Here is a 121,896-nt window from a genome sequence, read left to right as displayed (position 1 = left end):
TCACTTAATTTGCTAATGAAATAAATTTATATGAATTCATGAATATATAGTATATATTTTCTGAAAGGCCTCTATTTCATTGAATATATATTCTCCCTCTTGAAATAGTATACTCCGTTTTGCTGGGTAGGTGAGTTTGAAGCCTAGAGTTCCTTTGACCTCTGGAATATCCTATTCCAGTATTGTGGAAATACAATCAGGACAACACAAGATCTGGCAGCTTGCACATTATATCATCTCTGCTAACTCTTCTGTTTTCCTGTTTGTATTTCCACAATACACAAATTATTTCTTTCTTACAGCTTGCAGTATTTTTCCCTTGATCTGGGAAGTCTGAAATTTGACTACAATATTCCTAGGAGTTTTTCTTTTGAAATCTCATTCACAAGGTGATGTGAAGATTCTTTCAATATCTATTTTACCCTCTGGCTCTAGAATACCAGGGCAGTTCTCCTTGATAATTTCTTGAAAGATGGTGTCTAAGTTCTTTTTCTCATCATGGCTTTCAGGCACTCTAAAAAATTTCAAATTGTCTCTCCTGAATGTATTTTATAGGTTGTTTGTTTTTCCAGTGAGATATTTCACATTGTTTTCTACTTTTTCATTCTTTTGATTTTATTTTACAATTTCATGACATTTTATAAAGTCATTAGCTTCCATCTGCTCCATTCTAATTTTTAAGGAATTATTTTCATCAGGGAGCTTTTGGACCTCCTTTTCCACATGGCCAACACTGGTTTTTCAGGCAGTCTTCTCTTCATTTGTTTTTTGGATGTCTTTTGACATTTGAGTGTTTTAAGGTGTTATTTTCTTCAGTATTTTTTGGGTGGGGTTTCTTTTAGGAAGCTATTGACTCATTTTACATGATTTTCTTACATCATGATCATTTCTCTTCCCAATTCTTCCTCTACTTCTCTTACTTGATTTTCAAAATCCTTTCTGAGGTCATCCAGGACCTTTGACCAATTCCTATTTTTCTTGCAGGCTTTGGAAGTAGGAGTTTTGACGTTGTCATCTTCTGGTTGTGTGTTTGATCTTCCTTGTTACAGAGTGAGACTCTGTCCTTCTTGGTTTTATTACTGCATCACTCCAGTTATAAGGTTCACTTTTTTGCTGACTTTATAGGCTTATTCCTTTTACATGTTTATTCCCTTTCTACCTTCTACTGACTGATGCTGCTACTACTACTATTGCTATTACTACTACTACTACCACTACTACTAATACTACTCTTATTACTACTACTACTACTACTATTACTACCACCACCACTACCACTACTACTATTACTACTACTACTACTACTACTACTACAGCTAGTATTAATATAGAGCACTAAGATTTGCATGCACTTTATATATGTTAAATCAATCGATCCTTTCTACATCTCTGTAAGGTAGGAGCTATTATTTTGCTTTTTCAGATGAGGAAATAGGGACAAAGAAAGTTTAACTGACTTGATGATGGGCAGGTTATCAATCATTTGCTGGGGCAGGATTTTTACTCAGGTCCTACTGACTCCAAATCTAGTACCCTATCCACTGTATCCCCTCATCCCATCCTTCATAGGTTTTCTTTCTTACAGATTTACTTCATTTACAACTCTTCACTCCATGTTCTCTATTTCCTTTAGGGTTTGATTCACTTTACTTTTTGACCTCTTAAAAACTTGATAGGCCTACCAAACTCTTTTCTCTGAGTTGTCTAAGCAGCAGATAGGCAGACTTATCTAATTTTTCTCTTTCTTCTATCCTTACCAATATGTTTCATTTTCCTTTTCTTCTTTGCTATAACTTCTGCATTTTCTTGAGTTTTCTTCCTCCCTTCCAAGATTTTTTTCTGGATTCTTCTTCATCTAGAGGTCTCATAAAATGGAGTCCACTTCTTCTTCCATCAGCTCAAGTCAGTCTTCAATTGTTCCTCAAATTATCCTAAATTTCTCTTCCCCAAATCCAGTCTCTGCCCTTCTTCACTCATTCATCTAAAGTCTTCTCTATCCTTTTATTCAATTTTTTTCATTTTCTAGTCTTTTCTGATGTGCCCCTTTCAGGATCATGGTGTTGTTGTGATCACGATATTACAGACTGTTGGGTGGAAAGGTTGTTTGCCATCACCACTTGCTGCACCTAGAGTAACTCCTCAGTCATGCTCTCTAAAGAATGCTGCTGCTCCTAAATCTAGAATTGTCAAGGTGATTCTGTTTCAATTAGCAGACCTTTCATGTGACCTGGGATTTTTACTTCTCCTGGAAGGATTCATTGTATTTTCTTGTCATCTTCTGATTGCAGTAAAGGGTAGAATAACTCCCTAGCATTCTCATTAGTAGCAATGATTGTAGGTGATGGAATGCATACATCCCCAAATGTTTAATAAAGTTTAACTAATACTATTTTTATTTACTGATATGTCTCAGCTTGCATTTGACATTCTCCTCCAAATGTCTGCACCATGACTTGGTCAACCACATCTTCCTCCTAGTGACTGGATACCTGCAATGCAAATCAGCAGTCCAGCCCCAGCACTGGCCCTCTTTACAGAAGACAGGATCTGCAAAGCACAGGGAGCCCAATATTTAAATGAAATGAACAATATTATACGAACAACTTTCATGTTGACACACTGTAAAACAACTATTATAATGAAGAATATTAGTATGAAAAAAGTATTCACACCATTTTGACTATGGACTAGATCTTTCCACACATTCCTATCGATTGTGAAATAAAATCCCAGAGAAAAAACCTCACCATGAAATGCCACTTAGCAGCTCACAAGATCTTCTACTTGATTGAGGGTTCAAATCTACTGAAATTTATTCTAATGAACCCCCAGACCCTTTGAGTTTCTTCCTGAAAAGATTAAGCCATGTTTACTATTGAATAATATCTGCAAACGATTTTGAAAATTTCAAAGGTACATGTAAATGTAACTTCATTCAACACAAGTAGGGTAAGGGAGGGACAGCATGTGAGGTAGTTTTTATAATCAGTTGTATAACATTGCACTGTCGAGGTGAAAATGGATCATTTCTTTCAAAGAGAAAAACAAGGTATGAAGATATTAACACCAAATCAGGTTTCAATGCCCATAAGTCAACCAAGCTAGGACTCCAGAACTTCCCTCATATCCCCCTCACATATCTCCCTTATCCCTTCTAACTTTCCTGCTACTCTCATTACCAACCTTGCCCACCTCCCCCATGGACTGAAAGTTGTTTGTGAGTCTAGCTGAGACCTAGGCCCCAGCTCTAGGGGAGCTCATGGTGGGGTCAATAACTCACCCATCTGATGACCACCAAGGGTGTCCCACGTTGATGTCTGACGCACCTCAGATACACTGAGAGGGCAGAGGCGACTGTCACAACCACTCCCAACTGGAATGACTAAGGTCTTCCTGGACAAAAGGAAGGCTGTCCCAAACCAGGTGGGGAAACCTCCAGAAACCAAATCAGTCCTGCTGCTTGAGTGCTAAACGCCTGGTCCCAACAGGAGAGGAGGGGGCTCTCAAAGGCCACAAACCCCTCCCCCTGCTGGGAGGTTACTGGCCATGCCTTCTTCTTCCCCTGGAGATAGTGTGGTTGTCCTCCTCCTCCTCTTCCTTCTCCTCCTGTCTTCCTGCTTTTACTCCTCCATGTCCTCCTCTCCCTCATCTTTCTCTCCCCACCATATTCCTCTTCTTCTTCTCCCTTTTCTCCTCCACTTTTGCATCCTTTCCTCCTCTTTGCATTTTCTCCTATCTCCTTCCTTTCCTTTTCTTTTGCCTTCTTTTCCTTGTCTTCTTCTTTCTTGACTTTTTGTGCCTCTTCCTTTTTTCGTTTCGGTCTCTTCTTTTTTCTTTTCTCCTTTCTCTTCCCCATGAGTCTTGAGTAATATCATGGAGCCTAGCACAGGTAAACAAGAACTTTGTTTTATCCATGTCTGTATTGAGATGTCCCCATTCCCCATCAGCAACACTCAACTCCCCACCTAGTCACGTGGATAAAAAAATGCTTACCTGAGTAGTCGTATTCCAGTGCAGTTGAATGGATGAGAATGGGTATTACCAAAATTAGGACTAAGTGATACATACCCTCTAGCCCCAGTATAAGTGATTGGCCTCTAGCCAACAGCCTCTGCTCATTTGTGAACCTGTTCACAAAATATCAAAACATAACTGGAGGGAGCAGACAGATTAATCCAGACTGGAAAACTCAGGGCTCTGGATTAAGAAGCTCTCCTCTACAGGACATTGGTCAGCAGGACCCCTGTTAATATACCCTGAGACTAATTAAAAAAGCCATTGATTCCTTCTTCTCCACCTTCCTTCAAGCCTTTGAACCCTAGAGATAGGACTCAGGTTAAGAAAGGGAGCAGCTCAGGGATTAAAGCCTGATGAAAGCCACACAACATGGCCCCATTCTTCCTTCATTTTACCAGTCCAGAACTGGCTGCATCTGATATCACTTGTTAGTTGGAATGGCCTTCAGGTAATAGCCTCTGCTGACAGCAACAAATGACTGGAGAGCAGGTGACTCATTGTTCAGTCACCGTTTTCTTATCAAAGACCCCCTAAATTTTCCTGTAAACTCTAAAGGAAACTAGGACTTCACAAACCAGCCATATAGCACAAAATTCGTCCTTTCTAAAGGAACCAATGCGGGGTTTCTTTAAGCAATTGGTTTCCCTAGTACACGCTGTTTGCTCTCAAAGATTTTAATTTAGAATTCTTCATGAACTGAAAGCAAGGGTAAAGTATTTCTGAATGATGTTAGTATGACAAATAAGCTAATTAGAAAAGAGGAATTAATTTAAGAAATTTCTTTTTATGTACAGAAAATATTTCACCATTTACATAGGGCTTAAAGGTTTGAGAGCTCACTCTACATGTTGTCTCACTTGATGTTCATAAGAGCCCTGGGAGGTAGGTGCAATTATTGTTCCTGTTTTACACACAAGGAAACTGAAGTGAAGTGATTTGTCCAGGGTAGCCCAGCTAGTAAATGTCAAGTAGGATTTGAACTCAGGTTTTCCTGACTCTAGGCTCATCACCCTTACCTGTTGGACCATAGCTACCATGCTTTCATTTCCAAAAGCAGAGCTCTGAATTTTCACAATATCCTCAGAGGGTATTTATCCTCTTTCTTCCCTTTTCCTTCCCCTTCTCCCTGCCTCTGACCTAGCCTTACCATACCAATATTTTGCAGGCCTATGTCCCATTCACTGCCTTCCCTCTTCCCCTAAGGGACAACCAGAACCAGAGAAACTCAGCTAAGGTCCAAGTGTAAATGAATTCACCCCTTCCCCAGACATGCTTGCATATGACCAGGGTCTTCCAGAAATAAAATCCACTTACCTTACGAAAGAAATTGTAGAGTTTTCAGTTCCATGCAAAGAAAATATTTTCTAATAACGAGGACTGTGGAAAATGCAATGGGATTCCTCAGGTTTTCATAGAGGATCTTCACCATAGTGGTGATCTTCAAACGTTCGAGATTACTATTGACTGGCAGTATTGGTTTGTTTTTCGGTTTTTTTTTTTCATCACGATCAGGTCAGTTTATTGGGATGTAAATTGTAGTAATTTTTTGGTACAGATTATGATCAGATAACCAAAATATGTATGCACTGAAAGGCAGTAGGAGTCATGCCAACAGTTCCCAGAGGTGGGGAAGCCAGGTGTGGCTTAGCTCTCCTAGTCACTGTCTCCAAGGGTGTGGTTGTCAAAAAGATATTCTGTCAGGCCAGAATTGGGGGCCCCCATTTCACCCAGGTTGGTAACATGATCTCCCAGTTGTGTGATGGACTTTAACTATTCATCCAGGTAGTGAGTTTCAATAAAATCTCATAAATGGGGGCATTCTTGTCATTTGCCAGCTTGTGTAGTTCCAGTAACTACTGACTAACATTTTTTTTCCAAAGGCAGAGCACACACACTCCATTGCATGTAACCCACTTTCCCATTGTTCTGGGGATGGTTTCTTGATGTCTTGCAGGAAAATACTGTCATTGGACTTGTTCTGGAGTTTCATCAGCTTCTCAGCGTGCTCCCTCTCCTCCTGGAACTGGTGGAGGAAGTACTTGGCAAAGTTCTTCAACGCTCCGTCATCACCGTCGAAGTAGTAAGACATGGACATATAGACGTAGGAGGCGTAGAGCTCCAGGTTGATCTGGCCGTTGATGGCGGCCTCCGTGTCCTCGTGGTAAGTATGCTGTACCTGAGAGGGGGTCGATGTTGTCATGATGGAGGTGGAGGCTGGGCAGGGACTGGGGCTGAAGTTGGGGCTGCGGTGGAAGGGGAGGAGGCGGGCGGCCAGGTGTGTCTGACAGGTGGCTGGTGCGTGAATGGAGGACAGACCAAGTGCTGATTAGTGGAGATGAAGGTGGAGAGGTTGGTAAGGGCGGCTCTGGCCGGGAATCAAACAGTGAGTTGGATTCAAGCGCTGTTTTAGTAGGGAACCACAGCGATTCCCTTTCCCTGCGCTTCTCACCAATTGAGGGTCTTGTTCAAAAGTCTCTTTGTTGATGAGTTACATGAATTAGTTCGCAGGAATCTGGGTTTTCCTTCCAATATTGATTGTGACACCCGAAAAATAACAGGTTGAAATCGTTTAGCTGGTGGAGAGGAGGATGGATTTTGAGTTCAGCTGTCTTTCAAGATCCCTTAAACCTCTCAGGATACTGGCAGCCATGGATTCTGGCGTAAGTCAGTTCTGGGTTTTAACGCTTTGGAAAAGGCTTAGTACATTCTTCATATGACATAATACCTGTTCTGGATGAAACTGACTACTTAGGAAACTACATCAAAACTCAGTTGTTAGGCTGTTAGCACAACAGCTAGCCCTGCCAGATGTCATTGCTGCAGTCGATATGAAAGCAAATCTTGTATGTATAGATGTATTTACTTGCAAGGAGCCTCCCCGGAATCTGTTTCCACTTGGAGCAGGAGGATGCTTTTGCAAGAGGGAGTCTTTTTTTTTTTTTTATAATGACGTTCTTGAAAGCAGGGATTTTTAAAAGGGTGCTCTTGGGAGAAGGAGGTTTTTTTCTTTTACTTCGTTTTGTTTTTTTAAGAATCCTAAAAGCAAATATTTTAATTGAACTTTTGGCTTAGGGAAAGGGAGAAAAGAGAGAAAATGGGCAAGAAATGCTTTGAAAATGCTAGAGTAAAAAGGTAGTTGACTGTGAATTTGCCTATAAAAGGGAACCTGGGAAGACTAACTAATAGGAACTTCAGGCTACCTTTCACTGAGAAATTTCTTCTTGCCTTCTTTGCGCTCTGGGGCACATTGCCAATGTCAACTGCCTGGAGGGGCCTGGAGAGACTACTGGCAGCCTTGTTGCCCCCAGCATCGGGAGAGTGTGGGGGATTATACTCAGGGATTTTTTGTTTCTTTTCATTTTCTGTCTTGTTCTGGTCCCTGGCATTGATCAAGGAGTGTGAGTAGCCTATGGCAACCTCCTCTGTGGAAACGCCATCCAGGGTTTTCACTTCTTGGGCTGTGGTGGAAGACTTGGGCAATTCACTTTAGGTTGGAGCCAGTCCCCAGTTGATGGTGCTGTCATCTGCAGCCACGATAATACAGCTCTTCCCACAAGCAAAGCTTCTAATGGTCCAGCCACAGAGGTCCTGTAACAGCTTTGGGATACATGGTGGACACCCGAGAAGTGTTGGTAGCACCCCAGAAAAACTGGCCACCCACTTCACCGAAGGTGAAGGAGCAGATGTAGCTAGCGTAGATTTGCCTGACCCCCTGGCCTTTGAAATCAAAGTGCTTCACCAGTTGAGGGACCATCACATCCTTCTGCTCTGTGTGGCCCAGCTGGCCATCCCCTCCAAATCCCTAAGCGAAAACACGTTTCTGAGAGTCTACACCCAGCATGTGATTGGTGCCATAGGCAACATCTCAGACAACGACATTGGGGACTGGCAAAATTTGTCCACCTTTTGTCTTTTCAATGAAGATGGCAACTCGGCAGAGGACCAGCTCATAGTCATATTCTGTCCTCTGAGGCCAGGCAATGAATTACCTGTCAGAATTGTATCCCAGCTGAGTATATTCAGGGCACCCAAAGGAGTAGAGGTTTCCTTTCCAGTACATTATGATGCTGAATTCAATCTCGCAATTCACTTTGGTTTTTGGCTGGGCATTGTACATTATTTAGAGAGGGCTGGGGATCACATTGGTGTGGTTGCCAAGGCCAAGTTTCCCCATCTTATTCTCTCCAAATGCATACATGAAGCCAGTAAAGCCAGAGTGTGGTTCCTCCCACAGCCAACAGACAAGATCACTTCCTTGCTGAGGACTTCCATAACTTTAGGGGCTTCCATTATCTTGGTATCATCCTGTCAAATTCTCATTTCAACCCCAGCTCCATAGCTTTCCTTCCGAAGTGAGGAGGATACTGCAAGTGGCACAGGGGTCAGAGACATTCATCCCCACATAGACCCCTGACAGACAGCCGTTTCTGTGGGACACCCACAAGTTCTGCCCCAGATTGCTGTAAGCAGTTTTCTGTTTAGTCTCTTCCTTCTGACCAATGAGGTCCAAGTTGGTTGTTCCCAAAATCAAAAGCTACCCTCTGCACTTAGGGCCTGGGTTGGGGTTGGGAATAATGGGGAGAGGAAAAGGGCCTGGGTCCCCCGCCTCTGCCCCACACTCATGATCCTCTCCTTGGTGTGCTCTGGCTCCATGATGACCACGAAGGAGTTTTACAAGGATGCTGGGGATTCTTGGAGGAGGAGATTAAAGCAGGGGAAGAAATGACATGGCACTTGACATCCCAGCAGAGGCCTCTTGGACTTCAGGATTCTGTGGCCTGTCAGAATCCTCCTTCCTTCTTGCTGAGGCCAGGAGAATAACACCCAGGCAGCTGAACTGACTCAGTTCCCAGAGGTCCCCGATGCCTGAGGCCCCTGACTTGAGACATGGTTGTACCACCTTCCTTCTGTCCAGGAACACCCCGCCACCCTAGTTGGGAGTAGTGGAGACAGAAGCCCCAATCCCTCTGTGTATCTGAGGTGATCAACAAAGGTGAGTCAGACAGCAAGGTGAGCCCCCTTTAGTGGTCAGCAGAGGAGGAAGTTACTACCCTTCCATGTTCCCCTGAAGCTGAGGGTTGAGACGGGGCTAGACTCATCACCTTCAGTACCTACAGACTGAGAGAAGGTTTGGTGTTTTCCCTTGGGATGTGAGCACTGAAAGGGTTCAGTGTAAATGTGTTTTCCTGAATTTACCTTAGTACCTAACTCTTTCAATACCTAGATTACTTCTATATCTATCTATATATGTATATATCCCTATCTATTTGTAATCTATATATATCTCCATATCTATATTTTTACATCTATATTCATATAAATTTCTATATCTGTGTCTATATGTATATCCCTATCTAATCTGCTTATGTTTCTCTTTCCATATCGATCTGATCTGTGTCTATACCTATATCTATGTGTATCTATATCTATATTCATATACATATCTATGTCCTGATCTAATCTGCTTATGTTTTTATTTCTATATCTATTCAATCAGTGTCTGTACCTATATCAATCTGTATCTATATCTATATTCCTGTCCATATCTATATTGAATCTGTATCTGTATCTATTTTCATATCTATATCAGTGTATCTATATTCATATCCACATCTATATCTGGGTCCCTATCTATATGCCTGTCTAATCTGTATATGTTTCCGTTTCCACATATATATACAATTTGTCCCTGTACCTATACCTATCTTTATCTAATCTATATTCATGTCCATTATCAATATCCTATCTGTATCTATGTCTGTATCTATATCCATATCTATATCTGTATCCCTCTATTTCCACACATAAACACCTAAACATATACACGTACACAAACATGCATGTCTGTACATGTATGTGTACATGCATATTTTCTCTCCATGGATTTAAATTCTCGATCCCAATTAAAGGAGAAGATAAGAGATTCTGAAGCAATAACAAAACTTTCCCCAGTTAGTGTGTTATTCTTCAATGAGATATTTGGTCAAAATGTTCTCTTCCCCCCACACTCTAGGCCCACCTATACTTTTAAAAAGCTGTGGTGAAAAGCATATGTTATATCCTATTTCTTTTGTCTCACATAAATTTTGATTTGCTGAACACAGCTCACTGAGATAGAGGAGGCCTTCTGGCCAAAGAAATAATCAGCAAAGATTCCTTTTCTTTCCTAAGAAAACGTCTAAAATGGCTTGGAGGAGGGGAGGTTGCTTCCATTTAAAAATTTGAATCCATTTCTCAGTAAGAACCCAGAAGGGATATTTATTAAAACATATAATTTTGTCATCCTAACTTGTATAAAGCAGTGTTGGTGCTCCTGTGTATGTATCTTTAGTCAAAGAGGTTTCCTTATGAAAGATTTTTTTTTCTTTTCCCATCTTTATTGATGGATTTAAGAGTGAAATTTTTCTCCCTCCCCATTTCTAGCAAAAAGGGGAGAAAATAAGAGATCTTTCCTTCTTATTTCTTTAAACTACCTTGCTATTAAATGAGGGCAACTAGGTGGCAGCTGATCTGGAGTCAAGACAGAGTTCAAACCTGTCCTCAGGCACTTTCCTTGTGTGTGCTGGGCAAGGCACAGTAAATGAAAATAATAAAACCTATCTCCTACAGTTGTGGTGGGGATCAAAGGAAATACTGGTTAAGAAATTAGCACAGTGTCTAGCACATAGTGGTGCTTAATCCAAAGTGTGGGGAAATGAAAATGATGGTTTCTCACACACACACACAAACGTATTTACTAGAAGTCATTAGAGGTAGATAAATTCATTGCCAAGTACTAATCCAATGAATTTCACATGTGTGCATATGTAGACATACGTATATTAAATGCCTTAAAGTTCCTATTGTTTTAATCAGAAAAATCTTGTATTGGAATAAGGTACAAATATATGAATACATAAGAATAAGTGTTTCTCATCATTTGAGTATTCATTATATTAGTTCTCAAAGTTATGAGGCTGCATTTTGTTTGAGTATGGATTTCTTTCATGGTAGCTGATTAGGGACCACACAGTGAGAAAATTTCAGCCAATCAGGAGTTCAGCAATTATCCAGCAATTTATGGTCATAGAATATTGCCCAGAAAATTGGAAGGTGAAGCTAGCAGTCTAGTGTGTTTTACTGACAGAATCTGAACTCAGATTTTCTTGCTCCAGAGACCATTGTGCTAGACTGCCTCCCCTGGAAGTTCCTGAGGGAAGTCAAAGTTTTCCCATGAATATGTATTCATAAATTTACTTAAAGAATTAGTTGCCTCCCTTCGTACTTAACACTAACATATTTCCAAGACCATCCTGTCTTGTCTTTGATCCTGGACAAGTAATTCTTCCTTTATTGCCTTAACTGTTAAATGGGGCTGATAATAGCAGCTACTCCCCCAGGTGTGGGAATCACATGAAGTAATTGTAAACTGCTCCTGAAGTGCCCAGCATTGTGCCTGGCACAGAGTGAATTGCTACATAAATGGGAGTTATTATTATCCTCACTATTGTTATTCTTTCTCCTTTTGTGTATGGTGTATGGTTGGTTTTGTCATTGCTTGAAGTTTCCTCTGACTTACTAAAAGAGCCATCCATGTAGCATTTGCTGCTAATAAGTGGGGAAGAGTCCCTGAATGCCAATTCCACTGCTTTTCTATTTTAAGTAAACTAGTGCTTTTCACCACTACCATGTGATGGCACACATTGATAATGAAATGGCGCCTCTTTGGGGCAATACATTTGTCTCCTCCACAGTCACTCATCTTTGAGTCCCACCTCCTGAAGCACCTTTTCACATGTAACATAGTCAGAAGTACCTTCTCCCTCATGCAGAAAAGCCCTGATGAACTGAGCAGAGATTCCTGTGTATTCTCCAGAAAAGCTCTCTAATTGTCCATCTCACTCCTGCAAGCATTCCAACAACACAATTTTGTGAAGCTCCATTTTCAGACATTATACAAGATCAAAAACTAGTCCCTGAGCATTTAGATTAACCTCCTACATTTCTCCACCTCAGTTCTCTGTCAATGTGGCTTTACTTCAATGACATATACTAACAGACTCAAAGTTCCTGGGTAATGTAGGTTGACCCCAGACCGTGACCATCTCTTTCCTTAATTTACTTCTCAAAATATTGTGTTGACAGGCTCATTGGCATGAGGTATTGTCAAGGGAGCATCATCGAATTTCGTAGGTGAAAGGAAACCCATTGACCCCTTAATTGAAACTACGGAAAAATGGATGACTGGCTTTAACGGAACTCAGAGGAGACGCCAAAAGTGGGGTGTGTGGCTATGGGGATGGAGAGACAGGCAGGGGGAGGAGGGAGGAAGAGGGGAGAGGAAAAAGAAAGGGAGGACTGCATATTTGGTAGTACAGGACTGCAATGTTCAGGGTGTGTGCTTTCCCTGAAGACACAAATATTTGAAGGGAAAGGCATTAAATTAAATCACATGGTAAGAAAAGTCACACTTTCCCCCCCCCCCCCCAATAAAACCAGGGCATGTTCTCTCATAAATAGATACACCATGAGTGGGAAGAGGAGGGATGTGTAAGGATTCCACCTAAAGGGCAAACTTGTAGGGAAAGTGTGGGGCTGGATTCCATGTGGAGGGGCAGCTCACCCTTGTGACGTTCCAGCAAAATTGATGTCTTCTCAATGTCCCTGTTTCTGCTCAGGATGGGGTCTGTTGGATACATTGTTGCACGAGTTCTCCATTGATCTTGCTATGGCTGCTAGTCATTTTCTCTGAGTTGGGTCTTGATCTGATGGCTATATACTGTGTATGTGTGTATACACACATACATATCCATATTCACACACCACACACATATACATATTTACATATATATGTGATTATGTATATATATATATATATACATATATATATATATATATATATATATATATATATATATATATATATATATATATATATATATATATATATATATATTTCCTCCAACTATCCTAATAGTGAGAAAACTCAAGGGTTGCAAATATCTTTCCATGTAGTAATCTAAACATTTCAACTTTGTAAAGCCCCTTAGGATTTCTCTTTCCTGTTTACCTTTTCATGCTTCTCTTGATTCTTGTATTTGAAACTCAAATTTTCCATTCAGCTTTGGTCTTTTCAGCAAGAATGCTTGAAAGGCTTGTATTTCATTGAACATACATTGTTCCCCCAGAAATAGCATACTCAATTTTGCTGGGTAGGTGATTCTTGGTTTGAATTCTGGAGTTTCTCTGACCTCTGGAATATCCTATTCCAGTATTGTGTAAATACAATCAGGTCAACACAAGATCTAGTAGCTTTTACATTATAGCATCTCTCCTAACTCTTGTGTTATCCTTACAGTATTTCCACAACACTATAATTGTTTCTTTTCTGACTGCTTGAATTATTTTTTCTTTACCTGGGAACTCTGGAATTTGACTACAATATTCCTGGGAGTTTTCTTTTTGGGATCTCTTTCAGGAGGTCATGCATAGATTCTTTCAATATTTATTTTACCTTCTGGTTCTAGAATATCAGGGAAGTTCCCCTTGATAATTTCCTGAAAGATGATTTCTAGGCTCTTTTTGTTAATCACGACTTTCAGGTAGTCCAATAATTTTTAAATTGTCTCTCCTCAATCTATTTTACAGGTTATTTGTTTTTCAGTGATATATTTCACAATGTTTTCTATTTTTTCATTCTTTTGGTTTTGTTTTACAATTTCTTGATTTTTTATAATGTCATTAGCTTTAATCTGTTCCATTCTAATGTTTAAGGAATTATTTTCGTCAGTGAGCTTTTGGACCTCTTTTTCCATTAGGCCAATTCTGGTTTTCCATACAGTCTTCTCTTCAGTTGCTTTTTGGACCTCTTTTGCCATTTGGGTGTTTTAAGGTGTTATTGTCTTCCATTTTTGGGGTGTCTCCTTTAGCAAGCTATTGACTCATTTTACATGATTTTCTTCCATCATTCTCATTTCTCTCCCCAATTTTTCTTCTGTTTGTCTTACTTGATTTTCCAAATCCTTTGTTAGGTCTTCCAGGGCCTGTGACAAATCATATCTCTCTTGGAGGTTTTGGATGTAGGAGTTTTTCCTTTGTTATCTTCTGGCTATATGTTTTGATCTTCCTTGTTACCAAAGTAATATTCCATGCTTTTGGATTTAATTACTACTTTACTCTATTTATAAGATGTACTTTTTTTGCTTGCTTTCTAGGTGTATTCCTTCTACATGTTTATTCCTTTTATTACTATTACTACTGCTACTACTAGTATTGCTGCTCCTATAACTACTCCTACTACTGCTCCTACTACTACTATTGCTGCTAATGCTACTACTATTACTACTCCTACTCCTACTCCTACTTCTACTACTACTGTTACTACTACTACTACAATTACGACTATTCCTACTACTACTGCTACTGCTACTACTGCTGCTGCTGCTGCTGCTATTACTCCTCCTCCTCCTCCTACTACTATTGCTGCTACTACTACTCCTACAGTTACTACCACTACTACTACTTCTGGTACTACTAGTAGTACTACTGCTCTACAGCTAATATTTATATTAAGCATTAAGATATTAAATTTTTAGATCCTTGCAACATTTCTGCAAGGTGGGACATATTATTCAGCTTTTGCAGATGAGCCAACTGAGACTAAGAAAGTTTAAGTGACTTGATCATGGGCACATCACTAACCATTTTCTGGGGTAGGATTTGTACTCAGGTCGTACTGACTCCAGCTCAAGCTCCCCATCCACTTCCTCACCTAATCCCAACATTTATAGGTTAACTTTCCTTGCAGATTTCCTCCTTTAACAACTCTTCCCTCCATGTTCCCTGTTTTCTTTAGGGGTTGATTCACTTTCCTTTTTCACCACTTAATAACTTGACAGTCACACCTAAGTATTTTCTCTGAGTTCTCTAAGCAGCAGATAGGCAGATTTATCCAACTTTTCTATTCCTTCTGTCCTTACCAATGTGTCTCACTTTCCTTTTCTTATTTGCTATACATTCTACATTTCCTTGAGTTTTTTCCTCCCTTCTGGAGAATTTTTCATTGATCCTTCTCAATCTGCAGTCCTCATTAGATGGTTTCCAGCTTTCTTCCATCATCTCAAATCTTCCTTCCATTTTTCCACAAATTCTCCTATATTCCAGCTCCCCAAATTCAGTCTCTGGCCTTCTTCATCCCTCCATCTAAAGTCTTTTCTCTCTTCTTTTTTTCAATATATCCTTTTCATTTCCTCTTCATTTCTGATCTGCTAGTTTGGAAGCTCGGTTCCTGGGAATGTGGTGGACACAATATTCCAGATTGTTGGGTGAAAAGTTTGCTTGCCATCACCACTTCCTGCATCTGGTATAACTCTTGAGTCATGCTCTCTAAATAATATGGCTGTTCCTAAATCAGGAGCTGTCAAGGTAGTGTTGATTCTCTTAGGAAACCTCTCATGTGATCTCAGATATTTCCTTTTCTCAGATGGATGTCGTATTTCCTTGCCATCTTCTCATTCCAGTAAATGGTAGAATGGTTTTTAAGCATTCTCATTAGTAGCAATTACTGCAGATGATGTACATGTAGATGATAAACATCCCCAAATGTTTGATAAAATTTGACTAATACTATATTTACTCATATGTCTCATTCTTCATTTGAAATTCTCCCCAAAATGCCTATAGCATGATTTGCTCAACAATATCTTCCTCCTAGTCACTAGACACCTGCTACACACAACACCTGTCAAACCCACCACTGGACCTCTTTCGAGATGATAGAATCTCCAAAGCACAGGAAACCCAAGGTTGAAATGAAATGAACAGTACTACAGGAGCAATTTGCCTGTTGACACACCCAGAACAACTGGTATGATGAAGAAGAATATTAGTGTGGAAAAAAGTATTGAGAAAGTTTTCACTATGGACTTGAGCTTTCCAGAGATGCCAATCAATTGAAAAATAACATCCCAGAGACAAAACCTCACCATGAAGAGGCCCCTTAGCAGATCACAAGCTTTTAAACTAGGTTGAGGGTTCACATCTACTGAAACTTCTTCTAATTAACCACCAAGCACTTTGAATTTCATCCTCAAAAGACTAAGCAATGTAATTATTCAATAATATGTGTAAAGAATTTTGAAACTTTCAAAGTTATATATAAACGTAACTTCAATCAACTCAAGTAGGATTAAGGTAGAAACAGCTTGTGAGTTATTTTTTATAATCAGTTGCTTAACATGACATTGTAAAGGTGAAAATGGATCATTCATTTAAAATAGAAAAACAGGGTATAAATACATTAACACCAAAACAAGTTTCAGTACCCACAAGTCAACCAAGTTAGGGCACCAGAATTTCTCTCACATCCACCTTACAATCTCCTCTATCCCTTCTACCTTGCCCCCTACTCTCATCCTCAAACCTGCCCCCCACCCAGGTATTGAAGTTTCTTTCTGAGTCTAGCTGAGACCTAGGCCCCAACTCTAGGGGAGCTCATGGAGGGATCAATAACTCACCCATCTGATGACCACCAAGGGTGTCCCACGTTGAAGTCTGACGCACCTCAGATACACTGAGAGGGTAGAGGCGACTGCCACAACCACTCCCAACTGGAATGACTAAGGTCTTCCTGGACAAAAGGAAGGCTGTCCCATGCCAGGTGGGGAAACCTCCAGAAACCAAATCAGTCCTGCTGCTTGAGTGCTAAACTGCTGGTCCCAACAGGAGGCCACAAACCCCTCCCCCTGCTGGGAGGTGACTGGCCATGCCTTGTTCTTCCCCTGTAGATGGGGTGATTGTCCTCCTCCTCCTCCTCTTCCTTCTCCTCCTGTCCTCGTGCTTTTTCGTCTCACCATCCTCCTCTCCCTCATCTTTCTCTCATTATATTCCTCTTCCTCTTTTCCCTTTTCTCTTCCATTTTTTCATCCTCTCCTCCTCTCTTTCCAGTCCCTGCTTTCTCCTTGCATTTCTTTTTCTTTTTCCTTCTTTTCCTTATCTTCTTCTTCTTTCTTGATCTTTTTATGACCCTTCCTTTTTTCTTTTGTTCTTCCTTTTCCTTTTCTGCTTTCTCTTCCCCATCAGTCTTTAGGCATAGCATGGAGCCTAGCACAGATAAACAAGAACATAGTAATTGTTGTATCCATATATCTATTGAGATGGCCCCATTCCCAATCAATGACACTCAACTCCCCAACAACCTTGGCCCCATCCATCACACCCACACTCAAAAGCAGCACTTGGATAAAAATTGTTTATCTGAATAATCTTATTCCTATGCAGTTGGATGGATGATAATGGCTATGAACAAAGTTAGGACTGAATGGTATATACTCCCTACCACCAGTATAAGTGATTCCCCACTAGCCAACAACCTCTCCTCCTTTGAGAACCTGTTCACAAAATGTCCAAACATAATTGCAGGGAGGCGTCAGAGTAATCCAGAATGGAACACTCAAGGATCTATAATAAGAAGCTCACCTGCACAGGAGATTGGCCCCAGGACCAATGTTCAGATACTCTGAGCCTAATTAGACAACAATGGATTCTTTGTTCTCTCCCTTCCTTCAAGGCTTTGAACCCTAGAGATAGGTCTCAGGGTAAGCAAGGGAGCAGCTCAGTGATTAAAGCCTGATGAAAGGCACACAACATGGCCCCATTCTTCCTTCACCTGCCTAGAACACAACTGGCTGCATCTGTATCAATTGTTATTTAGTAGGGAGTGCCTTCTGGTACCAGTCTCTGTAGACAGCAGCAGGCTGACTCAATGTTCAGTCATGATTTTTCTATCAATGGCCCCTAAAGATTCCCATAAACTTCAAAGGAAACTAGGCCTTATCAAACCCGCCACTTAGTGAGAATTTCCTCCTTTGTAAAAGAACCAATGCAGGGTTTCTTTAAACAGGTGCCTTCCTGAGTACACTCGTGTTTGCTCACAAAGATGTTAATTTATCATTCTTCACTAACGGGAAGCAAGGACAAAGTATTTCTGCATAATGTTAATAAGACAAATAAGAAAAGAGGAGTTAATGTATGAAAATTCATTTTATGTAGAGAAAATAATAAATTATCATTATATATGGCTTAATGGTTTGCAAAGTGCATTGTAGATGTTATCTCATTTCATAATGATTTGGTAACAGCCCTGTGAGTTAGGTGCAATTATTGTCCCTATTTTACATACAAGGAAACTGAAGTCAAGTGATTTGTCCAGGGTAACTCAGCTAGGAAATGTCTGAGGCAACCTCTGAACTCAGGTCTTCCTGACTTTAGGCTCAGCACCCTTTCCCTCAGGGCCACCAAGCTGCCATCCCTTCATTTTCAAAAGAGCAGCTCTGGACTGTCACAGCATCCTCCCATATTAATTATCCTTTTAACTTCCTTTTTCTTCCCCTTCTCCGTTCCTTTGACCCAACCTTTTCATATCACAGTTTATCAGATCTGTGCCCCAATCACAGACTTCCCTGTCCCACTCAGGGACAATCAGAAATCAGAGAAACTCAACTAAGCTCACTTAATGTATTCCCTCCTTCCCCAGACATGTTTGCATATAAAAATGGTCTTCCAGAAACAAAATCCACTTACCTTAGGGAATAAATTGCAGAGCGTTTCCAGCTCCATGCAAAGGAAACACTTTCTAACAACGAGGGCTGACCAAAATGCAATGGGCTTCTCAGAATCTTCACCACATTGATGATCTTCAAAGGTTTGAGATAACCATTGATTAGGATGGTGTTGAATAGTCTCTTGGCTGATGAGTTATATCAATTATTTGAGAGGAACTTTTGGTTTTCTTTCCAATACTGATTCTGTGACTCTGGAAGAACAAAAGTTTGAAATCTTTTAACTGGCTGACAGGAGTATGGAATTTGAGTTGAGATGTCTTTCAGCATCTCTTAAAAGTCACAGGATATTGGTATGTATGTATTCTGCCATCAGTTAGTTCTTGGTTTTAAAGCATTAGTAAAGGCTATGATTGTCAGTTTTACATAAAATGGAGCAGATCCCAGCCCTGCCTTGGCCACCCAGCACTGAAAGTAACAGATCCAAGCAGGCTTCAGGGACAGAATGTCCCACAGCACCCCAGATCCCTCAACCCACAAGTGTCAAATATCAGTGAGCAGATCCTTTGGACTGGCTGAAAGGGGAACATGATTTCCCCATACCTCAGGCCTGCTCAGGTGGCAGCAGGAGAGGCAGCAGCACACAGCGTTCCCAAAGCAAGCAGTAGCGTGCATCCATTGTTGAAGGTCTCATCAGAAAGCCCCTGAGGGAAATGAGCCCTCTGTGGTGGCCCTGTCCCCACCTGAGCAGCTGATCTTAATCTCACACTGAATAGCAGCCTTGCCCCTGCCCAAAGCCCCTGAGGCTTGGGAGCAGCTCATTTGAATCTCAGTCCCCAGGTGCTGGCTTGATGGTCATGAGGCCAGGTGGCAGTGGAGAGGATACTCTGAAGTCAAGTAAGTGGCTGGGAAAATGCCCAAAAAAGGGAACAAAAATAAGACCATAAAAGCTTACTTTCTTGAGGAACAGCTGTCTGCCCCCATCCTTTCAGATGAGAAAGAACAAGGCATACTGTCACAGGAAGTCAAGGCCTCTGCCTCCAAAGGTAACTTAAACTGCTCTCAGGCAATAGAAGACCTTAAAAAAGAATTTAGCAGCTTACTTAAGGTGAACCAAAAAATCTTGAGGAAAATAACAGTTTTAAAAAGAGGCTAACCCAATTGGAAAAAGACATCTAAAAAGCCATTGAGGAGAAGGAGGTTTTAAAAAGCAGAATTAGCCAAATGGAAGAGAAGGTTTAAAAGTTTATTGAATAAAAGAATGTGTTGAAAGAAAGAATTGAGTTCAGGGAAATGAATGACTTTGAGTTAAACCAAGCAGTTAGTAGACAAAACCAAAAATTTGAAAATATAGAAGATAACGTGAAACAACTCATTGGAAAAACAACTGGTCTGGTAAATAGATCCAGGAGAAATAATTTTAAAATGATAGGACTACCTGAAAGCCATGATCCAAAAAGAGTCTAGATATTATTTTCCATGAAATTACCAAGGAAAACTACCCTGATGGTCTATAATCAGAGGGCAAAATATACATTGAAAGAATCCAGTGATCACCTCCTGAAGGAGACCCAAACAGAGAAACTCCTAGGAATATTTCAATATTTCAATAATTTCAATATTTCAAAAATACTCCTAGGAATATTCCAAATTTCAGAGTTTCCAGATCAAGGGGAAAATACTGCAAGCAGCTAGAGAGAAACAATTTGAGTACTGTGGAAATATAATCAGCATAACACAGCATCTGGTAGCTTCAGAATTAAGGGATTGAAGGGAATGGGATATTTCAAAAGTCAAAGGAACTGGGATTGAAACCAAGAATCACCTACCCCTCAAATCTGAGGATAATACTTCAAGGGAAAAAAGGGTCATTCAATGATATAGATGACTTTCAATCATTCATGTTGAGGAAAAGACCAGATCTGTATAGAAAAATCTGACTTCCCAAGACAAGAATCAAAAGAAGCATGTAAAGGAAAACAGGAAAGGAAAATCATAAAAGAAACACAAAAGTGAATCTTGAACCAAGTAAATGAGAGCTGGTTTGAGTCCTGATCTCCAGACTCTAGACAGAACAGTTCTGCAGAGATGACCCTGTGGTCTATAAATAGAGGGTTATTTGTTTAGGACACTGACTCCCTAATGAGCCCCCAGACAGCACACTAAATGTGAATGTGCTATCTAAAAACAGAAGTGAGCTTAGGTCCCTCAGGTGACTCTCCTCACCAGCCAGTCCCTGTAAAGTCGCCAGTGGAGGTGACCTAGCCCAGGTCACTTCAGATTTCATCCTGTGTTGTTACTGCACAAGGTTCCTGTCTGAAAACACTCTCAGGAGCCAGCAGTGGCACCGCAGTATCTTCAGACTCTGGTGAGAAAACGGGTGACTGGCTTTGAGGGAACTCAGAGGAGACTCAACGAAGCATGTGTGGGGATAAGGGAACAGAGAGACAGGGCACAGAAGGGAGGGTGAGTGAGGGAAGAAGAAAAGGAAAGGGAGCACTGCATGTTTGGTAGTGTAGGACTGTAATGTTCAAGTTATGTGCTGTCCCTGAGGACACAGCTATTTCAAGGGAAAGACATGAAGTTCAATCACATGATAAGAAAAATGACAGCAGCTCCCCCCCCCCCACAATCCAAGCAGGGCATATTCTCTCATAAATAGACACAGTGTGAGTGGGAAGAGGATGGATCTATGAGGATCCTAACTAAAGGGCAACCTTGTAGGGCATGTGTGGTGCTGGGTTCTAGGTGGAGGGGCAGCTGACACTTGTGATGTTGCAGAATAACTCATGTCTTCTCATTTGGCCTGTTTCCTGCTCAGTATGGAGTCTGCTAGACACATTGCTCCACATGTTCTCCTTGTGTTGTGGTGGTTGCTAGTCACATCCTCTCAGCTGGGTCTTTATCTGATGACTACATACATATACCTTGGTACATATATACATATATATATGAGTATGTGTGTACTCACCTAAACATATATATATATATATATATATATATATATATATATATATATATATATATATATATATATAAACCCACCACAACACACACACATACACACATGTGTGTATGTATATATAAAATATTCCCTCCAACTATCTTAATACTGAGAAAACTCTCAAGGGTTATAATTTTTTTTCCATGTAGGAAAGTAAACAGTTCAATTTTGGTAAGTCCCTAATGACATCTCTTTCCTGTTTACTTTTTCATGCTTCTCTTGATTCTTCAAAGGAAGTGAATGCAATATTCAAATGAAATGCACAATACTACATCATTGGCATGTTGACACACAACAGAAGAACTGGTATAATCCAGATGAATTTCAGTGTGGAAATAATTATTCAAAACTAATTGACTATTGACTAGAGCTTTCCACACATGCCAATCAATTGACAAATAAAATACTAGAGAAAAAATGTCACCATGAAGTGGCCCCTTAACATCTCACAAGCTTTTAAACTTGGTTGAGTGTTCACATCTACTGAAAGTTATTCGAATGAATACCTTGGCCCTTTGAATTTCTTCCTCAAAAGATTAAGCCAGTGTCAAGTAGGGAAGAGCCCGAGCAAGTGCATCCGTCATTTGTCATTCTGACCAGACTCCCACATGAGTTTCGTGGCCAACTGAATTCTCCAGAAGGTGAAAGGATGGCATTTGTGAAGAGTGGTTGGCTGCTTTGACAAAGCACGATCTTGAAGAGGTGGAAAAAATCCTGGTTCGATCTGTGGTCAGATGACCAGCTAATTTATTATGACGACCAGACTAGGTAGAATGTAGAAGATTGACATGCTGGTGGACTGCATCAACATCCAAATGGAAAATGAGTGCTATGATTTTTCAGGCTCCTGAGGGTTAGCCAAAAGACCACATACTGCAAATTGTTTTCCCTGATGGGACAACTATCAATCTTTGCGCACAAAGTGAAGATGATTGCTTGGCATGGAAATTTGCACTCCAGGATGCCAGAATAAATACAGCTTATGCTGGCTCAGCAGTCATGTATGATGAGACTGCTGTTGCTCCATCTCCTCCTCCTTGTACAGCTTATGCCACACAGTCTCCAGAGGTATTTGGCTATGGTCATTATAATGGTGCATAGCCTCCAGGAACTCAAGTTATCTATGCCTACTAATGGGCAGGTTTATGCGATACCATACCAGTATCCATATCCAGGACCTTATGTACAGCAGCCTGTCAACCATGTCATCGTCTGTAAGCATTACTGGGATCACGATGGAGACCTGGCTCTGGGAATGCTGACTGGGGCACCACTGGCATGGCCTTGGGATCTTTGTTCTGGGTCTTCTAATACATCTTTGCATTTGTATTTTCCAAAATCTGTATTTTATTTCCTGTGTGCCATAATAATATCCTCTTTTAATACAAAGATTTTTAATGACAGTTGCAATAGTACTTTTAAAGACATCTTAATGATAATTAGTCAGTATAAATTTCAAAAGGTAGTATTGTAAGTGTGCTATTCTTTTGAAATATGAATTAAAAGGATACTTGATCATTTCAAACTCTTTTATAGAACTTAGTTGTATAAGAAAGACTTACTTGAGCTGATTCATTTTGAAGAACATTATCCCTGCAGTTTTAAATGCAGAGCATAAGAGATAGCTTTGTCAACCATCTTAGAAGTATGCTGCTCATATAATGACCCCTGAATATCTGATTATTTCTGGCAGGGAAAAGCTCAAATAATCCAACTGCTAGTTCACAACTTAAGAATTAACTGTGGAACAATCTAGGTGTTGCTGTTGGCATGGCAGGGTGGTAAACTATGCACCATAAAACAATATTGACCTTTTGCACCACACACTCCAAAGAATAGTACCCAAGGCAGTGCTAACACTCCACGTACCTCTGCAGTTGGCTCTATCATTATCCAGTGGTGCTCTCCTGGTGGTCCTGTTTTCTTTGTTGTGAAGGAATTTATTTAATCCTGGAGATTGGAACTGAGAGGTTTCTTGTCAAGACCTGCCATTCAGGACAAACTTGTAAACAGGACTGGAAACCTATTGTTCTTTGACATAATTCTGAAGCACAGAGAGTTGTAAAAGCAGTTTAGAGGCTGAAGTGATTGGTGTTTGTTTTTCTTTTTGGAAGTCAATACTACCTTTGCATTTAAAAAATGGCAGACATGACTTTTCCCTCCTTAATATAATCTTTTCTCATGGATCATTTCATGAAATCTGCTTTCCTGTACTTGAAAACCCAAAATGTATTATGTTCCAAATCGACGCTTATTTGAAAATGAGAAAGCAATAGGAGGGAAACGGGGGCTCAGGGAAAGAATGAGACGTACATTGTTAGTGAGCAGTCATTCCAGAATTTTTAATGGTGGGATTGCCTCATATGTAGATTGCACATAGTTTTTGTTTCTGCTATTATCCATAGTTCAGGCATTTTTGCTTCTTCCTAAACTTTTAATTGAGATTGACTTAAAACCTAATACTTAAAACAACTATACTTAAGGTATCAAGGACATAGGATGAGAGCCATGTTTGTAATATTGAAATAACTCAAGATCATCTTAGGTTACACTTTAAAAATGATGATATCTCTCTCTGAGAGATGTAAAACACTGATGATTGCACTGTCATGATTAACCAGAGTTATGTTAAAGGAATGGAAGCAATTGAACATACACATGGTTATGGGTGGAAAGATAGCTCCTCTATTTGAACAAGTAGACTGGCACATTTGTTCTCATTAATTCCCATCCAAAGCTTACAATTTGTGAGTATGTTTCTTTGGAACTCAGTGAAATTATGTACAAGAACAAAACAATCAAAATCTATAAACCCAAAACACACCAGAAGACAAAGACCATACGGTGATTTGATCATTACTTCATTTGTTAAAGAAATATTTATTGAATGCCTGCCATGCATAAGACAAAACTACAGTCCTATCTTGTGTCTTAATTTATATATGTCTTTCCCTATTTTCTATGATGTGGGGCTTTTTTCTTTTTAAATCTCATTTCAGAGTTTGAGATTTTCCCCTGTCCCCTCTGTAGTGATGATAATTCCCATTAAGTCCCTTCTTCGTTATATGCATTCTGTTTTATTTTTTGGATGACTGATAACCTATCATTGATTCCTTCTAGTTTACTACTTCTATATCTGATGAAACTTAACACTCCATGTCAAATTGAAATCCAAACCAACTATATAATGAACTCCTGGATTCTTGGCAGTTCCCATAGGCCTTTTCTTTCTTTCTTTTTTAACTACAGATGTCTACTTCAGCAGACAAGAAATGTACGAGTGCCATCTTACTTGGCATTTGACAGAGGAGGGAAAAGTCACAAGAGGTCTGATTGTATAATCGCTTAATACTTTAAAGTCATTGCCATTAAGGCTTTGAGCTGTATTTAATAAGAATATCAAAATAATAACAATTTAAACAATGTAGTTAATGGGACTCTTCTAAAGCACTCTGAATTGAAGGGATATATTTTCAAATGAACAGCTTTGAATGTTGCAAAAAAAGATTAAGCTATGTTTAGAATTAAATAATATGTGTAAAGGAGGTTGGAAACCTTAAATTTACATATACATGTAACTTCATCCAACACAAGTGGGGTAAAGGAGGGACAGCATGGGAGTTATTTTTTATAATCAATTGTATAATATTACACTGTAGAGGTGAAAATGGATCCTTTGTTTAAAATAGAAAAACAGGGTATAAATACATCAATAAATTAAAGAATTAACTGATTAAATTAATTAATTAACAAGGTATAAATACATTAATAACAAAGCAGATTTCAATGCCCATGAGTCAGCCAAGTTGGGGCACAAGAAATTCCCTCACATCTCCCTCACAGTCTCCTCTATCCCTTCTAACCTTCTCCCTAGTCTCATCATACAGCCTCTCCCTCACCTCCCTCACCTCCCCCGACCCCCCAGGTACTAGAAGTTGTTTGTGAGTCTAGCTGAGACGTAGGACACAGCTCTAAGGGCCTCATGGTGGGGTCGATAACTCACCCATCTGATGACAACCAAGGGTGTCCCACGTTGCTATTTGGGTCCCCTCAGACACAATGAGAGTCTAGACACAACTGCCAGGAGCACTCCCAACTAGGAAGACCAAGGTCTTCCTGGACAAGGGGAAGGCTAGCCCAAGGGAAGCCTTCTTCTCCTTCTTAGATCCTTTGAAGACTGTGCTCTTCAAACTCAGGCAGACCCTTTCTGAGCTCTCAGGTCTCTTTGTGTTCTCATGGTATCCAGTGACAACGCTTACATAATAAAGGGAAAACTGACCGATCCCTGAAGACTTGTAATCAGAATCTTTGAACTGGAGGTAGCCACCTGACTTAGGCCAACTGCCTCCAAATATAATTGAGCACAAGGTATTTTCCTTTGAACACATGGCAACAACAGTTTGGCATTTTATATTTTTCTGAGGTCTTTTTCACTTCTGGCTCTAACTATGGGAGGGCCTGCTCCCTATCCTCCCCCTTTGCCCCATGCAAATTAGTTAAGCCCTCCCAGATTGATATTTTTGTTATAGTCAATGGTCAATTAGGTCATCTTTTGTCTGCCTTTTGACCTAGGTCTGGCCTCAGTTCAACTGAGGCCTGGGAAAGATCTTCATTTAGAAACACCAAGGTCATCCACTGCTTCCTTAGTCATCCCTGCTCATGTTGACTTTGTTCTTACCACAGGCCTTTGATGACTAAAGAAGAGTGAGGGTGACAATTTTGCACAGCTTTACCTCACTTAAATACAATACCCAAAAGAGGACCAGCAAACTTAGGCTACCCACCTCAGAGGGTTGCTGGCAGAAAGGTGCTTTCCAACCTTAAAGCCTAGGGCAAGTAGAGTCACTTTCATCTACCTAAAGGGCTTGCACTATGGATGTCTGAATTAGTGTGCTTATTTCCCACCAAGATATATAGAAAAAGACTCAAAGATAGACACACACACTGCAAGAACTTTTCATCCATCTGGGCACAGTGGTTAGATTTGAAAGGGGGACTTGGTTGGATTCTGTTGGTTCAGGGTACTGCAGACTTCAGATCAATGACACTCAACTACCCCTTCACCCCCATCCATCATACTCACACTCAAGGGTAGCACCTGGATAAAAAATGTTTATCTGAATAGTTTTATTCCAGGACAGTAGGATGGATGATAATGGCTATGAACAAAGTGAGGAGTAATTAATAGATACTCCCTGCCCTCAGTATAAGGAATTAGCCTCTAGCCAGCAGCCTGTGCTCATTTGGGAACCTCTTTATAAAATGTGAAAACATAAGTGGAGGGAGGGGACAGGGTAATCCAGACTGGAACACTCAGGTCTCTCTACTAACAAGCGCACATGTACACGACGTTGGCCAGCAGGACCCATGTTCAAATACCCTTAGGATAATGAGAAAATCTTTGATTCCTTATTGACTACCTTCCTTCAAGGCTTTGAACCCTTCAGACAGGACTCAGGTTAAGCAAGGTGGCACCTCAGTGATAAAAGCAGAATGAAAGCCACACAACATGGCCCCAATCTTCCTTCACCTGCCTTGTCCACACCTGACTGCATCTGATATCTATTGTTATTTAGTAGGGATGGTCTTTGGGTACCAGTCTCTGTTGACAGCAGCCAAGGACTGGAGAGCAGGGTGATTCAATGTGCAGTCACAATTTTTCCATCAAAGGCCCCCGAAAGATCCCTTTGAACTGTAAAGGAAACTAGGACTTATCAAACTAGCCATTTAGTGGGAATTTCCTCCTTTCTAAAGGTAACAGTGGAGGGTTTCTTTAAACAGGTGGCTTCCCTAGTGCACTTGTGTTTGCTCACAAAGATACTAAGTTTGAATTTTTCACAAACTGAAACCAAGGATAAGGTACATCTGAATGATATTAAGAAGACAAATAAGGAAACATGAAAAGGGAATTTAATTTATGAAAATTCATTTTATCTACAGAAAATAATAACCACTTACATAGGGCTTAAAATTTGCAAAGTGAATTGTACATGCTACATCATTTGATTTTGATAAGAGCCCTGTGAGGTAGGTGCAATCATTGTCCCCATTTTACACACAAAGAAACTGAAGTCAAGCAATTTTTGCAGGTCAGCCCACCTAGGAAATGTCTGAAGGAGGTTGTGAACTCATGTCTTCCCGACTCTAGGCTCTGCATCCTTACCTGCTGGGTCACCTAGCTCCAATGCCTTCATTTCCAAAAGAGCACTGCTGGATGTGCACCATATCCTCAGATGTTATTCATCCTCTTTCCTCCTTGTTTCTTCCCCTTTACACTCCCTCTGATCTACCCCTATCACATCAAAATTTACCAGGTCTATGTCCCATTTACAGCCTTCCCTATCCCCCTCAGGGACAACCAGAAACCAGAGAAACTCAACTAAGCTCGCTTAATGTATTTCACCCTTCCCCAGACATGCTTGCATATAAACAGGATCTTCTAGAAACAACATCCACTTACCTTCAGGAATATATTGTCAAGAGTTTCCAATTCCATGCAAAGAAAAGACATTTTAATAATGAGGGCTGTCCAAAATGCAGTGGGATTTCTCAAGGCATCATGGGTGATCTTTAAAGGATTGAGATGACCATTGATTGAGAGTATTGTTGAAGATTCGTTTTGTAGATAATTTTTGCGAATTAGTTGGCAGAAACTTTGGGTTTTCCTTCCAATATTGATTCTGTGACTCTGGAAAGATAAAAATTTGGAACCTTTTAGCTGACTGACAGGAGTATGGATTTTGAGTTGAGAGGTCTTTCAGTATCTCTGAAAAGTCACAAGATATTGGCAGCCATGTATTCTACCCTAAGTCATTTCTTAGTCTTAAAGCTTTAGAAAAGGTTGATATTCCTTCCATGATTATATGTCAGTTCTAGGTAAAACAAATTCCTTAGGAAAATATATAACAAAATCAGTTGCTAGGGTATTAGCACAATAGCTAGCCCTGTGAAATGTCACTGTTGGAGGAAATATGAGAGGAAAACTTGCGTGAATAAGTGTATTTAGTTGCAAAGAGGCCCTCTGGAATATGGTTCCATTTGCATGAAGAGGATGCTTTTGAAAGAGGGAGTCTTTTTTACAGTGACATTCTTGGAAAGAGTTTTTTGGTAAGGATTCTCTTGAAAGAAGGAGGGTTTTTATGTTAGTTTTCTTAGGAATGCTAACTAATCAACTAAGAGGAAATATTTTATTTAAATATTTTTGGTATGATGGGGAAGAAAATGGAGAAAGGAAGGGAGAAACTCTTTGGAGATGATATAATAAATAGGTATTAAATGTTTAAATGGCTTATAAAATATCACCTCTGAAAGACGAACAAATAGGAGCTTTGGGCTACCTTTTCACTGAATAATCTCTTCTCATTGGCCTTCTTTGTGTTCCAGTGGCAATGTTGGCTGCCTGGAGCTGCCTGGAGACAGGCTCCCTGGCAGCATTACTTCCCCCTGGCATCAGGGGAGGATGCAGGGATTATACTCAGGCAATTTATTTTCACTTTTTCTTTTCAGTCTCGTTCTGTTGTCTCTTGATCTCCAAATAATACGAGGAGTCTATGGCAACCTGCGCGATGTAAATGCCATCCAGGATTTTCACTTCTTGGGCCATGGTTGGAAGACTTGGACTTGTGATTGCCATAGCCCAATTCATGGAAGGTTGGGAGAGGCCCCAGCTGATGGTGCTCTCATCTGCTGCTAAGATAATACCGATCTGCCCACAAGCTGAGCTTCTTTATTTTGTATTACTTTATTTGTTTTCAGTGTTCTACCTTCACTTACGTAATTTGAGTATTTTCCCCCTCCCTTCCTCTCCTTCCCCCCTAATTTTCCCCTCTCTTCTTGACACAGTATACAAGTTTATATAGGTTCTACTCATACGTTCCTATGAAATACATTTTCACCTTAGTCATGTTGCAAAGCAGAATTAAAACGAATGGGAGAAATCATAAAACAAATGAAAACGTAATGCAAAAGAAAATGTTTTGCTACATTCTGTGATCGAATTCTGTAGTTCTTTCTCCAGATGTGGAAGGCGTTTTGCCTTAAAAGACCATTGGGACTTTGTAAAGTCCTTCCATTGCAATGAAGTTCTAAGTCTAGCAGAAAAACTACTCGCACAGTATGGTTCTTGCTGTGTACAAAGTTCTCCTGGTTCTGTTCCTTTTGCTCAGCATCAGTTCATCTAAGTCTTTCCAGTCCTCTCTGAAGTCTTCCTGTTCATCATGTCTTATAGCGCAATAGTATTCCATTTCATTCATATTCCACAATTTATTCAGCCATTCCCCAATTGATGGGCATCCCCTTGATTTCCAGTTTTTGATTACCACAAAGAGTGCTGCTATAAATACTTTTGTACATTTTTGTACCATTTTTATGATCTCTTGAGAATATAGTCCTAGAAGTCGTATTACTGAGTCAAAAGGTATGCGTATTTTTTTAGCATTTTGGCCATAGTTCCAAATTGCTCTCCAGAATGCTTGGATCAGCTCACAGTTTCACCAACAATGAATTAGTGTTCCAATATTTATCATCTTCCTGTTTTGTCACATTAGCCAATCTGATAGGTTTGATGTGGTATTTCAGAGTTGTTTTGATTTGCATATCTGTAATCAATAGTGATTTAGAGCATTTTTTCTCATGACTATACATAGGTTGAATTTCTTACTGTAAAAGCTGCCTATTCATATCCTTTGACCATTTCTCAGTTGGGGAATGATGTGTATTCTTGTACATTTGATTTAGTTCTCTGTATATTTTAGAAATGAGACTTTTATCACAGATACTATGCAAAAATTCTCAGTTTTCTGCTTCCCTCCTAATATTGATTGCATTGGGTTTGGTTGTGTAAAAACTTTTCAGGTTAATGTAATCAAAATTATCCATTTCGTACCTCATAATGCTTTCAATATCTTCTTTAGTCAAAAATTCTTCCTTTCTCCATAAATCTGATAAATACACTATTCCTTGCTCCACTAATTTGTTTATAGTATCAATCTTTATACCTAAATCATATACCCATTTGGAGCTTTTTCTTGTGTATGGTGTCAGGCATTGGTCTATGCCTAGTTTCTGCCACACTGTTATCCAGTTTTCCCAATAACTTTTGTCAGACTGTAAGTTCTTATGCCAGAAGTTGGGGTCCTTGGGTTTATGAAACAGAAGATTGATATATTCATTGACTCCTGTGTCTTGAGTATCTAACCTATTCCACTAGTCTGCCTTTCTATTTCTTATCCACTACCAGGATATTTTGGTAATTGCTGCTTTATAACACAATTTGAGATCGGATAGAGCTATTCCACCTTCCCTAGCATTTCTTTTCATTAGTTCCCTTGATATTCTGGACCTTTTGTTCTTCCAGAGGAGTTTTGATATTATTTTTTCTATCTCTAGAAAATGATTATCAGATAGTTTGATTGGTATGGCCCTGAATAAGTAATTTAATTTAGGTAGAATAGTCATTTTTGTTATATTAGCTATGCCTACCCAAGAGCAAGTGCTGTTTTTCCACTTACTTAGATCTGAGTTTATTTGTGCAAAAAGTGTTTTGTAATTGTATTCATATAGTCCTTGGATTTCTTTTGGGAGGTAGATTCCCAAATATTTTGTAGTGTCTACCCTAGCTTTAAATGGCACTTTTCTTTCTATCTCTTGCTGTTGGGCTTTGTTAGTAATAGATAAAAATGGAGAAGATGTGTGTGGGTTTATTTTGTAACCTGCATCTTTGCCAAAGTTGTTTATTATTTCAATAGTTTTTTACTTGAATCTCTAGGATTCTCTGAGTATATCATTGTATCATCTGTGAGGAGTGTTAACTTAGTTTCTTCTTTGCCTGTTCTAATTCCTTCAATTTCTTTTTCTTGTCTTATTGCTACAGCTAACCTTTCTAGAGCCATATTGGTTAATATTGCTGACAATGGCCATGCTTATTTCATCTCTGATTCTTATTGGGAATGCATCTAACGTATCTTGATTATTCACCTCCTTAACTGCTTTCTTGTTTGTTCTGAGGGTAGACTTCTCCAGTTCAGAAAGGGAGAGGTTGAGGTCCTCCACTAGTATAGTTTTGCTCTCTATTCTTCCTGAAACTCCTTTTACTTCCCTCTAAGATTTCGAATGCTATACCACTTGGAGCATATGTGATTAGAAATGATATTGCTTCATTGTCCATGGTGTGTTTTAGCAGGATATTGTTTCCTTCCTTATCTCTTTGATTAGATCTATTTCTGATTGTGCTTTTTCTGAGATTAAGGCTGCTACCCCCGATTTTTTTTTATATCAGTTGAAGCACAATATATTCCACTCCAACCTTTTACCTTCATCCTGTGTGTATCCCCCTAATTCAAATATGTTTCTTGTAAACAACATATTGTTAGATTCTGGTTCATAATCCATTGTGCTATCTCTCTCAGTTTTTTGGGAGATGTCATCCCATTCACATTCCCAGTTATGATTACTATCTGTGTCTTTCACTCTTTATATCTCAAACCCAGGTGGAAGAACTTACCATACTGAAATTAATCTTTTTAGATTTAGCACATTATTCAAAGGCAATAAAGATCTATTCCATCCATTTTTTTCCATTTAAAAAAAAATTCAGGCCTGTATTTCTTCTTCTCAGGGTCTTCCTATGCTAAACACTGTCACTACCATCATCAACGGTGGTTCAACAATCTCATCTAGCAATTCTGTCAGTTCCCAGAGATGTCATTTTCTTAGGGTCCATGATTTGAATTCATCAAGGACATCTTTGGTCTCCTTATTTAATTGGCTAATGAAACAAATGTCCATATATTCATAAGTATAGAGTATATATTTGCTAAGTTGTATAAATTTCCTAATTAGTCATTTTCATTCTATCCTTTCTTCTTCAAAAGTTATTCTTAAACAGAGAAAAAACAAGTGACTTGATCATGGTCACATAGCTAATAATTGTCTGAGGCAGGATTTGAACTCAGGTCATACTGACTCCAATTCTAGCTCCCCATCCACTGCATCACCTCATTCCATCTTTTATAGGTAGACTTTCCTTACAGATTTATTCCCTTAAGAACTCTTCTCTCCATGTTCTCTGTTTCCTTTATGGGTTGTTTCATTTTAGTTTTTAACCTGTTAAAAACCTGACTAGCTATTTTCTCTCAGTTCTCTAAGCAGCACATAGGTAGACTCATCCAATTGTTTCATTCCTTCTATCCTTACCAAAGTGTTTCACCTTCCTCTTTGTACTTTGCTATACCTTCTGCACTTCCTTGAGTTGTTTTCCTTTTTGAAATTTTTTCCTTTATCCTTCTCCATCTGGAGGCCTCATTAGATGGAGTCCACCTCATCTTCCATAAACTCAAGTCAATCTTCAATTTTTCCTCAATTCTCCTAAATTTCTCCTCCCCAAATTCAGTCTCTGCCTTTCTTCACCGATCCATCTAAAGACTTGTCCATCTTTTTTTTCTTCACTTCATGTGTTTCATTTTCTAGTATTTCTAGATCTATTCCTTTGAAAACTAGGGTCCTGTAGATATGGTTCCATATTACAGATTTTTGGGTGGAAAGGTTGCATGCCATCACCACTTGCTGCACCTGACCAGGTCTTGAGGCATGCTCTATAAAGAATGCTGCTGCCCCTCAATCAAGAACTGCTCAAGGCGAGGTTGGTTCAATTAGCAGACCTCTTACGTGATCTGGGATTTGTCCTTCTCTGAGAAGGATGTTGTTGCATTTTCTTGCCATCTTCTAGTTGCAGTATAGATTAGCATAGTCCCCAAGCATTCTCATTAGTAGCAATGATCATAGATGATGGAATGCATACAAGCCCAAATGTTCAACAAATTTTAACTAATACTACTGTTCTTATTCACTCCCAGGCCTCACCTTGTATTTGCCATTCTCCCCAAAATATATACAGCAAGCCTAGCTCAACCATATCTTCCTCCTACTAACTGGATACCTGCTACACAATCCAACTCTTTAGCCCTACACTGGACTTCTCTGTAGACCACAGGATCTCCAAAACAAGGGGAGCCCAATATTCAAATGAAATGAGCAATACATCTTGGCATGTGGACACACAAGAGAACAACGGGTATAATCAGGAAGATTTTCAGTGTGGAAAAAATTCTTCAAAACTCATTGACCATTGACTAGAGGTTTCCACACAGGCCTATCAATTGTGAAATAAAATATTAGAGAGAAAAATCTCACCATGAAGTGGCCCCTGAGCAACTCACAAGCTTTTAAACTTGGCTGAGGGTTCACATCTAATGAAACTTATTCTAATGAATCCCCAAGCCCTTTGAGTTTCTTCCTCAAAGATAAAGCCATGTTCATTGTTTAATAAAATATGGAAAGGATTTTGAAATATTTATAGTTACATATAAATGTAAGCTCATTCAACCCAACCGGGGTAAGGGAGGGACAGCATGCAAGTAAATTTTGTAATCAATTGTATAACATTACACTGTAGAAGTGAAAATGGATCATTTATTTAAAAGAGAAAAATAGTAATAATGCCCATGAGTCAGCCAAGCTAGGCCACTTTAACTTCCCTCACAACTCCCTCCAAGTCTTCCCTATGCCTTCTAACCTTCCCTCTACACTCATCACCCAACCTGCCCCCCCCACCTCCCCAGGTACTGAAAGTTGTTTGTTAGTCTAGCTGAGACCTAGGCCCCAGCTATAGGGGATCTCATGGTGGGGTCAATAACTCACCCATCTGATGACCATCAAGGGGGTCCCACATTGATGTCTGAGTCACCTCAGATACAATGAGAGACCAGAGGCAACTGCCACTACCACTTCCAACTGGAATGATGAAGGTCTTCCTGGACAAAAAGCTGTCTGCTTCAAGCCAGGTAGGGAACCCTCCAGAAACAAACTCAGTCTTGCTGTTTGAGTGCTAAAGTCCTGGGCCCCAAAGGAGGGGAGGGGAACTGTCAAAGGCCACAAAACCCCTCCCCCTGCTGGGAGGTGACGGGCCATGCCTTTTTCTGACCCTGTAGATGGTGTGGTTGTCCTCCTCCTCTTCCTCCTCCACCCCCTGTCTTACTGCTTTTCCTCCTCTCTGTCCTCCCCTCCCTCATCTTTTTCCTCCTGACCATATTCCTCTACTTCTCCCTTTGCTCCTCCACTTTTTCATCCTTTCCTCCTCTTTCCAGTTCCTGCTTTCTCATTTCTTTATCTTTTGCCTTCTTTTCCTTCTTACCTTTTTCTTCTTTCTCACCTTTTTGTGCCTCTATCTTTTTTCCTTTCTGTTTTCTCTTCCTCATCACTTTTTCTCTTTTCTTTCTCAGCTTCCTCTTTCTCATCTTGATTTTTCCTTTTCTTCAATTTGCTTTTTCTTTTTTTATTTTCTCTTCCTATTTTTTCTCCTTTCCTTCTTTTTCCTAATCTGTTTCTTCCTCCAGGCAGTCTCAAAATCTCTTTTCTGTTCCCCATCAACATTTCCCCCGAAATTAGAGTTTTTTCCTCCTACCTAAAGGATTTGCACCATGCATGTATGAATTAGAATTCTTATTTCCTGCCAAGATACACAGACACAGATGCAAAGGTAGATGGATACACTGCAAGAACCTTACATCAATCTGAGCAAAGTGGATAGATTTGAAAGGGGGACTTGGTTAGATTTTGTTGGCTCAGAGTACTGTTGAATTATGTGCCTACATTTCCTTGGAGCCACACCCAAATTAATAAAATTTCGTTATAGCATGGAGCCTAACATAGACAAACAAGAATTTAGCCAGCATTTTATCAATCTCTCTATTGAGATATCCCCATTCCCCATCAATGACACTGAATTTCCCATACTCCACCCCCATCCTTCATACCCACATTCTAGAGTAGCACATGGATAAAAAATGCTTAGGTGAATAGTGTTATTACAGTGGAGATAAATGGAAGAAAATGACTATGAAGAAAATTAGGGCTAAGTGATGTATATCACTTATCTGAAACATAAGTCTCTACCCCACAGCCTCTACTCCTCTGTGTACCTGTTCATAAAATGTCAAAACATAACTGGAGGGATGGGACACAGTAATCCAGACTAGAATACTCAGGGTTCTATATTAAAAAGTTCACAAGCACAGAACCTTGTCCAGTAGGACCCCTGTTCAGATACCCTTAGGCTAATTAGAAAACAATTGATTCTTTGTTCTCTACCTTCCCTCAAGGCTTTCAACCCTAGAGATAGGACTCATTTTAAGCAAGGGAGCAGCTCAGTGATGAAAGCAGGATGAAAGTCACACAACTGGCTGCATTTGATATCAATTGCTTTTTAGTAGGAATGGCTGTTGGGTGCCACTCTCTGTTGACAGTTGCAAAGGACTGGAGAGCAGGATGACTCAATGTTCAGTCACTATTTTTCTATCAAAGACTCCCTAAAGATCCCTTTAAAATTTAAAGGAAACTAGGACATAAAAAACCAGTTATTTAGTGGTAATTTCCTCCTTTCTAAGGAACCAGTTCAGAGTTTCTTTAAGGTGACTTCCATAGTACACTCGTATTTGCTCACACAGATATTAATGTATAGTTCTTCACAAACTGGAAGCAAGGATAAAGTATTTATGAATGTTGTTGATATGACAAATAGGCAAATAAGAAAACATGATTTACTTTATGAAAATTCATTTTATGTACAGAAAATAATGAGTTACCATGCATATAGGGCTTAAAGTTTTGCAAAGCACACTGCATAGCTTATCTCATTTGATGGTCATAAGAGCCCTGTGAGGTAGGCGCCATGATTGTCCTTATTTTACGTAGAAGGAAAGAGAAGTTAAGTGATTTGTCCAGGGTAACTCAGCTAGTAAACATCTGAGGCAGGATTTGAACTCAGGTCTTCCTATTCTAGGCTCAGCACCCTCACCATCTCAGCCGCCTAGCTACCATGTTTTCATTTCCCAAAAGGCAGCTCTGTATATTCACAATATCCTCAGATGTTATTTATCCTCTTTCCTCCCTTTTTCGTACACTTTCCTCTGCCTCCAACCTAGCCTTATGACACCAACATTTACCAGGTTTATGTCCCATTCACAGCCTTCCCTGTCCCCCTCAGGTACAACCAGAAACCAAGGATACTCAACTAAGCTCCAAGTGTTAATGTATACACCCCTCCCCAGACATGTTTGTTTGTGAGAAACAAAATCGATTTACCTTAGGGAATAAATTGTAGAGAGTTTTCAGCTCCATGAAAAGAAAGACTTTCTAATAATGAGGGCTGTCCAAAATGCAATGGGTTCCTCAGGGCATCATGGGTAATCTTGACCACAGAGGTATCTTCACATGTTTGACGTAACCACTGAGAGGGGTATTGTTGAATAATCTCTTTGCTGATGAAACTTTGGTTTTTCCTTCCAACATTGATTCTATGACTCTGGAAAGACAAAAGGTTGAAATCTTTTAGCGGACTGACAGGAGTATGGATTTTCAGGGGAGAGGTCTTTCAGCATCTCTTCAAAGTCATAGGATATAGGCAGCAAAGCACTCTGCCCAAAGTCAGTTCCTGGTTTAAAGTTTTAGAAAAGGCTGATATTCCTTCTATGATTAAATGTCAATTCTAGATAAAATTTACTAATTAGGAAAAGCGATAAACATTCAATTGTTAGGCTATTAGCACAATAGCTCCCCCTGTAAAATGTCACCGTTGGGGTCAATATGAATGGAAAACTTGCATGAATAGGTGTATTTATTGGCATGGATTTAAATTCTCGATCCCAATTCAAGCACAAGATAAGAGATTCTGAAATAAGAAGAAACTTTCCATACTTAATGGGATATTCCTCAGTTAGATACTTGACCATATTGTCCCCTTCCCCTCACAATTTAGACCTACCTAGACCTTTTAAAAGCAGCAGCAAGAAGCATATGTCATATCCTGCTTTCTTTTCTCTCATTCACATACATTTTTCATTGCTAAACTCAGCTTACTCCCTCAGGGTTGGCCTTTTGGCAGCAGAGATAATCAGCAAGGATTCACATCTACTGAAACTTATTCTAATGAACCCCCATGCTCTCTGAGTTTCTTCCACAAAGAATCAAGGCATGTTTATTATTAAATAATATGTGGAAAGGATTTTGAAAGTCTTAAAATAACATATAAATGTAAGCTCATTCAAGCCAACTGGGATAAGGGAGGGATAGCATGTTAGTAATTTTTTGTGATCAATTGTGTAACATTACACTGTAGAGGTGAAAATGGATCATTTACTTAAAAGAGAAAAATGGTTCAATGCCCATGAGTCAGCCAAGGTAGGCCACCAGAACTTCCCTCACAACCCCCTCCCAATCTCCCCTATCCCTTCTAACCTTCCCCCTACACTCATCACCCATCCTGCCCCCCTACCTACCCATGTACTGAAAGTTGTTTTGGATTCTAGCTGAGACCTAGGCCCCAGCTCTAGGGAATCTCATGGTGGGTCAATAACTCACCCATCTGATGACAATCAAGGGTGTCCCACATTGATGTCTTTGTCACCACAGATACGATGAGAGACAAGAGGCGACTGCCACTACCACTCCCAACCAAGGCCTTCCTGAGCAAAAGTAAGGCTGCCCCAAGCAAGGTGGGAAAACCTCCAGGAACCAAATAAGTCCTGCTGCTCGAGTGTTAAACTCTTGGTCTCAAGAGGAATAAAAAGGGACTCTCAAAGACTACACGACCCCTCCCTCTGATGGGAAGTGCCTGACCATGCATTTTTCTTCCCCTGTTGTTGGTGAGGTTGTCCTCCTCCTCCTCCTCCTGCTCCTCCTGCCTTCCTGCTTTTCCTTCTCCTTGTCTTCCCATCCCTCACCTTTCTCCTCAACATATTACTCTTCTTAATCTTCTCCCTTTCCTCCTCCACTTTTTCATCCTTTCCTTCTCTCTTTCCAGTTCCTGCTTTCTCCTTCCTTTTCTTTACCTTTTGTCTTGTCTTTCTTCTTATATCTTTCTTCTTTTGTGACCTTTTTGTGCCTCTTCCTTTTTAGTTTTCTGCTTTCTCTTCCCCATCACTCTATCTTTTTATTTCTCAACTTCCTCTTTTCCTTCTTGGTTTTTTCTTTCTCCTCTTCAATTTGCTTTTTCTTATTCATTTTCTTTTCCTCTTTTTTTTCTCCTTTTTTTTCTTTTTGCTAATCCATTGCTTCCTCCTTGCACCTCAAAATCTGCTTTTATGAACCATCAACATTTATTTTTTCCTCCTCCTCCTTTTTTTTCTTATTTATTTAGCTCTAATTCCACAACTTCTTTTGTTTTCTACATTTTCTCCTCTTGCTCCCCCTACCCCAAGAGCTCCTTGGAAGTCTGTGCTCTTCCTCTTCAGGCAGACCCTTTCTGAGCTCTCAGGTCTCTTTGTGTTCCCATGGTATCCAGTGACAATGCTTACATAATAAGGGGAAAACTGACCAATCCCTGAAGAACCCCAATCAGAATCTTAGAGCTGGCAGGAAGCACCTGACTCAGGCCAGCTGCCTGCAATTGTATTTGAGGGTGTTCTATCCTTTCACCAAATGGCAAGCAACAGCCTGTTGTTTTTTATTTTTCTGCAGCCTTTTTCACTTCTTACACTAACTATGGCAGGATCTACTCCATATCCTCTCCCTTTCCCCTCAAGCAAATTAGTTAATTCAAGATTGATACTTTTGTGGTAGTAAATGGTAAATTACACCATCCTCTGTCTTACTTCTTACCTAGCTCTTGCCTCAGATCAGCTGAGGCCTGGAAAAGACTATGATCTGACAAGATAAAGGTCATCTATCGCCTCCTTAGTCATCCCTGCTCATCTTGACTTTTGCCTTTGATGACTAAAGGAAAGAGTGAGGGTGACAATTCTGAACAGCTATACGTCATTTAAATGCAAACCCAAGGAGAGGACCAGGAAACTTAGGCTACCCACCTCAGAGGGTTGCTGCAGAAAGGTCCTTTGAAAGCATTACAGCCTAGAGAGATTAGTTATTTCCATCTAGCTAAAGGACTTGCACATATGATGTTTGAATTAGTGTCTTTATTTCCTGCCATGATACACACATATACTCAAAGATAGAGAGGAACCTTCCTGCCATCTCTGCATAGTGGTTAGATTTGAAAGCAGGAGCTGGTTGTCTTGTGTTGGTTCAGGGTACTGCAGAATAAGAGGCCTACAGTTCCTTGGAGCCACACCCACATTGTCAAACTGTAGTTATAACTTGGAGCCTAACACAAGCAAATAACTTAGGAAGTGTTTTATCCATCTCTCTATTGAGATTCCCCATTCCCCATCAATGACACTCAACTTCTGCCCCACACACACCCCCACCCATCATACCCACACTCAAGAGTATCACATGGATAAAAAATGCTTACCTGAAAGTCTTATTCCAGTGCAGTAAGATGGATGATAATGGCTATGAACCAAGTTAGGTCTAAGGGATATATACTGCCTTCCTCCAGTATAAGTGATTACCCTTTGACTAACACCCTCTGCTCATCTGTGAACCTATTCATGAAATGTTAAACATGACTGGAGGGAGGGGACACAGTAATCCAGACTGGAACACTCAGGGGTCTATATTAGGAAGATCACATGCATAGGACATTGGCCAACATCACCCCTGTGCAGATACACTGTGGCTAATTAGAAAGCAATTGATTCCTTTTTGTCTGCCTTCCTTCAAGGCTTTGAACCTTAGAGACAAGACTCAGGTCAAGTAAGGGAGTAGCTGAGTGATTAAAGCAGAATGAAAGCCACACAACATGACCTCATTCTTCCTTGACCTGCCTTGTCTGTAACTGGTTGCATCTGATATCAATTATTATTTAGTAGGGATAGTCTTCTGGTACCAGTCTCTGTTGATAGCAGCCAAGGCCAGGAGAGCAGGGTGGCTCAAGGTACAGTCACCATTTTTCTATCAAAGAATCCCTAAACATCCTTTTACACTGTAATGGAAACTAGAACTTATCAAACCAGCCATTTCGTGGGAATTTCCTTCTTTCTAAAGGAACCAATGCAGGGTTTCTTTAAACAGGTGACTTCCCTAGTACACTTGTGTTTGCTCACAAAAATATTAATTTTGAATTTTTCACAGACTGGAACCTAGGAAAATGTATATCTGAATGATGCTAATAAGACAAAAAAGCAAGTAAGAAAAGAGAATTTAATTTATGAAAATTCACTTTAGAACAATAATAATGTTAATATTTATATAGGGATTAATGGTTTGCAAAGTGCATTGCACACGTTATCTCATTTGATGTTCATAAGAGTTCTGTGATGGAGGTGCTATTATTTTCCCTATTTTACATACAAAGAAATTGAAGTTATATGATTTGTCCAGGGTAACCCAACTAGTAAATGTTTGAGGTAGGATGTGGACTCTGGTGTCCCCGACTTTGGGCTCAGCAACCTTACTGCCTGGGCCAACTAGCTACCATTCAGTCATTTCCCAAAGGTAACTGGATTTTCACAATATCCTGAGATGTTGTTTGCCAGGCCTAGAGGCCTGAGGGCTACCCGAGTCTTACCTTACCTATCGCAGGTCTTCGGCTGGCCAAACTGGATAAACGTATGAGACAAGAGACTTTCCGGAGTCGAACAAGGGTTAGGCTTTATTCAGGGTCCTGGTTACATGTGCAGGGGGAACTCTTCCTTAGGAGAGAGAGAGAAATCTCCCAAGGAGGCAAAGATCTTACAGTAAGAGAATGAAAGCAGAAGTGGAAGTGGGGAGAGAGGGGGGAGGGAAGAGCGAAGAGAGGAAAAGGGGCCTTCTGTCCTGTAAGGGCCCCTCAGCGCTAAGAGCGCCTTCAGGCTTTCCTGACCCTACTTAGGCTCTCCTGCCGTATCGTTTGCACCTGAATACCGTGCCTGTGAGATAACAATAGGTGTGCCCAGATCCGGGCCAGTCTCGAGGGCGGGGATGCTCTCTTCCATCACGTTCTCACGGGAAGAGGCGGAAATACACGAGATCTCACTCCTCAATTCCCTGCTGTTTCCTGGGGGGCCTCATGAGAACTCTAAGTTTTAGAAGCTCTCACCTTTACCCGCCCGAGACTGTCCACATGGAACTGAGCTTACACCCCCAACAGTTGTTTATCCTCCTTTCTCCATTTTTCTTCCCCTTTTCCCTGCCTCTGACCTAGCCTTATGACATCAAAATTTATCAGGTCTATGTCTCATTCACAGCCTTCCATGTATCCCTAGGGGACAACCAGAAACCAGAGAAACTCAACTAAGCTCCAAGTATTAATGTACTCCCTCCTTCCCCAGACGTGCTTGGATATAAAGAGTGTCTTCCGGAAACAAAACCCACTTTTCCTATGCGATAAATTGTAAAGTTTTCAGCTTCATGCAAAGAAAAGACTCTCTATTAATGAGCGCTCTCCAAAATGCCATGGAATTCCTGACATCATCATGTCTGATTTTCCCCGTACTGGTGATCTTCAAAGGTTTGTGATAATCATTGATTGGGGAATTGTTGAAGAGTCTCTTTGTTGATAAATTCTATGAATTAGCTGGGAAGAATGTTGGGTTTTCCTTCCAATATTGATTCTGTGACTCTGGAAAGATAGAAGGTTGAAATCTTTTAGCTGGCTGAGAAGTATGGCTTTTGAGCTGAGAAGTCTTTCAGCATCTCTTAAAAGTGACAGGATATTGGCAGTCATGTATTCTGCCATAAGTCGGTTCTGGGTTTCAAAGCTTTAAAAAAGGCTGATATTCTTTCTATGATGAAATGTCAGTTCTAGATAAAACGTACTAAGGAAAATAAATAAAAGTTCAGTGGTTAGGTTATTAACACAAGAGTTAGCCCTGTAAATTGTCACTGCTAGATTCAATAGGAAAGGAAAACTTGCATGAATAAGTGTATTTAGTTGCAAAGAACCTCTCTGGAATCTTTTCTCATTTGGGTAAAGAGGATGCTTTTGAAAGAGGGAGACTTTGTTAAAAATATCATTCTTGGAAGAGGGAATTTTTATATGGATGCTCTTTGAAGGAGGGGTTTTTTATGTTTGTTTTTTAGGAATGCTAACTCATCAACTAAGAGGAAATATTTTAATTAAACATTTGTGGTAGGAGAAGGCAGAAAAGAGAGAAAGGGAGAGACAAAACCTTTGGCGATCCTACGGTAAATTGGTAGTAAGCATTGAATTTGCTGATAAATTGGAACCTCAAGAAGACTAAGAAATAGCAGCTTAGGGCCACCTTTTCCTGAATCTGTCTTCTTTGTGTGCCAGTGAGCATTGGCAATGTCAGCTGCCTGGAAGTGCCTGAAGACAGATCCGCTGGCAGCCTTGCTGCCTCTGGCATTAGGATAGGATGCTGGAATTATAGTCAGTGAAGTTTTTTCTGTTTTCTTTTTCAGTGGTCCCTCAGGATCACCAAGGAGTGCAAGTAGGCAATGCAACCTGCTCTGTGTAAATGCCATCCAGGCTTTTCACTTCTTGGGCTGTGCTGGAAGACTTGGACTTGTGGTCACCAGAGCCCAGTTCATTGAAGGTTGGAATGGGGCCCCAGTTGATGGTGTTCTCTTTGGCAGGCAAGATAATACCACTCTTCCCACATGCTAAGCTTCTAATTGTCCAACCGCAGAGTTCCTACACAGCTTTTGGATACATGGCAGACTTCTGAGAAGTGCTGGTAGCATCCCAGAAATACAGGCCACAAATTTCACTGACAGCAAAGGAGCAAGTGTAGCCAATGTAGATTTGTGTAGCCCCATAGGGGTAAAATCAAAGAACTTCACCAGGCAAGGGACTTTCTGCTCTGCGTAGCCCAGAGGGACATCCTCTCCAACCTCCCAAGAGAAAACATGTTTCTGAAAGTCTAGAACTAGCGTGTGATTGGTGCCACAGGTTATGTCTCAGACAATGACATTGGGGATTTGCAAAATCTGTCCATTGTTTTCTTTTCAGTGAAAATGGCTACCTAAATGGAACAACTCACAGTCATATTCTATCATCTGAGGCTTGGTAGTGAATTTCCTGTTTGTATTGTGTACCAGCTGACAATATTGAGGGTACCCAAAGGAATAGAGGTTTCCTTTGCAGTCCATTATCATACTGAATTCAGCCCCACAAGTCACTTTGGTATTGGCTATGGCATCGGTTTGGCTGCTCCATCTTATTCTCTCCAAAAGCAAACACAGAGCCAGTTTCTGTCAAAGCTGGAATGTGGTTCCTCTCACAGGCAGCAGAAAGGATCACTTCCTTGCTGAGGACTTTGTTGAGTTTGGAGGCTTCCACTCTCTTGGTATCACCATGTCCCAGCTGCCCCTTCTCATTTCCACCCCAGCTGCACAGCTTTCCTTCTGTTGTGATGAGGAGACTGTGAGCAGCACAGCACCTGAATCTGGTACAGACAGCCCTCCACCCAAAGCCCCTGTGGGAATTGAAGGGCTGATTGAATCTCAGCCCTGAGTGGCAACCCTGGGAGATGTCAGCCTAAAGCCCCTGGGGGATTGAGTCACTAATTTGATCTTCAGCCCTGAGCTCCACCAGGGGTGAAGAGGAGCACTGGTGGTGGACCTGGTGGAAGCACTGGAGAGGAAATTCAATTACAGATTCTTGGCAAAAAATTTTTGGTTGCTTCCAGACCAGAGTTCAGGTCAGGAGAGGAGTAAACACCTTTCCCTTGATTGTGCCACAGGAGGAACTGAGAATATACAGGTGCCCAGAATATACCCTTCTCTTAACAGAGGTCAGGAAACCGGCTGGGAAAATTCAACAAAAAAAAGGGAGAAAAGGTAACACAATATATAGAAGGTTACTTTTGTGGCGAACATATATTTTCTTCCATCTTTCAGATGAGGAAGAACAAAGCATAACATCAGAGGAAGTCAAGGCTTATGCATCCAAAACCCCCAAAATAAATATGCAAAGGTCTCAGGCCATGGAAGAGCTCACAAATGATTTTGAAATTCAAGTAAGAGAGGTGGAGGAAAATTTGGGAAGCGAAATGAGAATGCTGCAAGAAAATCACAAAAAGGAAGTCAATAGCTTGTTAAGGAGATCCAAAAAAATGCTACAGAAAATAACACCTTTAAAAATAGTCTAACTCAATGGGTGAAAGACTTCCAAAAAGCCAACGAGGAGAAGAATACTTTACAAAGCAAAATTAGCCAAATAGCAAAAGAGGTTCAAAAGGTCACTGAAGAAAATACTTCTTTAAAAATTAGGATTGAACATGTGGAAGCTAACGACTTTATGATAAACAAAGAAATCACAAAACAAAACAAAAGAATAAAAATATAGAAGATAATGTATAATCTCTCATTGGAAAAACAAGTGACCTGGAAAATAATTCCAGGAGAGACAACTTAAAAATTATAGGACTACCTGAGAACCATGATCAAAAAAAAAGAAGAGCAAAGACATTATCTTCCATGGAATTATCAAAGAAAACTGCCCTGATATTCTAGAAGCAGAGGGCAAAATAAATATTGAAAGAATCCACACATCACCTCCTGAAAGATATCTGAAAAAACAAATTTCCAAGGATACTGTAGCCAAATTCCAGAGTTCCCATGTCAAGGAGAAAATATTACAAGCAATTTGAGTATTGCAGAAAGAAAACTAGCAAAATGCAGGATCTGGCAGCTTCTACATTAAGGGAGCAAAGGGCTTGGAATATGATATTCCAGAACTCAAAGGAACTGGGATTAAAACCAAGATTCACTTACCCACCAAAACTGAGTATAATACTTCAGGGGAAAAATGGTCATTCAATCATGTAGAGGACTTTTAAGCATTCTTGATGAAAAGACCAGAACCGAATAGAACATTTGACTTTCAAACTCAAGAATGAAGAGAAGCATGAAAAGATAAACAGGAAAGAGAAAACATGTAAGACCCTCTTTCTCTCTATGTGTGTGTGTTTGTGGTTGTGAGTGTATGTTTGGATGTGTGTGGATAATCCCACCAACTACCCAGATACTGAAAAAAGTTTCAAGAGTTACAAATATTGTCTTTTCATGCAGGAATGTAAACAGTTCAACTTTAGTAAGTCCATTGTGAGAGACCTTTCCTGTAGGCCTTTCAGGTCACCCTTTGCTGGAAACCTTCTCCACTTTGTTGTTCTGTGGCTTCTGCTTCTCTAGAATTTGTTGAGAGTCATTCCTTACAGGTATCTTATGTACTGCGGGGGAAGAGTTAGTGTATGTGCATATTTCTAATCTGCTGTCTTGGCTTCACTTCCAAGCATTCTTGATGAAAAGACCAGAACTGAATAGAAAATTTGACTTTCCAACACAAGAATCAGGAGAAGCATGAAAAGGTAAACAGGAAAGAGAAAACATAAAGGAGTTTCTAACATTGAATGGTTTACATTCCTACATGAAAAGACAATATTTGTTATTCTTGTGAGTTTTCTCAGTATTTGCATAGATGGGGAGATTATAAGGTCCAATTTTTGCCTTTTTTTATATCATGAAGACTTAACTGCCAGGCCTAGAGGCCTGAGGGCTACCCGAATCTTCTTACCTCACCTCCCGAGGTCTTCGGTTGGCCAAACCGGATGCTTGTATGAGAGAAAGGACGTTCCAGAGTCGAACAAGGGTTGAGCTTTATTTCAGGGTCTAGAATTCAGGGGAATTCTTCCTTAGGAGGGAAAGAGAATCTCCCAAGGAGGCAAAGATCTTACAATAAGAGATTGGAAGTAGAAGTACAAGCGTGGAGAGAGGGGGAGGGGAGAGAAGAGAGAGGAAAATGGGGAGCCTAATAAGCTCACACGTGGCCCTCCGCCCAAGAGGATTTTTCGGGCTTTCCTGGACCTACTTAAGCCCTCTGTCGCGTAGTTTACATATCAATATCGAGCCTGTTAGGAGACAACAGGTGTGTCCAATCCGGGACAGCCTCAAGAGCAGGGAGGCTCCACCCATCACGTATCTCCCGGGAAGAGGCGGAAATACCCGAGCTAGCCGAGCTAGCTCAGTCTGACCTTGTCGATTCCCTGCTGTTTTCCTGGGGGGCCGCGTAAGAACTCTAAGATTTAGAAGCTCCCACCTTTACCCGCCCGAGACCGTCCACACGGAATTGAACTTACAACCTTCACATCTCCCCTTCTTTGTTATGCGTGGAGCGCACCTGGCTCTAGAGTAAACAGCAGTTGGAGGCTTAAGTGGGTTAGGAAGGCCTTTAGCATATGAGCACCTCACAACAAGACTTCATTTACACAGAAATCTGCAGCTAGCACAACTGACAAAGGGAGGCATCAGACAAAACAAAGATGAAACTAAATGGCTGAGTTACAGCAAGAGAAAGGGCAATCACTAATTCCAAAGCATTTTCTAAGAGAAGCAGCTAGTGCTGGCGCCTTACACATCACCACCCCCTCAGTCATGCAAATGGATCTCAACGGCCAAGCCTGAATGGCCAAGCCTGTGGTATTCAGGCGAAAAGTTGATCACCCCTTCCCCCCCAATGTCCTGGGTTTGTGATATCAAAATCCTCCTTCAGCCGGTGGAAAGAGATGCCTAGATGGGAAGCTGTCAGCAGCAATGTCAGTGGTTGTGATGAGTGCTGCTTCCTCTCTGGGCAGCAAGGTTAAAGCTGTCAGCAGCAGGCTCAGGTGGTGCATGATCCTTCTCTGGGGTCTCCGGGCTCTCCGGGGTCTCTGCCTCCTGCGTCTCCACCGTCTCCGACATCGGTTCCCACCTACGGATCCTTCTAATGGGAATCCACGCATTACCTTTTCCTGTGGAGACACAAACATACCCTGGACCCCATATTAGTATCTTATACGGACCTTTCCATTTCCCTGAGGCCATATCCTTTACCATGGCCCATGTGTCCTTATTTCCAGCCTGGGTATTACTTTCCTTGCGGGGTTGTCTTGGAATAGTCACAAAATGTCTCATAGCTGGAGTAGTATGTGAGTTTTTTGAGATATGCAAAAAATTGTGTGTATACACAGCTGTATCAAGCTCTGATTGTGTTAGGCGACCTCTTAATCTCCCCCTTTTTTGTTTAGCGAGAATCGCCTTTAAGGTGAGATTGGCCCTTTCCACTATGGCCTGGCCTTGTGGATTGTAGGGGATTCCTGTAACATGTCGAATCCCTAGATCGCGGAGGAAGTGTGTAAGGGTTTGAGAAGTATAGGCAGGACCGTTATCTGTCTTTATTTCTAAGGGTAAACCTGAAACAGAAAAACAGTGCCAAAGATGTTGAATTACTTTAGCACTTGATTCACCTGGCTGTAAAGTCACCATAAGGAATCCGGACCATGTGTCAACTGTCACATGTATGCACTGGCCCTTAAGATGGGTGACATCCATTTGCCAAATTTCATTGGGTGCCAAGCCACGAGGATTGACACCCTGGTCTAGAGATGGGTGGAATGGGATACATTGGAGACAGCTCTTAACAATGTTTCTGGCCTGTTCCTGAGTTATCCCATATAATTTGCAGAGGGCTTCTGTGGCTAGGTGGAACCTATCATGAGCCTTTTGGGCCCTTCCTGTGGTTCCACAGTGTGCCCTACAAGGAATAGTGAATTGTCAGCTATTTGATTCCCTTCAAAAATTGGTCCTGTGCCATTAGTATGTGAGCGCACATGTAAAACATAAAAAGGATGTGTTCTGTTATTAATGGTGGTCAATAGCCCCTCACACTGTGAAAAAATATTGGACCGATAATCTCTCCGGCCCTTCCAAAAGGCTCTTAATTACACCGTATATCAGGAAATCTAAATCCTCCAGCTCCCCGGGGCATTGTTGCTCATAAGCGGTCATTTGTTCTCCGACCGCTCCCCATCTTTCTCTTGATATTCCTGTCTGCTCGAGCCAAGGAGAAACTTTCCAAATCCTTTTACAAAATTCTCGGAGGTCGTTTAACTTTATAGTGACCCCCGCCTCCCTGCATTCCCTGTAAAGTATCTCAGCCCAGACCTCCTGTTCCTCTGGCTTTATTACTGGCAATTGATTCCCCATCCCTGCCCTTTTCCCATGGGTGTGGGAAGATACTCTCACTCTCTCTCCTTCCGAATCTAGGATTCGGGACTCGCCTCTTTCACAGCCCCTTCCGGGTGTTCCCAAAGCACCCAGGAATCTGTGTCTGTCCTCTGTTCGGAGACGCCAACTGCCAGGCCTAGAGGCCTGTGGGCTACCCGAGTCTTTCTTACCTCACCTCCCGAGGTCTTTGGCTGGCCACGCCGGGTGCGCATATGAGAGAAAGGACGTTCCAGAGTCGAACAAGGGTTGAGCTTTATTTCAGGGTCTCGGTTACAAGTGCAGGGGCTTCTTCCTTAGGAGGGAGAGAGAGAAGGACCTCCCAAGGAGGCAAAGATCTTACAATAAGAGATTGGAAGTAGAAGTATAAGTGAGGAGAGAGGGGGAGGGGAGAGAAGAGAGAGGAAAATGGGGAGCCTAGTAAGCTCACACGTGGCCCTCCGCCCAAGAGCTTTTTTGGGCTTTCCTGGACCTACTTAAGCCCTCTGTCGCGTAGTTTACATATCAATATTGAGCCTGTTAGGAGACAACAGGTGTGTCCAATCCGGGACAGCCTCAAGAGCAGGGAGGCTCCACCCATCACGTATCTCCCGGGAAGAGGCGGAAATACCCGAGCTAGCCGAGCTAGCTCAGTCTGACCTTGTCGATTCCCTGCTGTTTTCCTGGGGGGCCGCGTAAGAACTCTAAGATTTAGAAGCTCCCACCTTTACCCGCCCGAGACCGTCCACACGGAATTGAACTTACAACCTTCACATTAACATATATAAAAGTGCTTGTTGACTTGATTTGTCTGAAATCTCTACCAAGTGAAAGAGCACCAGACATGGGGTTAGAAGAAACACATGCTAACTTCATGACCTCAGACACTTTCTTCTCTGGGCCCCAGTTTCTTCATATCCAAAAGAGGAAAACTGAAGTGTTTCTCTACCAATCAATTTTCTAGTTCTTAAGGTATGATCCTATTATTTCCACCACCCCTGAAGCAGGAGCCTACCCTGTCCCTTTTGATCCCCTTACCCTCCATCCTCCTTTCTCTTCTTTCCCCACCCAAACCATCACTTTCTAAGTTATGTCATACTCATCTGAAGGTAAGTGACCTTCTGTGCCCTTTTTACATTCGTGTAGCCAAGCAACAAGCAAAGAAGTATGGGCAAAGAAAATATAATCAAGATAAATGTTAGAAAATGAACAAAGGGAAGTCACTAACATGAAGCAGTATTGAGGTAGGCTTCTTGCAGAACATGGCATTTTGGTTGGGACTCTAAGAAAGACCTGGAAGCCTGGAAATAGATGGGAAGAGAGAGAATTACCATTTCATTGGAGCATTGGCAGGGCAACCAAGTTGTTTGTTCCAAGATACCTATGTATAGAATTATAGAAAGTATTTGTTTAAAGGACTGATATTCAGCCATGTACACCTAGGGAATATTGAATTCCTAATGACTTAAGCTCCAGCTAGAAATGTGTTTAAGCCGAGCAGAGTTTTGGTAAAATCAGGCAGTGGACAAAATAGATTGTGTTAAAATTGTACTTTATTCTGGTCCCCTCTTTCTAATCAGTCTGCTCAGTAAATTTATAGGTAATTGGTATAAAGGGACAATAGCAGGAAGTGAGATTGCAAAGAGGAGCCTGAAAGCCATGTACAAACTGTCTCAAAGGTCAAAGGAGCATGATTTGCACATTGTATCATATGTGAACCAAAATTTATAAAGGGACAATAGCAGGAAGTGAGATTGCAAAGAGGAGCCTGAAAGCCATGTACAAACTGTCTCAAAGGTCAAAGGAGCATGATTTGCACATTGTATCATATGTGAACCAAAATTCATATCTTCGTAATATGTCCTGGATCAGGAGAAACCATCTAGGTGGTGATGTCAAGGTTGTGATCCCGTGATATGGGAATTCCAGACGAAATCCAGCCTCCATAGTTCCAGATCAGCTGATGACTTTGAGATGATGTGGATATGTCAATGGACTATCTCCAAAGTGTCATAGAGAGTTGGTCTGTTTCCACAAAAAAATAAACTCTTGTCTCGTCCCCAACCCCAGTACTCTTCTATTTGAATCAGGTTCATGCTGGCCACCTCTAGTCCATGTTTACTTGAGTCATATTCTCTTCCTCTCCCTTTCCCTATCCTTTACTCCACACCATCTGCCTTCCTTCACCACTCCATTTCTATGAGATCTGTCTCTGTATCACTCTTCACCATTTGACTCTTTCTTTACAGACTTTTTGCCCCCATATTCTGTTTAACGAAAGTGTGATTGCCACATCCTGTCTCACTGTCAATTTATGGTGTTTTCTGGCAAGTACCCAAAACGCTGGACATGCTTGCACCCATTTCATAATTTCATAAATTATCAACTCATAGATCTTCAACACCTCAAGCCTCCCCTATCCTTTCCAGCCTTGGTCATTCTCTGACCACTATCAGATGCCTGAAAAGCTTATGCTGTATACACATCCCTTCGATATCTTTCAAAACCTATTCTTGGGAAAGAATGTTTCCATTAAATATAAAGGACTAATTTAAAAACTATTCTCCTTTAGAGGGAAAAGGGACAATGGGTTTTTGTAATGTAGTAGACTGACAAAGCATTTATCTAATGAAATAGAATTCTATGTAGTATTTGAGTCCTGCACTTCTTGAGGTGGGGGAGGTATTTTGGGAGAGGAGACAGCACGGTAAAATAATAGTGTTCAGATTGGTTGCCTTAGAGTGGGTTGTACCGGAAGTTATTTAAAGTTATACTTCATGGCATGCCTTGGCTTAGAATGGAGAATTAGTGGGGTCACTGAAGGGGAAGGTGCACGTTTTTGTTCACCATAAGACAAGGGTCCAACAAGGTTGCCTTAAGAAGTAACAAGATCTCCATCATGAAGAATGTTGGAGCAAATTTTGGATGAACACCAAACATACAGAGACCCATGAATAAAGTAGGGATGAGTTCGACTACATGAACTCTGAAGTATCTTCTAATTCTGAGTATTGTATTTTCTGATTATATAAATATTTTTTCCACTCTGAGATATATGAGGTTAAAAATTTTCTTACCTAAAGTTTGTAGGCTTTAAGTTGTGAAATAAAAGCATATTTTTAATTACACAAAGTCTCTGAAAGCCTGAATCGTCTCTAAAACAAAAAAACAGTCATATGTAGTGTCAGATTTCTTTTCAAAGTGTTGTTGAGAATGTACTTTGTTTTGTTGCACTGACTGAACTGTGCTCCTCACATACAATCCCATAAAAGAAAGCTCTCAAGAGCAGGTGGTGAATTTAAGTCAAATTGAGTAGAATTTGTTATATATTGTTAGAGCTAGAAAAGAGTCGAATTCCCTCATTTTCCAGAAGAAGCAATGAGGGACCAGGAAGGGAAAGCAATTTGCTCAGTGACTGCACCATGAGGTAAGTCTTCTGCCTCCCTGCTCCGTTCTTCTCATTGCACCACATTACATTTCTATCTCTATGACTGGGAAATTACAAATTACCCAGTCACATGGGTGCTAATGTAGAAGTGGGTTGTTTTTTTTTATTGTTCAGTTGTTTTTCATTTGTGTCTGACACTTCATGACCATATTTAGAGTTTTCTTGGCAAAGATGTGAGAATGCTGTGCCATTTCCTTCTCCAGTTCATTTTACACATGAGGAACCTGAGGCAAACTGGGTTAAGTGACTTAGTCAGGGTCACACAATAAGTGTCTAAGGCCAGATTTGAACTCAGGAAGATGAGATCCTGACTTCAGACCCAACACTCTATTCATTGTGCTACCTACTTGCCTGAAAGTAAGTGATACCTAACTTAACTAGAACTTCCTTTACCTGAACTGCTAACTTTAGGTTTATCATTGCTCAGCTTTCCTAGGAATAGTATTCAAAGACTAAGTGTTCAGGTAGTGATTCCCTCAGCCATTCTCCCATATATACCCCAGCAGCACTGGTGCATCATCATCTAAAGTGGGGAAATTCTAAAAACACAATGAATTTGAATTTTTATTTAATTTCCATGATACAATACATTCAGTACAAATCAGACAAAGAGGTACATCCAGACCCCTCTGATCTTGCATTCTAAGAAGTCGGGTAATAATGAGGTCTCATGTGTGTGTAGGAATTCTAACTTTCAAAGCATCTTCTTTACTTTCTCAATCAATTTTCCCATCACACCTGTGGGGGGAAATGTAGAAGAGTCATTATTATGATTCAACAGGTGAGCCATCCTAGGCTTTAGAGAGTTTAAATTTGGAATAATATAGATCTAGATGACCTGTTTATGGTGTTTTTCACTGATGAAAGAAACAAATAATTGTCCGTGGGCTGGCCTGGAAACAGCATTGTCAAATGGCTTTCCCAAGAATCTCTTCTTTCTTCTGAAACTCCCTGCGAGGGAAGGAACAGACTCTTCATTGCTGTTTTCTTCAGAGCTTAAGCTCCTGGTTTCTAAACCAGTGGGAGGCAAAGGCCATTCATGGTGACTGTCTTCACACAGTGCTCCATTCTCCTGGCACCTGGATCTACTCCAGAACCTGTGACTCTCATTGAAGTTTGCAGCAGCCATACACTCAGCAGCCATACACTGATCACAGGAGCACAGAAGCTTCTCACACAGATTCTGTCCTCTACCTAAGGAAGCAAAGGGAAAACCATGGACAGGTCAAAATGTTAGATCCTTGTCACCAAGAATAATTCTTGAGTATATAGTAAAACTTTATCTTTTACCAAGCCTTTCTTTACAATAGCCTTGGGACACAGGGAGTATGATATTATCACCCCCATTTTAAAGATAAGGAAACTGAATCTCAGACAGCTACATGACTTGCCTGTTGCTAGAAAGTAACTGGCAGTACCTGGATTCAAACTCGGATCTTCTCAGATTTGAAGTTGAGCACTCTTTCTACTTCATCAACTCTTACAAAGAAATTTGTTAATTAGAATGCTTCTTTAAGCATAATTTTGTATTATATAATGTGTGGAAATGGAATCCCCTGCTGGATTACAAACTCCCTGAGGAGTTGGAAGACACTTTGGAGATAGTCTTGTCTAGCCCCTGCCTAAAGCAAAGCTCTCATCTATAGCTACTTTAACAGGTGAGCAGACAGCCTGTGCTTGAACGCTCCCACTCATGGAGAACTCCCACACTAACTTACAAAACAGCTTAGTCCACTTAAGCATGACACTCACATTTAGGAAACTTTTATGTTTTTCCAATGTATTCTTCCTTATGAATTCTACTCAGTAGTCCTAGTTTTGCCTTCTAGGGGCAAGTAAAAGAAAACTTTGATTTGTCTTCTGCATGACAGCCCTTAATAGATTTGAAGATCCCTGTTTCTTCATCTAATTTGGTCTTCTTTTCTGCAGTCTAAACATCTCCAATTCCTTTAGCCAGTCATGTAGTAAGGCTTTCAGTTCCCTTACCATCCTAGTCACATTTCTCTGGACATGACCCAACTCATCTGAGGTCTTTGTGTTATGTGATGCAGAGAACTAGGCACAATCAACCAGCTGTATTATGACTGGTGTGGAGGAAGACAGAATGATCACCTCCCTTACTCAGCATACTGGTCTTTCCCAATTTGTATGTGTGCTAGAACCAAGTATAGTTATCTTTACACAATAGGTACTGAATAAATAATTAACTGAATTTATTGAATTTCAAGGTGGGATAGGACTGGCATTTGCCCTATTTGGACATAGTCATGTCTCAAGGCTTCCCTGTATATCAGATAGAGATTCACAGTTACTACTAGGCGCAGATGAAAACGATAAGTGCCAACGTACATTGTAACTATAAAGCCTTCCCCACCAACCAGCATGTACTTTCTCCTCCTCCACTTCCCAGCTTGCTTTTATATATTCTCTTCACAGGCTGGAATGGAAGCCCCTTGAAGGCACACGCTTTCTTTTTAATTGTATTTGTATCACTAGCACTTGGCACAGGATGTATGTATGTATCGTTTATCTCTCCATCTGTCCTCTCTTGAAAGAGTTACAGGAATGCAAACTATAATTATTCATCGTATTGTAAGTATTTCCCCTGGTAGCCTAAGCTGCCCTTCATATGTGAGTTCTTTGATCAGATCCTGATTATCAGTTCTCATCTCTGAACCATTCCAGGCTTCTTTCTCTCTTACATATAGCCTTTGGTTTAGCCAAATTTATTCACTGAGCTTTGTCTTGTACTTTCTCCACTCTGCATTTTTTTCACTTGCAAAACTTTCTTTTCCAGCTCCCCCAAATCTTTGCATTTCTAAATCCTATCCATTTTTGAAAAGTCAATTCAAATCTCATCCACGAAGATTTTCCCCAATGAAACTTTCCAAGTCCGATCCTTACTTTTCACCTTTTGCTACCTGGCTTCTACCCTTGTCATTCAACTGAAACAAACATGATACTTTTATACCAGGTCCAACTCCAATTTTACTTCTTCCATGAAGACTTCTCTGATGATCTCAGCTGAAAGGGATCTCTCCTCTCTTTGATCACCTGAAAACAATTCTGCTAGGCTTTGCTAAATTGCTACCCTGCTGGAAACACTGTCTTTGCCACTCATTTGACCCATGGCATATGATGCTTTGTATTGTAAATTCTTATTTGTCTATGTGTGCTCCTTGATGGCAGGACTCTTTCTATTTTTTCCTTTTTATGCTCAGAGTTGAGCACTGTTTAAAGTGCATGATAGGTACGGAAGGAATGTTGATTGGTTGAGTATCTCCTCTGCCATATGACCAGTGACTTAGGGACAGGGGCTCTCCATTCTTGGAACAATAGACCCTTACATTGAATGTCATCACAGAGGTAGCCTACACCACTCTACCCCTGAGCAGCCTATCCTGTTTCCTCTATAGATTCCCCAGTAAGTGGTCATCCCATTTCTACTTAAATGCTTCCATTGACAGGGAAATTGTTATAACCTGAGGAGGTGACTCATTTCACTTAAATTTCCACTCAAATTTCCCTAATATTTCTCCTCAATCTGCCTGTTTGCAATTTCTTTCAGTTGTTTTTAGTTCTGTCTTCTTAGGTGAAGCAAAGCAAGTATAACCCTTCAGCATGAGGCTTCTGAATAGCCTTCAAGGTTTTAGCTTTGCTTCTGTCCTCCATGTTTTCCACTCAGATGAGTCCTTAAGCAGGAATCTGGGTATTTGGAAGTTATAGACGAGCATTAGGAAAGGGGGAAAATTGAGAGGGATTAGATGCTACAGCACAGGAATATTAAAAGCTATAAAAGCAAAGTTCACATGCTATATATCTCTCTACAGTTTATAAAAATGGCTTATTCATAACTGCCTTGTGAAAAATGTAAGGCAGAAATTATTACTTCCAGTTTACAGATGATTAAACTAAGGCCCAAAAAAGGTATTAAAGCAGAAAGAAGACTGGACTTGGGACCTAAAGAGACTCATTCAAATACCTGCTCTGCCAGTTACTCTGTGTGATCCTGGGCAAGTCTCATGTGACATTCAGAAGGGTATTTCTCTACTTTGGGGGTTGGAGACATCCTTCCCTAGGATCTAGATTGCGCAACTTGGGTTTGGGCTCAAATATTGAGGTTTAATTTTCTCATATATAGCATGAAAGACAATGATATTAGAAGCTCAACATGATAGTTGGCAGGAAAAAGTTTGCAAATATTAAAATTGATGGCTTTTTGGAGAAAATGTCTTCATTTTTCAAATAAGGGTTGACTTAGATAACCCCTAAAGTCCATTCCACCTCAATATGGTGTTAAATGTCTTTCAGGTGTAATCTCTTCTCTCACCCAAGGCCTCTCCTAGCTTCTAGTCTTTTTTATTTTTATAATCAACCATTTCAGGGACCTGGAAATATTTCACTATGAAACAATGTACCGATAATACCTCAATAGACATAAAATGTGGATAAATCTTCAGAGACAAGATTTTCATATATTCAGCAGAGATTCAGATCCCATAATGATGTGCTCCCTGCCTCTTCTGAGGCTGAAAAGAAAACAAATTCTTAAGACATGACACCTGTCTTCTCACCAAGGACAAACTATTGTGATTTTAGCAGGTGTAAGCATAGGATTCCTAATGTTCTGACAATGCTCTCCTCTGCTAGGGAGATTCAATAAGGGAATCAAGGGAATCTGCAGACACAGGTGGCATGGGAAATATTCTGCTAAAGAAAAAATGTGACCCCTAATATTGCAGATCTACTTAAAGCCAAGAGAATTCCATTCCAGAACTCGAGTATTCAATTGCTTAGTTAAGAGTTATAAGAAATTTTAGACTTGTAAAATGTGAAAGAGTCTGTAAGATATCTTATTCAACCTGCCAATTTTGAATATTAAAGACTCAAGGCCCAGAAAGGTCAGCCAGCTAGTAAGTGTAAGATCCCAGACTTGAGCCAAGGCTCACTCCTTCTCAGCTCTTTGTGGTTTCTGCTATACGTCTTCTTGGTATTGTTCACTTGTATCTGGCTGTGGCCATGTGGACCACACAATCCATGGGGTTTTCTTGGCAAAGATAATGGATTGGTTTGCCATTTCCAAACCCCAGTGGATTGAGGAAAATGGAGGTTAAGTGAATTGCCCAGGGTGATAGAGCTGGTAGGGTCTGGGGCTGAATTTGTACTCAGGTCTTCCGATCCCAGGCTCAACACTCTATGTACTGATAGATACACTACTCCCTGCTTTGACATAGACTTATCATATGAAAATTGACCAGGTCTATATCCCATTCACAGCCTTCCCAATTCCCCTAATGGACAACTAGAAACCAGAGAAAATCAAATAAGGTCCAAGTGTTCATGTATTCACTTCTTCCCCACACATGATTGCATAAGAACAGGGTCTTCAGAAAGAAAATCCCCTTACCTTGGGAATAAATTGTAGAGTTTTCAGCTCCATACAAAGAGAAGATTTTCTAATAATGAGGGCTGTCCAAAATGCAATGAGATTCCTCAGGTCATCCTAGGTGATCTTCATCATGGTGGTGATCTTCAAAGGTTTAAGATAATCATCGATTGGGGATATTGGCTTTATATTCATTTTTTTTTTGGATGTGTAACTAGTCACTTTATTGAGATGTAAATGGTGGTAATTTTTGGGTAAAACTTATGGCCAGATAACCAAAATATACGTGCACTGAAAGATTGGAAAGGTCATGCACACAGTTCCCAGATGTGGGGAAGCCAAGTTGGCTTAGCTCTCATTGTCACTGTGCCCAAGGGTGTGCTTGTCAAAAAGATAATCCTCTGTGCTAGAATCTGGGGTGCCCATTTTGCAAAGGTTGGCTATGTGATCACCCAGTTGTCTGATGGACTTTACCTGTTCATCCAAATAGTGGGTTTAGATGAAATCACATAAATGGGGTCATTCTTGTCATTTGTCAGCTTGTGCAATTCCAGTAATGAGTGATTGACATTTTTTTCCAAGTGCAGAGCGTATTCCACTGCATTCAACCCACTCTTTCAGTCACCTTGGTGTGGCTTCTTCATATCTTGCAGGAAGATGGGGCTGCCAAGCTGGTTCCGGAGTTTCATCAGCTTCTCAGCATGCTGTCTTTCCTCCTGAGACTGGTAGGGGAAGTAGTTCCCAAAGTTCTTCAATGCTACTTCATCTTGGTGTAAGTAGTAAGACATGGAGAGTTAGACATGGGAGGCATAGAGTTCCCTTTTGATCTAGCAGTTGATGGCTGCTTCCAAGTCCTGGTGGTAGTTCTGCTGCACCTGATAGGGGGCTGATGTGGTCATGGCAGCAGTGGAGGCTGTGCAGTGGGTGGGGTTGAAGTTGGGGAAGTGGTAGAGGCAGCGATGGCAGCTGAGGCCAGGGGCCAGGAGGTGGGGGTGGCTGAGCTGCTTCTGCTGCATCAAAGGGAGGAGGGAACGAAGTGTTGGTTAGTGGAGGTGTAGGTGGACAGGTACGTAAGGGCAGCTCTGGGAAGAAATCGAGGAGTGGGTTCTGTATAAGCACTGTGGAAGGAGGAAACCTCAGAGACTCCCTTTCCCTGCTCTTCTGGTCGATTGGGTGTATTGTTGAAGAGTCTCTTTGTTGATGAATTATATGAATTATTTCGAAGAAACTTTGGGTTTTCCTTCCAATATTGACTCTGTGACTTGGCAAAAATAAAAGGTTGAAATCGTTTAGCTGTTCAAAAGGAGCATGATTGTGAGTTCAGGGTTCTTTCAGCATCCCTTCAACATCACATGTATTGGCAGCCATGTATGTAGGTGTAGGTCAATTCTTGATTTTAAAGCTTTAGAAAAGGCCAGTGTTGTTGCTATGATTAAATGCCTGTTCTAGATAAAACTTAGCACTTAGGAAAGTAGATTAAATTCAATTGTTAGGCTGTTAGCACAATAGCTAGACCTGGAAAATGTCACTGTTGGAGTTCATATGACAGCAAAACTTGCATGAGTAGGTGTATTTAGTTGCAAAGAGCTTCTCTGGAATGTGTTTCCGTGTGGAGCAGGAGGATGCTTTTGGAGGAGGGATTCTTATCTTAGAGTGACTTTCTTGGAAGTGGGGATTTTTACAAGGATCTCTTGGAAGGTTTTTGTTTGTTTGTTTATGTGTCTTTGTTTTTGGGTTTTTGTTTTCGTTTTTTTTTTGTTTCTGGATGTAATTTTCCAGATAAAGTGAAATTTCAATGTGTCTGACTGTGGCTGATCACACCAATATGAGCTCCAAATGCTCTACCACAGGTGGGGCACAGAGAGTCCATGTGAATATTTGGGGTAAACATTCCAAATTTTTGAATCCTGTGTTTGGTTTGTGCTGTCTCTACCTGCTTTGCTCAAAGTGCACAGCACACTTTCTGATGTGGGCATGCCATGCTGAGTGGTCCTCTTCCAGTGTTTCCAATGTTGCACAGTCAAATCTAAAGTTCTTGAGAGTGTTCTGGTATCGTTTCTTCTGGCCACCATTTGATCTCCTGCCCCATGAGAATTCTCCATAATATAGTATTTTTGGGAAGCTAACATTTTGCATTCACACATCTTGGCCAGCTCTTCACAGTTGCACCCTCGGAAGCATAGTTTGAATATTTGGCAGCTCAGCTCAAGGAAGGTCTTCAATGTCTGCTACCTTATTCTGCCAGGTGATCCTCAGAATCTTCCTAAGACAGTTACAATGGAAGCAATTCAGTTTCTTGGCATGGTATTGGTAAACTGTTCATGTTTCACAAGCACGCCACAATGAGGTCAGCGCAATAGCTCTGCAGACTTTCAATTTGGTAGTGCGTCTGATACCTCTTCTCTCCCAAATTTTTCTTCAGAGCCTTCCAAACACTGAGCAAGCTCTGTCAGTGTGTGCATCAACCTCATTGTCAATGTGTTCATCCCTGAAAGTACACTACCAAGATAAGTGAACTTATTCACAGCTTTCAAAAGTTCTCCATTTGTTATAACTTATAGTTCCATGTACAGATAGTGTGGTGGTGGCTGATGGAGCACCTGTGTTTCCTTGGTATGAATTATTAGGCCAAAATTAGCACAGGCAACAGAGAATTGATCCATGCTTTGTTGCATCTCAGCTTCAAAGGCTGCATTGTGTGCACAATCATCTGAAACAGAAAATCATGCATCAACACTCCCTCCACGTTGGTCTTGTCTTGCAGCCTTTTCAAATTGAAGAACTTACCATCAGTATGGTAGTTGACCTTGATGCCATGCTCATCCTCACTGAAAGCATTAGTCAACATGGCTGACAACATCCTGTTAATAATCATTGGCACAAACACACAGCCCTGTTTCACTCCAATAGTGACTGGGAAGTCACGAGAGCTTTGTCCATTGTCCAGAACCAGGGCAAATGTGCCATCGTGAAATTGACATACAATATTGATGAACTTCTTTGGGCAATCAAATTTTGACATAACTTTCCATAAGCCTCACCAGTAACAGTGTCAAAGGCCTTGTTCAGATTTACAAATGGTATCCATCAACATACTCATCATAACAAATGCAAGCATAGTTTTCATCCACAGAATAGAAATGCATCAGGTGCCTTTTGAATGAAGCAAGACATGATGAAGAATATTTGCTGAACTCAGTTCAATTTAGTTCAATTAAACAAATATTAACTATGCAAACTAAATGAAGCCAGGAAGCCTTTGTCAATGAAAGTTTGTGTAGGTCAATGGAGAGAACATCTGATTGCATATCAGAAGCCTGTGCTTGAATTCTGGATCCCTGCTATTAAAGCACCATGTGACATTCAGAAAGACATTTCTCCACTTTGAGGATTGGAGTCATCCTTCCCTAGGAGCCAGTTTGCAGAACTTGGATTTGGGTTCACATACCAAGCTTTAATTTTCTTATCTGTAGCATGAAGACGACAGCATTAGCAGCTCAACATGATTGTTGAGAGGACAAATTTTCAAATATTAAAATTTATGGTGTTTTGGAGAAAATTTCTGCATTTTTGAAATAAGGTTGGCTTAGGTAACCACTAAAGTCCATTCCACCACACTGTGGTGTTAAATTTCTTTCATGTGTAGTCTCTTCTCTCACCCAAGGTCTCTTCTGGCTTCTAGTATTTTTTATTTTTTCAATCAACCATTGCAAGAACCTGGAAATATTTCACTCTGACACAATGTACCGATTATATCTCAATAGATACAAAATGTGGATAAATCTTCAGAGACAAGATTTTCATGTATTCAGCAGAGATTCAGACTTGATAATGACATGTCCCCTGGCTCTTTAGAGTCTGAAAAGAAAAGAAATTCTTAAGATATGATACCTGCCTTATCACCAAGGACAAACTATTGTGATTTTAGCAGGTGTAAGCACAGGATTCCTAATGCTCTGACAATGCTCTCCTCTGCTAGGGAGATTCAATAAGGGAATCAAGGGAATCTGCAGACACAGGTGGCATGGGAAATATTCTACTAAAGGGAAAACGTGACACCTACCATTGTAGATCTACTTAAAGCCACGAGAGTTCTATAGCAGGAATGTAATATTTAATTGCTCAGTTAAGAAGTGAAAGAAATTTTAGACTTGTAAAATGTGAAAGAGTCCTTAAGATCTCTTATTCAACCTGCCAATTTTGAATATTAAAGGCTCAAGGCCGAGAAAGTTCACCCAGGCAGTAACTGTAAGATCCCAAACTTGAGCCTGAGCCCACTCCTTCTCACCTCTTTGTAATTTTTGCTATACCTCTTCTTGGTATTTTTCACTTGTGTCTGACTGTGGCCATGTGGAACATACAGTCCATGAGGTTTTCTTGGCAAAGGCAATGGAGTGGTTTGTTGTTTCCTAACCCCAGTGAATTAAGGCAAATGGTGGTTAAATGAATTGCCCAGGTTGATAGAGGTGGTAGGGTCTGAGGCTGAATTTGTACTCAGGTCTTCTGATCCCAGGCTCAACACTCTATCTCCTGATAGATCCCCTACTCCCTGCTTTAATTTAGCCTTATCATATGAAAATTGACCAGGTCTATATCCCATTCACAGCCTTCCCTGTCCCCCTAGGGGACAAGCAGAAACCAGAGAAATCAATTAAGCTCCAAATGTTAATGTATTCACTCCTTCCCCAAACATGATTGCATATGAACAGGGTGCTCCAGAAACAAAATCCACTTACCTTAAGGAATAAATTGGAGAGTTTTCAGCTCCATGCAAAGAGAAGTCTTTCTAATAATGAGGGCTGTCCAAAATGCAGTGAGATTCTCCAGGTCATCTTGGGTGATCTTTATCATTGTGGTGATTTTTAAAGATTTGTGATAAGCATTGATTGGGGATATTGGCTTGTTTTTCTTTTTCTTTTTCTTTTTTTTTTTTTCTTGTTCCATTAGTAACTAGTCACCTTATTGAGATGTAAATGGTGGTAGTTTTTTGGTACAAATTCTGGCCAGATAACCAACACATGCATGAACTGAAATACAGTAAGAGTCATGCCCACAGTTCCCAGGTCTGGGGGAAGTCAGGTATGACTTAGCTCTCATTGTCACTGTCTCCAGGGCTGTGCTTGTCAAAAAGACATTCCTCCATGCCAGAATCTGGGGCCCCCATTTTGCCCGGGTTGTTTACGGGATCACCCAGTTGTGTGATGGACTTTACCTGTTCTCCTAAGTAGTGGATTGCAATGAAATCACATGAATGAGGGTCATTCTTGTCAGTTGTTAGCTTGTGCAATTTCAGTAATGACTGACTGAGATTTTTTTCCAAGTGCAGAGCACACTCCATTACTTTCAGCCCACTCTCCCAGTCACCTTGGTGTGGCTTCTTGATGTCTTGCAGAAAGATGGGGCTGCCAAGCTGGTTCTGGAGTTTCCCCTACTGGGACTGGTAGAGGAAATACTTTGCAAAGTTCTTCAGCGCTACATCATCTTGGTCAAAGTAGTAAGACATGGAGAGTTAGACATAGGAATAGTAGAGCTCCTGTTTGATATAGTGTTTGATGGTGGCCTCCAAATCCTGGTGGTAGTTCTGCCTCATCTGAGAATGGGCCAATGTGGTCATGGCAGGGGTGGAGGCTGTGTAGTGGCTGGGGCTGAAGTTGAGCAGGTGGTGGAGGTAGCAAAGGCAGCTGAAGCCAGGGACCAGGGGCTGGGGGTGGCTGAGCTGCTTCTGCTGCATGGAAGGGAGGATGGACTAAGTGTTGGTCAGTGGAGGTGTAGGTGGACAAGTGGGTAATGGCAGCTCTGGATAGAAATGGAGCAGCGGGTTCTGTATAAGCACTGTTGATATAGGAAACCTCAGAGACTCCCTTTCCCTGCTCTTCTGGTCGGTTGGGAGTATTGTTGAAGAGTTTCTTTGTTGATGAGTTGTATGAAGTATTTCAGAGGAACTTGGGGTTTTCCTTCCAATATTGCTTCTGTGACTACGGAAAAATAAAAGGTTGAAATCATTTAGCTGGCAAAGAGGAGCATGGATTGTGAGTTTGGGATTCTTTCAGCATCCCTTCAACATCACAGGATATTGGTGGCCATGTCTTTAGCTGTAGGTCAATTCTTGGTTTTAAAGCTTTAGAAAAGGCCAGTGTTGTTTGTATGATTAAATACCTATTCTAGACAAAACTTAGTACTTAGGCAGCTAGATAAAAATTCAGTTGTTAGGCTGTTAGCACAAGAGCTCGCCTTGGAAAATGTCATTGTCGGAGTTCATATGAAAGCAAAACTTGCAGGAGTAGGTGTATTTAGTTGCAAAGAGCTTCTCTGGAATTTGTTTCCGTGTGGAGCAGGAGGATGCTTTTGGAACAGGGATTCTTGTCTTAGAGTGACATTCTTGGAAGTGGGGATTTTTGCAAGGATCTCTTGGAAGGTTTTTGTTTATTTGTTTTATTTATGTTTCTTTGTTTTTGGGGGGTTTTTGTTCGTTTTTGTTTCTGGATGGAATTTCCAAGATAAAGTGGAATTTCAATGTGTCTGACTGTGCTGATCACACCAATATGAGCTCAGAATGCTCTACCACAGGTGGGGCACAGAGAGTCCATGTGAATATTTGGGGTAAATATTCCAAATTTCCGCATCCTGTGTTTGCTTTGTGCTGTCTCTAGCCTGCTTTGCTCAAAGTGCACAGCACCCTTTCTGATGTGGGCATGCCATGCTGAGTCGTCCTCTTCCAGTGTCTCCAATGTTGCACAGTCAAATCCAAAGTTCTTGAGAGTGTCCTGGCATCATTCCTTCAGGCCACCATGCGATCTCCTGCCTCTTGCAAATTCTCCATAAAAAAGTCTTTTTGGCAAGTCAACGTTATGCATTCAAACATCTTGGCCAGCCCATCAGAGTTGCACCTTCTCAAGCATAGTTTGAATACTTGGTAATTGAATTCTAGCAAGGACTTAAGTGTCTCCTAACCTATCCTACCAGGTGATCCTCAGAATCTTCCTAAGATAGTTCCAATGGAAGCGATTCAGTTTCTTGACAAGGCACTGGTAGACTTTCCTTGTTTCACAAGGACACAACAATGAGGTCATCACAATGCCTTTGTAGAGTTTAAGTTTGGTCGTCAGTCTGATACCTCTTCTTTCCCAAACTTTTCTTCAGAGCCTTCCAAACACTGAGCTAGCTCTGTCAATGTGCGCATCCACCTCATTGTCAATGTGTTCATCCCTGGAAAGTACACTACCAAGATAAGTGAACTTACTCACAGCTTTCAAAACTTCTCCAATTGTTGTAACCAATGGTTTCACTTACAAATAGTGTGGAGGTGGCTGATGGAGCACCTGTGTTTTTTGGCATCAATTATTAGGCCAAAATTAGCACAAGCAACAGAGAATTGATCCGTGTTTTGTTGCATCTCACCTTCAGAGGCTGCATCGAGTACACAATCATCTGCAAACTGAAAATTATGCTCCAACACTCCCTCCACTTTGTTCTTGGCTTGTAGCCTTTTCAAATTGAAGAACTTGTCATCAGTACAGTTGTAGACCTTGAGGTTATGCTCATCCTCATTGAAAACATTAGTCAACATGGTTGAAAACATCATGCTAATAAGCATGGGAACAAGTATACAGCCCTGTTTCACTCCACCGGTGAGTGGGAAGTCCTGAGAGCTTTGCCCATTGTCCAGAAGCAAGGAAAACATGCCATGGTGAAATTGATATAAAATATTGATGAACTTCTTTGGGCAATCAAATTTTGACATAACTTTCCTTAATCCCTCGCCAGTAACAGTGTCAAAGGCATTGGTCATATCTACAAATGGTATCCATCAACATACTCATCAGAACAAATGGAAGCATAATTTTCATCAACAGAATAGAAATGAATCAGCTGCCTGTTGAATGAAACAAGACATGATGAAGAGTATTTGCTCAACTCAGTTCAATTCAGTTCAATTTAAGAAATATCAATCATGCAACCTCAATGTAGCCAGGATGCCTTTGTCAATGGAAGTCTGTGTAGGTCAGTGGAGAGAACATTTGATTGCATAGCAGAAGCCTGTCCTTGAATTCTGGATCCCAGCTGTTAAAGTACCATGTGACATTCAGAAAGACATTTCTCCACTTTGAGGGTTGGAGTCATTCTTCCCTAGGAGCTGGTTTGCAGAATTTAGATTTGGGCTCAAATACCCAGGTTTAATTTTCTCATCTTCTGCAGCATGAAGACAATGACATTGGAAGCTCAACATGATTGTTAGGAGGACAAAGTTTGCAAATATTAAAATTTATGTTTTTTTTGTAGAAAATTTCTTCATTTTTCAAATAAGAGTTGACTGAGATAACCCTTAATGTCCATACCACCACACTATGGTGTTAAATTTCTTTCAAGTGTAATCTGTTCTCTCACCCAAGGTCTCTTCTGGCTTCTAGTAATTTTTATTTTCATAATTGACCTCTGCAGGAACCTGGAAATATTTCACTCTGACACAACGTACCAACAATATCTCAATAGATATAAAATGTGGATAAATCTTCAGAGACAAGATTTTTATATATTCAGCAGAGATTCAGAGCTGATAATGACATGTCCCCTGGTTCTTTTGAGGCTGAAAAGAAAAGAAATTCTTAAGTCATGATACTTGTCTTGTCACCAAGCACAAACTATTGTGAGTTCAGCAGGTGAAAGCATAGTATTCCTAATGCCCTGAAAATGCTGTCCTCTGGTAGGTAGCTTAAGTAAGGGTATCAAGGGAATCTACAGACACAGGTGGCATGGGAAATATTCTACTAAAGAGAAAACAGGACACCTACCATTGTTAGATCTATTTAAAACCAAGAGAATTCCACAGCAGAACTGTAGTATTTAATTGCTCAGTGAAGAAGTGTAAGAAATTTTAGACTTGTAAAATGTGAAAGAATCCTTAAGATCTCTTATTCAACCTGTCAATTTTGAATATTAAAGACTCAAGGCCCAGAAAGGTCACCTAGAGGGTAAGTGTAAGATCTCAGACGTGAGCCTGGGCCCACACTTTCTCAGCTCCTTGTGTTCTCTGCTCTACCTCTTCTTGCTATTGTTCACTTGTGTCTGACTGTGGCCATGTGGACCATACAGTCTTTGGGGTTTTCTTGGCAAAAATAATGGAGTGGTTTGCCATTTCCAAACCCCAGTAGATTAAGGAAACTGGAGGTTAAGTGAATTGCCCAGGGTGATAGAGTTGGTAGGGCCTGAGGTTGAATTTGTACTCAGGTCTTCTGATCCCAGACTCAACTCTCTATGTACTGATAGATGCCCTACTCCCCGATTTGATACAGCCTTATCATAGGATAATTGACCAGGTATATATCCCATTCATGGCCTTCCCTATTCCCCTAAGGGACAACCAGAAACTAGAGAAAATCAAATAAGCTCCAAGTGTTCATGTATTCACCCCTTCCCCAGACATGATTGCATAAGAACAGGGTCTTCAGAAAGAAAATCCCCTTACCTCAGGGAATAAATTGTAGAGTTTTCAGCTCCATGCAAAGAGAAGACTTTCTAGTAATGAGGGCTGTCCAAAATGCAATGAGATTCCTGAGGTCATCCTGGGTGATCATCATTGTGGTGATCTTTAAAGGTTTCAGATAAGCATCGATTAGGGATATTGGCTTGATATTAGTTTTTTTTTTTTTTTTGCATGAGAAACTAGTCACTTCATTGAGATGTAAATGTGGTAATTTTTTGGTACAACTTATGGCTAGATAACCAAAATATACGTGCACTGAAAGATAGGAAGGGTCATGCACACAGTTCCCAGATGTGGGGGAAGCCAGGTTGGCTGAGCTCTCATTGTTACTGTCCCCAAGGATGTGCTTGTCAAAAAGATATTCCTCTGTGGTAGAATCTGGGGTGCCCATTTTGCCCAGGTTGGCCACGTGACCACCCAGTTGTGTGATGGACTTTACCTGTTCGTCCCATAGTGGGTATCAATGAAATCACATAAATGGGGTCATTCTTGTCATTTGTTAACTTGTACAATTCCAGTAATGACTGACTGACATTTTTTTCCAAGTACAGAGGACATTCCACTGCATTCAGCCTACTCTTTCAGTCACCTTGGTGTGACTTCTTGATGTGTTGCAGGAAGATGGGGCTGCCAAGCTGGTTCTGGAGTTTCATCAGCTACTCAGCCTGCTCCCTTTCCTCCTGAGACTGGTAGAGGAAGTACTTCACAAAGTTCTTCAATGATACATCATCTTGGTGTAAGTAGTAAGACATGGAGAGATAGACATGGGAGGCATAGAGTTCCCGTTTGATCTAGCAGTTGATGGCAGCTTGCAAGTCCTGGTGGTAGTTCTGCTGCACCTGAGAGGAGGCCGATTGTTGTCATGGCAGCAGTGGAGGCTGTGCAGTGGCTGGGGCTGAAGTTGGGGAAGTTGTAGAGGCAGCTATGGCAGCTGAAGCCAGGATCCAGGAGCTCGGGGCAGGTGAGCTGCTTCTGCTGAATCAAAGGGAGGAGGGAGGAAGTGTTGGTTATTGGAGGTGTAGGTGAACAGGTAGGTAAGGGCACCTCTGGGGAAAAATGGAGGAGTGGGTTCTGTATAAGCACTGTGGAAGTAGGAAACCTCAGAGACTCCCTTTCCCTACTCTTCTGGTCCATTGGGAGTATTGTTGAAGAGTCTCTTTGTTGATGAGTTATATGAATTATTTCAAGGGAACCTGGAGTTTTCCTTCCAATATTGATTCTGCGACTCTGGAAAAATAAAAGTTTGAAATCATTTACCTGGCCAAGAGGAGCATGGATTGTGAGTTCATGGTTCTTTCAGCATCCCTTCAACATCACAGGATATTGGAGGCCATATATTTAGCTGTAGGTCAATTCTTGGTTTTAAAGCTTTAGAAAAGTCTCATGTTGTTTCAATGATTAAATACCTGTTCTAGACAAAACTTAGTACATAGGAAACTAGATGAAAATTCAGTCGTTAGGCTGTTAGCACAATAGCTAGCCCTGGAAAATGTCACTGTTGGAGTCAATATGAAAGGAAAACTTGCATGAGTAGGTGTATTTAGCTGCAAAGAGCCTCTCTAGAATCTTTTTCCATGTGGAGCAGGAGGATCCCTTTAGAAGAGGGATTCTTTTTTTATAGTGACATTCTTCAAAGTGGGGAATTTTAAAAGGATGCTCTTGGAAGAAGGCTTTTTCTTTTTTAGTTTTTATGACTTTGGTTTTTTGGGTTTTTTTGTTTTTTTTGGATGCAATTTCCAAGATGAAATGGAATTTTAGTGTGTCTGACTGTGGCTGAATACACCAATATGAACTGACAATGCTCTGCTACAGGTGGGACTCAGAGAGTCCATGTGAATATTTGAGGTGAATATTCCAAATTTCTGCTTCCTGCATTTGCTTTGTGCTGCCTCAATCCTGCTTTGCTCAAAGCGTACGGCACCCTTTCTGATGTGGGCCTACCATGCTGAGCCGTCCTGTGCCAGTGTCTCCAATGTTGCATAGATAAATCCACAGTTTTTGAGAGTGTACTGATATCATTCCCTGTGGCCACCATGTGATCTCCTGTCCCATGTGAAATCTCCATATAATAATCATTTTGGCAAGCTAACATTTGGCATTCAAACATCTAGGCCACCCCATCAGAGTTGCACCCTCTCAAGCATAGTTTGAATACTTGGTAATTCAGTTCTAGCAAGGACTCCAGTATCTCCTACCTTATCCTGCCATGTGATCCTCAGAATCTTCCTAAGATAATTCCAATGGAAATGATTCAGTTTCTTGGCATGGCACTGGTAGACTTTCCTTGTTTCAGAAGCACACAACAATGAGGTCATCACAATGGCTCTGTAGACTTTCAGCGTGGTAGTCAGTCTGATACCTCTTCTCTCCCAAACTTTTCTTCAGAGCCTCCCGAACACTGAGCGAACTCTAGAAATGTGTGCATCAACCTCATTGTCAATGCGTTCATCCTTGGAAAGTACAGTACCAAGAGAAGCGAACTTATTCACAGCTTTCAAAACTCCTCCATTTGTTGTAACTGATGCTTTCATGTACAGATAGTGTGGTGGTGCCTGATGGAACACCTGTGTTTCTTTGGTATTAATTAATAGGCCAAAATTAGCACAAGCAACAGAGAATTGATCCATGCTTTGTTGCATCTCAGCTTCAGAGGCAGCACTGAGTCCACAATCATCTGAAAACAGAAAATAATGCTCCAAAACTCCCTCCACTTTGGTCTTGGCTTTTAGTCTTTTCAAATTGAAGAATTTGCCATCAGTACAGTAGTAGACCTTGAGGTCGTGCTAATCCTCATTGAAAGCATTACTCAACATGGCGGAAAACATCATGCTAATAAGCATGGGAAGAAGCAGACAGCCCTGTTTCACTCCACTGGTGACTAGGAAGTCACGAGAGCTTTGTCCATTGTCCAGAACCAGAGCAAACATGCCATCACAAAATTGACATACAATATTGTTGAACTTCTTTGGGCAATCAAATTTTGACTTAACTTTCCTTAATCCCTCACCAGTAACAGTGTCAAAGGCCTTGGTCAGATCTACAAATGTTATCCATCAACATACTGATCAGAACAAATGCAAGCATAGCTTTCATCCACAGAATAGAAATGAATCAGCTGCCTGTTGAATGAAGGAAGACATGATGAAAAATATTTGCTGAACTCAGTTCAATTCAGTTCAATTAAACAAATATTATTTATGAAAACTAAATGCAGCTAGGAAGCCTTTGTCAGTGGAAGTCTGTGTAGGTCAGTGGCGACAACACTTGATTGCATATCAGAAGCTTGTCCTTGAATTCTAGATTCCAGCTATTAAAGTACCATATGACATTCAGAAAGGTATTTCTCCACTTTGAGGTTTGGAGTCATCCTTCCCTACTACCTGGTTTGCAGAACTTGGATTTGGGCTCAAATACCCAGGTTTAATTTTCTCATCTGTAGCATGAAAACAATGTCATTAGCAGCTCAACATGATTGTTAGAAGGAAAACATTTGCAAATATTAAAATTTTTGGTTTTTTGGAGAAAATTTCTTCATTTTTCAAATAAGCGTTGACTTCCATAACCCCTAAAGTCCATTCCACCACAACATCATGTTAAATTCTTTCAAGTGTAATCTACTCTCTCACCCAAGGTCTCTTCTGTCTTCTAGGAATTTTCATTTTAATAATAAACCATTGCAGGAACCTGGAAATATTTCACTCTGACACAATGTACCGATAATACCTCAACAGACATAAAATGTGGAAAAATCTTCAGAGATAAGATTTTCATATATTCAGTAGAGATGCAGACCTGATAATGACTTGTTCCCTGGCTCTTCTGAGGCTGAAAAGAAAAGAAATTCTTTAGACATGACACCTGTCTTATCACCAAGGACAAACTATTGTGAGTTCAGCAGGTGAAAGCATAGGATTTCTGATGCCCTGACAATGCTGTCCTCTGCTAGGGAGCTTAGGTAAGGGAATCAAGGGAATCTGCAGACATAGGTGGGAAGGGAAATATTCTACTAAAGAGAAAACAGGACACCTACCCTTGTTAGATCTACTTAAAACCAAGAGAATTCCATAGCAGGAATGTAGTATTCAATTGCTCAGTTAAGAATTTAAAGAAATTTTAGAGTTGTAAAATGTGTAAGAGTTCTTAAGCTCTCTTATTCAACCTGTCAGTTTTCAATATTAGAGACTCAAGGCCCAGAAAGGTCACCCAGCTAGTAAGTGTAAGATCTCAGACTTGAGCCCGGGCCCACATTTTCTCAGCTCTTTGTGTTCTCTGCTATAACTCTTCTGGGTGCTGCTCACTTGTATCTGACTATGGGCATGTGGACCATACAGTCCATGGAATTTTCTTGGCAAAAATAATGGAGTGGTTTGCCATTTCCAAACCCCAGTGGATTAAGGAAAGTGAAGATTAAGTGAATTGTTCAGGGTGATAGAGCTGGTAGGGTCTGAGGCTGAATTTGTACTCAGGTCTTCCGATCCCAGGCTCAACACTCTATCTACTGATAAATACCCTACTCCCTGCTTTAACATAGCCTTATCATATGAAAATTTGCCAGGTCTATGTCCCATTCACAGCCTTCCCTATTCCCCTAAGGGACAACCAGAAACCAGAGAAACTCAACTAAGCTCCAAGTGTTCATGTATTAACCCCTTCCCAGACATGATTGCAACATGAACAGAGTCTTCAGAATCAAAATCCACTTACCTTAGGGAATAAATTGTAGAGTTTTCAGCTCCAAGCAAAGAGAAAGCTTTCTAGTAATGAGTGGTGTCCAAAATGCAATGGGATTCTTCAGGTCATCCTGGGTGATCTTCATCATTTTGGTGATATTGAAAGGTCTGAGATAAGCATTGATTGGGGATATTAGGATTGTTTTTCATTTTTTTTGTTTGTTTTACTTTTTTTTTCTTATTACCTAGTCACTTTACTGAGATGTATATGGTGGTAGTTTTTTGGTAGAAAGTACGGCCAGATAACCAAAATATGCGTGCACTGAAAGGCATTAAAAGTCATGCCCACATTTCCCAGGTGTGTGGGAAGCCAGGCTGGCTTAGCTCTCATTGTCACTGTGCCCAAGAGTGTGCTTGTCAAAAAGATATTCCTCTGTGCTAGAATCTGGGGCCCCCATCTTGCCCAGGTTGGCCACTTGATCACCCAGTTGTTTGATGGACTTTACCTGTTCGTCCCATAGTGGGTTTCGATGAAATCACATACATGGGGTCATTCTTGTCATTTGTCAGCTTGTGCAATTCCAGTAATGATTGATTGACATTTTTTTCCAAGTGCAAAGCACATACCACTGCATTCAGCCCACCCTTTCAGTCACCTTGGTGTGACTTCTTGATGTGTTGCAGGAAGATGGGCTACCAAGCTGGTTCTGGAGTTTCATCAGCTTCTCAGCATGCTCCCTTTCCTCTTGAGACTGGTAGAGGAAGTACTTCACAAATTTCATCAATGCTACATCATCTTGGTGTAAGTAGTAAGACATGGAGATTTAGACATAGGAGGCGTAGATTTCCCATTTGATCTATCAGTTGATGGCAGCTTCCAAGTCCTGGTGGTAGTTCTGCTGCACCTGAGAGGGGGCCGACATGGTCATGGCAGCAGTGGAGGCTGTGCAGTGGCTGGGGCTGTAGTTGGGGAAGCAGTAGAGGTGCAATGGCAGCTGAGACCAGGGGCCAGGAGGTGGGGGTGGCTGAGCTGCTTCTGCTGCATCAAAGGGAGGAGGGACAAAGCATTGGTTAGTGGAGGTGGAGGTGGACAGGTAGGTAAGGGCACCTCTGAGGAGCAATCGAGGAGTGGGTTCTGTATAAGCACTGTGGAAGGAGGAAACCTCAGAGACTCCCTGTCCTTGCTCTTCTGGTCCATTGGGGGTATTGTTGAAGAGTCTCTTTGTTGATGAGTTATATGAATTATTTCAGAGGAACTTGGGGTTTTCCTTCCAATATTGATTCTGTGACTGGGAAAAATAAAAGGCTGAAATCGTTCAGGTGGCAAAGAGGAACATGATTGTGAGTTCAGGATTCTTTCAGCATCCCTTCAACATCACAGGATATTGGCGGCCATGTATTTAGCTGTAGATCAATTCTTTGTTTTAAAGCTTTAGAAAAGGCTCCTGTTGTTTCTATGATTAAATGCCTGTTCTAGACAAAGGTTAGTACTTTGGAAACTAGATAAAAATTCAGTTGTTAGGCTGTTAGCACAATAGCCAGCCCTGGAAAATGTCACTGTTGGAGTCAATATGAAAGCAAAACTTGCATGAGTAGGTGTATTTAGTTGCAAAGAGCCTCTCAGGAATCTGTTTACATGTGGAACAGGAGGATGCGTTTGAAAGAGGGATTCTTTTTTTACAGTGACATTCTTGGAAGTGGGGATTTTTACAATGATGCTCTTGGAAGGTTTTTTTTGTTTTTTGTTTTTCTTTTTTTAGGAATGCTAAGTCGTCAACTAAGAAGCAATATTTTAGCTGGACATTTGGGTTGGGAGAAGGGAGAAAAGAGAGAAAGGGAGTCAGTAAAGCTTTGGAGATCATACAGTAAAAACGTAGTCAATGTTGAATTTGCGTATAAAATGCAACCTTGGGAAGACCAACACATAAGAGCATCGGGCAACGTTTCACTGAGTAATCTCTTCTCATCTGTCTTGTTTGTGTTCCAAGGCACACTGGCAATGTCTACTGCCTGGAGGAGCCTGGAAAGCCTGTAGCAATGAATTTCCCTTCAGAATTGTGTCCCAGCTGACCACATTCAGGGCACCCAAAAGAGCAGAAGTTTTCTTTGCAGTCTGTTATCATGCTGAATTCAGCCTCACAAGTCACTTTGGTATTTGGCTGGCCATTGTACATTATCTGGGCAGGCCTGAGAATGGCATTGTTTTGGTTGCCAAGGCGAAGTTGCCCCATCTTGTTCTCTCCAAATGGAAACATGAAGTCAGTTTCTGTCAAAGCCAGAGTGTGTTTCCTACCACAGTCAGTGGACTCCATCACTTCCTTGCTGAGCACTTCCATGAATGTGGGGGCTTCCACTCTCTTGGTATCACCATGTCCCATCTGCCACTTCTCATTTCGATTCCAGCTCCACAGCTTTCCTTCTGTGTCGATGAGTTGACTGTGACCAGCACAGGGGTCAGAGACCATTGTCCAAACCTGGATCCTGTACAGACAGCCATTTCTGTGTGGCCCCCATAAGTTTTGCCTTAGATTGCTGTAAGAAGTTTGCTGTTTAGTCACTTCCTCCTGACCAATGAGGACCCAGTTGGTCAACCCCAATATCCAAAGCTGCCCTCTGCATTTAAAGCCTAGTTTGGGGGTGGGGGAGTTAATGGAGAGAGGGAAAAAGCCTGTGTCTCTCACTCCTGGCCCCCAGTCATGATCCTCTCCTTTGTGTGCTCCACCTCTGTGATGACCAAGAAGGAGTTTTACAAGGATGCTGGAGATTCTTGGAGGAGGAGGTTGAAGCAGGGGAAGACAGTGACATGGCGTTTGACATCCCAGCAGAGGCCTCCTGGATTTAAAGATTTTATGGCTTGTGAGAATCCTCCTCCCCTCTTGCTGAGGCCAGGAGAATAACACCCAGGCAGCTGAACTGACTCAGTTCCTAGAGGTCCCCAGTGCCTGAGGCCCTGGCTTGAGACATAGTTGTACCACCTTCCTTCTGTCCAGGAACACCCCACCACCCAAGTTGGGAGCAGTGGAGACAGAAGCTCCAAACCCTCCGTGTATCTGAGGTGATCAACAAAGGTGAGCCAGACAGCAAGGTGAGCGACCTTTAGTGGAGAGCAGAGGAGCAAGTTACTACCCTTCCATGTTCCCCTGCAGCTGAGGGTTGAGACAGGGCTAGACTCATAACCTTCAGTACCTACAGATTGAGAGAAGGTGTGGTGTTTTCCCTTGGGACATGGGCACTGAAAGATTTTGGTGTTAATGAGTTTTCCTGAACTTACCCTATTAGCTAGCTCTTTCCATTCCTAGATTATTTATATACCTATCAACATCTATATCCATATCCCTATCTACATCTCTATATTCATATCTATATCTATGCACATATATTCATATCCATATCTATGTCTATGTCCCTATCTATATATCTCAGTCTAATCTCCATGTTTCTATTTCCATATCTCTGTCCAATCTGTATCTTTACCTATATTTATCTATATCTACATTCTTGTCCATATCTATAGCTAATCTCTATCTGTATCTACATATCTATATCAGGGTATCAATATTCATATCCATATTTATATCTGAGTCCCTATCTATTTCCCTGTCTAACCTGTGTACATTCCTATTTCCATATATATATATATATATTCAATCTATACCTGTACCTATACCTATCTTCACGTATATTTATATTCATGTTCACGTCAATATCACATCTATATCTATATTTGTTTGTATCTATATCCATATCTCTATCTGTATCTATCTATATCATATCTGTATGTGTATCTATATCCATGTGCATATCTTTATATCCCTATTCATATGTAACTTGTATCTCAAATGTATATCTATATTCATGTCCATATCTATATCTAATCTCTATTTACAACTGTATCTACCTATATCCATACATAAACATACACATGCACCAGTATGTAAGTCTGCCACAGGTATGTGTATGTACATATTTTCTTTCCATGGATTTAAATTCTTAACACCTGTTCAAGGACAAGACAAGAGATTGTGAAGTAATGACAAAAGTTTCCTTGGTTAATGTGTTTTTCTTCCATTACATATTTGATCATAATATCCCCTTCCCCTCACACTGTAGATCCACCTAGGCTTTTTAAAAGCAGTAAAGAAAAAAATATATTTTGTCACGTTTTTTTCTCTCATTTGCATAAATATTCAGTTGCTAAACTCAGCTCACTCTGTGGGGGGGAGTTCAAGATTTCTGGCAGGAGAGATAATCAGAAATGATCTCAATTCTTTCCTAAGAAAATTTCTAAAATGACGTGAGGGGTGGTTGCTTTCTTTTAAAAATCTGTTTTAAATTCTCAGTAAGAACCAAGAAGGGATATTTATTAAAACATATAATTTTTTCATCCTAACTTACATAAAGCAGTCTTTGTGCTCCTGTGTATGACTCTTTAGTTAAAGAAGTTTCCTCATTAAATACCTTTGCTTTCTCATTTTCCCATATTTATTGATGAATATAGGAGTGAAATACTTCTCCCCATCCATTTCAGGGAGAAATGGGAGAAAACAACACCAAAAATCACTATTCCTTTTTGTATCCTCTGTAAAATGTATGTTTCCTTGTTTTCTGCTAAATCTACTTTTCTATGAAATGAGGGCAATGAGGTGGCTGCTGGGCTGGAGTCAAGGCTACCTAAGTTCAAACCTGGCCCCTGGCAGTTTACTGGTGTGTCCTGGGCAAGACAGTAAAATGAAAGTAGTAATACCCATATCCTACAGTTGTTGTGACGATCAAAGGAAATATTGGTTAAGAGATTAGCACAGTGTCTTGCTCGTAGTGGTGCTTAATCCAAAGTGTGGGGAAATGAAATTGATGGTTTCTCACACACACACACACACACACACACACACACACACACACACAAACACATTTACTAGAAGAAATTAGAGGTATATAAAGTCATTGCCAAGGACTGAACCAATGAATTTCATATGTGTATGTATGTACACCATCATATATTTAAATGTCTTATGATTTCTATTATTTTAGTCAGAAAAATCTTCTGGTAGAATAAAGCATATGTATACGAATACAGAAAACTAAATATATGTTACTCATTATTTGAGTACTCATTATCTGAGGCCTCAAAATTATAAGGCTCCATGTTGTTGGAGCCTGGCTTTGTTTGATGGTAGCTGATTAGGCAATGCCCAGGGAGAAAACTTCTACCAATCAGAGGATCAGCAATTATCTTGAAGTTTATAGTGACAGAATATTGCCCAGAGGATTGAAAGGTGAAGTTGACTGTCTAGTGTGTTTTATTGGCAGAATCTGAACTCAGACTTTCTTGTTCCAGAGTCCAGTCTGTTATCCTGCCTCCCCTGGAAGTTCCTGAAGGAAACCACAATTGTAACATGAATATATGTTCCCGAATTCACCACCTATAAAATTAGGTGCTACCATCCCCACTTAACACTAACATATTTCCAACAACATCCTGCTTTGTCTTTGTCTGATCAGGTGACCCTGGACAAGTCATTTTTCCTTTATTGCCTTAAGTGTAAAATGGGGATGATAATAGCAGCTCCCTCTCCCAGTTGTGGGAATCACATGAAGTAATTGTAAACTGCTCATCAAGGGCTTAGCATTGTGCCTGGCACAGAGTTAATTGCTACGTAAATGGGAGTTATTCTTATCATCACCATTATTATTTCTACATACAGGAAAAGAACCAAGCCCCACCATTACACTGTTGCAAGCTTCAGGGAGTTTCCTATGTGCTACTTGCACTTATACCACTAGGCGTCAGCAGTGGGTCTAATGCCAGACACCCTCAGACCTAGAGCCACACCCCTTGAACTGAAAGCACTTTGAGAGCCCTATTCCTGACTGGAGGAGACCAAGGGCTAACCCTCAGATTTTGTCCCACTAATGTTTGCTTGAAATGTGTTCCATTTGTGTATGGTTAGTTTTCTTATTGCTTTGCAGTCCCCTCTAACTTACTCTTACCAGGACATAAGAGGCATCTATTTAGCATTTGCTGATAATAAATGGGGAAGAGTCCCTGAATGCCAATTCAACTGTTTTTCTATTTTAAGTAAACAAGTGCTTTTCACCACTACCATGTGATGGCAAACATTGATAATGACATGGCGCCTCTTTGGAGCAATACGTTTATCTCCTCCACAGTCACTCATCTTTGAGTCCCAACTCGTGAACCAGCCTTTTCACATGCAACACAAAGACAGAAGCACCTTCTCCCTCATACAAAAAAGCACTGATGAACTAAGCAGAGGTTCCTGAGTATTCTCCAAGGAAACCCTCAAATTGTACAACTCACTCCTGCAAGTATTCCAACAACACAACTTTGTGATGTTCCATTTTCAGGAATTATAGAAGATCAAAAACTGGTCACTTGACCATTTGAATTAACTTCCTAAATTTCTCCACCTCAGTTCTCTGCCAATGTGATTTTATTTCAATGACATATAATCACAGACTGAAAGGTCCCTTGGTCAAGGCAGGCTCACCCCTGAACGTGTCCATCGCTTCCCTTAATGAATTTCTCAAAATATTTTGTTGACAGCCTCATTATCATGAGCAGTTATTGTCAAGGGAGAATCAGAGAATTTCCAAATTAAAAGAAACCCAGTCACCACTTAATTCAAACTACATACTTGATAACATATGATGATTGTCACTTAACTGTCAACCTCTGGTTAAAGACTTCCAACAAGACCTTCCACTACCAACAATGGCAGTCATTCCACTTTTGGATAGCTCCAATTCCTTCAGCATTTTTCTTTAGCTCAAACTCAAATTTAGGCTTAATGTATACATTGATTTCAGGTCTGCCCTTGGGGGTCAAACAAAACAAATCTAATTTCTCTTGCATATTTTGGGCCTTTCATGTACTTAAAGAGAATTATTCTATTACTTCCTGTTCCAATCTTGCCAGGATAAACACTTTAACCACTTGTTCAGCCAATCTCAAGGTATCATGTGTTACAAGCTATTTATTATGAAAATTAACCATATCTGGATACTGTCCTGCCCATCAACATCCTTCTGAAAATGTGGGCTTCAGCAAAGAACACCAGACTATTCTTTGGATTTGACCAAGGGATGACCACCTCCTTATTCCAAAAGCTTTACCTCTCTTTACATTACAAATTCACTAATCCTCTCAGATCTTTTCCCAGGCAAACTGCTCAATATATAGTACCTCAGAATTTTATTTCTGAAATACAAGTGTCAGATTTACAATATTGAAATTAATCTTATTATAATAAGCACAATATTCAAAGCCAATTAAGATCCCTTCCATTCTTTCTTTTCCTTTTAAAAAAATATCAGGACAGTATTTATTCTTCTGAAAGCCTTCCTTTGCTAAACAGTCTTACAAATATCAGTGACTGGTTCAGCAATCTTACCTAGCAACTGTATCAGTTCCCAGGGATGTACTTTTCTTAGGCTCCACGATTCTAATTCATCAAGGATATGTCTGACATCTTTACTTAATTTGCTAATGAAATAAATTTGTATAAATTTATGAATATAGAGTATATGTTTCCTAATTGGTACCAATTTGCTAATGAGCCATCTTGATTCTGTCCCTTCTTCTTCAAAGGTTTCTCAAGCAGAGAAAAATAAAAGAGTAATAACTGGGCAGCTCTGTCTTTTTTCTACCTTTGTCCAGTTTTATCTCATCTGCTCTGGGTAATGGGCAGCAATCCCTAGTTTCATCTTCATCTGAGACTTTCCCTTCTGATCCTTCCCCTTGCCATGACCGTTTCTCTTCAGTTGATGAGGGCTCCTCTTGTCTTGATAGCTCTCTTGGTCCACTCTCAATTCCTGCTTTGATTCTCTTCGCAAAGACGTCTGCTACGTTGTACGTAGGCAACATGTGGTTCCAAGGTGTTTATTGTCAATGTGGGGACCTGCCTGGGATCCTGGACAATCTTGTAGACTCTCAAGTTGCACAGATTTCCATCTTCTTGGTCTTCGATGGCTTCCTATGGATCTATGATCATGTGTGGTCCTGTCACACCAAGATTTCTTACCACAACTCCATAATAGGCTGAAGACCTCAACAATGATCTGTGTTCTCCACACGTTTGCCCTTTAGGTGGGACCCCTTCCAATATGTCATCTTCCCATTCATGCTATGTCTCTATGAGTGAATATGCCTTGGTTTTGTGGAGCGTACTTGCACTTTTTATTTTTTTACTGCATTACTCCATTGGTAAGATTTACTTTTTTGCTTACTTTATAGGTATATTCCTTTTACAAGCTTATTCCCTTTTTTACTACTAATATTACTGCTACTGCTACTACTACTACTACTAGTACTACTACTACTACTACTACTACTACTATGACTATTACTACTACTACTACTACTACTACTACTATTACTACTACTACTACTACTACTTATATTACTATTCCTACCTCTACTATGATTCCTACTACTACTACTATTACTACTACTACTACTACTACTTATATTACTATTCCTACCTCTACTACGATTCCTACTACAACCACTACTACTGCTACTACTACTACTACTACTAGTACTCATATTTCTATTCCTACCACTACTACTATTCCTACTACTACTTACTGCTACTACTACTACTACTGCTACTACTACTACTGCTACTACTACTAGTACTACTACAGCTAACATTTATATAGAGCATTAAGATTTGTAAGAACTTTATACATGTTAAATCACTTGATTCTTTCTACACCTCTGTATGTTGGGAGCTATTATTCTGGTTTGTCAGATGAGGAAATTGGGATAAAGAAAGTTTAAGTGAGTTGATCATGGGCACATCGTTAGTAATTGTCTGGGGCAGGATTTGTACGCAGGTCATACTGACTCCAAATGTAGTACCTTATCCACTGCATCAACTCATCCCATCCTTTATAGGTTTACTTTCCTTACAGATTTACTCCTATAACAACTCTTCCCTCCATGGTCTCTTTTTCCTTCACAGGTTGATTCACTTTATATTTTAACCTCTTAAAAACTTGATAGTCACACTTACCTATTTTCTCTGAGTGCTCTAAGCAGCAGATAGGCAGACATCCAATTTTTCTGTTCCTTCTGTCCTTACCAGTGTGTTTCACTTTCCTTTCTTATTTACTATACCTTCTGCATTTCCTCGAGTATTCTTCCTCCCTTTTGAGACTTTTTCCTTGATCCTTCTTCATCTGGAGTCCTCATTAGATGGAATCCAACTTTTCTTCCATGAGTTCAAGTCAATCTTCAATTGTGCCTCAAATTTTCTTACTTTCTTCTCCCCAATTCCAATCTCTGGCCTTCTTCACCCATCCATCTATAGTCTTCTCTGTCTTCTTTTTATTGAATTTATTTTTTCTTTTTCTAATCTTTTCTGTCCTTCTCTTTTTGAAGCTGGGTTCCTGGGGATGTTGTGGTCATGATATGAGAGATTGTTGGGTGGAAAGGTTGTTTGCCATCACCACTTGCTGCACCTGGAGTCACTCCTGAGTTATGCTCTCTAAAGAATGGTGCTGCTCCTAAATCAAGAACTGTCAAGGTGATACTAATTCAATTAGCAGACCTCTCCTGTGATCTGGGATTTTTTCTTCTTTCACGAGGATGTCATTGTATTTCCTTGCCATCTGCTGATTGCAATAAAGAGTAGAATATTTCCCTAGCATTCTTCTTAGTAGCAATTATTGTTGGTGATGGAATGAATTTGTCCCCAAATGTTTAAGAAAGTTTAACTAATACTATTTTTATTTACTCATATATCTCCTTTTGCATTTGACACTCTCCTCAAAATGTCTATACCATGACTTGCTCAGCCATGTCTTCCTCCTACTGAGTAGACACCTGCTACACAAACCCGCTGTCCAGCCCCAGCACTGGCCCTCTTTACAGATGACAGGATCTCCAAAGCACAGGGAGACCAATGTTCAAATGAAATGAACAATACCATATGAGCAATTTGCATGTTGACAAACTACAGAACAACCATTAAAATGAAGAAGAATATTAGTGTGGAAAAAATTTTTCACAACTTTTTAACTACGGACTAGAGATTTCCACACATTCCTATCAATTGTGAAATAAAATCCCAGAAATATAACCTCACCATGAAGTGGCCTCTTAGCGGCTCACAAGTTTTTGAACTTCGTTGAGTGTTCACATCTACTCAAAGTTATTCTACTGAATCCACAGACCCTTTGAATTTCTTTCTAAATAGATTGTCATATGTACTATCAAATAATATTTGTAAAATATTTTTAAAAATTCGGAGCTGCATATAAATGTAACTTCATTCACCCCAAGTAGGGTAAGTGAGGGACAGCATGTGAGTAATATTTTATATTCAATTACATAACATTATACTGTAGAGGTGAAAATGGATCATTTAGTTAAAATAGAAAAACAGGCTATAAATACATTAACACCAAAGCAGGTTTCAGTGGCCAAGAGTCAACCAAGCTAGGGCACCAGAACTTCCCTCACATCCTTCTCACAGTCTCCCCTAGCCCTTCTAACTTCCCCCCTACTCTCATCACCAACCCTACCCCACCTCGCCCCACCACGTACTGAAGGTTGTACCTGAGTCTAGCTGAGACCTAGGCCCCAGCTCTAGGGGAGCTCATGGTGGGATTAATAACTCACCCATCTGATGACCACCAAAGGTGTCCCACGTTGATGTCTGACGCACCTCAGATACACTGAGAGGGCTGAGGCGACTGTCACAACTACTCCCAACTGGAATGACTAAGGTCTTCCTGGACAAAAGGAAGGCTGTCCCAAGCCAGGTGGGGAAACCTCCAGAAACCAAATCAGTCTTGCTGCTTGAGTGCTAAATTCCTGGTCCCAACAGGAAAGGAGGGGGAGTCTCTAAGGCCACAAGACCCTTCTCCCTGCTGAGAGGTGACTGGCCATGCCTTGTTCTTCCCCTGTAGATGGTGTGGTTGTCCTCCTCCTCCTCCTCTTCCTTCTCCTCCTGTCTTCGTGCTTTTACTCCTCCATTTCCTCCTCTCCCTCATCTTTCTCTCCTCACCATATTCCTCTTCTTCTTCTCCCATTTCACCTCCACATTTGCATCCTCTCCTCCTCTTTGCATTTGCTACTCTCTCCTTCCCTTACTTTGTGTTTTGCCTTCTTTTCCTTTTCTTCTTCTTTCTTGACCTTTTTGTGCCTCTTCTTTTTTCTTTTCTGCCTCTTCTTTTTTTCTTTTCTGCTTTCTCTTTCCCCTCAGTCTTTAGTAATAGCATGGAGCCTAGCACAGGAAAGCAAGAAAGTAGGAAGTGTTTTATCCATCTCTCTATTGAGATGTCCCCATTCCCCATCAATGACACTCAACTCCCCCCAAATAGCCGCGTGGATAAAAAATTCTTATCTGAGTAGTACTATTCCAGTGCACTTGATTGGATGATAATGGGTATTAACAAAGTTAATAATAAGTGATAAATACCCTCTAGTCCCAGTATAAGTGATTAGACTCTAACTAACAGCTTCTGCTCTCTTGTAAAAATATTCACAAGATGTCCAAATATAACTGGAGGGAGCAGACAGAGTAATCCAGATTGGAACACTCAGGGCTCTGTATTAAGAAGCTCACCTGCACAGGACATTGGCCAGCAGGAACCCTGTTCAGATACCCTGAATGTAATTAGAAAACCCATTGATTCCTTCTTCTCCACCTTCTTTCAAGGCTTTCAACCCTAGAGATGGGACTCAGGTTAAGGAAGGGAGCAGCTCAGTGATTAAAGCCTGATGAAAGCCACAAATCATGGCCCCATTCTTCCTTCACTTGCCTCATCCACAATAGGCTGTATTTGACAGCAGCTGTTATTTAATAGGGATGGCCTTCAGGTACCAATCTCTGTTGACAGCAAGAAAGGAGTGGAGAGCGGGGCAACTCAATGTTCAGTCACCAGTTTCCTGTCAAAGACACCCTAAAGGTTCCTGTAAGCTCTAAAGGAAGCTAGAACTTGTCAAACCAGCCATTTAGTGCAAATTTCCTTCTTTCTAAAGTAACCAATGCAGGGCTTTTTTAAGCAGGTGGCTTCCCTAGTACACTCATGTTTGCTCACAAAGATGTTAATTTAGAATTCTTATGAACTCGAAGCAAGGACAAAGTATTTCTGAATGATGTTAATAACACAAATAAGCATTTAGAGACGAGGAATTAATTTATGAAAATTCATTGTAAGTACAGAAAATAATAAGTTACAATTTATATAGGACTTAAAGGTTTGCAAAGGAAAGTACATGTTTTCTCACTTGATGATCATAAGAGCCCTGGGAGGTAGGTGCAATTATTGTCCCTGTTTTTCACATAAGAAAACTAAAGTAAAGTGATTTGTCCAGGGTAACCTAGCTAGTAAATGGGTGAGGTAGGATTTGAATTCCGGTCTTCCTAAGTCCAGATTCAGCACCCTTACCATCTGGACTACCTTCCTACCATGCCTTCATTTCCAATAGAGAAGCTCTGGATTTTCCCAATATCCTCAGATCTTATTTATCCTCTTTCCTCCATTTTTCTGACCCTTCTCCCTGCCTCTGATCCAGTCTTATCACATAAAAATTTTCCAGCTCTATGTCCCATTCACAGCCTTCTCTCCTCCTATAAGGGACAACCAGAAACCAGAAAAACTCAACTAAGCTCCATGAGTTCGTGTATTCACCCTTGCTCCAGGCATGCTTCTATACAAACAGGGTGTTCCAGAATCAAAATCCACTTACCTTAGGGAATAAATTGTAGAGAATTCAGCTGCATGCAGAGAAAACACTTTCTAAGAATGAGGGCTGTCCAAAGTGCAGTGGGATTCCTCAGGTCTTCATGGCCGATCTTCACCATAGTGGGGTCTTCAAACGTTTGAGATTGCTATTGAATGTGGATATTGGTACGTTTTGTTTTTTCTTTCATAAGAACCAGGTCATTTATTGGAATGTAAATAGTGGTAGTTTTTTGGTACAGATTATGGTAAGATAATCAAAGTAGGCATGCACTGAAATACAGTAGGAGTCTAACCCACAGTTCCCAGGTATGGGGGAAGCCAGGTGTGACTTAGCTGTGTCTCCAAGGGTGTGCTTGTCAAAAACATATTCCTCCATGCCAGAATTGGCAGGGGTGGGGTGTATTTTCTGCAGCTTGGTTACGTGATCACTTAGTTGTGTGATGGACTTTAACTGTTTGTCCAGGTAGTGGGGTTTCCATAAAGTCATGTAAATGGGGGTCATTCTTTTCCTTTGACAGCTTGTGCAGTTCCAGTAATGACTGCCTGACATTTTTTTCCAAGGGCAGAGAACATTCCATTGCGTTCAGCTCGCTCTCTCAGTCTTCTTGGTTGGGTTTCTTGATGTCTTGCAGGAATATGCAGTCGCTGCACTTGTCCTGGCCTTTCATCAGCTTCTCCGCATGCTCCCTCTCCCAGTGGGACAGGTGGAGGAAATACTTGGCAAAGTTTTTCAATGGTACGTCATCTGGGTCAAAGTAGTAAGACATGGACAGGTAGACTCAGGAGGCTTAGAGCTCTTTGATCTGGCGGTTGATGGCGGCCTTCGAGTCCTGGTGACAAGTCTGCTGTACCTGAGAGGTGGTCGATGTTGTCATGATGCAGGTGTAGGCTGTACAGAGGCTGGGGCTGAGGCTGGCGTGGTGGAGGGAGAGGATCACAGGCAGGGGCAACTATGCAACTGGCTGGTGGGCGAATGGGAGGATGGACAAACTGTTGATTAGTGGAGATGAAGATGGATAGGAGGTAAGGGTGGTTCTGGGCAGGAATCAAGCAGCTGTTTAGATTGAAGCACTATTATAGTGGGAAACCACAGTGATTCTCCTTCCAGCTGATTGGGGGCAGTGCTGAAGAGTCTCTTAGTTGATGTGTTACATGAATTTGTTCAGAGGAACTTTGGGTTTTCCTTCCAATATGGCTTGTGACTCTTGAAAAATAAAAAGTTGAAATCCGTTAGCTGGCCGACAGAAGCGTGGATTTGAGTTCAACAGTCTTTCAGTATCTCTTAAACCTCACAGAATATTGGCGTCCATGCATTCTTCCATGTCACTTCTTGGTTTTAACGCTTTAGGAAGGCTTGTTATATTCTTACTATGATATTATATATGCTCTATATCAAACTTACTACTTAGGAAAATAGATAAAAATTCAGTTGTTAAGTTGTTAGCACAATAGCAAGCCCCGCAGAATGTCATTGTTGCATTCAATATGAAAGCAAACCTTGCAGGAATAGAAGTATTTCGTTGCAAGGACCCTCTCTGGAATCTCTTTCCATTTGGAGCAGGAGGATGCCTTTTGAAGAGGAAGTCCTTTTTTTCTTACAATGAGGTTTTTGGAAGTGGGAGTTTTTACAAGTGTGGTCTTGGTAGAAGGAGGTTTTTTACTGTTGTTTGTGTTTTTGTTTTTCTGAGAATCCTAAGTAGTCAACTAAGAGCCACATTTTAATGAAACATTTGTGGTAGGGGAAGGGAGAAAGCAGAGAAAGATGGAGAGAAACACTTTGGAGATCCTACAGCAAAAAGGGAGTTGACGATGAATTTGGTTCTAAAAGGGAACCTGAAAGACTAACACAGGAGCTTTGAGATCTTTTCCCTGAGGAGTCTCTTCTCATCTGCCTTCTTTGTGTTCCTGGGCACATTGACAATCTCGACTGTCTAGATGGGCCTGGAGAGCTGGCTGGCAGCCTTGCAGCCATCAGGAGAGGATGTCAGGATTATGTGCAGGGAGGTTGTTTTGCTTTTCCTTTTCATTCCGGCTCTAGTCCCTGGTGTTCAACAAGGAGTGTGAATAGCCTGTGGCAACCTGCTTTGTGGCAGCTAAGGTAATAAAGTTCTTCCCACAAACAAAGCTTCTAATGGTCCAGCCAGAGAGGTCCTGAACTGTTTTGGGATACATAGTGGTCCCCTGAGAAATATTGGTAGCACCCCAGAAAATCTGGCCACCAACTTCACTGAAGGTGAAGGAACAGATGTAGCTGGCATAGATTTACGTGGCCCCTGGCGTAAGAAATTAAAGAGCTTCACCAGATGAGTGACCATCTCATATTTTTGCTCTGTGAGACCCAGCTGGCCATCTTCTCCAAACCCCCAAGGGAAAACAGGTTTCTGAGAGTCTAGAACTGGAGTGTGATTGGTGTCACAGAAAACATCCCAGACAATGACATTGGGGAATGGCAAAATCTGTACAATATTTGTATTTTCAGTGCAGATGGCAACTCAGCAGAGGACCAGCTCACAGTCATATTCTAAACTCTGAGGCCATGCAATGAATTTCCTGTCAGAATTGTGTCCCAGCTGACCACATTCAGGGCACCAAAGGAGTGGAGTTTTCCCTTACACTCCATTATCATGCTGAATTCAGCCCCACAAGTCACTGTGGTATTTGGCTGGCCATTGTATATTATCTGTGCAGGGTTGGGAATGGCATCCGTCCGGTTGCCAAGGCCAAGTTGCCCCATCTTGTTCTCTCCAAATGCAAACACAGAGCCAGGTTCTATTAAAGCTAGAGTGTGGTTCCTTCCACAACCAGCAGACAGGATCATTTTCTTGCTGAGGACTTCCATGAATTTGGGGGCTTCCACTCTTTTGTTATCACCCTGTCCAAGCTGCAATTTCTCATTTCAACCCTAGCTCCATAACTTTCCTTCTGTGGTGAGGAAGAGACTGTGAGTGTCACAGGGGTTCAGAGACCTCAGTCCATACATCGACCCCAGACAGGAGTTTCTGTAAGGTCCCCACAAGTTCTGCCCCAGATTTCTGTAAGCAGTTTGCTGTTCAGTCACTTCCTTCCAAAAGATGAGGTCCCAGTTGGTTGCTCCCCAAATCAAAATCTGTCCTCTGCACTTAGAGCCTGGATGAGAGCAGGGAATAATGTGGAGAGGAAAAGAGCCTGGGTCCCCTGCACCCCTGCCCCTGCCTCACACTCCTGATCCTCTCCTTGGTGTGCTCTGCCTCTGTGATGATGAAGAAGGAGTTTTACAAGGATTCTGGTGATTCTTGGAGGAGGTGGTTAAAGCAGGGGAAGACAGTGGCATGGCTTTTGCCATCCCAGCAAAGGTTTGAGGACTTTATGGCCTGTGAGAATCCTCTCCGCCTCTTGCTGAGGCCAGGAGAATAACACCCAGGCAGCTGAACTGACTCAGTTCCCAGACGTCCCCAATGCCTGAGGCTCTGGCTTGAGACATGGTTGTACCACCTTCCTTCTGTCCAGGAACACCCTGCCACCCTAGTTGGAAGTAGTAATGAGAGAAACCCCAATCCCTCCGTGTATCTGAGGTGATCAACAAAGGTGAGCCAGACAGCAAGGTGAGTGACCCTTAGTGGAGAGCAGAGGAGCAAGTTATTACCCTTCCATGTTCCCCTGCAGCTGAGGGTTGAGATGGGGCTAGACTCATAAACTTCAGTACCTACAGACTGAGAGAAGGTTTGGTGTTTTCCCTTGGGACATGGGCATTGAAAGGTTTTGGTGTTAATGAGTTTTCCTGAATTCACCCTATTACCCAGCTCTTTCAATTTCTAGATTATTTATATATCTACTCATATCTGTATCCATATCCCTGTCTATATCAAATCTTTATCTGCATCTACATCTATCTCCATAACTACTTCAGTGTATCAATTTTCATATAAACATTTATATCTGTTTCTCTACCTATATCCCTGTCTAATCTGTTTATGTTTCTCTTTCCATATCTATCTCATCTGTTTCTATACCTATATCTATCTATATCTATATTTATATACATGTCCATATCTGTACACCAGTCTCATCTGCTTATGTTTCTGTTTCCATATCTATCCAGTCTGTGTCTCTATATATCTATATCTATATTCATGTCCATATCTATATCTAATCTGTACCTATATCTATCTTCATATCTACATCAGTGTATCTATATTCATATCCATATCTATATCTCTGAACCTATCTATATCCCTGTCTAATCTGTATATGATTCTATTTCCACATATATATCCAATCTGTATCTGTACCTGTACCTATCTTTATCTACAGCTATATTCATGTCCATACTGATATCTCATCTGTATCTATGTCTGTATCTACATCCATATCCATATCGGTATGTGTATCTATATCCATGTGCATATATTCATAACCCTTTGCTTATATAATCTGAATCTAAAATCTCTATCTATATTCATGTTGATATCTGCATCTCATCTGTGTCTATATATGGATCTACCTATATCCATACATAAACACATACACATACACAAATATGCATATCTGCTTCATGTATGTGCATATGCATATTTTCTCTCCATGGATTTAAATTCTTGACCCCAATACAAAGACAAGACAAGAGATTTTGAAGCAATGACAAAAGTTGCCCTAGTTAAAGTGTTATTCTTCCATTAGATATTTGTTCATAAGGTCCCCTTCCCCTCAAACTCTCGGCCCACCTAACCTATTTAAAAGCAATAGTGAAAAGCTTATGTTATATCTTGTTCCTTTTCTCTCATTCACGTAAATTTTCCATTAATAACTCAGCTCTCTCTGTCGGGGCGGGAGGCTCCTGGCATGAGAGATAATCAGCAATGATCCCTTTTCTTTTGTAAGAAAAATCCTAAAATGGCGTGGGGGTGGAGATTTCTTTCATTGAAAAATGTGAGTTCACTTCTCACTAAGAACCATGAAGGGATATTTATGAAAACATATAATTTTATCATACTAAGTTGTATAAAGCAGTTTTTGGGCTCCTGCGTATGCATCTTTAGTCCAAGAGGCTTCGTCATTAAAGATTTTTTGTTCTTTTCCCATATTTCTTGATGAATAAAAGAGTGAAATACTCTTCCCATCCATGTCTGGCAAAAGGGGGAGGAAATAGCCAATAAAATCACTGTGCTTTTTTAGTTTGCTTTATAAAAGAGACCTTTCCTTCTTTTCAGTTCAAATTCCCTTTCTATTAAATGAGGGGAACTAGGTGGCAGCTGGGCTGGAGTCAAGACTATGTAAGTTCAAACCTGGCCTCTGGCACTTTCCTGGTGTGTCCTGGGCAAGACACAGTAAAACGAAAATAATAATACCTATCTCCTACAGTTGTAGTGAGGACCAAAGGAAATATTGGTGAAGAAATACTGGTGAAGAAAATTAGCACAGTGTCTAGCACATGGTGGTGCTTAATCCAAAGTGTGGGGAAATAAAATTGATGATTTGTCATATACACACACAAGCATATTGACTCCAAGTAATTAGAGGGAGATCAATTCCTTGCCAGTACTGAACCACTGAATTGCACGTGTGCGTATGTATACATACATATATTAAATGCCTCATTCTTCCTATTATTTTAGTCAGAAAAATGTTTATTAGAATAAGTTACACATATATGATTACCTAAAAATACATGTAACTCATTACTAGAGTATTTATTATCTGAGTTCTCAAAGTTAGGAAGCTGCATTTGGTTTGAGTTTGACTTTGTTTCAGGGTAGGTGATTAGGAATGCAGTGAGAAAACTTGTACCGATCAGTGGATCAGCAATTATCTTCCAACTTATGGTCACGGAATATTGCCCAGACGATTGAAAGGTGAAGTTAACTGTCTAGTGTGTTTTACTGGCAGTATCTGAACTCAGATTTTCTTGCTCCCAGGACCAGTCTGTTATACTGCCTCCTCTGGAAGCTGCTGAGGGAATTGAAAGTTTTAACATGAATTCATAAATTTACCACTTATAAAATTAGTTGCCACCATTCGTACTTAACACTAACATATTTCCAAGACCATCCTGTTTTGTCTTTTTCTGCTCTGGTGACCATGGACAAATGCTTTTTGCCTGAATTCCCTGAACTGTAAAATGGGGATGATAATATCATCTGCATTCCATATTTGTGAGAATCAAGTGAAGTAATTGTAAATTGTTCCTGAAGTGCTTTGCATTGTGCCTGGCACAGGGTTAATTGCTACATAAATGGGAGTTATTCTTATCATCACTATTGGTATTATTTCTACATAGAGTAATGGATCCAAGCCCCACCATTAGACTGTTGCAAACTTCAGGGAGTTTCCTATGTGCCATTAGAACTTATGCCCCTCGGGATCAGCAGAGTGTCTAATGCCACACACCCCCTCAGACTTAGAATCCACAAACCCTGAACTGAAAGCACTTTGAGAGCCCTGTTCCGGTCTGTATTTTGGTTGAAAAGTCTCCAATTTGTGGACAGTTTGTTTTGTCATTCCTTTGCAGGTCTCCCTGACTTACCGAAAGAGACATCTATTTCCCATTTGCTGCTAATAAGTGGAGAAGAGTCCCCGAATGTCAATTCAACTGTTTTTCTATTTTAATTAAACTAGTGCTTTTCACCACTACAGTGAGATGGCATACTTTGATAATGAAATGGCGACTCTTTGGAGCAAGATATTTATCTCCTCCACAGTCACTCATCTTTGACTACCAACTCCTGAAGCACCTTTTCACATGCAACACAAAGTCAGAAGCACCTTCTCCTTCATGCACAAAAGCCCTGATGAACTAAGCAGAGTTTCCTGGGTATTTTCCAAAAATCCCTGAAATTGTCCATCTCCTGCAAGCATTCCAAGAAGACAAATTTGTGATGCTCCATTTTCAGAAATTAAACAAAATCAAAACCTAGTCACCTGAGCATTTAAAATAACCTCCTAAGTTTCTCCACCTCACTTCTCTCTCAACGTGGTTTTACTTCAATGACATATAATAACAGATTCAAAGGTCCCTTGGACAAGGCAGGTTGATCCTTGAATGTAACCATCTCTTTTCTTAATGAGCTTCTCAAAATATTGTGTTGTGTTGACAGGCTCATTGTCAAGGCTGATTCATAGAATTTCAGAGTTGAAAGGAAACCCAGTGACCATTTAATTCAAATTACAGAAAAATGGGTGACTGGCTTCAAGGGGACTCAGAGGAGACCCAAAGAGGGGGTTCTTGGGATAAAGGGATGGAAAGACAGTCTGGGGGAGGAGGAATGAGGAGGAAGGAGGAAAAGAAAAGGGAGGCCTGAATGTTTGGTAGTGCAAGACTGCAATGTTCAGGTTGTGTGCCTTCCCTGAGGACACAACTATTTCAAGGGAAAGGCATTAAATTAAATCACACGGTAAGAAAAATCAAAATAGCCCCACCCTCCCCCCCAATATAACGAGGCTATATTCTCTCATAAATAGACACAGCATGAGTGAGAAGAGGAGGGATGTGTAAGGACTGCACTTAAAGGATAATCTTGTAGGAAAAGTGTGGGGCTGGGTTCCATGTGGAGGGGCAGCTTACTCTTGTGATGTTCCAGAAAAACTGACATCTTCTCAGTGGGCCTGTTTCCTGCTATGTATGGGGTGTGTTGGATACATTGTTGCACGAGTTCTCCATTGATCTTGCTCTGGCTGATAGTCATTTGCTCTGAGTTGGGTCTTGACCTGATGGCTATGTACATGTACATACGGGCATAAATACACATATGTGCATATGTGTGTACATACATATATGTATTCACACTCCATAAACGTATGTATGAATATAATATTTCCTCCATCTATCCTAATACTGGGAAAACTCTCAAGGGTTACAAATATCTTTCCATGCAGGAATGGAAACAGTTCACCTTTAGGAAATCCCCTATTATTTCTCTTTCCTGTTAAGTTTTCATGCTTCTCTTGATCCTTGTATTTAAATGTCACATTTTCTATTCAGCTTTGGTCTTTTCATCAAAAATGCTTGAAAGGCTTCTATTTCACTGAATATGTATTTTTCTCCCTGAAATATTATACTCACTTATGCTGGGTAAGTGATTCTGGGTTTGAATTCTAGAGTTCCTTTGACCTCTGGACTATTCTGTTCCAGTATTGTGGAAATACAGTCAGGTCAATAAGAGGTCTAGCAGCTTGTACATTATAGTACCTCTGCTAACTCTGGTGTTATTAATATTGTATTTCCACAATACTCGAATTGTTTCTTTCTCACTGCTTGCAGTGGTTTTTTCCCTGATCTGGGCCCTCTGTAATTTGACCACAATATTCCAACAAGTTTTCCTTCTGAGATCTCTTTGAGGAGGTGATGGGTAGATTCTTTCAATATGCATTTTACCCTCTGGTTCTGGAATATCAGGGTAGTTCTCCTTGATAATTTCTTGAAAGATGATGTCTAGACTCTTCCTTTGATCATGGATTTCAGGTAGTCCAATCATTTTTATATTATCTCTCCAGGATCTGTTTAACAGGTTGGTTGTTTTTCCAATGAGATATTTCACATTATTTACTATTTTTGCATTCTTTTGGTTTTGTTTTGTATTTTCTTGATTTTTCATAATGTTATTAGCTTTCATCTGTTCCATTCTAATTTTTCAAGAATTATTTTCTTCAGGGAGATTTTGGACGTCCTTTTCCATTTGATCAATTCTGGTTTTTCAGGCAATCTTTCTTCATTTCCTTTTGGATGCCTTTTGCCATTTGTGCATTTTTAGGTATTATTTTCTTTAGTATTATTGGGGGCATGGTCTCCTTTGGCAAGCTGTTGACTCATTTTACATGATTTTCCTCCATTTTTCTCAATACTCTTCCCAATTTTTCCTCTACTTCCCTTACTTGATTGTCAAAATCTTTTTGAGGTCTTGCAGGGCCTGTGACCAATATATATTTTTCTTGCAGGCTTTGGACGTAGGAGTTTTGACTTTGTTGTCTTCATCTGGTTGTACGTTTTGATCTTCTTTGTTACAAAAGTAGGATTCTGTGCTTTTTGATTTTGTTACTACATTACTCCAGTTATAAGATTTACTTTTTTGCTTACTTTGTAGGTATATTCTTTTTACATGCTGATTCCCTTTATTACTACTACTACTACTACTACTACTACTACTACTACTACTACTAATACTACTACTACTACTACTATTACTAGTACTACTACTATTAATATTACTACTACTACTATGACTTCTACTACTATTACTACTACTACTGCTGCGGCTATTGCTGCTGCTGCTGCTACATCAGCTAGCATTTGTGTAGAGCATAAAGATTTGGAAGCACTTTTTGTATGTGAAATCATGGATCTTTTCAACATCTTTGTATGTTGGGGCATACTATTTAATTTCTGCAGATGAGCAACGTGAGACTAAGAAAGTTTAAGTGCCTTCATTGTGGTCACATCAATAATTGTCTGGAGAAGGATTTTGTACTCAAGTCATACTGACTCCAAATCTATCTCCCCATAAACTGCATCATCTCATGCTACCATTTATAGGTTTACTTTCCTTACAGATTTCCTCCTTTAACCACTCTTCCCTCCATGTTCTCTATTTCCTTTATGGGTTGATTCACTTTACTTTTTCAGCTTTTAAAAACTTGACAGTCACACCTAACTATTTTCTCTCAGTTCTCCAAGCAGCAGAGAGCAGGCTCATCCAATTTTTCTCTTTCTTCTATTGTTACCATTGTCTTTCACTTTCTTTTTCTTATGTGATGTACTTTCTGCCTTTCCCTGAGTATTTTTCCTCCCCTTAGACACTTTTTCCCGAATGCTTCTCCAGCTGGAGACCTCATTGGATGGAGTCTACCTCTTCTTCCATCATCTCAAGTCAATCTTCAATTTTTCCTCCAATTTTCCTAAATTTAACCTCCCCAAATTCAGTCTCTGGCCTTCTTCACCCATCTATCTAAAGTCTTCCCTGTCTTCTTTTTATTCCTTTTATCTTTTTTATTTGCTAGTCTTTTCTGTCCTGCTCCATTGGAAGCTGGGTTCCTGGGGTTGTTGTGGTCACCATATTCCAGTTTATTGGTTGGAAATATTGTTTCCCATACCACTTGCTGCATCTGGAGAAACTCTTGAGTCATGCTCTCTAAAAAATGCTGCTGCTCTTAGATCAGTAACTGTCAAAGTGTTCCTGATTCAATTAGCAGACCTCTCACATGACCTGGGATTTTTCCTTCTCTCAGATGGAGGACATTGTATTTTCTTCCCATCTTCTGATTGCAGTAAATGTTAGAATAACTCCCAAGCATTCTCATTAGTAGCAATTATTGTAGATGATGGAATGCATGCATCCTGAAATGTTCAATGAAGTTTAACTAATACTATTTCTATTTACTAATGTGTAAAATCTTGCATTTGAAATTCTCCCTGAATTATCTACAGCATGACATGCTCAAGCATATCTTCCTCCTTGTAACTGGACACCTGCTACACAAACCACCTGTCCTGCCTCAACACTGGTCCTGTTCACAGAGGACAGGATGTTGACAGCACAGGGAGCCCAATATTTCAATGAAATGAACAGTATGATGTAGTATAGAGTATATAGCAGTTTGCTCATTAACACACAGATGAACAACTTTAATAATGATGAAGAATATTAGTGTGGAAAAAGTTATTCAAAAGATTTTGGTATGGACTTGAGCTTTCCACACATGCCTCTCAGTTGAGAAATAAAATCCCAGAGACAAAACCACCATGAAGTGGCCCTTTCTCAGTTCACAAGCTTTTCAACTTGGTAGAGGGTTCACATCTACTGAAACTTATTCTAATTAACCACCAAGCCCTTTGAATTTCATCCTCAAAAGATTAAGCCATGTTATTATTAAATAATATGGTTAAAGAATTTTGAAAATGTCAAAGTGACCTATAAATGCAACTTCAATCAACCCTAGTGGTGTAAGGTAGGAACACCATAGGAGGAATTTTTGATAAACTATTGCATAACATTACACTGTAGAGGTAAAAATAGATCATTTATTTAAAATAGAAAAACAGGCTCTAAATACATTAACACCAAAGCAGGTTTTAATACCCATGAGTCAACCAAGCTAGGGCACCAGAACTTCCCTCACATCCCTCTCACAGTCTCCCCTATCCCTTCTAACTTCCCCCCTACTCTCATCCCCAACCCTACCCCACCTCACCCCGCCACATACTGAAAGTTGTATTTGAGTCTAGCTGAGACCTAGGCCCCAGCTCTAGGGGAGCTCATGGTGGGGTCAAGAACTCACCCATCTGATGACCACCAAGGGTGTCCCACGTTGATGTCTGACGCACCTCAGATACACTGAGAGGGCGGAGGTGACTGTCACAACCACTCCCAACTGGAATGACTAAGGTCTTCCTGGACAAAAGGAAGGCTGTCCCAAACCAGGTGGGGAAACCTCCAGAAACCAAATCAGTCCTGCTGCTTGAGTGCTAAACTCCTGGTCCTCACAGGAGGGGAGTGGGACTCTCTAAGGCCACAAAAGCCCTCTCCCTGCTGAGAGGTGACTGGCCATGCCTTGTTCTTCCCCTGTAAATGGTGTGGTTATCCTCCTCCTCCTCCTCTTCCCACTCCTCCTGTCTTCCTGTTTTTCCTCCTTGCCATCTTTCTCTCCCTCATCTTTCTCTCCTCACCATATTCCTCTTCCCCCTTTTTTCCTCCACTTTTGCATCCTGTCCTCCTCTCTTTTCGGTTCCTGCTTTCTCCTTTTGTTTCTTGTTCTTTTGCCTTCCTTTTCTTATCTTTTTCTTCTTTCTTCACCTTTCTGTGCCTCTTTTTTTCTTTTCTGCCTCTTCTTTTTCTCTTTTCTGCCTCTTCCTTTTTTTGGTTTTTGCTTTCTCTTCCCCATCATTCTTTAGTTATAGCATGGAGCCTAGCACAGGTAAACAAGGACTAAGTAAGTGTTTTATCTGTATGTCTATTGAGATATCCCCATTCCACATCAATGACACTCAAGTCCCCACCAACCCTGGCTTCATCCATCATACCCACATACAAGAGTAGCACATGGATAAAAAATACTTATCTGAATACTCTTATTCAAGTGCATTTGAATGGATGATAATGGCTAGGAGCAAAGTTAGAACCAAGTGACATATACCTCCTATCCCCAGTATAAGTGACTAGCCTCTAGCCAACAGTCTCTGGTCATTTGTGACCCTATTCACAAAACGTCAAAAAAGAATTGGAGGGAGGAGACAGAGTAATCCAGACTGGAACACTCAGGACTCTATAATAAGAAGCTCACCTGCACAGGACATTGGCCAGCAGGACTTCTGTTCAGATACTCTGATGCTAATGAGAATACAATTGATCCTTTGTTCTCTAACTTCCTACAAGTCTTTTAACTCTAGAGATAGGACTCAGGTTAAGCAAGGGAGTACCTCAGTGATTAAAGCCTGATGAAATTCACACAACATGGCCATATTCTTCCTTCACCTGCCTTGTCCACAACTGGCTGTATCTGAAATCAATTGTTATTTAGTAGGGATGGCCTCTGGATACTAGTCTCTGTTGACAGCAGCAAAGGAATGGAGAGCAGGGTGACTCAATGTTCAGTCACCAGTTTCCTATCAAAGACTCGTTAAAAATTCGTGTAATCTCCAAAGGAAACTAAGACTTCTCAAACCAGCCATTTAGTCTGAATTTCACCCTTTCTAAAGGAACTAATGCAGGCTTGCTTTAAAGAGGTGGCTTCCCTAGGACACTCATGTTTGCTCACAATGATATTAATTTCACATTCTTCACAAACTGGAATCAAGGACAAAGTATTTCTGAATGATGCTAATCCAACAAACAAATAAATAAGAAAAGAGGATTTAATTTATGAAAGTTCACTTTCCCAAAAATAAGTTACCATTGATACAGGACTTAAAAGTTTGCAAACCACACTGTATCTCATCTGATGTTCATCAGAGCCCTGTGAGGTAGGTGCGGTTATTGTCTCTGTTTTAAACACCAAGAAACTGAAGTGAAGTGATTTGTCTAGGGTAACTCATTTAGTAAATGTCTGAGGCAGCATTTGAACTCAGATCTTTCTGGCTCTAGGCTCAGCACCCTTACCCTTGGGGCAACCTTGCTACTATGCCTTCAGTTCCAGAAAAGCAGCTCTGGATTTTGACAATATCCTCACATGTTATTTATCCTCTTTCCTCCATTTTTCGGACCCTTCTCCCTGCTCTAACCTAGCCTTATCATATCAAAATTTTCCAGGTCTCTGTCCCATTCACATCCTTCCCTATTCCCCTAAGGGACAACCAGAAATCAGAGAAACTCAACTAAGCTCCAAGTGTTAATGTATTCACCCCTTCCCCAGACAAGCTTGCATATTAACAGGGTCTTCCAGAAACAAAATCCACTTACCTTAGGGAATCAATTGTAGAGAGTTTTCAGCTCCACACAAAGAAAGGAATGTCCAATAACGAAGGGTGTCCAAAATGCAATGGGATTGGTCAGTTCATTCTGGGTGCTCTTCACCATCCTGGGGATCTTCAAAGATTTGAGATAAGCATTGATTGGGGGTATTGAGTTGTCTTTATTTTTTTTTTTTTCATTAGTACCCAGTCTCTTTTTTGGGATGCAAAGAGTGCCATTTTTCGTACAGATTACGGTCAGATAACCAAAATAGACGTACACTGAAAAACAGGAGGACTCTTGCCCACAGTTCCCAGGTGTGGGGGAAGCCAGGTGTGGCTTAGCTCTCACTGTCACTGTCTCGAAGAGTGTGCTTGTCAAAAAGACATTTCTCCTTGCCAGAATTTGATGTTCCCATTTTGCACACGTTGGTTACATGATCACCCACTCGTTTGATGGGCTTTACCTGTTGGTCCAGGTAGTGAGTTTGGATGAAATCACATAAAAGGGGTCATTCTTGTCAGTTTGCAGCTTGTCCAATTCCAGTAACGACTGATTGACATTTTTTTCCCAGGTCAGAACACACTCCGTTGCATTCAACCCATTCTTCCAGTCTTCTAGGGCCGGTTTCTTGATTTCTTGCAGGAAGATGTGGCTGCAGGCTTGCTTCTGGAGTTTCATCAGCTTCTCAGCATGCTCCCTCTCCTCGTGGGACTGGTGGGGAAAGTACTTGGCAAAGTTCTTCAACACTACATTATCTTGGTCAAAGTAGTAAGACATGGACATGTAGACATAGGAAGCATAGAGCTACAGGTTGCTGTAGCGGTTGATGGAGGCCTCTGAGTCCTGGCGGTAGTTCTGCTGCACCTGAGAGGGGTTCGATGTGGTCATGTCAGTGGTGGAGAGTGTGCAGAGGTTGGGGCTGAGGCTGTGGAGGTGCTGGGGGCAGCAGAGGTGGGGCCGGGGTAGGTAGTGACTTGAGCTGCGTCTGCTGAGTGAACTGGGGGACAGAGGAAGTGTTAGTTAGTGGAGGTGAAGGTTGACAGGTGCCTAAGGGCCGCTCTGGCCAGGAATCTGAGCAGCGGGTTCTGTACAAGCCCTCTTGAAGAAGTACACCTCAGCGACTCCCCTTCCTTTCGCTTCTGGCCCATTGGGAATATGGTTGAAGAGTCTCTTTGCTGATGAGTTATATGAACTATTCAGGAGGAACTTTGGGTTTCCCTTCCAATAATGATTCTGTGACTCTGGAAAAAGACAAGCTTGAAATCGTTTAGCTGGCCAACAGGAGCATGGATTTTGAATTGAGGGATCTTGCAGCATGTCTTGAACGTCACAGGATATTGGAAGCCATGCATTTAGGCTTAAGCCAATCCTTGGTGTAAAGCTTTAGAAATGGCTAATATTGATTCTGTGATTAAATGCCTGTTCTAGATTAAACTTAGTACTTAGGAAAACAGATAAAAATTCAGTTGTTAGGGTGTTAGCACAATAGCTAACCCTGGAAAATAGCATTGTTGGAGTCAGTATGAAAGCAAGACTTGCATGAATAGGTGTATTTAGTTGCAAAGAGTCTCTCTAGAATCTGTTTCCATTTGGAGCAGGAGGATACCTTTGGAAGAGGGATTCTTTTTTTACAGTGATGTTCTTGGAAGTGGGGATTTTTACAAGGATGCTCTTGGAAGGTTTTCTTTTGGTTTGTGTGCTTTTCTTGGTGGTTTTTTTTTTTTTTAAGGAATGCTAAGTTCTAAACTCAGAGAAAATATTTTAATTGAACATTTGGTGTAATGGAAGGGAGAAAAGAGAGAAAGGGAGAGAGAAACACTTTGGAGATCATATAGTAAAAAAGTAGTAAACGTTGAATTTGCTTATAAAATGGAACCTCGGAAACACTAACAAATAAGAGCTTCAGGCGACCTTTCACTGAGTAATCTCTTCCCATCTATCTTCTTTGTGTTCCAGGCACATTGGCAATGTCCCCTGCCTCGAGGAGCCTGGAGAGTCTGCTGGCAACGTTGCTGTTCCTGACATCAGGAGAGGGTGCAGGGACTATACTCAGGGAGATGTTTTGGCTTCTTATTTTCAGTCTCCCTCTAGTCCCTCAGTTTCACCGAGGGGTGGAAGTAGCCTTTGGTAACCTGCTCTGTGTAAATGCCATCCAGGGTTTTCACTTCTCAGACACCAGTGTAAGACTTGGACTTGTGATCCTGGTAGCCCAATTCACTGAAGGTTGGAGACTGGCTCCAGCTGACAGTACTCTCATCTGCAGCCAGGAGAATACCACTCTTCCCACAAGCTAAGCTTCTAATGATCTAGCCACAGAGGTACTGAAGAGCTTTGGGATACATGGTGCACTCCTGAGAAGTGTTGATAGCTCCCCAGAAAAACAGGCCACCAACTTCACTGAAGGTGAAGGATCAGGTGTAGCTGGTATAGATGGCATAGATTTGCCTGGCTCCAGGACCTGGGAAATCAAAGAGCTTCAGCAGTTGAGGGATCATCTCATCCTTCTGTCCTGCATGGCCCAGCCAGGCATCCCCTCGAAACCCTCAAGAGAAAGCACCTGTCTGAGAATCCAAAGCAGCGTGTGATTGGTGCCATAGGCAACATCTCACAAAACGAAGTTGGTGACTGGCAAAACCTGTCCATTTTTTTGTCTTTTCAATGAAAATGGCATCTCAACAAGGGACCAGCTCATAGTCATATTCTGTCCTCTTAGGTCAGGCATGAATTTCCCTTTGTAATTGTGTCCTAGCTGACCATACTGAGAGCACCCAAAGGGTAGAGGTTTCCTTTGCAATCCATTCTCATGCTGAATTCAGCCCCACAAGTCTTTTTGGTATTTGGCTGGTCATTGGACATTATCAGTGCAGGGCTGGGGATGGCATTGGTCTGATTGCCAAGGCCAAGTTTTCACATCTTGTTCTCTCTAAATGCAAACCCAGAGCCAGTTTCTGTCAAAGTTAGAATTTGGTTCTTCCCACAGCCAGCAGATACCATCACTTCCTTGCTTAGGACTTCCATGAGTTTGGGGACTTCCATTCTCTTGCCCCTTCTCATATCGATCCTAGCTCCACAGCTCTCTTTCTGTGGTGATGAGGAGACTGTGACCAGAACAGGGGTCAGAGACCACCATCCAAACCTGGATTCTGGACAGTCATTTCTGTGTGGCCCCCACAAGTTCTGCCTCAGATTGCTGTAAGCAGCTTGCTGTTTAGTCACTTCCTTCTGACCAGTGTGGTCCCAGTTGCTCACCCCCAAAATCAAAAGCTGCCCTCTGTACTTAGAACCTTCAGAAGTGGGGAGGAGATGATGGGGAGGGTGAAAAAGCCTTGGTCCCCCGTACCTCTGCCCCAGCCCCACAGTCATGAACCTCTCCTTGTTGTGATGTGGATCTGTGGTGACACAGCAGGATTTTTACAAGGATGCTGAGGATTCTTGGAGGAGGAGGTTAAAGCAGGGGAAGAGAGTGACATGGCGTTTGCCATCCCAACAGAGGTCTCCTCGATTTGAGGATTTTATGACCTGTGAGAATCCTCCTCTCCTCTTGCTGAGGCCAGGAGAATAACACCCAGGCAGCCAAACTGACTCAGTTCCCAGAGGTCCCCCATGCCTGATGACCCTAGCTTGAGACGTGGTTGTACCACTTTCCTTCTGTCCAGGAACACCCCGCCACCCCAGTTGGGAGTAGTGGAGACAGAAGCCCCAGTCCCTCCGTGCATCTGAGGTGATCAACAAAGGTGAGCCAGACAGCAAGGTAAGCCCCCCTTAGTGCTCAGCAGAGGAGCAAGTTATTACCCTTCCATGTTCCCCTGCAGCTGAGGGTTGAGACGGGGCTAGACTCATCACCTTCAGTACCTACAGATTGAGAGAAGCTTTGGTCTTTTCCCTTGGGACATGGGCATTGAAAGGTCTTGGTGTTAATGTGTTTTCCTGGATTTACCCTATTACCTAGCTCTTTCAATTCCTAGATTATTTATACACCTATCCATATCTATATCCATATACCTATCTACATCTAATCTATATTTGTATCACTATCTTCATATGAATATTCATATCCACATCTATTATGTGTTCTTATCAATATACCTGTCTAATCTCCATATATTTCTATTTCCATATCTATAGCCAATCTGTATCAGTACCTATATTTATCTATACCTATATTCATGTCCATATCTATGTCTTATCTCTATCTTTACCTATGGAGGTATATCAGGTTATGTATATTCATATCCATATTTATATCTGAGTCCCTATCTATATCCCTGTCTACTCTGTACATGTTCCTTTTTCCATATCCATAACTATATCACATCTCTATCTGTATCTATGTTCATATCTATGTCCATATCTGTATCTGCATCTATCTGTATTATATTTCTACGTGTATCTACATCCATGTCCATATATTCATATCCGTATGCATATCTAATTTGTATCTGAAGTGTATATCTATATTCATGTCCTTATCTATATCTACACATATATGCACACATTAACATATATACATACACAAATATGCATGTCTCCTACATGTATGTGCATATTTTCTCTCCATTGACTTAAATTCTTAACCCTAATTCAAGGACAACACAAGAGATTTTGAAGTAATGATAAAAATTTTCCCAACTAATGCGTTATTCTTCAGTTAGATATTTGATCATAATATCCCCTTCCCCTCACACTGTAGGCCCACATAGCCTTTTTAAAAGCAGCAGTGAAAGTCATGTATTATATCATGTTTCTTTTCTCTCATTCACATAAATATTCAGTTGCTAAACTCAGCTCACTCTGTCAGGTGGGGTTCTCCCAGGAGAGAGTATCAGAAATGATCCCATTTCATTCCTAAGAAATATCCTAAAATGACATGAGCGGAGGTTGCTTTTATTTAAAAATCTGTATTAAGTTCTCAGTTACGAACCAAGAAGGGATATTTATTGAAACATATAATGTTTTCATCCTAACTTGTATAAAGCAGTCTTTGTGTTCCTGTGTATGCATCTTTAAAGAGTTTACCTGACTAAAGATTTTTTTCCCTTTCCGCATATTAATTGATGAGTATAAATACTTCTCTCTATCCATTTCTGGCAAAAGGGGGAGAAAACAACCAAAATCACTGTGCTTTTTTAGTTTCCTTTGTAAAAGAGATCTTTACTTCTTTTCTGATAAAACTACTTTTCTATTAAATGAGGGGAACTAGGTGGCACCTGGTCTGGAGTCAAGATTATTTAAGTTCAAACCTGGCCCCTGGCACTTTACTGGTGTGTCCTGGGCAAGTCACAGTAAAATGAAAATAATAGTACCTATCTCCTACAGTTGTTGTGAGGATCCAAGCAAATATCAGTTAAGAGATTAGCACAGTGTCTAACACATAGTGGTGCTTAATCCAAAGTGTGAGGAAATGAAAAGGATGATTTCTCACACACACTCACAAAAATATTTTCTAGAATTCATTAGAGGTAGATAAATTCATTGCCAAGTACTGAAGGAATGAATACCATATGTGCGTATGTATGCATACATATATTGAAATGCTTTAATATTTCTATTATTTTATTCAGAAAAATCTTGTATTAGTATAAGGTATATGTATATGAATATATTACAAAAATGTTACTCATTATTTGACTATTCATTATTTGAGGCTTCAAAGTCATGAGGCTGCATTTTGTTTCAGCCTGGGTTTGCTTGATGGTAGCTGATTAGGCAATGCCCAGTGAGAAAACTTCTACCAGTCAGAGGATCAGCAATTATCTTGCAATTTATGGTCATAGAATATTGCCCAGAGGATTGAAAGGTGAAGTTAACTGTCTAGTGCGTTTTACTGGCAGAATCTGAACTCAGATTTTCTTGCTCCTGAGACCAGTCTGTTATACTGCCTCCCCTGGAAGTTCCTGAAGGAAGCCACAATTGTAACATGAATATATACCCATGAATTCAACACTTTAAATATTAGATGCCTCCATTCCTACTTAACGCTAACATATTTCCAAGACCATCCTCTTTTGTCTTTGTCTCATCTGGGACCCTGGACAAGTCATTTTTGCCTGAATTACCTTAACTGTGAAATGGGGATGATAATAGCAGTTATCTCCCGCAGTTGGGGGAATCACATGAAGTCATTGTCAATTGGTCATAAAGTTCTTAGCCTTGTGCCTGGCACATCGTGAATTGCTACATAAGTGGGACTTATAGTTATCATCACTATTGTTATATTTCTACATACAGGAAAAGAACCAAGCCCCACCATGAGACTGTTGCAAGCTTCAGGGAGTTTCCTATCTGCCATTAGCACTTATGCCACTAGGGGTCAGCAGTGGGTCTAATGCCAGAAAGACCCTCAGACCTAGAGGCACATACCCTGAACTGAAAGCACTTTGAGTCCCGTTCTTATCTGTAGGAGACCAAGGGCTAACCCTCAAATTTCATCCCAGTAAAGTTGGCTTCAAATGTGTCCAGTTTGTGTATGGTCAGTTTGTCATTTCTTTGTAGTCCCCTCTAACTTACTATAAGAGCCATCCATTTAGGATTTGTTTCTAATAAGTGGGGAAGAGTCCCTGAATGCCAGTTCAGCTGTTTTTCTCTTTTAAGTAAACGAGTGCTTTTCACCACTACCATGTGATGGCACACTTTGATAATGAAATGGAGGCTCTTTGGAGTAATATATTTATCTCCTCCACAGTCACTCATCCTTGAGTCCCACCTCCTGAAGCACCTTTTCACATGTAACACGGTCAGAAGCACCTTCTCCTTCATGCAGAGAAACACTGATGAATAAGCAGAGATTCCTGAGTATTCTCCAGAAAAACTCTCAAATTTTCCATCTCACTCCTGCAAGTATTTCAACAACACAATTTTGTGATGCTCCATTGTCAGGAACTATACAAAATCAAAAACTAATCACCTGAGCATTTAAGTTAACCTTCTAAGTTTCTCCACCTCAGTTCTCTGACAATGTGCTTTTGGTTCAGTGACATAGAGTAACAGACTCAAAAGTCCCTGGGACAAGGCAGGTTGACCCCTGAAAGTGACCCTTGCTTCCCTTAATGAACTTCTCAAAATATTGTGTTGACAGGCTGATTGTCATGAGCAGTTATTGTCAAGCGAGCATCAGAGAATTTCAGAGTTGAAAAGAAATCCAGTGACCGCTTAATTCAAACGACATACTTGATAAAGGATGAGCATTGCAACTTAACTATCAGCCTCTGGTTCAAGACCTTCAATAAGACCTTCCACTACTCCCAGTGGCAGCCATTCCACTTCTGGAGAGCTCTAAATGCTTGAGCATTTTGCTTTAGATCAACCTCAAATTTAGGCTTAATGTATACATTATTCCCAGATCTGCCCTTGGGGTCAAACAGGACAAATCTAATTTCTCTTCCATAGGTTGGGCCTCTCAAGTACTTAGAGTTATTCTGTTACTCCTTGGTCCTATCTTGCCAGGAGAAACAATGTAACCACTTGTTCAACCAATGTCAAGCTGGCCTGTGCTCCAAGCTCTTTATTATGGAAATTAACCATGTCTCGATACTTTCCTGCCCATCAACGTCCTTCCGAAATTTGGGGCTCAGAACCAACGCTAGAGTGTAATTCGGCTTTGACCACAGGACAATCACCTCCTTATTCCAGAAGCTTTAACTCTCCTAACATTACAAGTTCACTAATACTCTCAGATCTTTTTCCAGGGAAACTGCTGATTATATAGGACCTCAAAACTTTATTTCTCACACACAAGTGTTAGACTTACAATGTTTAATCTTATTAGATTTAGCACAATATTCGAAGTCATTCAAGATCTTTTCCATTCTTTTTTTCTTTTAAAAAAAATCAAAATAGTACTTGTTCTTCTCCAGGCCTTCCTTTGCTAAACAGTCTTGTGAATATCACCAGGAGAGGGTCATCAATCTCACCGAGCACTTCCATCTGTGCCCAGGGATGTCATTTTCTTAGGCTCCATGACTGGAATTCATCAAGGACATCTCTGATCTCCTCACTTAATTTGCTAATGAAATAAATTTATATGAATTCATGAATATATAGTATATATTTTCTGAAAGGCCTCTATTTCATTGAATATATATTCTCCCCCTTGAAATAGTATACTCCGTTTTGCTGGGTAGGTGAGTTTGAAGCCTAGAGTTCCTTTGACCTCTGGAATATCCTATTCCAGTATTGTGGAAATACAATCAGGACAACACAAGATCTGGCAGGTTGCACATTATATCATCTCTGCTAACTCTTCTGTTTTCCTGTTTGTATTTCCACAATACACAAATTATTTCTTCTTACAGCTTGCAGTATTTTTCCCTTGATCTGGGAAGTCTGAAATTTGACTACAATATTCCTAGGAGTTTTTCTTTTGGAATCTCGTTCACAAGGTGATGTGAAGATTCTTTCAATATCTATTTTACCCTCTGGCTCTAGAATACCAGGGCAGTTCTCCTTGATAATTTCTTGAAAGATGGTGTCTAAGTTCTTTTTCTCATCATGGCTTTCAGGCACTCTAAAAAATTTCAGATTGTCTCTCCTGGATGTATTTTATAGGTTGTTTGTTTTTCCAGTGAGATATTTCACATTGTTTTCTACTTTTTCATTCTTTTGATTTTATTTTACAATTTCATGACATTTTATAAAGTCATTAGCTTCCATCTGCTCCATTCTAATTTTTAAGGAATTATTTTCGTGAGGGAGCTTTTGGACCTCCTTTTCCACATGGCCAACACTGGTTTTTCAGGCAGTCTTCTCTTCATTTGTTTTTTGGATGTCTTTTGACATTTGAGTGTTTTAAGGTGTTATTTTCTTCAGTATTTTTTGGGTGGGGTTTCTTTTAGGAAGCTATTGACTCATTTTACATGATTTTCTTACATCATGATCATTTCGCTTCCCAATTCTTCCTCTACTTCTCTTACTTGATTTTCAAAATCCTTTCTGAGGTCATCCAGGACCTTTGACCAATTCCTATTTTTCTTGCAGGCTTTGGAAGTAGGAGTTTTGACGTTGTCATCTTCTGGTTGTGTGTTTGATCTTCCTTGTTACAGAGTGAGACTCTGTCCTTCTTGGTTTTATTACTGCATCACTCCAGTTATAAGGTTCACTTTTTTGCTGACTTTATAGGCTTATTCCTTTTACATGTTTATTCCCTTTCTACCTTCTACTGACTGATGCTGCTACTACTACTATTGCTATTACTACTACTACTACCACTACTACTAATACTACTCTTATTACTACTACTACTACTACTATTACTACCACCACCACTACCACTACTACTACTACTACTACTACTACTACTACTACTACTACTACTACTACTACAGCTAGTATTAATATAGAGCACTAAGATTTGCATGCACTTTATATATGTTAAATCAATCGATCCTTTCTACATCTCTGTAAGGTAGGAGCTATTATTTTGCTTTTTCAGATGAGGAAATAGGGACAAAGAAAGTTTAACTGACTTGATGATGGGCAGGTCATCAATCATTTGCTGGGGCAGGATTTTTACTCAGGTCCTACTGACTCCAAATCTAGTACCCTATCCACTGTATTCCCTCATCCCATCCTTCATAGGTTTTCTTTCTTACAGATTTACTTCATTTACAACTCTTCACTCCATGTTCTCTATTTCCTTTACGGTTTGATTCACTTTACTTTTTGACCTCTTAAAAACTTGATAGGCCTACCAAACTCTTTTCTCTGAGTTGTCTAAGCAGCAGATAGGCAGACTTATCTAATTTTTCTCTTTCTTCTATCCTTACCAATATGTTTCATTTTCCTTTTCTTATTTGCTATAACTTCTGCATTTTCTTGAGTTTTCTTCCTCCCTTCCAAGATTTTTTTCTGGATTCTTCTTCATCTAGAGGTCTCATAAAATGGAGTCCACTTCTTCTTCCATCAGCTCAAGTCAGTCTTCAATTGTTCCTCAAATTTTCCTAAATTTCTCTTCCCCAAATCCAGTCTCTGGCCTTCTTCACTCATTCATCTAAAGTCTTCTCTATCCTTTTATTCATTTTTTTTCATTTTCTAGTCTTTTCTGATGTGCCCCTCTCAGGATCATGGTGTTGTTGTGATCACGATATTACAGACTGTTGGGTGGAAAGGTTGTTTGCCATCACCACTTGCTGCACCTAGAGTAACTCCTCAGTCATGCTCTCTAAAGAATGCTGCTGCTCCTAAATCTAGAATTGTCAAGGTGATTCTGTTTCAATTAGCAGACCTTTCATGTGACCTGGGATTTTTACTTCTCCTGGAAGGATTCAATGTATTTTCTTGCCATCTTCTGATTGCGGTAAAGGGTAGAATAACTCCCTAGCATTCTCATTAGTAGCAATGATTGTAGGTGATGGAATGCATACATCCCCAAATGTTTAATAAAGTTTAACTAATACTATTTTTATTTACTGATATGTCTCAGCTTGCATTTGACATTCTCCTCCAAATGTCTGCACCATGACTTGGTCAACCACATCTTCCTCCTAGTGACTGGATACCTGCAATGCAAATCAGCAGTCCAGCCCCAGCACTGGCCCTCTTTACAGAAGACAGGATCTGCAAAGCACAGGGAGCCCAATATTTAAATGAAATGGACAATATTATACGAACAACTTTCATGTTGACACACAGTAAAACAACTATTATAATGAAGAATATTAGTATGAAAAAAGTATTCACACCATTTTGACTATGGACTAGATCTTTCCACACATTCCTATCAATTGTGAAATAAAATCCCAGAGAAAAAACCTCACCATGAAATGCCACTTAGCAGCTCACAAGATCTTCTACTTGATTGAGGGTTCAAATCTACTGAAATTTATTCTAATGAACCCCCAGACCCTTTGAGTTTCTTCCTGAAAAGATTAAGCCATGTTTACTATTGAATAATATCTGCAAATGATTTTGAAAATTTCAAAGGTACATGTAAATGTAACTTTATTCAACACAAGTAGGGTAAGGGAGGGACAGCATGTGAGGTAGTTTTTATAATCATTTGTATAACATTGCACTGTAGAGGTGAAAATGGATCATTTCTTTCAAAGAGAAAAACAAGGTATGAAGATATTAACACCAAATCAGGTTTCAATGCCCATAAGTCAACCAAGCTAGGACTCCAGAACTTCCCTCATATCCCCCTCACATATCTCCCTTATCCCTTCTAACTTTCCTGCTACTCTCATCACCAACCTTGCCCACCTCCCCCATGGACTGAAAGTTGTTTGTGAGTCTAGCTGAGACCTAGGCCCCAGCTCTAGGGGAGCTCATGGTGGGGTCAATAACTCACCCATCTGATGACCACCAAGGGTGTCCCACGTTGATGTCTGACGCACCTCAGATACACTGAGAGGGCAGAGGCGACTGTCACAACCACTCCCAACTGGAATGACTAAGGTCTTCCTGGACAAAAGGAAGGCTGTCCCAAACCAGGTGGGGAAACCTCCAGAAACCAAATCAGTCCTGCTGCTTGAGTGCTAAACTCCTGGTCCCAACAGGAGAGGAGGGGGCTCTCAAAGGCCACAAACCCCTCCCCCTGCTGGGAGGTGACTGGCCATGCCTTCTTCTTTCCCTGTAAATGGTGTGGTTGTCCTCCTCCTCCTCTTCCTTCTCCTCCTGTCTTCCTGCTTTTACTCCTCCATGTCCTCCTCTCCCTCATCTTTCTCTCCTCACCATATTCCTCTTCTTCTTCTCCCTTTTCTCCTCCACTTTTGCATCCTTTCCTCCTCTTTGCATTTTCTCCTATCTCCTTCCTTTCCTTTTCTTTTGCCTTCTTTTCCTTATCTTCTTCTTTCTTGACTTTTTGTGCCTCTTCCCTTTTTCGTTTCGGTCTCTTCCTTTTTTCTTTTCTCCTTTCTCTTCCCCATGAGTCTTGAGTAATAGCATGGAGCCTAGCACAGGTAAACAAGAACTTTGTTTTATCCATGTCTGTATTGAGTTGTCCCCATTCCCCATCAGCAACACTCAACTCCCCACCTAGTCACGTGGATAAAAAAATGCTTACCTGAGTAGTCGTATTCCAGTGCAGTTGAATGGATGAGAATGGGTATTACCAAAGTTAGGACTAAGTGATACATACCCTCTAGCCCCAGTATAAGTGACTGGCCTCTAGCCAACAGTCTCTGCTCATTTGTGAACCTGTTCACAAAATATCAAAACATAACTGGAGGGAGCAGACAGATTAATCCAGACTGGAAAACTCAGGGCTCTGGATTAAGAAGCTCTCCTCTACAGGACATTGGTCAGCAGGACCCCTGTTAATATACCCTGAGACTAATTAAAAAAGCCATTGATTCCTTCTTCTCCACCTTCCTTCAAGCCTTTGAACCCTAGAGATAGGACTCAGGTTAAGAAAGGGAGCAGCTCAGGGATTAAAGCCTGATGAAAGCCACACAACATGGCCCCATTCTTCCTTCATTTTACCAGTCCAGAACTGGCTGCATCTGATATCAGTTGTTAGTTGGGATGGCCTTCAGGTAATAGCCTCTACTGACAGCAGCAAATGACTGGAGAGCAGGTGACTCATTGTTCAGTCACTGTTTTCTTATCAAAGACCCCCTAAATTTTCCTGTAAACTCTAAAGGAAACTAGGACTTCACAAACCAGCCATATAGCACAAATTTCATCCTTTCTAAAGGAACCAATGCAGGGTTTCTTTAAGCAGTTGGTTTCTCTAGTACACTCTGTTTGCTCCCAAAGATTTTAATTTAGAATTCTTCATGAACTGAAAGCAAGGGTAAAGTATTTCTGAATGATGTTAGTATGACAAATAAGCTAATTAGAAAAGAGGAATTAATTTAAGAAATTTCTTTATATGGACAGAAAATAATTCACCATTTACATAGGGCTTAAAAGTTTGAAAGCTCACTCTACATGTTGTCTCACTTGATGTTCATAAGAGCCCTGGGAGGTAGGTGCAATTATTGTCCCTGTTTTACACACAAGGAAACTGAAGTGAAGTGATTTTTGTCCAGGGTAGCCCAGCTAGTAAATGTCAAGTAGGATTTGAACTCAGGTTTTCCTGACTCTAGGCTCAGCACCCTTACCTGCTGGACCATAGCTACCATGCTTTCATTTCCAAAAGCAGAGCTCTGAATTTTCACAATATCCTCAGAGGGTATTTATCCTCTTTCTTCCCTTTTCCTTCCCCTTCTCCCTGCCTCTGACCTAGCCTTACCATACCAATATTTTGCAGGCCTATGTCCCATTCACTGCCTTCCCTCTTCCCCTAAGGGACAACCAGAACCAGAGAAACTCAGCTAAGGTCCAAGTGTAAATGTATTCACCCCTTCCCCAGACATGCTTGCATGTGACCAGGGTCTTTCAGAAACAAAATCCACTTACCTTACAAAAGAAATTGTAGAGTTTTCAGGTCCATGCAAAGAAAATATTTTCTAATAACGAGGACTGTGGAAAATGCAATGGGATTCCTCAGGTCTTCATAGAGGATCTTCAACATAGTGGCGATCTTCAAACGTTCGAGATTACTATTGACTGGCAGTATTGGTTGGTTTTTCGGTTTTTTTTTCATCAGTGTCAGGTCAGTTTATTGGGATGTAAATTGTAGTAATTTTTTGGTACAGATTATGATCAGATAACCAAAATATGTATGCACTGAAAGGCAGTAGGAGCCATGCCAACCGTTCCCAGAGGTGGGGAAGCCAGGTGTCACTTAGCTCTCCTAGTCACTGTCTCCAAGGGTGTGGTTGTCAAAAAGATATTCTGTCAGGCCAGAATTGGGGGCCCCCATTTCACCCAGGTTGGTAACATGATCTCCTAGTTGTATGATGGACTTTAACTGTTCATCCAGGTAGTGAGTTTCAATAAAATCTCATAAATGGGGGCATTCTTGTCATTTGCCAGCTTGTGTAGTTCCAGTAACTACTGACTAACATTTTTTTTCCAAAGGCAGAGCACACACACTCCATTGCATGTAGCCCATTTTCCCATTGTTCTGGGATGGTTTCTTGACGTCTTGCAGGAAGATGCTGTCGTTGGACTTGTTCTGGAGTTTCATCAGCTTCTCAGCGTGCTCCCTCTCCTCCTGGAACTGGTGGAGGAAGTACTTGGCAAAGTTCTTCAACGCTGCATCATCACCTTCGAAGTAGTAAGACATGGACATATAGACGTAGGAGGCGTAGAGCTCCAGGTTGATCTGGCCGTTGATGGCGGCCTCCGTGTCCTCGTGGTAAGTATGCTGTACCTGAGAGGGGGTCGATGTTGTCATGATGGAGGTGGAGGCTGGGCAGTGACTGGGGCTGAGGTTGGGGCTGCGGTGGAGGGAGAACAGGCGGGTGGCCAGGTGTGTCTGACAGGTGGCTGGTGCGTGAATGGAGGACAGACCAAGTGCTGATTAGTGGAGATGAAGGTGGAGAGGTCGGGAAGGGCGGCTCTGGCCAGGAATCAAGCAGTGAGTTCGATTCAAGCGCTGTTTTAGTGGGGAACCACAGCGATTCCCCTTCCCTGCGCTTCTCACCAATTGAGGGCATTGTTCAAAAGTCTCTTTGTTGATGAGTTACATGAATTAGTTCGCAGGAATTTGGGTTTTCCTTCCAATATTGATTGTGACACCCGAAAAATAACAGGTTGAAATCGTTTAGCTGGCAGAGAGGAGCATGGATTTTGAGTTCAGCTGTCTTTCAAGATCCCTTAAACCTCTCAGGATACTGGCAGCCATGGATTCTGGCGTAAGTCCGTTCTGGGTTTTAACGCTTTGGAAAAGGCTTAGTACGTTCTTCATATGACATAATACCTGTTCTGGACAAAACAGACTACTTAGGAAACTACATCAAAACTCAGTTGTTAGTCTGTTAGCACAACAGCTAGCCCTGCAAGATGTCATTGCTGCAGTCGATATGAAAACAAATCTTGTATGTATAGATGTATTTACTTGCAAGGAGCCTCTCTGGAATCTGTTTCCACTTGGAGCAGGAGGATGCTTTTGCAAGAGGGAGTCTTTTTTTTTTTTTTTTCATAATGAAGTTCTTGAAAGCAGGGATTTTTAAAAGGGTGCTCTTGGGAGAAGGAGGTTTTTTTCTTTTACTTCGTTTTGTTTTTTTAAGAATCCTAAAAGCAAATATTTTAATTGAACTTTTGGCTTAGGGAAAGGGAGAAAAGAGAGAAAATGGGCAAGAAATGCTTTGAAGATGCTAGAGTAAAAAGGTAGTTGACTGTGAGTTTGCCTATAAAAGGGAACCTGGGAAGACTGACGAATAGGAACTTCAGGCTACCTTTCACTGAGAAATCTCTTCTTGCCTTCTTTGCGTTCTGGGGCACACTGCCAATGTCAACTGCCTGGAGGGGCCTGGAGAGACTACTGGCAGCCTTGTTGCCCCCAGCATCAGGAGAGTGTGGGGGATTATACTCAGGGATTTTTTGTTTCTTTTCATTTTCTGTCTTGTTCTGGTCCCTGGCATTGATCAACGAGTGTGAGTAGCCTATGGCAACCTCCTCTGTGGAAACGCCATCCAGGGTTTTCACTTCTTGGGCTGTGGTGGAAGACTTGGGCAATTCACTTTAGGTTGGAGCCAGTCCCCAGTTGATGGTGCTGTCATCTGCAGCCACGATAATACAGCTCTTCCCACAAGCAAAGCTTCTAATGGTCCAGCCACAGAGGTCCTGTAACAGCTTTGGGATACATGGTGGACACCCGAGAAGTGTTGGTAGCACCCCAGAAAAACTGGCCACCCACTTCACCGAAGGTGAAGGAGCAGATGTAGCTAGCGTAGATTTGCCTGACCCCCTGGCCTTTGAAATCAAAGTGCTTCACCAGTTGAGGGACCATCACATCCTTCTGCTCTGTGTGGCCCAGCTGGCCATCCCCTCCAAATCCCTAAGCGAAAACACGTTTCTGAGAGTCTACACCCAGCATGTGATTGGTGCCATAGGCAACATCTCAGACAACGACATTGGGGACTGGCAAAATTTGTCCACCTTTTGTCTTTTCAATGAAGATGGCAACTCGGCAGAGGACCAGCTCATAGTCATATTCTGTCCTCTGAGGCCAGGCAATGAATTACCTGTCAGAATTGTATCCCAGCTGAGTATATTCAGGGCACCCAAAGGAGTAGAGGTTTCCTTTCCAGTACATTATGATGCTGAATTCAATCTCGCAATTCACTTTGGTTTTTGGCTGGGCATTGTACATTATTTAGAGAGGGCTGGGGATCACATTGGTGTGGTTGCCAAGGCCAAGTTTCCCCATCTTATTCTCTCCAAATGCATACATGAAGCCAGTAAAGCCAGAGTGTGGTTCCTCCCACAGCCAACAGACAAGATCACTTCCTTGCTGAGGACTTCCATAACTTTAGGGGCTTCCATTATCTTGGTATCATCCTGTCAAATTCTCATTTCAACCCCAGCTCCATAGCTTTCCTTCCGAAGTGAGGAGGATACTGCAAGTGGCACAGGGGTCAGAGACATTCATCCCCACATAGACCCCTGACAGACAGCCGTTTCTGTGGGACACCCACAAGTTCTGCCCCAGATTGCTGTAAGCAGTTTTCTGTTTAGTCTCTTCCTTCTGACCAATGAGGTCCAAGTTGGTTGTTCCCAAAATCAAAAGCTACCCTCTGCACTTAGGGCCTGGGTTGGGGTTGGGAATAATGGGGAGAGGAAAAGGGCCTGGGTCCCCCGCCTCTGCCCCACACTCATGATCCTCTCCTTGGTGTGCTCTGGCTCCATGATGACCACGAAGGAGTTTTACAAGGATGCTGGGGATTCTTGGAGGAGGAGATTAAAGCAGGGGAAGAAATGACATGGCACTTGACATCCCAGCAGAGGCCTCTTGGACTTTAGGATTCTGTGGCCTGTCAAAATCCTCCTTCCTTCTTGCTGAGGCCAGGAGAATAACACCCAGGCAGCGGAACTGACTCAGTTCCCAGAGGTCCCCGATGCCTGAGGCCCCTGACTTGAGACATGGTTGTACCACCTTCCTTCTGTCCAGGAACACCCCGCCACCCTAGTTGGGAGTAGTGGAGACAGAAGCCCCAATCCCTCTGTGTATCTGAGGTGATCAACAAAGGTGAGTCAGACAGCAAGGTGAGCCCCCTTTAGTGGTCAGCAGAGGAGGAAGTTACTACCCTTCCATGTTCCCCTGAAGCTGAGGGTTGAGACGGGGCTAGACTCATCACCTTCAGTACCTACAGACTGAGAGAAGGTTTGGTGTTTTCCCTTGGGATGTGAGCACTGAAACGGTTCAGTGTAAATGTGTTTTCCTGAATTTACCTTAGTACCTAACTCTTTCAATACCTAGATTACTTCTATATCTATCTATATATGTATATATCCCTATCTATTTGTAATCTATATATATCTCCATATCTATATTTTTACATCTATATTCATATAAATTTCTATATCTGTGTCTATATGTATATTCCTATCTAATCTGCTTATGTTTCTCTTTCCATATCTATCTGATCTGTGTCTATACCTATATCTATGTGTATCTATATCTATATTCATATACATATCTATGTCCTGATCTAATCTGCTTATGTTTTTATTTCTATATCTATTCAATCAGTGTCTGTACCTATATCAATCTGTATCTATATCTATATTCCTGTCCATATCTATATTGAATCTGTATCTGTATCTATTTTCATATCTATATCAGTGTATCTATATTCATATCCACATCTATATCTGGGTCCCTATCTATATGCCTGTCTAATCTGTATATGTTTCCGTTTCCACATATATATCCAATTTGTACCTGTACCTATACCTATCTTTATCTAATCTATATTCATGTCCATTATCAATATCCTATCTGTATCTATGTCTGTATCTATATCCATATCTATATCTGTATCCCTCTATTTCCACACATAAACACCTAAACATATACACGTACACAAACATGCATGTCTGTACATGTATGTGTACATGCATATTTTCTCTCCATGGATTTAAATTCTCGATCCCAATTAAAGGAGAAGATAAGAGATTCTGAAGCAATAACAAAAGTTTCCCCAGTTAGTGTGTTATTCTTCAATGAGATATTTGGTCAAAATGTTCTCTTCCCCCACACTCTAGGCCCACCTATACTTTTAAAAAGCTGTGGTGAAAAGCATATGTTATATCCTATTTCTTTTGTCTCACATAAATTTTGATTTGCTAAACACAGCTCACTGAGATAGAGGAGGCCTTCTGGCCAAAGAAATAATCAGCAAAGATTCCTTTTCTTTCCCAAGAAAACGCCTAAAATGGCTTGGAGGAGGGGAGGTTGCTTCCATTTTAAAATTTGAATCCATTTCTCAGTAAGCCCAGAAGGGATATTTATTAAAACATATAATTTTGTCATCCTAACTTGTATAAAGCAGTGTTTGTGCTCCTGTGTATGTATCTTTAGTCAAAGAGGTTTCCTTATGAAAGATTTTTTTTTTCTTTTCCCATCTTTATTGATGAATTTAAGAGTGAAATTTTCTCCCCCCCCATTTCTAGCAAAAGGGGGAGAAAATAAGAGATCTTTCCTTCTTATTTCTTTAAACTACCTTCCTATTAAATGAGGGCAACTAGGTGGCAGCTGATCTGGAGTCAAGACAGAGTTCAAACCTGTCCTCAGGCACTTTCCTTGTGTGTGCTGGGCAAGGCACAGTAAATGAAAATAATAAAACCTATCTCCTACAGTTGTGGTGGGGATCAAAGGAAATACTGGTTAAGAAATTAGCACAGTGTCTAGCACATAGTGGTGCTTAATCCAAAGTGTGGGGAAATGAAAATGATGGTTTCTCACACACACACACAAACGTATTTACTAGAAGTCATTAGAGGTAGATAAATTCATTGCCAAGTACTAATCCAATGAATTTCACATGTGTGCATATGTAGACATACGTATATTAAATGCCTTAAAGTTCCTATTGTTTTAATCAGAAAAATCTTGTATTGGAATAAGGTACAAATATATGAATACATAAGAATAAGTGTTTCTCATCATTTGAGTATTTATTATATTAGTTCTCAAAGTTATGAGGCTGCATTTTGTTTGAGTATGGATTTCTTTCATGGTAGCTGATTAGGGACCACACAGTGAGAAAATTTCAGCCAATCAGGAGCTCAGCAATTACCCAGCAATTTATGGTCATAGAATATTGCCCAGAAAATTGGAAGGTGAAGCTAGCAGTCTAGTGTGTTTTACTGGCAGAATCTGAACTCAGATTTTCTTGCTCCAGAGACCATTGTGCTATACTGCCTCCCCTGGAAGTTCCTGAGGGAAGTCAAAGTTTTCCCATGAATATGTATTCATAAATTTACTTAAAGAATTAGTTGCCTCCCTTCGTACTTAACACTAACATATTTCCAAGACCATCCTGTCTTGTCTTTGATCCTGGACAAGTAATTCTTCCTTTATTGCCTTAACTGTTAAATGGGGCTGATAATAGCAGCTACTCCCCCAGGTGTGGGAATCACGTGAAGTAATTGTAAACTGCTCCTGAAGTGCCCAGCATTGTGCCTGGCACAGAGTGAATTGCTACATAAATGGGAGTTATTATTATCCTCACTATTGTTATTCTTTCTCCTTTTGTGTATGGTGTATGGTTGGTTTTGTCATTGCTTGAAGTCCCCTCTGACTTACTAAAAGAGCCATCCATGTAGCATTTGCTGCTAATAAGTGGGGAAGAGTCCCTGAATGCCAATTCCACTGCTTTTCTATTTTAAGTAAACTAGTGCTTTTCACCACTACCATGTGATGGCACACATTGATAATGAAATGGCGCCTCTTTGGGGCAATACATTTGTCTCCTCCACAGTCACTCATCTTTGAGTCCCACCTCCTGAAGCACCTTTTCACATGTAACATAGTCAGAAGCACCTTCTCCCTCATGCAGAAAAGCCCTGATGAACTAAGCAGAGATTCCCGTGTATTCTCCAGAAAAGCTCTCTAATTGTCCATCTCACTCCTGCAAGCATTCCAACAACACAATTTTGTGAAGCTCCATTTTCAGACATTATACAAGATCAAAAACTAGTCCCTGAGCATTTAGATTAACCTCCTACATTTCTCCACCTCAGTTCTCTGTCAATATGGCTTTACTTCAATGACATATACTAACAGACTCAAAGTTCCTGGGTAATGTAGGTTGACCCCAGACCGTGACCATCTCTCTCCTTAATTTACTTCTCAAAATATTGTGTTGACAGGCTCATTGGCATGAACAGGTATTGTCAAGGGAGCATCGTCGAATTTCGTAGGTGAAAGGAAACCCAGTGACCCCTTAATTGAAACTACGGAAAAATGGATGACTGGCTTTAACGGAACTCAGAGGAGACGCCAAAAGTGGGGTGTGTGGCTATGGGGATGGAGAGACAGGCAGGGGGAGGAGGGAGGAGGAGGGGAGAGGAAAAAGAAAGGGAGGACTGCATATTTGGTAGTACAGGACTGCAATGTTCAGGGTGTGTGCTTTCCCTGAAGACACAAATATTTCAAGGGAAAGGCATTAAATTAAATCACATGGTAAGAAAAGTCACACTTGTCCCCCCCCACCAATAAAACCAGGGCATGTTCTCTCATAAATAGATACACCATGAGTGGGAAGAGGAGGGATGTGTAAGGATTCCACCTAAAGGGCAAACTTGTAGGGAAAGTGTGGGGCTGGATTCCATGTGGAGGGGCAGCTCACCCTTGTGATGTTCCAGCAAAACTGATGTCTTCTCAATGTCCCTGTTTCTGCTCAGGATGGGGTCTGTTGGATACATTGTTGCACAAGTTCTCCATTGATCTTGCTATGGCTGCTAGTCATTTTCTCTGAGTTGGGTCTTGATCTGATGGCTATATACTGTGTATGTGTGCATACACACATACATATCCATATTCACACACCACACACATATACATATTTACATATATATGTGATTATGTATATATATATATATATATATATATATATATAATATTTCCTCCAACTATCCTAATAGTGAGAAAACTCAAGGGTTGCAAATATCTTTCCATGTAGGAATCTAAACATTTCAACTTTGTAAAGCCCCTTAGGATTTCTCTTTCCTGTTTACCTTTTCATGCTTCTCTTGATTCTTGTATTTGAAACTCAAATTTTCCATTCAGCTTTGGTCTTTTCAGCAAGAATGCTTGAAAGGCTTGTATTTCATTGAACATACATTGTTCCCCCAGAAATAGCATACTCAGTTTTGCTGGGTAGGTGATTCTTGGTTTGAATTCTGGAGTTTCTCTGACCTCTGGAATATCCTATTCCAGTATTGTGTAAATACAATCAGGTCAACACAAGATCTAGTAGCTTTTACATTATAGCATCTCTCCTAACTCTTGTGTTATCCTTACAGTATTTCCACAACACTATAATTGTTTCTTTTCTGACTGCTTGAATTATTTTTTCTTTACCTGGGAACTCTGGAATTTGACTACAATATTCCTGGGAGTTTTCTTTTTGGGATCTCTTTCAGGAGGTCATGCATAGATTCTTTCAATATTTATTTTACCTTCTGGTTCTAGAATATCAGGGAAGTTCCCCTTGATAATTTCCTGAAAGATGATTTCTAGGCTCTTTTTGTTAATCACGACTTTCAGGTAGTCCAATAATTTTTAAATTGTCTCTCCTCAATCTATTTTACAGGTTATTTGTTTTTCAGTGATATATTTCACAATGTTTTCTATTTTTTCATTCTTTTGGTTTTGTTTTACAATTTCTTGATTTTTTATAATGTCATTAGCTTTAATCTGTTCCATTCTAATGTTTAAGGAATTATTTTCGTCAGTGAGCTTTTGGACCTCTTTTTCCATTAGGCCAATTCTGGTTTTCCATACAGTCTTCTCTTCAGTTGCTTTCTGGACCTCTTTTGCCATTTGGGTGTTTTAAGGTGTTATTGTCTTCCATTTTTGGGGTGTCTCCTTTAGCAAGCTATTGACTCATTTTACATGATTTTCTTCCATCATTCTCATTTCTCTCCCCAATTTTTCTTCTGTTTGTCTTACTTGATTTTCCAAATCCTTTGTTAGGTCTTCCAGGGCCTGTGACCAATCATATCTCTCTTGGAGGTTTTGGATGTAGGAGTTTTTCCTTTGTTATCTTCTGGCTATATGTTTTGATCTTCCTTGTTACCAAAGTAATATTCCATGCTTTTGGATTTAATTACTACTTTACTCTATTTATAAGATGTACTTTTTTTGCTTGCTTTCTAGGTGTATTCCTTCTACATGTTTATTCCTTTTATTACTATTACTACTGCTACTACTAGTATTGCTGCTCCTATAACTACTCCTACTACTGCTCCTACTACTACTATTGCTGCTAATGCTACTACTATTACTACTCCTACTCCTACTCCTACTTCTACTACTACTGTTACTACTACTACTACAATTACTACTATTCCTATTACTACTACTACTGCTACTACTGCTGCTGCTGCTGCTGCTATTACTACTACTACTCCTCATACTACTATTGCTGCTACTACTACTCCTACAATTACTACCACTACTACTACTTCTGGTACTACTAGTAGTACTACTGCTCTACAACTAGTATTTATATTAAGCATTAAGATATTAAATTTTTAGATCCTTGCAACATTTCTGCAAGGTGGGACATATTATTCAGCTTTTGCAGATGAGCGAACTGAGACTAAGAAAGTTTAAGTGACTTGATCATGGGCACATCACTAACCATTTTCTGGGGTAGGATTTGTACTCAGGTCGTACTGACTCCAGCTCAAGCTCCCCATCCACTTCATCACCTAATCCCAACATTTATAGGTTAACTTTCCTTACAGATTTCCTCCTTTAACAACTCTTCCCTCCATGTTCCCTGTTTTCTTTAGGTGTTGATTCACTTTCCTTTTTCACCACTTAATAACTTGACAGTCACACCTAAGTATTTTCTCTGAGTTCTCTAAGCAGCAGATAGGCAGATTTATCCAACTTTTCTATTCCTTCTGTCCTTACCAATGTGTCTCACTTTCCTTTTCTTATTTGCTATACATTCTACATTTCCTTGAGTTTTTTCCTCCCTTCTGGAGAATTTTTCATTGATCCTTCTCAATCTGCAGTCCTCATTAGATGGTTTCCAGCTTTCTTCCATCATCTCAAATCTTCCTTCCATTTTTCCACAAATTCTCCTATATTTCAGCTCCCCAAATTCAGTCTCTGGCCTTCTTCATCCCTCCATCTAAAGTCTTTTCTCTCTTCTTTTTTTCAATATATCCTTTTCATTTCCTCTTCATTTCTGATCTGCTAGTTTTGAAGCTCAGTTCCTGGGAATGTGGTGGACACAATATTCCAGATTGTTGGGTGAAAAGTTTGCTTGCCATCACCACTTCCTGCATCTGGTATAACTCTTGAGTCATGCTCTCTAAATAATATGGCTGTTCCTAAATCAGGAGCTGTCAAGGTAGTGTTGATTCTCTTAGGAAACCTCTCATGTGATCTCAGATATTTCCTTTTCTCAGATGGATGTCGTATTTCCTTGCCATCTTCTCATTCCAGTAAATGGTAGAATGGTTTTTAAGCATTCTCATTAGTAGCAATTACTGCAGATGATGTACATGTAGATGATAAACATCCCCAAATGTTTGATAAAATTTAACTAATACTATATTTACTCATATGTCTCATTCTTCATTTGAAATTCTCCCCAAAATGCCTATAGCATGATTTGCTCAACAATATCTTCCTCCTAGTCACTAGACACCTGCTACACACACCACCTGTCCAGCCCCACCACTGGACCTCTTTCGAGATGATAGAATCTCCAAAGCACAGGAAACCCAAGGTTGAAATGAAATGAACAGTACTACAGGAGCAATTTGCCTGTTGACACACCCAGAACAACTGGTATGATGAAGAAGAATATTAGTGTGGAAAAAAGTATTGAGAAGGTTTTCACTATGGACTTGAGCTTTCCACAGATGCCAATCAATTGAAAAATAACATCCCAGAGACAAAACCTCACCATGAAGAGGCCCCTTAGCAGATCACAAGCTTTTAAACTAGGTTGAGGGTTCACATCTACTGAAACTTCTTCTAATTAACCACCAAGCACTTTGAATTTCATCCTCAAAAGACTAAGCAATGTAATTATTCAATAATATGTGTAAAAAATTTTGAAACTTTCAAAGTTATATATAAATGTAACTTCAATCAACTCAAGTAGGATTAAGGTAGAAACAGCTTGTGAGTTATTTTTTATAATCAGTTGCTTAACATGACATTGTAGAGGTGAAAATGGATCATTCATTTAAAATAGAAAAACAGGGTATAAATACATTAACACCAAAACAAGTTTCAGTACCCACAAGTCAACCAAGTTAGGTCACCAGAATTTCTCTCACATCCACCTTACAATCTCCTCTATCCCTTCTACCTTGCCCCCTACTCTCATCCTCAAACCTGCCCCCCACCCAGGTATTGAAGTTTCTTTCTGAGTCTAGCTGAGACCTAGGCCCCA

The 121,896-nt window shown here is 40.7% G+C and overlaps 1 protein-coding gene, 3 long non-coding RNA genes and 5 pseudogenes across 5 annotated transcripts in view; 2 read left to right on the top strand and 7 right to left on the bottom strand.

Annotated features, from left to right (window-relative positions):
• Nucleotides 1–5,670: 5,670 nt before the first annotated feature.
• On the bottom strand, nucleotides 5,671–6,217 carry LOC140500481 (ferritin heavy chain-like; annotated as a pseudogene).
• Nucleotides 6,218–12,961: 6,744 nt separating this feature from the next.
• Nucleotides 12,962–38,876, bottom strand: LOC140500484 (uncharacterized). Of its 2 annotated transcripts, none has more exons than XR_011965757.1 (5): nucleotides 37,972–38,876; nucleotides 36,697–36,916; nucleotides 28,019–28,246; nucleotides 18,577–18,808; nucleotides 12,962–17,097 (listed from the first exon to the last, which is right to left on the bottom strand). It is a non-coding gene; the product is annotated as an uncharacterized lncRNA (long non-coding RNA). The 2 variants fall into 2 exon arrangements; XR_011965756.1 differs by having other exon boundaries at nucleotides 38,442–38,876.
• Nucleotides 21,909–23,489, top strand: LOC140500483 (pleckstrin homology domain-containing family B member 2 pseudogene; annotated as a pseudogene).
• A 3,923-nt stretch (nucleotides 38,877–42,799) lies between the features above and the next one.
• On the bottom strand, nucleotides 42,800–43,545 carry LOC140502311 (protein RCC2 pseudogene; annotated as a pseudogene).
• An 8,872-nt stretch (nucleotides 43,546–52,417) lies between these two features.
• On the bottom strand, nucleotides 52,418–79,284 carry LOC140498714 (protein RCC2 pseudogene; annotated as a pseudogene).
• LOC140500485 (uncharacterized) lies at nucleotides 57,931–90,722 on the top strand. Its single transcript, XR_011965758.1, has 3 exons — nucleotides 57,931–58,020; nucleotides 67,347–67,465; nucleotides 90,604–90,722. It is a non-coding gene; the product is annotated as an uncharacterized lncRNA (long non-coding RNA).
• LOC140500479 (ferritin heavy chain-like) lies at nucleotides 82,535–101,038 on the bottom strand (annotated as a pseudogene).
• A 10,318-nt stretch (nucleotides 101,039–111,356) lies between these two features.
• Nucleotides 111,357–118,313, bottom strand: LOC140500473 (ferritin heavy chain-like). The gene has a single exon (XM_072603050.1). It carries the CDS (start codon nucleotides 111,693–111,695, stop codon nucleotides 111,357–111,359), a length of 339 nt encoding a protein of 112 aa, XP_072459151.1. The 5' UTR covers nucleotides 111,696–118,313.
• Nucleotides 118,314–118,379: 66 nt separating this feature from the next.
• Nucleotides 118,380–121,896, bottom strand: part of LOC140500474 (uncharacterized) — a 25,860-nt gene continuing 22,343 nt past the window's right edge. Inside the window, exon 5 of the long non-coding RNA XR_011965751.1 lies at nucleotides 118,380–121,896. This exon is cut by the window's right edge and continues 622 nt beyond it. This is a non-coding gene — a long non-coding RNA (uncharacterized lncRNA).

This window comes from Notamacropus eugenii, chromosome 4 (genome assembly GCF_028372415.1).
Source record: "Notamacropus eugenii isolate mMacEug1 chromosome 4, mMacEug1.pri_v2, whole genome shotgun sequence".
Taxonomy (NCBI): Eukaryota; Metazoa; Chordata; class Mammalia; order Diprotodontia; family Macropodidae; genus Notamacropus; species Notamacropus eugenii.
Note: the sequence above shows the minus strand (reverse complement) of the source record. Positions and strands in the feature narration are given on the sequence as shown.

Excerpts from the sequence above, each read along its gene's own strand:
- LOC140500473 (XM_072603050.1), bottom strand. The coding sequence starts at position 111,695 with ATGACAACATCGACCCCCTCTCAGGTACAGCATACTTACCACGAGGAC.